At 45.8% G+C, this 124458-nt stretch overlaps 4 protein-coding genes, 4 non-coding genes and 1 pseudogene across 18 annotated transcripts in view; 4 read left to right on the top strand and 5 right to left on the bottom strand.

Annotated features, from left to right (window-relative positions):
* Positions 1-16383: 16383 nt before the first annotated feature.
* Positions 16384-65803, top strand: Vkorc1l1 (vitamin K epoxide reductase complex subunit 1L1). 3 transcript variants are annotated; one of them, XM_087579076.1, is made up of 3 exons: positions 16384-16658; positions 57429-57538; positions 61259-65803. In XM_087579076.1, the coding sequence occupies exons 1-3, from the start codon at positions 16459-16461 to the stop codon at positions 61483-61485; spliced, it is 537 nt and encodes a 178-aa protein (XP_087435202.1). In that variant the 5' UTR covers positions 16384-16458; the 3' UTR covers positions 61486-65803.
* Positions 65804-69044: 3241 nt separating this feature from the next.
* Gusb (glucuronidase, beta) lies at positions 69045-82533 on the bottom strand. Its single transcript, NM_017015.3, is given in 12 exon segments — positions 69045-69700; positions 70360-70495; positions 72263-72439; positions 74134-74218; positions 77144-77290; positions 77389-77567; positions 77781-77924; positions 78703-78890; positions 79286-79428; positions 79830-80011; positions 80233-80418; positions 82276-82533. Coding segments are annotated over 12 exon segments (1947 nt in total). The 5' UTR covers positions 82486-82533; the 3' UTR covers positions 69045-69530.
* A 4956-nt stretch (positions 82534-87489) lies between these two features.
* LOC120096127 (small nucleolar RNA SNORA81) lies at positions 87490-87577 on the bottom strand. The gene has a single exon (XR_015635000.1). It is a non-coding gene; the product is annotated as a small nucleolar RNA SNORA81 (small nucleolar RNA).
* Positions 87578-90330: 2753 nt separating this feature from the next.
* LOC120096125 (small nucleolar RNA SNORA81) lies at positions 90331-90511 on the bottom strand. Its single transcript, XR_015634998.1, has one exon. It is a non-coding gene; the product is annotated as a small nucleolar RNA SNORA81 (small nucleolar RNA).
* Positions 90512-90690: 179 nt separating this feature from the next.
* Rps9-ps15 (ribosomal protein S9, pseudogene 15) lies at positions 90691-91364 on the top strand (annotated as a pseudogene).
* Positions 91365-93859: 2495 nt separating this feature from the next.
* Trnat-agu12 (transfer RNA threonine (anticodon AGU) 12) lies at positions 93860-93934 on the top strand. Its single transcript has one exon. It is a non-coding gene; the product is annotated as a tRNA-Thr (tRNA).
* Positions 93935-102643: 8709 nt separating this feature from the next.
* On the bottom strand, positions 102644-102777 carry LOC120096116 (small nucleolar RNA SNORA17). Its single transcript, XR_015635019.1, has one exon. It is a non-coding gene; the product is annotated as a small nucleolar RNA SNORA17 (small nucleolar RNA).
* An 867-nt stretch (positions 102778-103644) lies between these two features.
* Positions 103645-124458, top strand: part of Crcp (CGRP receptor component) — a 56105-nt gene continuing 35291 nt past the window's right edge. For 5 of the 9 annotated variants that reach the window (XR_015633851.1, XR_015633853.1, XR_015633852.1 and 2 more), the window contains exon 1: positions 123994-124104. Coding sequence is in view for 2 of the 9 variants with exons in the window: in XM_087577536.1 (XP_087433662.1) it covers positions 104844-104905 (62 nt within the window). In the remaining 7 variants the exon portion in view is untranslated. Of the gene's footprint in view, positions 104906-123993; positions 124105-124219; positions 124277-124458 lie in introns of those variants that run through there. The other 4 variants (XM_087577536.1, XM_087577537.1, NM_053670.3 and 1 more) reach the window with 4 other exon arrangements.
* Asl (argininosuccinate lyase) lies at positions 106598-123942 on the bottom strand. Its single transcript, NM_021577.3, has 18 exons — positions 123682-123942; positions 119926-119983; positions 118901-119212; positions 114828-115022; positions 114011-114094; positions 113742-113798; positions 113517-113614; positions 111267-111344; positions 111075-111152; positions 109911-109963; positions 109052-109114; positions 108479-108593; positions 108249-108333; positions 108074-108133; positions 107754-107837; positions 107168-107248; positions 106956-107062; positions 106598-106803 (listed from the first exon to the last, which is right to left on the bottom strand). Exons 3-18 carry the CDS (start codon positions 118910-118912, stop codon positions 106668-106670), a joined length of 1386 nt encoding a protein of 461 aa, NP_067588.2. The 5' UTR covers positions 118913-119212; positions 119926-119983; positions 123682-123942; the 3' UTR covers positions 106598-106667.

Genomic DNA, 124458 nt, shown 5'->3' with positions numbered 1-124458 from the left:
GTTAGAATCTACCTTCCTATCTATAACCCAAGTTATTAGTTACTGTGCTTCATCTGGGCCGCTCTTAGCTCCAATTAGGTAGTCCTCTGGGCCACGTTCTCTGGGCCCCTCTAGCCCATGGCGACTCTCTCTGTTCTTCTATCCCCTGGCAGCTCTTCTGTCTCTCTTTCTCTCTCCTTCCTCCTCATGGTCCCATGCCTAGGAAACCTAAACCCCACAAAAGGCATATGATGTGTCCCTTGATGAAGGATTCGTTCTTCTATAGCTCTACAGAAATTTCCTGATTAGTTTTTAGGTTCTCTTACTGTTGGTGTGTGTGTGTGCGTGCCTGTGTGTGTGTGTGTGTGTGTGTGTGTGTCCAAATAAAAATCCCGATTTTACTTATTATTTATTTATTTATTTTAATATTTTTAGCCAGGTGGTGGTAGAGCGTGCCTTAATCCCACCAGTCCAGAGGCAGAGGTTAAGTGGATTATGGAGTTCAAGGCCAGCCTGGTCTACAAAGTGTGTTCCAAGACAGCCAGGACTACACAGAAAAACCCTGTCCGGAAAACCCAAACAACAAAACAAAGCACATAGTAATGTTAAAATCTGTTGCCTGACAGTTTCATAGACATATACAATGTATCTTTTTTTTTTCTTTTTTTCCCCCGGAGCTGAGGACCGAACCCAGGGCCTTGCGCTTGCTAGGCAAGCGCTCTACCACTGAGCTAAATCCCCAACCTATATACAATGTATCTTGACCATATCTCTTTCTTCTGTCTCCAGATCCCTCCTACAACCTCAGGGTTTTTTGTTTTCCTTTGGTTTGGGTTGGGTTTGGGTTTGGGTTTGGTTTTTGAGGCAGGGTCTCCTGTATCTCCTGCTAACTTTGAGCTCAGCGCGAAACGGGAAATCCTGAAGTCTCTATCCTCCTGCCTCTGTTGTTGTGATTTCAGGCGTATGTGACCACACCTGGCTAAAGAGTCTTTTTGTTTGATCTTTTGTGATTTGGGGCACCTAACAAGGGCCTGGTGCACCCAAGGCAAGTGCTTTCCCAAAAGAGCTAGCTAAGTCCACCCGAGTCCCGCCCTGCCCAATGTCTCCAGTTATTGGTCCATCTCAGTCTCTTCGCTCGGTTTCCCTTGTTCTCTCAGTTCACCGTGACCACAGCAAGCACGGTCTCTGTTCTTATCCTTTTTCTCTTTCGTGTAGAAGAGCAGTTCCCAGCCTGAGGGTTGAACAACCCTTTCATGCGGGTCGCCTAAGACCAAAATACAGATGTTTACATTAAGATTCAGGGTTGGGGATTTAGCTCAGTGGTAGAGCGCTTGCCTAGCAAGCGCAAGGCCCTGGGTTCGGTCCCCAGCTCCGAAAAAAAAGAAAAAAGAAAAAAAAAAAAAGATTCATAGCAGTAGCAAACTTACAGTTAGGAAGTGGAAATGCAAACAATGTTATGGCTGGGGATCACCACAACAGGAGGTTGTATTAAAGGTCGCAGCATTAGGAAGGTTGAGAATAGCTGGTGTAAAACATATTTCTTAGACTCTCTTTTTCCTCCTTGCCTTCTCCGATGGATCTTCGATTTTGCCTTCTTCCCTTCCTTTCTTTTTAAAATTTTTTGAGACTTGTTCTCAAAAAGTACCCTGACCTTGTATTCATAATGTAGCCCAAGCTAGCCATGAGCTCACAGTAATCCTACCTCCGCTTCTTTTTTTTTTTTTTTTTTTTTTTGGTTCTTTTTTTTCGTAGCTGGGGACCGAACCCAGGGCCTTGCGCTTCCTAGGTAAGCGCTCTACCACTGAGCTAAATACCCAGCCCCTCCGCTTCTTGAGTGCTAAGACGATAAGGCATTGGCCACCATGCTCGTTCATTGAATTTCTAATTTTTTTTCTTTTTTTTTCCTTTTTTTTTTCGGAGCTGGGGACCGAACCCAGGGCCTTGCGCTTGCTAGGCAAGCGCTCTACCACTGAGCTAAATCCCCAACTCCAAATTTCTAATTTTTTAAAAGATTTATTTATTTTTATTTATATGAGTACACTGTAGCTGTCTTCAGACACACCAGAAGAGGGCATCGAATCTCATTACAGATGGTTGTGAGCCACCTTGTGGTTGTTGGGAATTGAACTCAAGACCTCTGGATGAACATGCAGTGCTCTTAACTGCTGAGCCTTCTCATCAACCCCTTAATTGGATTTCTAAAGCAAAAGGAAAATAAATTGTTTTGATTTAACTTTTAATTTTTCGTTTGTATTATTTATTTATTTATTTATTTTTTTGAGACCGGGTTTCTCTGTGTAGCCTTGGCTGTCCTGGAACTCACCCTGTAGAGCAGACTGACCACAAACTCACAGAAGTCCACCTGATTCTGTCTCCAGAGTGCCGGAATTTAAGACACACCCACCCACTCCCAGGCTATTTGCTTAATCAACGACAACCCCCCCCCATCTGAATCTTTTACATTAAGAGCAAGACAATTGAAACTGGGCCTTTCGCTTAGTTGGTAGAGTGTTTGCCTCGTGTGAATGAAGTCTTGGGTTTGACCCTCAGCAGTGTAACCCAGCATGGTGGGATATCCCTGCGGTCCTCGAATTATGGAGGAGGACCAGGGTTCAAGGTCATCCTGAGCTACATAGCAAGTCAGAGAGACCAGCCTGCACTATATGAGCTCCTGCTTCAAAACATCAGAGAGGAGGGGAGAGTGGAGGAATGGAGGGAGACATCTATACACATCCAAAGAGAGACAGAGAAGCAAAAAAAAAATGAGTAAAGTAAAATTTATCCCTATTCGATGAACCTAGCCTGCACGTACATTGCACAAAAGATAAATAAATAAATATCCTCCCCTGATCCTCCCCCGATCCTCCCCCTACCACCTCGGCCCTCAGGGGAAGGCATTTGGAGAGTGGCCAACCCATTCCAGCCTTTGGCCTCCATTGCAAACCAAAGCAGTGTGTCTCCCCCATTCAGGCAGGGCCGTTCAAGGGCTTGCATAAACACAAGGTTGAGAAATAGCACTTTTAGGAAAGGGGGTAAGAAAGGCAAAGGACGTGGTGACTTGTCAGTCCTCTGAAGGGGGGAGAATTTCACTGAAGGGGAGGAGTTCCCACTGAACTCTGGAAATGGAGGCAGGATCTAGTCTCACTAGGCATCGTCCAGTGACAGAGTCATCATTATAACAGTGGACCTAAGAACTGCCCTCTTCTACTTGGCAAATCAGACCTTCTGTGTAATCGAAGTCCGTTGATAGTGGGAGGGGCCAGGCGGTGGCGGCGCTCGCCTTTAATCCTAGCACTCAAGAGACAGAGGCAGGTGAATCTCTGTTCCAGGCCAGCCTGGTCTACAAAGCAAGTTCTGGGACAGACAGCGCTACACAGAGAAATCCTGTCTAGAAACAAAGAAAAATGAAGAAACAAAAGGGGGTGGGGGAAGGATGTTTGATTTAAAATTTAGGTGTTTCTGTGGTCATCTTACTTCTTGGAAATGTCCTGGCTACACGGAGAACTCACGATGTAGATGAGGCTGGCCTCAAATCCATAGAGATCTGAGGGTTGGGGATTTAGCTCAGTGGTAGAGCGCTTGCCTAGGAAGCGCAAGGCCCTGGGTTCGGTCCCCAGCTCCGGGAAAAAAAAAAAAAAGAGATAGCCCATAGAGATCTGATTGTTTTGGTCTGCCAAATGCTGGGAATCAAGGTGTGTGCCACAAGCCGTAGCTGGATGGGGAGGTGCAATATGCACATCTTTTAATCTCAGCCCTCCTGAAGCTCTTGGAGTTCAATGCCAGCCTGGTCTGTATAATGAGTTGTAGGTGGGCTTAGGGCTACATAGTGAGACCCATTCTCAAAAAAAACTAACAGAATAAATAATACAGGTCTTGCTATATATTCTAGCTTGGAATTTACTTGTTACTTTATGGTATTAGTTTCTGTTTTGTTTTGTTTTGATTTGTTTTCTTGATTCTTTTGAGGTAGGATTTCTCTGTGTAGTCCTGGCTGTCCTGGAACTCACTCTGTAGACCAGGCTGGTCTCAAACTCAGAGACTGACCTGCCTCTGCCTCCTAAGTGCTGTGATTAAAGACATGTGCCACCACCACCCAGCTATGTATTTTTTAAAAGACCACAAACCAAGGCAGCTTACAAATGGAAGAGTTTATTTGGGCTTATGGTTCCAGAGGCTCAGAGTCCATGAGGCAGGAAATGGAGGCTGACAGCAGAAACTGAGGACTCTCCTCTCACATGGTGAACTGCATACAGGAAGCAGAGAGAGCAAACACAAAAAATGATGTGGCTCTTTTTTATTCTTTTTTAAAATTTAATTTAATTTATTTTAACTTAGTCACTTTACATCTGGCTCACTGCCTCTCTCCCAGTCACCCCCTCCCTCGATCCTTCCCCCACCCTTCTCCCCTTCTCTTCTGACAAGGCAGCCTGGCTAGAAGAACACATCCCACGTACAGACAACAGCTTTTGGGATAGCCCCTGTTCGACTTGGTCTTCCTGTGGAGTTCCTATCCCTTTCAGGGCCCTCTTTTTATTCTTAAAGCCTGCCCCCAGTGACATATCACCTCCAACAAAGTCTCACGTCCTATATCTCTGAAAATAGTGCCACCAACTGGATATCAAGTATTGAAAGGCCCAAGCCTACAGCAGACATTCTCAATGAAGCCATCACACCCAAGTTGACTTTGAACCCATAATCTTTCTGCCTCAACCTCCCTAGTGCTGAGATTATGGACCAGTTTCTCTACACCTGGCTCCTTCATTACCTTTTAATAACCTTAATCACTTAATTACCTTTAATAAACTTAATCCTGGAGGCCACCACCTCCTGAGGGAAGCAGAGGTAGGAGGATTTCTTAGTTTGAGGCCCAACCGGTCTACAGGGCCAGTTCCAGGATAGCCAGGGCTACACAGAGAAACCTTGTCTCTCAAGAAACCAAAAAATAAAAAATAAATAAAAAATTAAAAAATTTTAAAAAAAGAAAGAAAAAGGATTGGGGATTTAGCTCAGTGGTAAAGCACTTGCCTAGCAAGCACAAGGCCCTGGGTTCAGTCCTCAGCTCCGGAAAAAAAAAAAAAAAAAAGGAAAAAAGGAAGAAGAAACCAAAAAATAAAATAAAATAAAATAAGCTTAAATACATTTTTTGAAATATTTTTACTTTATTTCTTTACCAGCTATTTATATTTTAAGAGTTTTTTTGTTATTATTAATACTTGCGTGTAATATGTGTGTATGTAGGGTGCATGTGGGCCAAAGTGCACATGTAAAGATCAGAGCACAACTTTGTAGAGTCCCTTTTCTCCACCCTTTTGTGTGGCCTCTAGGGACCAAGTTCGGGTCACTAGGTTTGGTGGCAAGCCCCTTTAGTCAGTAAGCCATCTCGTTGACCCTAAATTTGCTTTGTTGAGACAGGGTCTAGTGTAGTCAATGCTGACTTTTAACCTGCATTTTTTTTTTTTAACAGAGCCTTGCCCTGAGGCTCTGATCCTCCAGCCTGTTCCCTTGCTAACGCTGGGATGACAGGTGTGTGTCCCCATACCTAACAACTGAGTACTTTCAGAGCCGTGGCCTTTTGGCTCTTGAGCCTAGAGCTGAGTTTTAGAGACCTTAGCTTGGAGCCAGGTCTTGTGAGATAAAGCAGTGACTGGAAAGCGATGAGATCTGTCAAATTTGACTAACACGGTTTCCCAGAGAGCATGGCGTGACGCTGAATCATGCTCTGCTGGTCATGAGGTCACAGGTCACCTTCCTGCCTTGGTCAGTATTTTTTTTTTTTTTCTTTTTTCTTTTTTCTTTTTTTTCGGAGCTGGGGACCGAACCCAGGGCCTTGCGCTTCCTAGGTAAGCGCTCTACCACTGAGCTAAATCCCCAGCCCCCAGTATTTTTTAATAAAAGTGTCTTTAGTCAACTTAGTTCAGGGTATAAGGGAGCCTTCCCTGTCTTCTATTTTATCATATCTCCTTTCTGGGGTTTTTTGTTTGTTTGTTTTTCTGAAACAGGGCTTCTCTGTGTAGCCCTGGCTGCCCCGGAACTCGCTTTGTAGATCAGGGTGGCCTCGAACTCAGAGATCTACCTGCCCCTGTTTCCTGAGTGCTGGGGTTAGAGGTGTGTGCCACCACCACCCCTACACATTTATTTATTCAGCAAGGATTGTCCTTGAACTGGCTGTCCCTACCTCACCTTCTCAAGTGGTAGGCAACATACTCTTTAGCTTTCATCCAGACTGCTAAGCGAATGGAGTCCATTTTGACTTTTTCACCAGCTCCACAGCGTAGAGATGCTTACACAAGCACGGTGAATGTCACAGGCACACGGTTTCTGCCCCTGCATAACGAGAATTCCATTTCTTTTCGTTTTTTCACTTTAGGCAGGGTCTCATGTATCCTTGGTTGGCCTGGAAATTACTACATAGCTGAGGATGTCCTAGAACTTCTGATTCTCTGTCTCCAACGCCAGAGTACGGGGTTTCAAGAATGTTGTACGCACACCCAGTTTTATGTGGTTCTGGGAAATGAACCAAAGGCTTTGTCCACGCTAGGCAAGCACTCTACAGACTAGGCTAAAGCTCCATTATGCACTTCTGCTTTCTCTTTGTGTCTGTCTGTCTGTCTTCAGTGCTGGGGATTGAACCCAAAGGCTTCCTTGATCATAACAGACAGGTGCTCTGCCTCTGAGCCACCCAGCCCCTCACTGGGGGATTCTAGGCAGGGGCTCTACCACTGAGCCACACCCCCAGTCCCTCACTGGGGGATTCTAGGCAGGGGCTCTACTACTGAGCCACGCCCCCAGCCCCCTCACTGGGGGATCCTAGGCAGGGGCTCTACCACTGAGCCACGCCCCCAGGCCCTCACTGGGAGATTTTAAGCAATCTCTACCACTAAGCAACATCCCTAACACAGGGTTCTATTTTTTTTTTTTTTTCGGAGCTGAGGACCGAACCCAGGGCCTTGCGCTTGCTAGGCAAGCGCTCTACCACTGAGCTAAATTCCCAGCCCCTATTTATTTTCTTTTAAAGTTTATTTCACCTGTATGTGATACATGAGTATATGGATGATGGCCCATGCATGCCACAGGGTGCATGTGAAGGAGGAAGGACAACTTTTGGGTGTTGGTTCTTACCTTTTACTGTGGGTTCTAGAGATTGAACTCAAGCTGTCAGGCTTACACAGAGTCTTAGCTAGGGTTCTCATTTCTGCGATGAAACATCATGACCAAAAAGCAAGTTGGGGGGGCTGGGGATTTAGCTCAATGGTAGAGCGCTTACCTAGGAAGTGCAAGGCCCTGGGTTCGGTCCCCAGCTCCGAAAAAAAAAAAAGAACCAAAAAAAAAAAAAAAAAAAAAAAAAAAGAAAAAGCAAGTTGGGGAGGGAAAGGGTTTACTTGGCTTACACCTCCACATTGTTGTTCATCATTGAAGGAAGTCAGGACGGGAACTCAAACAAGACAGGAACCTGGAGACAAGAGCTGATGCAGAGGCTGTGGAAGGGTACTGCTTGCTTACTTATTCCCCATGGCTTGCTCAGTCTGCTTTCTTATAGAACCCAAGACCACCAGCCCAGGGAATGGCACCCCCCACAGTGGGCTGGGCCCTCCCCCTAATCGCTAATTAAGAAAATGCCTTGTGTTGTATGGAGACATTTTTTTATTCAATTAAGGTTTCCTCCTTTCACACACCTCTCATTCCAAGTAAGACTAGCCAGGACACACAGGACACCTTTACTGGCTAAGTCATCACATTGGCTCATAGCATCCCATTTCTAATCAGGCCTTGTGGACATAGAGTGAAAAGCTACTCGACAGGGACTATAGTGAAATACAGGCATGATGGGAGTGGCAGAATTTATGTGGCCTTTTCACTATTTCTATGACCTGCACTGTGCAAATTTTCTAGCTTCCTAACTTTAATCCTGAGGAAACCAGCTTAAGGGAGGAAGGGTTGATTTGAGCTCATGATTTTGAGGGTCACAGGCCATGGTTGGATGGCCCCATTGCTTTGGACCATGGGGGCTGCTGAACACCCTGGTGGAAAGACATGAATAAATAAAGACATGAAAGAATGAAGTTCCTCATCTCATGACAGCCAGGAAAGCAGAGAGAAGACAGTGTGTGTGTGTGTGTGTGTGTGTGCGTGCGCAAAGCATACTCTCCAAACACACTCCTCCAATGACCTGCCTCCTCCAGGAAGGTGTGACTCTTTGTAGCCCAGACAGTTTAATCAGCGGATTAACCCATTATTATCTGAAAACCAAGCCTTCAGTATATGAGCCTTCTTGGGAGAAAGCCCATATCCAAACCATGGTGCTGGTTCCTTCCCTTTCTCCTATGTACAATCTGTAGTTGTCACCTTATGACATGGCTCCCAGTAGCCTCTACCCCCTGGCAGTCCCTTTTAATTGTACTCTTTTCCTCACTGGTGTAGGTCAGATCTGTTTGCCCTTTCTCTTCTAAGCAGCAAACTAAACGGAAGCAATAGGATGCCATTTTGAAGTTTTGATTAGGAAAGAAAGATTAAGGCTTCTGTCTGCCTGTCTGTCTTCCTCTCACCCCACCACCTGCCTTGCTCACAATTTTGGAAGATCAGATGGCTAGGAACTGAGGGGATAGTTTCACAGTCACTGCCATTACAACCTTGAGACAATTGTCCAATGAACTCGCAGAGGTGAGTTAAGACCAGAGCATGTGAGCTGGCTTTGAACCTGGTTCTTCTGCAGGTGGACTGATGAGGAAACGTCTAGTTCTGTGGAAAGTTAGTTATATCAAATGATGGCTTGCTGGGGCACACAGGTGAAAGGATGTCTTGATGAAGGAGTATAAATAGGACCCCAGAGACAGTGGGAGCACTGAACTTTGGTTTGGTTTGTTTCGCTTCGGTATTCTTCCCTAAAGACACGCATGTATTGGTTTGCCTTATACAGCATTGTTGAGCTCAATTTGTGATAGTGACGCCGTGGAGAAAAACTCACCAAGAACTGCAGCTTCTGCAGCCTTGCCTTAGGCTGTTTGGAGAGCCTGCCAGTTTCTTCAGGATTGAACTACAGTTGCTGGTTCATGTCTGGTGTCTGCCCGCCCAGAGAACTGGTCTGCAGCAGCTGAATCATATTTGGTGTTTGCTACAGGACTGAACCGCTGCCCAAGAAGATCAGGTTTGCCCCCAAAGAATTATTGCTGAAGAGGTCCACTTCCCTCAAATCCTAATAACTTTTCTCTTCTGCTACTTCTGCTGGGTAGCTGGCTGGAGCAGAGGTTGAACCCTTATTAAAAGTGGGTTGCAAACAATTTATGCCTCCGGTGGACCTTAAGAGTATGGTGTTGGGCTGGAGAGATGGCTCAGTGGTTAAGAGCACTGACTGCTCTTCCAGAGGTCCTGAGTTCAATTCCCAGCAACCACATGGTGGCTCACAACCATCTGTAATGGGATCTGATGCCCTCTTCTGGTGTGTCTGAAGACAGCTACAATGTACTCATATACATACAATAAATAAATAAAAATTAAAAAAAAAAGTACAGTGTTATGAGAAAACCCTATGACAGAGAACTACAGGTAACTTGTAGATTTCTGGGAGTTTAGCCCCTATTTTTGAGAAGGGAGGCCTAGCCGGATGAAGGGTCACCAGGGGTGTGCCTTTGAAGAGAATGTTAATAACTTAGTCTTGTCTTCTCTCTCCACTTCCTAGGCACCATGAAGTCAAGAATCTTTTTCTACAGTGTGCTTCTAGTGTCGTGACACAAGTGCATGGGGCTAAGTGGCCATGGGCTGAACCCTTGGAAGCCATTTGCTAGATAATGCATTCTCACATTTTGGGCACACCAATGAAGAGCTAATGCTGGGGGTTGGGGATTTAGCTCAGTGGTAGAGCGCTTGCCTAGAAAGCACAAGGCCCTGGGTTCAGTCCTCAGCTCGGGTGGGGGGAGCTAATGCTGGGGACATTGCCTCTGAATAGCTCTGACACCTCTAGAACCCCACTATAGATGGGGCCCCTTGCATCTTCCTTCCCTGTGGAGACACAGTGTTTGTGGGTCTCCTCATTGTCTCCCTCCGACAGAACTGAGGTTAACAAAGTGTCTGGCATTTCTATCATTTTTTTAAGGGAAGTGAACTGTGCCTTTTCCCTAAACCTTGAAGAGTTTAGATTTCTGGGAGCTTGAAGAGACCAATGCCCACATGATAATGATTTTATTAGTTTTTATTTGATGCAGGGTCTTAGGTAGCCCAGGCTGGCTTCAAATTCACAATGTAACTCAGAATGACCTCAAACTCATCCTCCTGCCTCTCCCTCCTGAGTGCTGAGATTACACACAGAAGTTACCACAGCTGGCCAGATGATCAAGTTTGGAACACATGATTTGAGGGTGGCACATTGGAAAGGGAACAGTATCTTGTGCAATTATGTAGCATTTTATGACAGTTAGGTATAATGTTGATGTGACCATAATTGAGTCCTGATTTTTTTTTTTTCCTTTTGGTTTATCGAGAGACATGGTTTCTTTGTACAGCCTTGGCTGTCCTGGAACTCGCTCACCCAGATCTGAATGTGTCTGCCTCCCAAATGTTGGGATTAAAGATGTATGCCACCATTGCCCAGCAAGTTTCTTTAAAATTACTTTTATTTTATTTATTTATTTATTTATTTTTTTGGTTCTTTTTTCCGGAGCTGGGGACCGAACCCAGGGCCTTGTGCTTGCTAGGCAAGCGCTCTACCACTGAGCTAAATCCCCAACCCCTAAAATTACTTTTATTTTTTAGTGTGTGTGTGTGTGTGTGTGTGTGTGTGTGTGTGTGTGTGCGCACGTGTGTGCGTACATGCCATGGCATATGTGGGAGTCACCTCCAGTCTCTGATCTGTTCGTCCTGTTCGCTTAGGTTTTGTTGTTGTCGTTGCTGTTTTCTTGTGGTTTTTCTTTTACTTTTGTTGTTTTTGAGAGAAGGTGTTATGCACCCCCACGGGGGCCTTAAACTCAAAACGAGGCTGAAGATGATTCTGAATGCCTAATCCTGCTACTTCCACATTTCAGATGCTGGTTCCGGCCACCGTACCTGTCTGAAAGCATTCTGTAACCCTAGCTACTGGGAGGCTAAGACAGGAGGACCATGAATTTGAGGCCACTCTGGATACTTAGGGAGACCCTGTTTTAAACCAAGCAAGAAACAAACTATAGCATTCGAGCATGGTGGCGTGCACCTTTGATCCCAGCTCTTGGGAAGCAGAGGCAGACAGATCTCAGAATCCGAGGCCAGCCTGGTCTACAGAATGAGTTCTAGGACAGCCAGGGCTACACAGAGAAACCTTGTCTCAGGAAAACAAACCACTAATTAAACAAAAACCAAAAACAACCAACCAACCTACCAACCAAACAAAGGAAAAAACCCAAACAAAACAAAACAAAAACCATTTCTAGGCCTCTGCCCTAGGAATCACCTTTTAAATTATGTATTCCATAGTTGCTGAATTACAGATCAGTTACATTTTGGATATTTATTTTAGGCCATTGGTTCTGGAAGATTTTAATCTCACCTAGTGCTGTGTTTCATTTTTCGCCCGTGGAGAGGATTAAGGTAACAATAGGGAGTATTTACTGAACACTCCCATGTGCCCGGGCGCCACACATTTAATCCTCCTTAAGCCCTCTAGGTCAGTAGCGCAGCCCTCCTAATTTATAAGCGAAGACAATGGGGACAGAGGGAGCAAGAAGCTCGTCAGACACAGAGCGAGGGAAAACGTCAGACTCCCAATCCGTGTCCGTAAGCAATGGGACACTTTCTGAGGTTACACTTGTGAACCACTGCCGTTTGCTTTTCAACTATGATTTGCATGTAAACTAGCTTTTTTTTTTTTTTTTTTTTTTGTTCTTTTTTTTCGGAGCTGGGGACCGAACCCAGGGCCTTGCGCTTGCTAGGCAAGCGCTCTACCACTGAGCTAAATCCCCAGCCCCGTAAACTAGATTTTTAAAGGAATCATTCATTATTCATTCATTCAAAATCCACCTCCCAGGTCCCAACCCTTTGGCCAGATCCTGTCTTCCTGACCTACCTAGTGGTCAAGACAGTGGACGAAACAGAGAAGTCTCATCTGAGGGACTTATAGCATAGGGGGAGATACAGAAGAAGGAGATGAAGAGGAGGGGGAGGAGGAAGAAGGAGAGGAGGAAGAAGAGGAGGAGAAATCAAGATAAATAAGAATAATATTTGGGGGTTGGGGATTTAGCTCAGTGGTAGAGCGCTTGCCTAGCAAGCGCAAGGCCCTGGGTTCAGTCCCCAGCTCCGAAAAAAAAAGAAAAAAAAAAAAGAATAATATTTGGTTGTTATATAGTGGTAAAGTCCTAATTCTTGATGTCCATTAGATACGGTATAGGTTTTCTTTTCTTTCTTTCTTTTTTCCTTGACGAGGTTTATTTGGGAAACAGGGTCTCTCAGTGTAGCCCAGGATGGCCCTGAACTTGCAATCTTCCTGTCTTAAACCTTCTGAGTGTTCAGTTTACAGGTGGGTACCACTATACCTATTACGTTTAAATATGACATATTGACAAGTCAGCCGTACTCACATTAATGGAATGATAACAGAATGAAGCATCTCTCAAATATGAAAATAACACCTGTCTCCTCTCCATAGGCTGTTTTCCTGAAGGGACCTGAGCAGTCTTGGACATTTAGATTCTGTTCGAAAGCTTTCTAGCCCAGCTATTTTTCCACCTCAGAGTTCTGGCTCAATCCTTCCTGGGAATATTTTCAAAGTGTTGGGGGGAAAGCGCAGCATTCTAATTCAGCCAACAGAGTCAGAGGTCATTGATTTTTTTTTTTTTTTTCCCCCGGAGCTGGGGACCGAACCCAGGGCCTTGCGCTTCCTAGGCAAGCGCTCTACCACTGAGCTAAATCCACAGCCCCGTCAGAGGTCATTGAAGACGCTTGCAGGAAGCTTCTGGGATTTTTGTTCTGGAACAGTCATCTCTTTCTTTGTACGAACACAGGAATATTGGATTAAGTATTCTACGGAAAAGACCGTTTTGAATAGAAATGGGACCTGGGGCTTAGAATGTGGCTCGGTTTGCAGAGTGGTTTCTCAGCATGCAGGAAACCCTCACTTCAATCCCTAGTATTACACAAACTAGGTATGGGAGTGGGTACCTATCATCGCAGTACCAGGGAGGTGGAGGTGGACAGTCAGAACTGCAAGGTCACCTTCAGCTACATGGTGCGTTCCAGGCTAGCCCAGTATAGGTGAGACTCTGATTTCAAAAGAAAAGGAAGAAAGGTGGAGGGACCTCGGAAGCAGCAGTTAGGTGTGGTGGTGCGCACCTGCGGTTCTACCTTGTGTCTGCTAGGCAAGCACTCGACCACAGACTATACCTCAGCCGGGTCTCTCTTTGGTTGTCTCACACTGCTTTTGGAAATAGCACTTTGTCCCTTTTTAGAATTTAACCTGTAGAAAGGCAATATCCGGGGGTTGGGGATTTAGCTCAGCGGTAGAGCGCTTGCCTAGCGAGCGCAAGGCCCTGGGTTCGGTCCCCAGCTCCGGAAAAAAAAGAAAAAAAGAAAAAAAAAAGAAAGAAAGAAAGGCAGTATCCCTGCCTAAGACATATCTCTGGTACAGAGTTGGGGAATACCCAGTAAGAGAGACGCTCTGGTAGCTTTTCTGTCCACTGTTTCTTTCCCTCTCTCCTATAAATGCCTCTACGAGGTCCTGAGTCCCTTTGCCACATCTTCTTCTTCTTCTTCTTCTTCTTCTTCTTCTTCTTCTTCTTCTTCTTCTTCTTCTTCTTCTTCTTCTTCTTCTTCTTCTTCTTCTTCCTCTTCTTCCTCTTCTTCCTCTTCTTCCTCTTCTTCCTCTTCTTCCTCTTCCTCTTCCTCCTCCTCTTCCCTTCTTCTCCTCCTCCTCCTTCTTCTTCTTCATCATAAATACAGATTTATTTATTTTATGTGTGTGTGTATCTGTACTTGTCTTCAGGAATAGTAGAAAAGGGCATTGGATCCCATTATAGATGGTTGTGAGCCACCATGTGGTTGCTAGGATTTGAACTCAGGACCTCTGGAAGAACAGTCAGTGCTCCTAACCGCTGAGCCATCTCTCCAGCCCCTTCTTCTGCTCATAAACCTGACTTCTTTCAACCAATTTTCTCTCAAGTATTCGCTTTCCTGTAGCAAGCAGGTGAACTTAAGTCCTGAAATACTCTTGCTTTTTAAATGTACTAATGTGTGTGTGTGCGTGTGTATGTGGAGAGAGAGAGAGAGAGAGAGAGGTGTATCTATGTGTGTCTGGGTCATGGAAGTCAGAAGAGGTCATTGGATTCCTTGAGCTGGAGTCATAGGCATTTAAGGGGGCTTGGCTTGAGGCACATACCACACCACCTGGTGAGACCACCTTCTATGTAACAGAATGTATGAAAGTCATAGAATATTATTTCTGAGATCATGTAGTAAGAGAAGACTCAGGCTGGAGAGATGGCTCAGTTGGTAAAAATGCTTGCTGCCCCAGTGTGAGGACCTGAGTTTAAATCTTTGGCTCCTCCTATTTGATGTGGTTGTATGTGGCTGTTCTCACTTGTAACCCTTGCACTGGAGGTGGGGAGAGGCAGAGACAGATGGATCCTCAGTACTTGGCCAGCCAGCCTAGCTAAGCAAACCACTGATTCCAGATTCAGTGAGATACTCTGTCTCAAGGAGAGAAGCCTGAGAGCCATCCATTATAGTCAATGATTTTCTTTGTACCCACACATACGTGAACACACCCACACAGGTCAATAATATTTTTAAAGACTCTGATCTCATCCTTTCCCTCTTTCTCCTTTGTTGGAGGTTTAACCCAGAGCTTCACATAGAATAGTCAAGTATTCTACTGTTGAGCTAAATCTTGGTTTCTTTAACCCCTTACTTTGGGGGATGGGTGGAGTGGAAGCCGGGTGTGTTTTCTGGATTGCAAATTGGCACTGTTGTGACTGCCAAGCATCCAGGGAGGGCCTGCAGCCTTTTAATTGCCATAGGAGTGAAGTTGAAAGAGGACTCTCAGGGTTTGAGATAACCACAGCCGTGCCTCACATCTTAATTCGATCCAAGGTAGAGGAGGGGAAGAGAAAGAGAGAGGAAAAGAGGGGGGACACTCTGAGCTGGAAGATTCCTGGAAGAGAAACTGGGGGGGGGGAGTTTACTAGCTTGTTTAAAGCCACAAAAGATTGGGGGGATTTGTTACCCAACATTGTATAATTAATTGAAGAACATTACTTATTAATTAAAATCACTATGCGATGCCCCCAAAGCCCAACGGCTGCATTGGAGCAAAAGCTAGCGATCTCCACAAACTGCTTGTTTCTTCGTAGACACAGATGCCCTTATGTGTGTTTTCCTATCCAGTTTTGGCCACTAGGAAGCTCAGAATCAGTTATGGTTCAGTTTCAACAATTTTGCAAGCCTTCGTGGCCTGCTAATTTGTCTCCTCCCGTCTCCTCTTTCGTTTTCTTCTGGTTTTCCTTTTTCCAAGTCTTCGGGTTTGTTTTTTTTTTTTCCTAGTTCATTTTTTTCCTTTTAGTATGGATTATGTTAAACCACATCAAATCCAAATTATAGAGAAGTATTCATGAACCCATTTAAAAATAGTTTTTTTTTAAATGTAAAAATAGTTTGGCACATTTTAAGAAAAAAGTTTCTCACATGTTGAACGCAAGACGCCTGGAGGTGGTGCCTGGGGAAGATCATGTCACACAAACGTGTCTCTGGAGCTCTGGAGCCATTGGTCAGGGATAATTTGGATTGGATAAGAAATATCAAGTGATAACGACGAAAATGTGTGTGTGTGGGGGAAGGCAATTGATTGCTACCAGGGGCCAAGGGCTTGCCCAGTCATGCACTACAGTAGCATCTTTGAAATCAATCCCCTTGTAACAGCACCCCCCTCTCAAGGTTAAGCCAAACCACCTAGCGCCTCACCCCTTCCCAGGCCACACCCCCCACCTCTCCTGGTCACGCCCCTGCCCCATCCAGCACACGTTTATGCGCTCCGCCCCTTCCCTCCGCTCCCGCCCCACCTTGTCCCGCCTCTCTTCTGACCGCGCCCTCCAGTCTAACGAACCCCATTTCTCAGTACCACCCTCCACTTGCGCCACGCAACCCTGGCTGGCTACAACCTCCGCCTCTTCCCCGCCCGCGCGCGGCTTTCTCACCCGCCCCTTTTAAACAAAACCACGCCCACTTCCAGCCACGCCCTCCGCATGCGCTGCACCACCTCCCTGCTGTTGCGCGCTCCGCCTCCTCCCTCCACACTTATGTGCGCCTTCCTAGCCCCGCCCAATTCTGATCAAACCCCGCCCCTTCTCAAGCGCTTCCCTCCTTTAGACCCCGCCCTCCGCATGCGCCGCACCGCCTCCCTGGCGGTTGCGCGCTCCGCCCCTCCCTCCGTGCCCGCGCGCGCCTTCCCCGCCCAGTCCGCCTCACTCCTCTCGGGGCGGTTGGGCCGCGCGCCTGTGGGGGCGGGGCCCGAAGGAGGCGACCGAGCCAATGGGGCGCGGCGGTGGCGGTGGCGGCGGCGGCGGCGGCGGAGGCGGTGGCGGCAGCGGCGGCGGCTGGGTCGGGCCCCGACGGGCGGCGGCGTCTGAGGTGGAGGCGGAGGGAGGCGGCGGCGGCGGCGGCGGAGGGGGGAAGATGGCGGCGCCCGTCCTGCTGAGAGTGTCGGTGCCGCGGTGGGAACGGGTGGCCCGGTATGCAGTGTGCGCCGCCGGGATCCTGCTCTCCATCTACGCCTACCACGTGGAGCGGGAGAAGGAGAGGGACCCGGAGCACCGGGCCCTCTGCGACCTGGGGCCCTGGGTGAAGTGCTCCGCCGCCCTGGCCTCCAGGTAGCCCGGCTTGAGTGAGGGGAGCGCGGCGCGGGCGGCGGCGGGGGGCGGGGAGCGCGCGAGGAGCTCCGGCCTGAGGGAGCGGGGCCCGGGCCGCGACACGGACGGCGGCGACCGGGGGGCGGCGGCCGAGGGCAGGCCTCCGGGATGAGGTGGCACAGTGTAGCCGGGAGGGCGCGGGCGCGTCCTGGCCGGTGTGACTTTTCTCCCTGTTGTCGCCGAGCGAGGCGAGTGAAGACCCCGATGCAGGGATCAGGGAAGCCAGCATTCACCCCCAGGGTCTTCGGACCTCTCCTACCCCGGGGCTATGTGTCTGGATGTCCGCTCCCGGGGGTGGCTTTCTCACCACCCTCCGGGTTGCTCGGGACAGGTGTTTTCGGTGCTCCGGCCTCTTTGTACTCAGAGTTAAGGAGAATTGGCAGCCTTCTGGAGGCGACAGTGACATTTGCGGGTAGACACGCATTTGACCCTACTCTGGAAGTGGAAGGTACCAGCTCTTAACCTTATATGATTCTTGGATTTTTCTCCCTCGTGTATTTCATGAAGTGTGCCCAGCAGGGGGAAAATGGCCAGAGTTTGGGGTCTACTTTAAGTTTTGATTAAAGGTGAGCACCCTATGTGTAGTGATGTTTTAGGTACTACGATGACTGTTATTTTGAGAAAGGAACTGAGTTGTAATCAACACTGGCCTGAAACTCGTCGGACTGTAACCTCCACAGCTCTTCTGCCTCAGTCTTTTGAGTTGGGAAATACAAGCATGCACCACCGTGGGTGACTTACAATGACTTTTAAATGTTTCTGATTAGTATTAACGGGCTAATCCGCAAAAGATTAAATTTACGCAATTTTGCTAAGCTGGTTTATTTGAACAATTTCTGTTACTTGAAGATACAATCGATGTTTTTTCCCTGTTAACATTTTATGGAGTACGCTAATTTTTTTTTCTTGGGAAAAAAAAGTATTTTACACTTTTAAAGGTTTCTTTTTAAAAGGATAGCAGTCATCAAAACCAGCAAAAGGGAAAAGAATTCTTGCAGAATTGATAGTTTGTCATTTTAATAGAGACTTCCGACCCCTAATATTTTGGAGTTTGTTAACAGTGCTTAAATTTCACTACATTCCTTTCCCTCCTTTTGATAAATTGCCAGGGAGACACAAATCGATAGCTCACTTTTATTTTGACCTCCATATTGGTGGAAGAGTATTTGAATTTGGAGTTTCTCCTGTGGTTTATCTGTAGACTTAAGGCTGTTGATCTTTTCTACTTATCTCTTTTCATAGACCAGGTAGGCTAGGCTAACTCATGTGTTCTTAAATAGAATTCCTGTAGCTTTTTAGTAGAAAAATGGTTGTCGTTATGGCCTCATTAAGCGTTTTTTAAAATGCATTGAATGTATGTTGCAGAATGTATCAGTGTGACAAAGAGCCCTTGGGAGTTTTATTTCCATTGAGGTTTAAGTCTTCTTAGACTTTCTTCAGACACTTTGAGAACTGCTGAGTGTATCTTGCTTCTTTCTATTGCACATATTTATGTTGGGGGTGTGGGGAGCACACACACGCGTGGAGTTCAGTGGACAACATGTGGGAGTCAGTTTTCCACCAGGTGGGTCCTAGGGGTGGAACCAAGCAGGCTTGGTGCAGGCATCTTTACCAGCTGAGCCCGATGAGTATATTTTATGCACACATTTTTTTTTTTTATGTTCTTTGCACTTTTGGAAAGGGATTTTAAACTTAAATATAACACCCCAAATTAGTTAAATGAATAAATGCAGAATAAGAGGAATATGCAGCAGCATAATTTCAAATACTTAGAAGCCATGAAATAAAGATGACTGGGGTAGGTTAATATGAAATGTAGTTATTATTACCAACTTTAGAATTTTTTTAAATGCAGTCTATAAAAAAAAATCTTACTGGGCCTTTTATTACTTGGCCATGTAAAAAGTAATTTACTATAGGTTTTAAGTTCTTCAAATGGGCTTTTCTTTAAGAGACTGTTTCTGAACCATTTAATTATACACTAAATGCTCTTATAGTTAATATGTACCACAAGAAACAAATTTTCACGCATATTGTTTCTTGAATCAAGCTAACTTTGAACTAACTGAAGCGGTCCCCCGGTCTCAGTCTCCTGAGTCCTGGAATTAGAGCCTTGCCTACACATCTATCAAGTTTTCATTTTTGCTTTTTTTTGGTTTTTTGTTTTTTTTTTTTCTTTTCTTTTTTTCAGAGCTGGGGACCGAACCCAGAGCCTTGCGCTTGCTAGGCAAGCACTCTACCACTGAGCTAAATCCCCAACCCTCATTTTTGCTTTTTAATAGAACATGATAGTATAATATTTGGTGACATCAATTAACGGATTAGTTATTTTAAAGTATGTTAGACTGAAAATCTCTCTGTCCCTTGCACTGGCGATTGAACACAGGGCCTGGCCAATGAGGCAAACTCTCTGTGACTGAGTGTCATCCCCAGCTCACTCATTTTACTTTTTTGTCAGAGTCTTAATAGGTAGCACTGACTGGCTGGGAATTCACAGAGCTCTGCTTGCCTCTACATCCCAAGTGCTGAGATGGAAGGTTTATCCCACCATGCCTGGCATTGTTTGAGTAACCTGAGTTAGCCTCCTTAGCATAAGTTGAGGCTGGCCTTGAACTCCTGAGATCCTCCACTGTTCATTCATGTTCTGAGATTATAGGTGTGCATCATCATATCGCTATAATATATAAAGGGTGAATTTAGTATGTTGTGGCTAAAAGTAATGTTTAGTTATATAGTGATGTACATAAATACTTAAATTAGGGGTTGGAAAGATGGCTTACCATTCTAGAGGATAAGTCCAATGCCCATGTGAGTGGTTCACAGCCACCTGTAACTTCAGCTTCAGGTGATTCAATGCCCTCTTTTTTTCTTTTTAGATATATTTTATTTTTTATTTTTTTATTATTTTTTTTTTCTCGGAGCTGGGGACCGAACCCAGGGCCTTGTGCTTACTAGGCAAGCGCTCTACCACTGAGCTAAATCCCCAACCCCTAGATGTATTTATTATTTAATATGTATGAGTGTTTGCCTGTACATATGTATATGCCTGGTATCTACAGAGATCAGAAGATGGCATTGGGTCTCCTGGGACTAGAGTTAACAGGCATTTGCGAACAGCCCATGTGGGTGCTGGGAATCAAACCCTGATCTTCTGTAAAAACAAGTACTCTTAACCTCTGAGCCAACCTCAGAGGACACCTGCACTTTTGTGCACATACAATTAAACATAAAGTCGTTAACCCTTTAAAATGTGATGTCTGCCAAAGGGGATAGGTAAGAAGTAAGGCGTTCTAATGAAAGCAAATACATCTCATATGTACACTAAAACTGTTTTCAGGAAATAGCCTTTTAGTAACTAACGTGTGTGTGTGTGTGTGTGTGTGTGTGTGTGTGTGTTTAATGAAGTTAAAAGGATTTAGACAAGGTTTCCTTTATAAACTGATTTTCTTTTGAAATTGGGTAGAATCTGCAAGATGCTCTTGACAGTGTGGGAGCCCTTAAGTGAAGCGTTGTCAGAGACTTTACATTGGTTAATTAGTTTGAAAATTAACCGCCAGATAGCAGTAGTAGTCTAGCTATTTCAGGAAAAGAAAGTTTGAGCCCAAGAGTTAATAGAATAAATGGTAGAGGAAGTTAACAGAAGAGAAGATTTCTGCGCAGTCTGTGTGTCTAAGGCCTGTGTTTTGGGCAGTACAATTATATAATAGTAGCCCCAGACTTTTGGATTTCAAAAGAGATCTTTCCCCCAATGTTCAGAGGCAGGAGAATTGCCAATAGCAACAGTAGCAAAGGAGCCTGGCATGGTGGCACATGTCTTTAGTCACAGCACTTAGGAGGTAGAGACTGGGTCTCTGAGTTCAAGGCTAGGCTAGGCTACGTAGCAAGCTTAAAGGCAGCTAGGGTTACCTAGAGAGACTGTGTCTCAAAAAGCAAAAAGTGGTAATGCTGCTACTGTCTGTCACCATAACTGGTTCATTTTTAGGTATTTTAAGCAATTTGAAAGAACAGAATCTTCAGAGGCTGTGTACTACCATGCCAAGAATTTAAAAAATTTAAACAAGTTTTCATCATAGGCTCTGACCTGCCTCTTGCTTTTTGCTAATAAGCATTATTTCTACCACTCTGTACTTTGTGTTCATATCAGTGAAAAGTTAGTAACTATGAGTATGTGAGAGAAAACTTCCTAATTTCATGAATTCAGGTGAATTTAAGAAGCAGATTGATTGCTGTGTTGCTATTGTGACTTGTAGATTTTTTTGGAGCTGGGGATCGAACCCAGGGCCTTGCGCTTCCTAGGTAAGCGCTCTACCACTGAGCTAAATCCCCAGCCCCAAATTCTTACTTTCTTATTATTGGAGATAATATGTGGTGATTAGAGGACTTTGTGAAGTGGTTTTTCTCCTACCTTTATTTGGGTTCTAGGGATTAAATCTAGGTTGTTGGCTTGCTCATCAATGGTTACTCATGAGCTATCTCACTGGCCCAAGTTATCTGAGGTAAGGTCTCACTATATAGTCTTTTCAGACTTCAACCTTATCATCTTCCTGCTTCAGCCTCTGCCATCATGCCTAGACTTTTCCATAACTTTAAATTCCATTTAGATGGAATACTAATTTATAGTGTGGTACCTGTATTAGCAAACCAAAGGGAGGGGGAAAAAAAACAAAACAACTGTAAGAAGTGTTGACAATTTTTTCTACAGAAATGCATAAGAAAATGCCTGAGTTTTTAGTATAGCTTTACATGACTACAGCAGTCTTTCGGAAAAACAAGGACATTACTAAGAAGGTGTGGTGTTCAAGAAGAAAGTTTGTGGAGTGTTTGCCCTCTAAGCCTAGATCTGTGAAGGCCTGCCCTTTGTCACACCCAGTAGTTAACAGAAACTCGGTGAAGTAGCTATCATGAGGACTTAGGAGGTTAACCCTGTGAAGAAAGATAAAACAATCTAGACACCTGCAAGGAAGGGGAAGTTTTGAATCTGTGTTGGGGTAAGCCATTGGTTCTCACCCTTCCTAACTCTGTGACCCTTTAATCCAGTTCCTCATGTTGTGGTGACCCCTGACCATAAAGTTATTTTCATTCCTACTTCATAACTATAGTTTTGGTATTGTTAGAAATAGTAAAATTGGGGGTTGGGGATTTAGCTCAGTGGTAGAGCGCTTGCCTAGGAAGCGCAAGGCCCTGGGTTCAGTCCCCAGCTCTGAAAAATAGAACCAAAAAAAAAAAAAAAAAAAAAAAGAAATAGTAAAATCGGGCTGGAGAGATGGCTCAGCGGTTAGGAGCACTGACTGCTCTTCCAGACGCCCTGAGTTCAAATCCCAGCAACCACATGGTGGCTCACAACCATCTGCAATGAGATCTGATGTCCTCTTCTGATGTATCTGAAGACAGTGACAATGTACTCATATATACAAAATAAATAAATCTTTAAAAAAAAAAAAGAAATAGTAAAATCTCTGTTTTCTGATGGTCTTTTGGGGGTCACTACCCACAGGTTGAGAACCACTGGGAGTTTTCCCTTTCTGAGAGTGGTGAGTCTTGTGAGCACAGATGGGGTCTTGGTAAGTAAGCTGGCTGAATCACTAGGTAAAACTACAGGCATTGTTTCCTGCATGATTAGAAACAACTGCAGGAAATGACATTTGGAAAGGCATGAACATTGGAAAACTGGCCATTAGTGAGAATAAACACGTGTGTTGTTTTTGAATATGACAGACCTACCTCAGGAAAGGACTGAACTCTAGAGCTCCAACAGAAAAATGCAAAGCCAGCCATTCTTTTACATCATGTTCATGTAAGAAACATGAGCACTGAGCCTTGGATTGTTCTCTTATAAAGGTACTTGTGCAAAACTGCTAGACCAAACATCTTTATACAATTTGTTCCTCAGAATCCTTGTTCCGTGTCAGAATTCACAAGTGTTTGATTCCTATTTTAGTGCTTACACTTAAACACTGTAAGCATTTATGTAGGCTCACATGCATTATCATACTGTCCTTTAATGTATTGGGAACCACCAATTTGTACTGCTAGCTTATCACAATAGAGTTAAATCAAAGTTGGAGCATCAGTCTTGAAAGAGTGCATGTCATGCCTTATGAGAGCATTTATGTAACACTGAAATAACAAGATTAGAGATGGAAGGGTCAATGCAGCAAGGAGTTAGTAATGGAAGCCATGAGGTGGTGTGGTTTAGAAGAAGAGGCTTAAAGGATCTTGAGGGGCAGAACCAGCTTGGGTTAGCTGTGACTGCACAAAGGGATGAATGTGACAGAGTTGTGCTGGATGTGAGATCTGAGTAACACTGCAGAACATCAAGGTCGTGGGCCTGGTTATGAGAGAGTGAACTAGTTGTGTCATCAAGGAGGTTGGCTGAAGGGTGCCTCCAGAATTTTTCTTTCTTTTTGCAAGTTTCTGTGTCTATAATTACAGAAATTTAAAAAGAAAAGAGCAATGTATTTAGACTATTTGGAAGGCAAGTAAAAACAAGCAAAAAGAAGAAAGTTTCAATGCTCTGTAATGCTACTACTACTCAGGAAAAGCATTCCGGAATAGTTTCTCAGTTTGTGCATAACCTGGGATTAGTCTTAACTGTAAAGACTGACTTACGGTAGTAGTTTAAGAATTCAGGCCAGGAGTGGTGGCTCATAACCATCTGTAATGGGATCAGATGCCCTCTTCTGGTGTGTCTGAAGACAATGACAGTGTGCTCATACATAAAATAAATAAATCAATCTTAAAAAAAAAAAAAAGAATTCAGGCCAGGAGTGGTGGCACATCCCTAGAATCCCAGCATTTAGGGAGGTTGGGGCAAGAGGATCCCAAGGTCAGCCTGCACCACCTAGGGAGACTTTTTTTATTAAGAATCACACTTGTGGTTGTTGGCTCATGTTAAGTTATATAAGCTAATTCAGGGCTAATTCAGCCATTGCATAGTGCAATAATATGAACATATATGCATGTATCTCCATCACAGTTACCACATATTTATTTTTACCAAAATACTTGCAGTTAGCAAGTATTCACTTTTTAAATAATGTGTAATTTTTTTTCCTTTTTATTTATTTATTTTTGGAGTTGGGGACCGAACCCAGGGCCTTGCGTTTGCTAGGCAAGCGCTCTACCACTGAGCTAAATCCCCAACCCCATGTGTAATTTTTTAAAAAAGATTTTATTTTATGTATGAGACCCAGAAGAGGGCCTCACTTCCCATTTCAGATGGTTATGAGCCACTGTGTGGTTGCTGGGACTTGAACTCAGGATCTCTGGAAGAGCAGTCAGTACTCTTAACTGCTGAGCCATCTCTCCAGCCCATGATGTATAATAATTTTAACTTGGAGATATTTTTTGTAGTCTTGTAGACAGGTGTAAATTTAGCCTTAATGCACTTTTTTTTTTTTTTTTTTTTGGAGATAGGGTTTCTCTGTGTAGCTCTGACTGTTCTGGAACTCACTTTGTAGACCAGGCTGGTCTTGAACTCACACAGATTTGCCTGCCTCTGCCTCCTAAGTGCCAGGACTAAAGGCTTGCTTTTATTGGTTTTTTTTTTTTTTTTTTTTTTTTTTTTCTTTTTTTGGGGCTGGGGACCGAACCCAGGACCTTGCGCTTCCTAGGCAAGTGCTCTACCACTGAGCCAAATCCCCAACCCCCTGCTTTTATTGTTTTAAAGAACAAAATACTCATCCTTTGCAGCTGTTTGTCTCTGATGAATTAGGCTTTTCTTGATACAATGTGATCAAAACACATTTGACATAGACTGCCCCATTCATCATTATTTAGTTTTTATTCATCAGAACTTTATTGTTCTCACTGTAAATGTTACAGATTTTATCAAGTGCACTGATTTTAAAAAGGGTCAGCAAGATGGCTTATGGGTTAAGGCACTAGCCGCCAAACCTGGTGAATGAGTTTGATCCTTGGGACCTACATGGTGTAAGCAGAGGACAGATTCGTTCAAGTTGTCCTCTGAACTCCATACAAATAAATGCTCTCCCACACACATAAATAAATGCATTTAAAAAACTTAAAGATGAAATTAGAATAAAAACTGCTTTGTTTCTCACAAATTCATAATCCACATAAAATTTCATTCACATTTTTTGTTTCACTTTTCTTTTTGCTTTTATTTTCAGACAAGAGCCTAGCCCAGGTTTAGCCTTGATCTCTCCACCTTTCTACCTCAATCTCCCCATGCAGGTATTAACAGATGAGCTCCACCATACTTGACCTATAAACTTATTTCTGTATCAGTTTCTCTACTGGAATTCCAGGGACATATTGTTACTGCCTGGTGGGTATTGATTTTTTTTTTGTCAACCAAAATGTCATTGTATTTGAGAAATAAAATAGTAGAAAAATCTATGACAAAATGAAGAACTAAATTAGGTTGTAAAGTCGACGCCACTGTGTTAACAATTTGATTTATTTCTGTCTGGTGTGCATGAAGTAGAGTGTCCACATCAGTCAAGCAGGGTTGAAACCTTGGCTCTATCACTGTTTCTGTGTCCTCCTTTTTCCTATCAGGGGAGTGATAGTGTTGCCTCACAGAACTGTTGGGAACGGGAAGGGCACGACTTAGTGTATGGAAAGTGACTAAGGACCGTGCCTGCATAAAGTACTCTTCATAATTTTTCTAGAACGTACTTGAGTAATATGTGTATTTAATGTCATTTCCTCTCACTAGCACACCGTAGCTATTTTCCCTTGTCACAAAAAGTCACACCAGAAATGTGAGAGAATGTCAGGAACCTTGTACCCTTGCCAGTGTTGGACAGTCTCACTTTTTAGGTCTTTGCCAGTTTGCTATATGAAAAATGTTCTCTCATTGTCTTGATTGGCATTTCTCCCTCCCCAAGGATCTGTGAAGCTTAATGGTGTTTTTTTTTTTTTTTTAAATCTATTTTTTAATTTTATATGTTTTGCGTGTGTACGTGCATGTCCAACTGTGTGGTGCCAGGAAAGGGTGATGGATTTCCTAGAACAGCAATAACTGATGGTTGGGAGCTGCTTTGCGTTGAACTGAACGTGAACGTGGGTCCTGGGACAAATCGTTGTGTTGTGCAGGCTGGCCTTGAACTTGTAATCCTCCTGCCTCTCTCTCCAAAGTGCTGGGATTACAGGCATAAGCCACTGGGCTTGTTTATATTTGTACTGGGATGGAACCTAAGACTCCAAAAATAGGCAAACACTCTACCAACTGATTTTTATTTAAATGTTTTTATTGTTTGTATTTTAGAGTTTTTTGTTTGTGAATCTAGCCTATATAGATCTTTTGTATTGATTTGGACATCCTGTATTTAAAAAATTTGAATATTTTATTTTTGTAGATCCTTTTTTAAGGTATGATTATAGTTGTAGTTAATTTTTTTTTTTTTTTTTTGGTTCTTTTTTTCGGAGCTGGGGACCGAACCCAGGGCCTTGCGCTTCCTAGGTAAGTGCTCTACCACTGAGCTAAATCCCCAGCCCCTAATTTTTTTTTTTTTTTTTAATGACAAGATCTCACTTTGTAGTTCTAACCGGTCTGGAATTTACTATGTAGACCAGGTTGGCTTTGAACTTACAGAGGTACACCTATCTTGCCTATAAACTGGTTTATAAACTGCTTGGCCTCTGAGTACTAGGATTAAACTCCTGTGCCCCCACCATACCCAGTAACTGTATGGAATGTTACATTTGGATTATACATTTGTTTTTCTCCTAGCTTGTCACCTTTTAATTTTGTTTATAGTGCCTTTGTTTATATAGAAGTGTGAAATATTTGGTTAGATCTTTAACTTCTGTATAGGTTTTGATTATTTTCCTTTAGTATTTAGCCAAATTTAGAATATTAAGATCAGTCCTTCCTTCCTTCCTTCCTCCCTCCCTCCCTCCCTCCCTCCCTCCCTCCCTCCCATCCGTCCATCCATCCATCCATTGTTCTTCCTTTCTTTTTTCTTCTTTTCTTTCTTTTTAATTTAGCTGGGTGTGATAGGACACCCCTTTAATTCCAGCATAGAGAGAGGCAGAAGCAGGCAGATCTGAGTTTGAGGACAGCCTAGTCTACCTACAGGTCAAGTTTCAGGACACCCAGGGCCACACAGAGAAAACCGAATCTTGGAAAAATCAAAAAAGACAAAAAAGTGAAAAAGTGTTCACAATTTTATTGTGTGTAGAACTTTTATGTTTAGTGTGTTTTTTTTTTTTCTTTTCTATTTTTCGGAGCTGGGGACCGAACCCAGGGCCTTGCGTTTGCTAGGCAAGCGCTCTACCACTGAGCTAAATCCCCAACCCCATGTTTGTTTTTTTTTTAAAGATTTATTTATTTATTATATATGGGTACACTGTCGCTGTCTTCAGACACATCAGAAGAGGGTGTCACATCTCCATTACAGATGGTTGTGAGCCACCATGTGGTTGCTGGGATTTGAACTCAGGACCTCTGGAAGAGCAGTCAGTGCTCTTAACTTCTGAGCCATCTCTCCAGTCCTTATGTTTAGTGTTAAGTAGAGACCTGGCTTATTTTTTTCTAAATAGATGATAGGACTTTGCCTAACTCCTAACTCCCATTTACAAACATGCTCGAACACACATGCACGCACGCAGGCACGCACGCTATACAGACTTGTCTATATTTGAGCTAGTACAGACTTTCCTGGATAGATAAGACATTTTTTTTTATCTGTATTATATTACCACAGTTTCCTGGGCCCCCTGTGGCTTTACATAGTAAATTTGTTATTTAATAGTGTAAATGTGCTTGTTTTCAAGTCTTTCTGAGCTATTTGCATGCATATACTATCATGGGAATCTTAGATCTGGGTTCTAAAAATGTCCCTTTTGAGAGTTTTGGTTAGAGTTGTATTGGCTTTGTAGATGGCTTTGGAAGGAGTCCATTTTCTCCAATATTTTCAGCTAATCCTTCCATCTTCCTCTGCTTGAGTTGCTTAGTTGATGACTTTTTAGTGTAGATTCCCTGTATGGCTTTATTTTGCTCTTAAGTAAATGTATTAAAAAGAGAGCTATTAGGGTCCATCAGTTGGGGAAAACGCCACTTAGCTTTCTGTAGTCTTTTAATTTGCAGCCTAAAGAGATAGATATTTATTGTGAAATCTGTACCCAAGTCTCTTAGCTGGCACCAGATTGTGCTTCCCTCCTTCCCTGCTTTCTTTGAGAAAGTCTCTATGTGGCCCTGGTTGTCCTGGAACTTGGTATGTAGACCAGGCTAGCCTCACACTCCCCTCTGCCTCTTCAGTACTGGAATTAAAAGGCACACACCTCTATGATTAGCTATGATCTTTTTCTTTCTTTCTTTTTTTTTTTTAATTTATTTTATTTATATAAGTACACTGTAACTGTTTTCAGACACGCCAAGAGGGCATCAGATCCCATTACAGAGAATTGTGAGCCACCATGTGGTTGCTGGGATCTGAACTCAGGGTCTGGAAGAGCAGTCAGTGCTCTTTTTTTTTTTTTTTGGTTCTTTTTTTCGGAGCTGGGGACCGAACCCAGGGCCTTGCGCTTCCTAGGCAAGCGCTCTACCACTGAGCTAAATCCCCAGCCCCGCAGTCAGTGCTCTTAACCACTGAGCCATTTCTCCAGACGTTTTTTGTTTGTTCGTTTGTTTTTTAAAGATTTATTTAATTCATTTATATGAGTATACTGTAGCTGTCAAGACACACCAGAAGAGGGCATCAGATCCCAGATGGTTGTGAGCCACCATGTGGTTGCTGGGAATTGAACTCAGGTCCTCTGGAAGAGCGGTCAGTGCTCTTAACCACTGAGCCATCTCTCCAGCCCCCTCTTTTTTTTTTCTTAATGTCATTTATTAACATGATTAAGGATATTCATCAAGTTGATTACTGAACTTTTTTGGTTTTGGATATTAAGGATACTTCTAAGTTTTTGTGTTTTGTTTTTTTTTTTTTTAATTTATTTTTTGCGTGTGTTTGTATGGGGTACATGCATGTATATGTGTTCACATATGTGGTTGGAGATCCAAAGTGCATGTTGGGTGTCTTCCTTAAGTGCTGTCCACTTTATTCAGACAGGACCAGTGAATCGGGAACATCCCACTTGTGGCAGTGCAGCCTAACAGTCTTCTGTCTCTGGATTGCAGGGTCCCCCCCATGCTTGCACAGTTTTCCATGTGTCCTAGGGATTCAGACTCAGCAGAAAAAGCACTGCAAATGCTCTGTCTACTGCCCCACCTCTCCAGACTCACTTCCAAGTCCTGATAGTGCAAACTAATATTGTTCGCACTTCTACTTTAAAATGTCCTGCAAGAGCTTGTTTTAGTTTTTTGGAAAACATCTCAAAAGGTAAAAAAAGAAAGAAAAGTCTTTAGGTAGCCTGTGGTTGTGAACGGTGCACACTCTGTGGCAGTGTGTAAGAAAGAAGGGTGCCACCTCTGGAGATGTGAGTGAAATCCAGCACCATGTGCCTCCTTGTTCTCCTTTCCATAGGTTTACATCGTTTGTACTATTTTTTGTGTTTTGTACAAGCTTACTGAAGGAGTGTAGGGCAGGCAGGCTTGGCGTGTGAGCTCACTCCCGCTTAACTTGTGCTGGGGCCAAAGGGTCTTAGAACCTGTAGAGATGGTAAGAACCTGTTTCAAAAATGAAAAGGGGGGGAAAAAAGGTGTATTCCGCAAACCTTTTGTGTTAAGAATTATGAATTCATATACTGATGGATCAGTTGGTTTGTGTTGTTATGTACCATATTTTGAGGCAGGGTTTTGCTTTATAGCTCAGGATAGCCAGCAACTTGCTAGTCCCCTTGCCATTTTACTGACCCCGCTTTGTTTGTTTGTTTGTTTGTTGGTGTTTTAAAACTTTATGTATATAAATATTTGCTTACATATCTATGTATATACATATATATGTATGTATGTGAACCATATGCATGCCCAGTGCTCTTAGAGGCCACAAAAGGGATCAGATTCCCCCAGAACTGGTAGTTGCAGGTAGTGTGAGCCACCATGTGGGGGCTTGATACAGAATCTGTGTCCTCTACTAGAGCAGCAAGTGCTGTAAACTGCTGAGCTGTCTCTTCAGCTTCACCATCCCCGCCCTGCCCCCCCGTCCCACCCCCTGTTTTATTCTTATCTAAGACTTTGGCACCAAACTTTAGGACAGAAGACTGGCATGAGCTCAGCTGGAATATGTAGGAATGGTATTTTTTAGACTCTGGCTTAAATTCAAACTAAAATACGTGAGGTGAACCATCTAATTTTCAAATATGACTAGCTCTTCCCTGGAGGTCTCAGCAAAGCCTGATTTCATTAGGGCCTGTCACCTGCCCAGGGGCATGTAACAGGAGGAGCCCATTTGCCTTGGCTGACTGCTGACCTGCCTTGGCCTCCTGCCCCAGGCCTGTTCTGCACAAGCAGTAGCCGTGGCCCTGGGTGTCTCCTGGAGAAGAGTGGGGGTGGGAGGTATTGAACCTTCTCAGGCTACTTCAGATATGGAAGAAACAGAAAGCGAGCCAGCCCCTGCTTGCTGACCTTTAATAGTGACACTCTCCAGTTGCGCAGACTTCGTGCTTCGAAGGTTGCCATCTCCTTCCTTGAGAGGCAGAACAGAGCAAAAGAGCTGTGATTTGTCTCCACAAGATAACCAAGAACTGCTTGTGCATCCATTCTCAGAAGCACTTGTTTTCTGGTGGGATGCTGCTTGTCTTGAGTCAATCAGAAAGGGTGGGGTAGAAACTGGCTTGCTGAGTATTACCCATAATCTGTGTCTTCTCTAAGTATGCAGCAACCTGAAGAGTGACTTTCTCATGCCATGTTATCTTGCTCAATAGTTCATGACGTCCTCCTGATTTTCTTCCTATCACTTGGCACTTGGTCCCTTCCCTTTTCTTACTGGCTTGTTCTGTGTCTGGTCATTAAATGTTGGAGCGGCTTAGTTCTGGGCCTTCCAGTGACTCTGTTTTTCCTTAACAGTTATGTCTCCATTGTTTCTAACAGGTTCAATTAGGAATCCAAAGTTTGGGGTTGGGGATTTAGCTCAGTGGTAGAGCGCTTGCCTAGGAAGCGCAAGGCCCTGGGTTCGGTCCCCAGCTCCGAAAAAAAGAAAAAGGAAAAAAAAAAAAAAACAAGAAAAAAAAAAAAAAAGGAATCCAAAGTTTGTGATCTCCTCCTGTGGCCCCTCCTCTGAGCACAGACCTGCACGCCTGTTTTTTTACTGGACCTCTCTGCTTGGCTATATAAAAGTACTTTAAATTCAGCATGCCCAAGATTAGTTTGTACTCCTCCCGTGAAAACGCTATCAGTGAAGGCATCACTTCTCAGGCAGTTGCACAAGCCAGTAAGTAACCTGTGGCTTGTTGAGGCTCTGCCCCCTCCCTTACCAAGTCCAGTTGAGTCAGCAGGCCCAATAGATGCTGTCTTTTAAACTTGTTAAAACGGTGTAAATGTCACTGAGCTTTGAGTCCCTTTATTGTAATATTTATAAGGCATACTATACCCATAACCGACAGTAAGGCCAGTAAGTGCAGGGCTTTCTCCCGATCACCTGACCTCTAGCTCAAAAAGGTATCTGTCTTAATTTTCATCCAAACTTGAAAGTTTGGTGTTTTGTGTTTTTGTTTTTGTTTTTTGTTTTTTTTGTTTGTTTGTTTGTTTTTGCTGCTGGTTTTTGTTTGATTGATTGGTTTTTTTGAGACAGTTCTCTTTATCCCAGCTGTCCTGGAACTTACATCATAGACCAGGCTGGCCTCAAATTCAGAGATCTGCCTGCCTCAGCCTTCTGAGTTCTAGGATCAAAGGTGTGTGCCACCATTCCCAGCTCTGTTGGTTTTTAATAGTCTCGGTCTTTTATTTCTTTTTTAAGCCATGGATTGCTTCATAATGGCCAGCATTCTGGCTTTCCCACTCACTGGTTCTCACAGAATATGCTTTTCTGTCTTCTTCATGTGAACCCAGCTCCTTTCCCTTCAGCATCCTTTAGTTTGTTAGTTTCGATATAATTTTCTCATTTACTTTTACCAATTTCAGAATGCTGTCTCTGCCCTCAGAGTGCTTATCTGCTCAGTCCACACATTAATTCTCTTGACAAGAATCTTGCCCTTCATTAACATGCTTGTTTACGGCAGTGCCAGCTAACATGATGTTGGCACCCACCGCTGACTCAGTTTTGCCTTGTGAACATTTATGGGCCATTCCTTTTCAATAATACCCATTCCCTTGAAGTCTGTAATACCACCCTTCTTGAGGTCCAGATACATGTGGCCAAAGAGGCACCTCCATATTTTCTGAAAGCCTGGAGAACATAAAAATGGGAGTGTAGAGAGAATCTTTTATAACATCACTTGTCAATAAAAAAGCAGATGGCCAGTAAGCTGAGGTAGGAAATAGGAGGTGGGCCATGTCAGGAAGCAAGAGGATTCTGGGAAGTAGAGAATAAAAGGAGCCGCTAGGAGAGAAAGAGAGAGCTGCAGGGGGCCAGTTGTAAGCCATCAGGTAGATGAACCCAGGGAGAAGCTGAAAGATGCTGAGGAGACAGGACAGAAGAAGCTCCAAGGAAGAAGCCTTCAGAAGAACTGAAGGGAAGTAACTAACCAACTGGTAGACACAGAATAGTTTAAATATTTGTCAGGCTAGTCACAGAATGAGCCAAAGTTTATGGCCTAGGCATTTATTAAAAAAAAAAAAAAAAGCAAAAAACAACCCTCCCACACTTTTAAATAAAGCCTGATGAATAGAAAACTGGGTGCTTTTAAGAAGACCAGGCTGAGTAGAAAGAGAACCAGCTTGGCCCTATCTATAGACAAGCACTTTCCAAAACAGTTTCCTAGTTGGGTGGGAGGCTAAGAGGCGTGTGGGAGGCTGGAGCTGAGGGGGCTTGGGCTGGCCTAAAATATGTTCGTGCCCCAGGAGCCGCCTGGGAGATTTAAGACCACGTCTCAGGGAGATGAGAGGAATGAGAATGAGAGAGAAGCAACTCCCAGTAATCGATGAATGGTATGGTTGTATGAGGAAGGCAAAATGCCTCTCCTGGTGAACCAAGAGAGAGGGGCAGCCGAGGACAGCTGGAGGTCTGACTAAACAGAGAAGAGAGACTGAGGGAAAAGAAGGAAAAATCCAAAGCAATGAAGCTTCTGACCAAGTAAGAGATGTTTAAAGTTATCTTTACATGTGAAAAAATTCAGACTGGCTGTAGAAAAATTATAGACAGGTGAAAATTTAAAATTAATAAGGCAAATAAGACAAATAAGGTGATTATATGCTGATATTTATCTTAATCTTAATAGTCATAGGTTTTTTTTTCTTTTTTCTTTTTTCTTTTTTTTCGGAGCTGGGGACCGAACCCAGGGACTTGCGCTTGCTAGGCAAGCGCTCTACCACTGAGCTAAGTCCCCAACCCCATAGTCATAGGTTTTTATACCTTAAAGAGGGCAGCTAGAGAGATACAAGAGAAGGAAAAATATAAAAACCAAATACAGGCCTTTGAAGAAAAAAACAAGAAAAGGAAAAACAGATTTATTTGTTTTTACATGTGTGACTCTCCTCTTTCCCTGTGTGTTTGTCATTTTGGTGCATTTCTAGAAGATGACTGCTTAGCTGAAAGGCAGCAGTTGACTTTTTCAGATGCTCTCATAGGGTAGTCCAGGCTGATCTTGAGCATGGGGTCGTCCCTCTTCATCTTCAGGCTCTCAAGTGCCAGGGTTATAGGTGTGTATCACTGTGCCTACCTCATTGAACTCTATTACTGGAATCTTTAATTTTGTTATTTTTCTCTGCCTTCACTTAGTGATTTTGTGTGTGTGTGTGTGTGTGTGTGTGTGTGTGTGTGTGTGTGTGTGTGACAAAGAGAGAGAGGGGTAGGGGGTGGGGAGATAGGCAGACAAGGTCTCACTGTAGCTCTAGCTATCCCGAAACTCTGTGTAGACCAGGCTGGCTTCAAACTCAGATCTGCTAAGAGCTCAAAGGTATACACCTCTATGCTCACCTCATTCAGTAAATCTTTGTAAGATTTTGTGTTTATGGACTTATTCGTTGGTCATTGCTGGATAAAATTCTGTTATGAATAGTATAGTTGATTGATACATTTAATTTTTTGGTTTATGTTGGGTGTTTTGCCTCCAAGTATGTCTAAGTACCACATGTGTGCCTGGTGCCTGTGGCAGCCTGAAGAGAGTGGTGACTCCTTTACAGTTACAGACAGTTGTGAGTCACCCTGTGGATGCCAGGACTGGAACTCAGGTTCTCTGGAAGAACAACCAGTGCTCTTAACTGCTAAGCTTTCTCTCTAGCCCCTCATTTATTATTTTTTGATGGATATTTCCAGTGTTCCTAATTCACAGCAGTATGAACACCGCGTGTATGAACATTTTTGTGTTTATTCAGTGTTGGTTAGTAATGTCAGACCAAGTAACCAAGTGGTTGTTTTTAATAGTTTTCTACCAGTAACATGTGGGAATTCCTATTTGTTCTTACAAACCCTTGAAACTGTTACTTTTTTGTTTGTTTGCTTGTTTCCAGACAGGGTTTCTTTGTGTATCCCTGGCTGTCCTGTAATCACTCTGTAGACTAGGCTGGCCTGGAACTCAGAGATACTCTCCTGCCTCTGCCTTCTGAGTGCTAAGATTAAAGATGTGTGCTATTACCACCTGGCTGAAACTGTAATATTTTTAAAAAGATGTGTTTCTGTTTCTTTTTAAAAGGGGTGTGTGTGTTTTGTGTGTGTGTGTGTGTGTGCGCGTGTGCGCGTGTGTGTGTGCGCGTGTGCATGCACAGTGCCCTCAGAGGCCAGAGGTTTCAATCCCTCTGGAGCTGAAGTTACAGAGGTTGTAAGCTCCCGTGAGGGTGCTGGTAATCACAGTCAGATCATCTGCAGGAGCAGGAGCAGTATGTGCTCGTCGTAACCTCTAAGCCATTTTTCAGCTTCAGGTAAACTTCTAACACTGGCAGTTTGTTCCATAGTTTAAACTTATGAGGTCAGATCGTGTTTACTCTTTGCTCTTTGGCATTGTTCACTCAGTATAATGATTTTTCATTGAACTTGTCGGCTGTGTCATTTTTTTAAAAGCCATTGTTACTATTCTGAGTTCTCTTCATTTTTAAAAAATTGGTTATTTATTTACATTTCAAATGTTATCCCCCTTCCCAGTTGACCCTCCACAAACCTCCTGCCCCAGTTCTCTTCATTTTTATTGAGTGCTGGTTTTAAGAGTGTGGCCGTTGTGAACTAAGCTGCTGTGAACAATCACTTGCAAACCTTTCTCCATACGTTTCTCATCTCTCTTGGGTATGTCTGTGGGAATAGTTTCTGGGTCAGAGAGTAAATGTTCTTTAGAAACTATAGAACAATTTCCCAAAGTGATTGTACTAGTTAACATTCCTTTTTGGTTTTAATTTGCTTTTCCCTGATTACTAAAGAAATTGAGCCGCCTTTCACTTGGGCTTTGGCTCTTTAGTCTCTTTCGAAAGACTCATTAAAATCTCATGCTTCTTTTCCTGTCGGTTACTCTGTCATTGTTGGTGACTCGTGTGTGGGAGACACACAGGCATAAGCCTGCAAGCACTCCACTCAAACTCACCCCTGTACATGGCTTTGCCTTCTCTTTTCCCTTAAAGATCACCTTTTGACAGACAGACAGACAGACAGACAGACAGACACACACACACACACACACACACACACACACACACACACACACACACACTCACCCTGCTGCAGTTCTGGAGGTTGGATGTAGGGCTTCACCGGTGCTAGACAAATGCTTTACAACTGAACTACATTCCCAGCATTATTTTTACCTTGAGATGGGCTCAGGCTCAGTAAGTTGTTGTTCAGGTTAGTTTGAAACTTACTGTAGCCCAGGCTGGCCTTTAGCAGAGGATGAACTTGTTCTCTTGATTTTCTGCCTCCTCCTCCTCCTCCTCCTCCTCCTCCTCCTCCTCCTCCTCCTCCTCCTCTTCCTCCTCCCAGGTGCTGGAATGACAGTTTTGCTTTTGTGAGTGTGCACGTGTGTACGTGCATGCTTGTGTCTGCGTGTTTCCGCTGTGAGTTTAGAGGTTAGAGGACAGTTCTGGGGGTCGGTTCTCTCAAGTCACTTTATAGGACTCAGGGATCCAACCAAAGTTGTCAGGCCCACATGCATCCACAGAGCCATCTTGCCGGTCCCCAGCTAGAGCTTCTTTTGAGTGCTGGAATTGCAGGCCTATGCTATCGTATTCAACTAATTTAAATCCTTAAATTATCAACATTCCCCTTTGAAATTAAGGGGCTTTGTCTTCTAATGTGTTTTGTTTTGCATTTAGGTGATAATTTATAGGATTTATTCTCCCTTTTAAAAGAACTTTAAAAAATTTTGGGGTTGGAGAGATGGCTCAGTGGTTAAGAGCACTGACTGCTCTTCCAGAGGTCCTGAGTTCAATTCCCAGCAACCACATGGTGGCTCACAACCATCTGTAATGGGATCTGATGCCCTCTTCTGGTGTGTCTGAAGACAGCTGCAGTGTACCTATATACATAAAAATAAATAAATAAATAAATAAATAAATCTTTAAACATTTTTAAATCATGTATAGGTGTGCATATGTCTGCATGAAGGTATGTGTGTGAGTGCAGGTGCCAAGGAGACCAGGGGTGTTAGATCCCCTGGAGTTAGAGTTAGAGGTAGTTATGAGCCGATAAGGTGGGTGCTAGGAACCTGCTGAACCATCTCTCTAGCCTCCCCCTCCCTGCTTCTCAAGATAGTTTTTACCGTATAGCTCAGGCTAACCTTTAACTCACAGTCCTGTGGCCGCTTCCTGAGTTCAGTGCTAGGATTGCAAGTGTACTCTTGTCATTGATTGATTGATTGATTGATTGATTGGGTTTTTATCTACATAGCCCCATTGTTCTGGAGCTCATTGTGTAGACCAGGCTGGCCTTGAACTCACAGAGATCTGCCTGCATCTTCCTCTTGACTGCTGGAATTAAAGGCATGTGCCACCATGCCTGGCTTTTCTTTCTTTCTCCCCCATCCCCCTCTTGAGACAGGTGAAAATCTTTTTATTGGAATAAGATAGTCAATTGTTTTTTCTATATTGTATTAGTATTATACAATTAAGAAAATCATTAGTCTGCTCTGTAGAGCCGCTTTTGTCATAGATCAGGTGATTGTATAACCACCTCTTCATTCTTTTAAATTGGGCTTATAGCAAGCACAAGGCCCTGGGTTCGGTCCTCAGCTCCGAGAAAAAAAAAAACCTCCTTTTGCAGGGAGACATTTAAATTGGGCTTATGTCTTATGTTCTTAAGTACTCTATTTCAAGAGTTCTCAAAATGTTCCTGAGGAACATAGGGTTCCTGAGACCATTTCAGAGAGTCTTCCAAGTCAAAATAATTTACATAAGGTCCTAGGTTTTTTTAATTACTGTGATAAAGACCACCAGCAAAAGCACCTAGGGGAGAAGGGTTTATTTGGCTTACATATCTCAGTCACACGTCATCATTGAGGGAAGTCAAGGCTGGACAGGGATCTTGAGGCAGGAATGCAAGCAGAGATCACGGAGGAGTGCTTCTTACTGGCTTGCTCTCCATGGCTTGCTCAGCCTGCTTTCTTACACCATCCAGACTCTCCTGGGAGGGGACTGGGCCTTCCCCTTTCAATCTGTAATGCAGAAAATACCCAAAAGACTTGATCCCAGCTGTTCTACAGCTTCTTTGTACTCACCCTGAGGAAGTTCCACTTCCCAGATTTTGTCTCAATTTTGCTGGTCCCTTTTAACTACAGCAGACTCCTCAGCCCCAGCTAACCCCCTGCAGTCGCCCTAATAAAGCAGAGCTTTCACTTCAGTGGTGCTGCTCTCCTATTTAATCACACCGGTGCTTCTGTCATAGCTGATCAGAAAACAGCTGAGTTCAGTTCCCAGCACCCACCTCAGGTGGCTCGAGGTGTCTGTGATTGTAGCTCCAGGGTATCTGATTCCCTCTTCTAGGCTCCGTGGTCACACCTTCACACACATTTGACATATGCTCAAACACATACACATAAATAAGAGTAGGGGTTGGGGATTTAGCTCAGTGGTAGAGCACTTGCCTAGCAAGCGGAAGGCCCTGGGTTCGGTCCTCAGCTCCGGGGGGGAAAAAAAAGAAAGCCGAACATAAATAAAAGTAAATAGTTTTTTAAAAAGTGAGTTCTTCAAGAAATTATATTTGTCAGTCTGAATACCAGTTTGGGAAAAAGAAAAAAAAATTGAGATATGATAGTACACGCATTTTCAAGACCAAATGAGTAAGTTTTTTGTTTGTTTGTTTGGTTGGTTGGTTAGGTGTTTTGTTTTGTTTTTGTTTTTGTTTTGAGACAGACTTTCTCCATGTAACCCTGGTTGTCCTGGAACTCCCTCTATAGGCCAGGGTGGCCTTTAACTCACAGAGATTCATCTGCCTCTGTCCCGAGTGCTGGGATTAAAGACGTGCATCACCACAGCCAGGCATGGTTTTTTATTTATTTGTTTTTCGTCAGTAAGTGTTTATTGTATATGAATACACATATCCCAACCAGATAAAAATATGAACGGTTTCAGCTCTCCATGTTCTCTAATGTCTTTCTAGTTTGTGTCACCTCGCCTAAGAGGACCACATTCCTGGCCTCTGTCCCTACCTTAGGGTTTTTTCCATTTTTTTTGCTTTTGAGTAAAGTGAACCTTAGAATAGATCCTCTCTGACGTCTACTGCGTGCGTTTAACATGTCGTCTATGAACTCGTATTGCAGTTCTTCAGTGTCAGGTCTTACCCTGTCATTGCTCACCTTCCTGACGGAAAGTGCTTGTGAAAGTGTAGCTAGCGTGCAGAAGGAAGACTGCTCACCTTGTGCACGGTTAGGAGACAGAAGTACTAGTCTGTGCTGTTGCTGCTGAACTCATGGATGTTTAAGTTTTTGGTTTATTTACTTATTTATTTTATGTATATGAGTACACTGTCACTGTCTTCAGACACACCAGAAGAGGGCATCGGATCTCATTACAGATGGTTGTGAGCCACTGTGTGGTTGCTGGGATTTGAACTCAGGTCCTCTGGAAGAGCAGTCGGTGCTCCTAACCGCTGAGCCATCTCTCCAGCCCAAGTTTTAGTGTACATTACTAAATACATTTTTAGATAGGTACCAGCTTATAATCCCACTTTGATGCATGAGAGTTCTCCTTGCTTTGCTTTTTACAGAAATCATAAAGACAAGAATTGATGGGTTTGTATATTCCCACACTTGGGAGGCAGAGGCAGGGAGATCTCTGTGGGTTTGGGAGCAGCCTGGTCTGTGTAGTGAATTCCAGGACAGTCAGAGCACGTAGTAACACCTTGTCTTGAAAAATCAATCAACCAAACCAAACCGAAAGGTAACTTACCCATGGCAAGAGCTAGATTAAACAGAGTGTAGACTAGGAGAAAATATTTGCATCATGTTCAAAGGGTTTCCGTAAGAATAACAAAATGCAGCAGCCCTGGATTCTGGAAAATAGGTGGGTGAGCACTGAACATTTAAGATACGGCCAAGGAACATTTCATACCTCTTTAACATAAACTGATCCACAAATTCAGTCCTTAAGAGGAAAACAAACAAACTATATAAAAGGAATTTATATCAGAGTGGTCCAGGTCAAGAGTTGTTGTGTACAGTGTGTAGAAAACAAGCTGCTTCTGTGTATTAATAGTAAAATAGTAAAATTCTAAACAGCATGAAAATACTCCAATAATCTCCAGTAGGAATACTCACACCTTGAGAATCGTAACTTACTTTTGATGGATTTGCACTTGGGTACTACAGAGCAACACAAATAAAAGACTTCACAAAGTTCTCAAAAGCATCATGTTCCGTGAAAGAGCCAGGCCAAGATCATAAGTTCAGAGCCACAAAATTAATGGATCACTGTTGTTAGAGGTGAGCACACAGTTGGGGAGCACACTAAGAAGCATACAGACGTTGCGGGCTTTTCATGTTTTCTTTCTTTGAGTACTGTTTACTTGGGTGTATTTACATTGGGCTATTTATCACTCTGTGACGTTAAGATTTGTGTACTTTTTGAGAGTATGCTCTATGGCTGTCCTTTAGTGTCATTTCTGGCCGTCCCTGCCATGGTCCAGTTCTTCATATACATCACAGCAGTATTTGTGTATAATGTACACATAGCCTCTGTTTATTTTACATCTATAGGTTCACTGTCATACCTAGTAGAGTGTAAATACTGTAAAACAGTTGTTAGTACACTGTGTTGCTTCAGGAATGATGGAATACATGTTTAGTAGATTTCTTTATGGTACCAGATACTAAACTAAGGGCTCAGATGTGCTTGGCAGGTGTTCTAATTAGATTTGTATCCAGCCTTCTTAGTTTTTATTTTGAAGCAGGGTCTCACTAAGTTGCCCAGACAGACGTTGAACTTGTGATCCTCCTGCTTCAGTCTTCCAAGGAGCTGGGATTATAGCCACTTAAAGCCTGGTCAAATCCCCCACCCCCACCCCAGGGGGGTTTAGCCAGCAGATGTAGAGCTTACAAGGGCCACCTGTAAAAATCGTATGTGAAAAATACTGTTCACTAGTGTAGCAACATGAAAACGACTACTTTGTGTTTCAGTAAATCCATTGTAGGCGTATGTACAATGTTTGCAGGGGTTAAATAGTGTTCAGACAATGCTGCATTGGTTATTATAAACGTTTGGACACATTCTAACTGCTGTCAATAAAAAAAAAAAAACAAGGAAAATGATTTGGTCATGTGTCGAATTAGCTTTTAGAATGAGAGTAGTACTCCTATATGAACTAATTCAGAAGTCTCCGAGATAGATTACATGAAAAGACCAAGGTACATAAACAATAGATATATTACTATTAAGTAGCATACTTCTGTAATTTGTTTTATGAGGCCTTCTTTTCCTCCCTTGGAATCTCATATTCATAGGAATTCCTTTTTCTTTTTTCTTTTTTAAAGATTTATTATATGTGTGTGTGTTCACACTGTTTCTGTCTTCAGATCTCATTACAGATGGTTGTGAGCCACCTGTGGTTGTTGCAGTTAGTGCTCTTAACCACTGAGCCATCTCCCTAGCCCCTCTTTCTTTTCCTTAAGTTTACATGTACTCTTTTTAAAAATAAAAGACATACAAACGTGTACAGATGATCTCTGAGGGATTAGAATGTATTATGGAAAGGTCTGGAACTGGCTGGGAGGCAGAATTGAAAGATACGTTCTTTGCATAGTATTTTGTAACATGACGACTAGCTGGTATCAGGGTGATGGTAGAGCAAGTCTTTAATCTAGCACTCTGGAGACAGAGGCAGGTGGCTCTCTGATTTCAAGGCCAGCCTGGTCTACAGAGTTCCAGGACAGCCAGGGCTATACAGAGAAATCCTGTCTCTTGATAAATCAAAAGGGAAAAAAAAAATCCCAAAACTAAAACACAGCCTTCGTCTGGGTGTGGTAGCTCATGCCTTTAATTAAGCCAGCACTCAAGAGACTAAGGCAGGAGGATTGCCATATATTTGAGGCAAGTATGCACGATGGAATGATGCCCGCATCTCAAAAGGCAACTAGGAGAAGAAAAAAAGACAAAATTGATAAGAAGAAAATTTTAAGCTGGATATGGAGTTTACTTGGATTTGGAAGGTAAAGGATGAAGAATCGGGAGTTCAAAGTCATCTTTTGCTACATAGCTCAACGCCAACCTGGGCTACATGTGAGTGTCCTAAAAATTAGTATGTTTATGGACTGGAGAGGTGGCTCAGGGGTTAAGAGCACCGACTGCTCTTCTGAGTTCAAATCCCAGCAACCACATGTAATGAGATCTGATGCCCTCTTCTGCTGTGTCTGAAGACAGCTACAGTGTGCTCATATAGAATAAATAAATAAATCTTTAAAACTTAACATGTTTAATAAAATAAAACTTCAAGAATTTAATAGTGAAAAAATTAAAAGTAGAGGTAGAATGTAAACAGTGAGGCTTATTTAATAGTTGTCTTTTTTTTTTTTCTTTTTTTTTTTTTCTCTTTTTTTCGGGGCTGGGGATCGAACCCATGACCTTGCGCTTCCTAGGCAAGCGCTCTACCACTGAGCCAAATCCCCAACCCCAATAGTTGTCTTCTTGTGAGTAAGTTTTGTTTTCTTTTTGAAAGAAGGTCTCATACAGCCAAGGCTAGCTTCAGTCTTCCTGACCTTCCTGCCTTTGGAGTGCTGAGATTACACGCATGTGCTCCAAATCTAGCTGAAAAGCTCACTTTGTACAATACTTCAGACTTCATCTGTACTATTTTACAACTTTTGAATTCTTTCTCTACCTTGTTCTTTTTATTTAGTACTTGAAAGAACATAAAAAGATATCGTCATTCAGAGCCAGTTTCTGAGGTTAAGAAGTTGATAGCTGGTGTTCATCATTCAGTCAGCCATTGTGATGTCAAGTTGGTTGTCAGAATAGCTTGTGGCAAAATGCTATTGAAGCCTGATTTCATGTGTGTCTCTCCTTTATCAGTAGGCACCAAGCAAAAAGGCAGGCTTGTATCCCCAGCCTCTCCACCGCTCAATAGTTTTTCCTCTGGGCTTGTCCAGCTTTGGGCCTGTCTTTCTCCCTACACAATCTTGTACGCCAGGGTCATTGCTTCCTAGTTGATGGTTTCTGACTCTCTGACCTGGAAAAAGTGGCTTTCTATATATTACTTTGAAACCACTCTTCTAACCCCCTCTGTCATATTCACTGTTCCGTGAACTATTTATGGTAGGTTAAGTCTGGCTTTTGTTAGTTACAAAAAGAAAAATGGCTTTCATGAGATATCATCTCACTATGTAGTCCTTTCTGGCCTCAAATTGTGGTCTTCCTGCCTCAGCCTCCCGAGTGCTAGAATTTATAGGCACACACCACCAAGCCCAGCTATGGCAGGGTTTTTGAGTGGGTGTGGAAACAGAGGAAAGAGTTGAAATGACTGAAGCTTATTGGAGGGCTCTGTATCATCAGAATGGAGGTGGGGTGGGACTGGAGAGATGGCTCACAGGTTAAAGGCACTGACTGCTCTTCCAGAGGCCCCGAGTTCAATTCCCAGTAACCACATGGTGGCTCACAACCATCTGTAATGGGATCTGATGCCTTCTTCTGATATGTGTGAAGACAGAACACTCATGTACATTTAAAAACAACAGCAAAAAACCCAGAACAATGGGGCTTTAGTGGTGTGTTCCCTTAATCAGAACACTTGGGAGGCAGAGGCAGGTGGATCTCTATGAGTTTGAGGCCATCCTGGTCTACAAAAAGGGAGTTCCAGGACAACCAGACTACACAAAGAAACTGTGTCAAAACAAAACAACAAAAATACCTAGAACAGGTCCTCCTTCTTAACATTGGAAGGGAATTAACTTCTGGTTATTTTTCTGGTTATATATGTGTTAAAAAAGAGACGATTTTTAAAAAATAATTGATTTCATGCTAAAGTTTGTTTTTCTTGTCTGTGTTGTTGCTAAGTGAAGAAATCCGAGGCACTGTGAAAGAGAGGCAAGGGAATTCCAAGAGTTGAGTATCAGACATGGAAGTAGAGCAAATGTCAGGGAAAAGGGGGGGAGTCATTGGTCAGGCATTACAAACATGACGGGTTGGGTTGAGTAAGACAGAGGCTTTTGATGTGGACTGAAGGCATCACTATTTGATTTGCAATATTCTGTTCAGTAAGAGTAGAAAAACTAGGGCTAGATTTAATCTCCTGGGTTAGTCTCCAAAAGGAAAACTTGTAAGAACACATCCTGACAAAAGTGACTTAAGGGAGAAAGGGTTTATTCTAGTGTATAGTCTGCAGGAACTTGAAGCATCAGGCATGCTTTATCTGCAACCAGAGAGTGGTGAATGCCAGAGTTCAGCTTACTCTCTCCATTTTATATAGATCAGGGGCTGGTCCAACCTCAGGTGAAGTGGGTCTTCACACACCCATCACCATAATCAAGAGGATCCCTTGCAGGCATGCTCAAGGGCCATCTTCCAGGAGAGTCTGCATCCTGTGATGCTGCGAACTCATCATGCTTTGCTAAGAAAACAGCAAACAGGTGAAGTACATGGCTCAGGGAGTGAAGGTACCTGAGGACCTAAGTTCACTTCCTGGGACTCACATGGTCAAGGTAGAGAACAGACTCCTGCAAATTGTTCTCTGACATCCACATATGTGCCTCTCCCTATAAATAAGTAGTCAAGAGGAAAGAAAAACCAGAAAACTAGCTGGCCTTGTCCTGCAATGCCAGCACTTGGAAGGGTAGGAGAGGAAGCGCTTAGGCACTGTGCTGAGCAACCGTGAGTTCCCGCTGGGCCAGAGCCACCACGCCCAGAAAACTAGCTCAGTGCTGTAGTGTGCAACCTAGGCGATGCAGTGCCCTTAGTCCTCTCCTCAGCACTAAAAGAAAGAGAAAAAGGAGTTAGACAGTTGTAGTAGATAGCACTTTGTATGTGCTGGCTTACATTGGCCAGAGATCTCTGAGAGAAGGGAGGCAAGCTTAAGCTCTCTGGTTGTTCCAGTTCACATACAAGTTTGCAGGCTGCAGAATGAATTAAATGACCCCAAATAAAATTTGGTGCTCTTAACTTGGATGGGAAGCTAGACATAAAAGTTGGGTAGAGGGCTGGAGAGATGGCTCAGCGGTTCAGAGCACTGACTGCTCTTCCAGAGTCCTGAGTTCAAATCCCAGCAACCACACGGTGGCTCACAACCATCTGTAATGGGATCTGATGCCCTCTTCTGGTGTGTCTGAACACAGCTACAGTGCACTTATATATAATAAATAAATAAGTCTTTAAAAAAAAAAGAGCACTTATTCTTGCAAAAAACACAGGTTAGGGGCTGGAGAGATGGCTCAGAGGTTAAGAGCACTGACTGCTCTTCCAGAGGTCTTGAGTTCAAATCCCAGCAATCACACGGTGGCTCACAATCATCCGTAAAGGGACCCAATGCCCTCTTCTGATGTGTCTGACAGCTACAGTGTACTCATATACATAAAATAAATAATTAAAAAAAAGTTGGGTAGAGTAGGGGAGGAGGAGAAAATTTAGAGGTAGATCACCTAGGGGAAAAAGGTATAGAGAACTCTAGACAGTCCAAGGGCCTTAGTTTGGGTGATCACTGATCTGCATTTGTTTGAGAGGGAGCAGCTTCAGCACCGGGAAAGCCCTAGGCAGAGCGATCCAGGATCTCACACAGTGCTGGCCATAGACTGTTCCTGCTAGCCAGAGTGTTTGCAGGCCATCAAAGGGTATGTATGGCCCTGGGATGAGGCCAACTCAACCCTAATTAAAGGCTGGGCTGCACCCACCCTCTCAGTACACAAGCAGTTTTGAAGGCTGATCCCAAAAAACTTAAAACACTGTGTGCTAAAACAAAAACCTAGCACTCAAAAGAGAAAACAGTGTTTTAACATTCAAAATTACCAAGCACAGAAAGAACCAGGAAAATGTGCTTCAAATGAGGAGAAAAATCAGTCTCAGAGATGACGCGTTGGAATTAAGACTTGGAAACAATGGTTTGTTTGTTTGTTTGTTTGAGAAGGTAGATGAAATGGTTAAGACACGGAGATAAGAATTTATATTTTATTCAAATAAAACATTGAGAGGTGGAAAAGAGCACGGGTAAGGGAGGCGCCGCTAAACCAGTGAATTGACAGTGTAACAATTTAAGCAAAAATGAGATGTTAGAAAACTGGAAATAGTAATAAACTGTCAGGCACTATAGCAAGGGCAACAGTTTAAGACAATAACAGTCTAACATACGCATCTGGAGCCCCCAAAAGAATTAGGAATTGTAAGTGAGATCAAGGAAATTGCAGAGGAACAGATTCCAGGAAGCTCAACAGAAAGGTGACCACACCAAGATGCAGCCAGGGCCTTGTGCCAAGCAAGAACTTTACTGCCTAGCTTTTGTTTCTTTAGATTGTATCTGCTCTGTACTTTCTGTCGCTGTTTTAAACTTGTCAAAACATGCTTTTCAGGTGGGATGTTTTTTAAAAGAAGAAGTTCCACTTTGTGTTTCTTAAACTGGCCTTGAATTTGCTCCCACCCCAGCCTCCCAAATGCCTAGGTCTACAGATATCACCAAGCCCAGGTTGAACAGACTTTCATCTCTCTAAAGTCTTCCTAGATCTCTCGCTTACTCTCTCACTTTATGATGATCTACAGATAGGAAAATGTCCCCAAAACATTAATTTCTAGTTTTTAAGATGTATTTAACATGTTTTATGAGTATGAATGTTGTTCCTGTGAATATATGTGAATACCTGGTACCAGCAAAGTCCAGAAGAGGGTTTCAGATGCCCTCAAGGTGGAATTATCGGCAGTTGTAAGGCACCTGACACAGGTGCTGGGAATCAAACCTGGATCCTCTGCTAGGGCAGTGCACACTCTTCACCGCCGTCTTTCCAGCCCCCACAGCCTGTATTTTTCTGTTAAGCAAGAAGGAAATTTATTTATTTATTTTTACTTTGTGTGTGTGTGTGTGTGTGTGTGTGTGTGTGTGTGTGTGTGTGTGTGTGTGTGTGTGTGTGTTTTGAAACAAAGTTTCTCTATGTAGATCTGGAACTCTCTCTGTAGACCAAGCTGGCCTCAAACTCATAAAAATCTTATCTGCCTCTGCCTCTTAAGTGCTGAAATTAAAGAGGCATCACCACCACCTGGCTTAGAAGGGATTTTATGCAGAGTGGGAATTTGGGATTTTGTTTCGGTGTAATAGGGGATTTTTCATCTATGAGTAAAATGAATCACACCTGGGTTGAGTGGCGTACACTTGTAAACCCAATCATAGGAAGGCTGAAGCCAGAGGATTGCTGTGAGAGTTTAAGGCCTATTTCTGCTGAGTTTGAGGCTAGCCTAGACTAGCAAGGCCCTACATAAACCCCTTGCCTGAGACAAAGATTACAAAGCAGTGCGTAAGCTAAGGCAGAGGACTTGGTACAAGGACATTCTCATTTATACCAACCCTCCCAACACCTCCTGTAGTGCTAAGTAGACTTCCTATGTAGGTGTAACATTCAACTAGTGGTACGTTTACTCACAGTGGATTCTTTGAAGGTGAGTGGGAGTGACAGGGAAGTGTTCCACCCTCTGCCTCAGTCTAGGCATAGAGTGTCAGAGGTCTCGCTGAAAAGTCATCCTTCAAAAAGCTTTTGATTTCTTCCCTCATACCTGAACTTACTCATAGTGGCAGTGTTCTGACATCCTCTTCCTGGTAGCTAGCTTGGAGAAGCCTGCAAAGCTGCAATCTCATCCCAGCAGAAGCCTCTGTAGGCCGACCGACCGTCCTCTGTTTAGTTACTTGGAACATGACAAACACTACTACTGTGTTCTCTCGAAGAAAAAGAATATTTTCACTGCTGCTTGATGAGCTAATCATCCTCAGATCTTTGAGCCGGATGATTAATTGTTTGAATTAAAATGTACTTAAACTTTAGGGAGTCTAGGCTTAACAGAACATTCTGGTATTTCCAAAGATGATCTGTTACTTGTTTCTTTCTTTTTTTTTTCGGAGCTGGGGACCAAACCCAGGGCCTTGCGCTTGCTAGGCAAGCGCTCTACCACTGAGCTAAATCCCCAACCCTCTGTTACTTGTTAGTAGTCTGACATAGCTAAGTTTTGTTTTGGGGAGGATTGGGAAGGAGGCTCAGTTTGTAAAATGCTTGCCACAGAAATGGCTGGTGAGACCTGTCTCTAATCCCAGCACTGGGAAGGCAGGGACTGGGGGATCCCTTGGACTTGCCAGTCTAGCCAGTCAGGGAGCTCCAGCATCAGTTAAAGATTCTGTTTCAAAAAAATCTAGAGGGGTGATTGAGGAAGATGCCTGACGTCAGCCTCTGCCATCACAGGTACATAGCACATACACATAAAGGTTTCCAGCTTTTCAGATAAGTGTTCTATTACTCAATTCTTCAGCAATCTTTATGGCCACAATGCTAGATTAAATAGGAACCACTGTGTCCTGGTTCTGCTTTTATTACTTAACTGGGGGAACAGGGAAACTGTGTGATTGTTAATTTGCTGGTTTGTGAAGACCATACTATTATTCTACGTGTAAATATTGACATGGTTAGAAATATGCTCCTGTAAATGTCACATTTCTAATTTTTCAATATTAAAATTTCAAATTACTTGATGTGTTAACATAATCTCAAGTGATAAAGATTTATTCAGAATTTTACCCATACTTAATCTGCTGACCATCTAAAGACTCATGTAGCTTCTTATGGCTAGTTTCCCAAACTGTGGTGAAGTCTGTAAAATTTCCAGTCTGGGACAGTTAAGAGCAGAGGACTCAGGACCAGTTCCCAGCACTCAGAGGGCACCTCACAATCATCTGTGACTATAGCTCTTGGGAATGCAGCACCCCCTCTTCCAATCCTCTCTGGCACCAGACAACACTTGTGGGTGCACAGACATACATATAGGCAAACACTCGTAAAATAAATCTAATACAAATTTTAATTTCCAATCCAGTGGCTGGGTGGGGGATGGGGATGGCTCAGGTGGTATAGTGATTGCCAGGCAAACATGAGTACTTGAATTCAACCCCAGTACCCACATAAAAAGGCTGCTGCTGTATGGTGAGCTTTTGTCAGCTCAGTGCTGGAAAGGCAGAGACCATCAAATTCCTGGGACTCCCTGACTAACCAGCCTAACACAGTCAGAAAGTGTTGGGTTCCAGTCAGAGACTGTCTGAAAAATAAAAGGTGACAAGGTGACAAGTGTCTGAAGAGCATAGCCTGAGGTTGACCTCTGACCCTCCCCACACAAGCACGTGTGCATGTGCATATGTACTGCACCCATGTGAACATGTACCATACACACACACAAATACTAATTCCTAATCCATTATGGACGGATATGTTTATAAAATGTATCACTGAAACAATGAAAAGCAGGCATGCAAAATACAGGCTCAAGTAGTTTAATCTACTGACAGGTCTCAATGGTTAATACATAGAGCAAGATGAAGAGTTATAAAACCGGACATAGAGTCACACGCATAGTTATTTTGCAGGGGTAACAATGAGAACTATAGAAGAGCAGTACTTGATATTAACAAATACTGTTTCATCAACAGTTAAAAGGTTTCTTCAATTTTTTACGTTTTGCTTTTGAAACTGTGATATAATCCATCATTTCCCCTTCCCTGTCCTCTCTCTCCATGCAGTCCTCCTTGCAGTAGTTAAAGCTTGCATCTGACAACCAAGACTGTCTCTGGTTGATTATCCAAGTACATTACCACTCTTGGATGACCACTGAACTTGGCAGTGCATTAATTTAATAATCCTCATAAGTCCCAAACCACTCTTAGCAAGTTCTGTTATAGGGCTGGGAAAGAGACCTTAACAGTTGAATTCTATGCAGACTACTTAATCTGAATTTTATACAGAATAAAGTAATATCATAACCTCTAATGCAGCCTCATCTTTGAACAGTTCCTAGAGTTTATGGTGTAATTAAAATAACTTTAGATGAAAGGATTAGATCTAGTCCTTACTTCAAATAAATAGGTCTAATTTGACCGGAAAAGTGAAGTTTGAATTTATAAGGTGGTGATAATCTGTGAGAAGCATTTTTCAGAGCTTTTTTTCCTTTCCCTTGAAGTTTCTAGCTTTTGTTTTAGCTATTTATCAGCACCACACTCTTACCAACTGAGCTAACCAGCTTCCGGTTTTAGCTATTTAAAAACTCTTTTTCTTACATGTTAATTTTATATGGAGGTCAGGAGGCACCATGTGCCATAGCATTCCTGTGGAGGTCAGAAGACAACCTTCTGGACTCAGTCCCTTTCCACCATGTGTGTCGGGAATCAAACTCAAGTCATCTGCATTGGTGGCAGGCACTTTTACTTGTATTCTTCAGGGTTCTCTGGAGGATTTTCGGATTCAGTGGGATTACAGTGTATCAATGTATATTACACAGTAATCAGTGGGATTCAATGTATACAATGTATATTACACAGTACATATGTATATACTAAAGAATTTAAATGAGCTTGTGTTAAAACAGTAACAGTCCAATCACACTGTTAGAGGCTGAGAACCTTTAGTTGCTGCTCAGGCTTTTTAAAATTGTGTTGTTTTTTGAGACCAAATGTCTACATAGCCTTGGCTGTTTTGGAACTCGTTGTTCTAGGTTGACCTCCAATGCAGAGAGATCCAACTGCCTCCGCAGGAACTACAGCTGCCTCCTGAGTGCTGCCCTAAGGGGGTGGACCACCAACCACATCAGGCTTGTTCATTTTTGAGGTTTTGTGAGTGACTCGGCACCCAGAGCAGATCTACAGTCTCTGGTAGTCTCTCACTGGTCAACTCAGTGGTGCTTGGTTCACAAGGCTGTGAGGCCTGAGCACTTAGAGCTTGGTGCGGAAAATCGGGAAGGTTCCTGGAGAGCCACTGTCCATGAGGGAAGCCTAGAAATACTGGTTCTGATATCAGTGAGGGAATCAGTAGCAGCAACAGGGCAGATCTGCTCTTTGGTAAAAAAGAAGGCCAATCGAGCAAAAGGTGAACAGTCTCCTTCAGCCACAGGCAGCCTTTCTGTCTGCTGCTGTGGGGATGCTCTCAGGTGAGGGATGCTTCTAGGAAGTTGGCATTAAAACCAGCCAGAATACTTGCAGGACCACCTTGAAAGTCCCTTGTTTTCACTCTTTAAACTTGTCTGCCACTGACAGGAAAGTCTTAAGATCTCTGGGAGGACTGATGATAGGAGACAAACTAGAACCAACTTTTTGTTTGTTTGAGACACTGTCTCAATGTTTAGCACCTGGGACTCAATTTGTAGATTGGACTGGCCTGGAACTCACAAATTTGACTGCCTTTGCCACCTAGTATTGGGAGCACTTAAAAAAAAAAAGTTATAAAAATAAGCTCAAGCAAAAACAGACCCAAAATACTCAAAACAATTATTTTAAAGAATATTAGATAAAGATAGCTAGGAATAAAATTCAGAAATTGTGTTCTGTCCCCAGACCTTCTGTTAGAAATTGGGCAGGGGCCGGCGCATCCAGAGATTGATCAGGGGTTGAGAGCACTGAATACTCTTCTGGAGAATGACCTCAGTTCTTTTTTTTTTTTTTTTTTGGAGCTGGGGACCGAACCCAGGGTCTTGCGCTTCCTAGGCAAGCGCTCTACCACTGAGCCAAATCCCCAACCCCATGACCTCAGTTCTTTTTCCAGTGCCACATGGTCACTGACAACATCTGTACCTCTAGTTCCAGGGAATATGAGGCCCTCTTCTGGCCTTCAAGGGCACTGCCTGCACGGAGTGCACAAACCAAAACACCCGTCAGTACACACATGAAATAAAACTAATGGCGTCTGAGACAGATTAAAAAGGAATGAAGGGTGCTCACCACTGCGCCTGACTGTGAGTAACTTTAACCATTCAGCCTCAGCGCCAGCCTTGGCTGTTCTTCTGACACAGTCCTCTTTGAGACAGGGTCTCTGTTGGCCTGAACTGAGTGAGCAGGGAGGCTTAGGGTAGCCAGCAAACCCCAGGGACCCTGTGGCTCACTAGTCCTGGGATTACAGGTATGCATCACTACCCTTGGCTTTTGCTTGAGTGCTGGTGAACCAAACCCAGGCAGGTCCTCATGTTTGTATAGCAAGCACTTTTACCAGCTGAGCTACCTCACCACCACCACCACCACCACCACACACACACACACACACACACACACACACACACCAGTTTGGTTGCCTGTGTTGTTAAGTCTTTCACCTTCACTCTGGGCACTGAGGCTGAGCTTTTGGGAGGATCACGCTTTGTCTTCGTCTGCTAGGACGCTCCTTCCAGCCTCTTGCGGGTCACTGCTGCTGGTGCAACGTGCTAGTGTTTGTCCATGTGTAAAATGTATCTCTCTAGTTGAGTTAGTGTCAAATTATAAATTAAACAGCATAACAGCATGTGGCTGTAATCCCACCTCTCAGGATTTGGAGGCAAGGAGGATTGCCGTTAGTTTTAGGTCAGCAGTACAACAAGTTCCAGACCAGGGCTACATAGCAAAACTCAAAGGCAGAGAAGAAAAATGTGTGCAAATGCTAAAAACCATAAATAAGTCTGCCAGGTGTGGTGATGCACTCCTTTAATAGCAGCACTCAGGAGGCAGAGGCAGGCAGCACTCTGGTTTGAAGCCCTCCTAGTCTGTATAATGAGTTCCTGACCATCAGGGGTTGCATAATGAGACTCAGTCTCAAAAATAATAAACACTACATGGCGAGGTCTTTCCTCCCTGTTTCCTCTGTCACCTTTATCTTTTCTCTCTGGAGAATTCCCACAGGGACATGGCCGGGTGAACAAAGTGCTTGCCATGCAAGCTTGAACTGAGTTCAGACCCTCAGCACCCATACAAAATGTTGGAGGTTGGGGAAGTCATGACAGGTAGATTCTTGGGGCTCAGCAAACTCAGGGTTCAATGGTGGGGCATGGTGGTAGACACCTTTAATCCCAGGAGTCTGCCTCTAGCCTTTAGAGGAAATTACTGTTGGGCTTTCTCCCTCTAGCACTATAGTTTTGTTTTCTATGAAGATGATAAAAAGAATAAAGTCTTATATACAGCATGGGACTCTTTAGACCCTGTGCTCTGCCTCACTTCCAGAGTGCTGGGGTTACAGGGCAGCATTTTCATGCCCAGCTGGCCGGCTGCCGGCAGAGGGAAGCATTAAAGGCAGGTATGGGACCTTGTCCATAGTCCTAGGACTTGAGTGACGGGGGCAAGTCATTACCCCTAGTTCGACACTGTCCTGAGTGAGTTGGTGCTCGCTGCGTTACAGGGCAAGGCTTTCTCTTTCCATTAATTAGTAATCTCCTTAAAAGTTTAATGTAAGGATATATAGATGTAGGTGTTTTGGCAATGTTCCTTTAGCAAGTGAAGTATTCATACAAATGTTCCTTTAGTAGTTAAGACATAATTCCAGCATTAAACTCCATGGAAACAGTTGCAGATAAAAGACAGCGCTGTCCAAGACAGTTTTCTGGTGGTTATGGCTAATTCAGGAGTGAAACTCAGCCAGGCATGGTGGCTCATACCTGTAATCCCCGTTCTTGGGAGGCTGAGGCAGGGAGGTTGTCAAGTTTAAGGACAGCCTGGGGAACATAGCTTAGCTCTAGGCCAGTATAGACTACAAAATGAGAGACCATGTATTAAAACTTAAAAAGTTAAAGCCCATAAGAAATGAGCGGCTGGAATGACTTTGAGTTGCGTTCACAGAACGTTTCTCAGCTAGGTCGTGTGTGTGTGTGTGTGTGTGTGTGTGTGTGTGTGTGTGTGTGTGTGTGTCTGTGGGTGTGTGGGTGTGTGTGTATGTATGTGTACAGGACAGTGCTCATGAAGGCAGGGGATCACTGTTGAATGACTTCCTCAACTTTCCTTTTTTTGTCATTTTATTATTTATGTGTTTGTGTATATGCACGACAGAATTATTTGGCAGTCAAGGGACAACTTGTAGTATCAGTTCTTTCCATCCACCATGTTTGTGGGTCCCAGGGATAGAACTCAGGCTTAGGTTGTCAATCTTCGCAGCAAGCGCCTTTAACCACTGACCCATCTCCATAGCTTCACCTTCTCTCACTGTCTGGGGACACTGTAAGGGATTTGGCTAGGTCGTCTAGGCAACCAGCTGCAGGCGTGTGTCTGCCAGGGCCTCTCCCCTCCACTCCTGGCTGGGATCATAGGTGCCACCACACCTAGCATTTTACATAGATTCTTGGGCTTGAACTCAGATCCCTTGCCTACATGGCAACCACTTTACCCTTTGAGCTTTTCCCTATCCTCTCGGGCAGGTTTGAGGAAATATATCCATGTGCATTTAACTTTCAGGGCCAATTAAAGGGAAGGCCACCTAAATAAATCTAGAGTCTCTTGAGGAAACTCAGCCTTCTAATGTCGCTTGGGTGTTGTTTTACTGAAGTGCACATGAGAACATCCGAAGGCAAAGGTTTGACAACTGAAACAGGAACAGCCGTGGTCCACGTCAACAGAAGCATAAGCCACCAAAGTCCTATGCCACGTGTCCACCCTTGCCAACTGTGACGCTGAGTCATATGTCAGCTATTGACTGATAGCCATTAATTTATCCAAGGTTATTGTTGCTGTAGACGTCTCCTGGCGGTAAACTACCGCCCAGATCCTACCATCAAACTTACCTCTAGCTTACACTGCAAGTTTATACGTGCTTATCTGCTGTCTCTCTGTAGCTGTGAAAGGCGTGTAAACCTGTGTCCAAAGCGGAGTTTCATAGTCTCCTTCCGCTAGGAAACCCAGCTTCTCTGCCTAGCTGCTCAAGTCAAAGTCCTCAGTGTCGTGTTGCACCATTTCTTTGTGTCATACCGCATGTCCCGTCTGCGAGCAGGCTGTGGGAGGGAGCTGCACCTTCCGATAGCCTGGATCTCCTCAGCTCACTGCTGATAATCCTTCAGTGGTGTTAAACTGGCCCTCTTCCCACTGCTCTCCCCTCCCGCTCTATTGTCAATGTTGAAGCTGGAAGGCCTTTCAGAATCAAACTTTAAATTCTTTCACTCACTTATTTACCTATTTTTTTTTTTTTCCGGAGCTGAGGACCGAACCCAGGGCCTTGCGCTTGCTAGGCAAGTGCTCTACCACTGAGCTAAATCTCCAGCCCTACCTATTTTTTTTTGAAACAGGGCTCACTATGTATGTAGTTCTGGCTGTCCTCAGACTTGGCCAGGTAGACTAGGCTAACCTCAAACCCAGAGACCCATCTGCCTCTGCTTCCCGAGTGCTAGGATCAGAGGTATGCACCACTACTCCGTGATTGTTTTTATTTAGTATTTTTATTTTTATACATTTTATATATTTTTATGTGTGTGGGTATTTTGCCTACGGATGTGTATGTTTGTGAACCATATGCTATGCATGTCTGGTGTTTGAGAAGACCAGACGAGAGAGTCATGTCAGATGCCCTTGACATTGGAGCTACAGACAGTTGTGAGCTGCTGTGTGACCACTGGGATGCAGACCCAGGTCCTTGGAAGAGCAGCCAGTATGCCTAACGGCTGAGCCAGTTCTCCAGCCCCCACCTTATTTTTATTTTAAGTTTTGTGCATGAGGGGGGTGCTGGGTGGGAAGGAGGGCTTGTTGGTTCAGTGTCCAAGGAGGCCAGGGAGTGTCAGCCACCTGACCATGAGTGCTGGAGACTGAACACAGTTCATACTCTTTACTGCTGGATCATCTGTCAGCCCTCTAGAATGCTTCTGGGTTGTTTTTTAGACACAGATCCTCTGTGTAGCGCAGGCTGGCCTCAACTGCTCATTACTCCTTCTCAGCTTGACAAGTCCTAGGATTATAGAGGTGTACAAGGAGACCTATTTAAAAATGATCTTTAATACACAGTGGCATAAAGCCAGGCATGCTGGCACATACCTTTAGTCTCAGCACTAAGGAGGCAGAGGCCAAGGCCGAGGCCGGGGCAGGCAAATCTATGAGTTTAAGGCCATTATTAGTTTACATAATGATTCTTGGTCAGGCAAGGTTATACAGTGAGATCTTTTTTAAAACAAACAAAAACTTTTTGATTTTTTTTTCCCTTCTCTTTCATGTTCCATCCATACCGGTTCCTTGACTATTTTTCAGACAAGATTGGTGTGTTGTTTACCTATGGGTGTGTGTATGTTAATGGCATATGTGTGTGAGTCAGAGGACAAATTTTGGGGGTTAGTTCTCTCCACCAAAGTAAGTCCTGAGAATTGAAGTCAGGCTGTCAGGCTTGGTAACAAAAGGCCTTTACCCTCTGAGCTATCTTACTGGCCCTAATTTTTTAAAATTTATTAATAACATATATAGATAGGCATACGTGATATGCGCAGGGATGGTTGTGGAGGTCCATGCCTTCAAGGCACACATGTGGAAGTCAAAGGACAAGGTTATAGAGTCGGCTATGTGGGCTCTGGGGGTTGAACTCAGGTAATTACATGTATGTAATTACCCACATATGCAGTAAACATTGATGTGCAAGCTTAGACTCATTCTGATGAATATCTAGGAGTGAGTGCTACAGCTCAATGGGAGATCTAGTTCTACTTGATTGTTTTTGTTGGTGTTTCGACACAGGGTTTCCTTTTTTAACCCAGGCTGTCCTAGGATTCACTGTGTAGCTCAGGTTAGCCTCAAACTCATGATACTCCTTTTGCTTCAGCCTCCAGAGTGCTGGAATTACAGATATGCACCCCAGCCTTTTGTTGAATGCAGTCTTAGCCTCACTGCCAGCCCACTGAAGCAAAATCTGCATTTTGACAAGTCCTCACTAGGTGACCTCACTTTACCAAGTGCTGACCAGGAATACCCCACCCCCGTTCTTCTGTCTATCTGAGTAGGCTTGTCCAATCCTGAAGGTAATGTACTTGGCAATTTTTTTTCTTTTGGCCAGAACTAGAATGTAAGCCCTGTGAGGGCTGCCTGTCAGGGGCTGCTCCTCAGGTGAACCGCTCCACTGCTCACCGAGTATTGGTGGGCGAGAGATCCGTGCTTGGATCCGAGGTTGGAATGGAACTTACTTTGTGTGTTTGAAATGTGTAAGTCAGTGTGATAAAAATCCTCTGTAGCTCTCAGTTCCAAGGTTGGGATGGGTTATTGTTTCAGTGTGACTGGGGAGGGGTTTCGTTCTGTTGCTTGGATATGGGTTCCTTTAAAGCAGCATGATTCGGTCATTCGTTCCTATTCTCAGAAGTTCCTTTTTGTACTTAGGAAGCACTGTCATTCTGGGTTAAAGCTGAAGTGCCGTGAGGTTTTATCCAGTTACGCTTGGTGTGTCTGTATTACCTTATTAAATTGTATTTTAATAATTATTTAAAGTAAGATTTTAGAGGGTCATAGAGGTGGGAAAGGTATTAAAGGGGTGACAGAATGAAATTTATAAATGAATAAAATTGTCAGAGAACAAATTCAATAAAACTTACTTTAAAAGATTCCGAAAATGTGAAGTCACATACAAATTTTGAAGTTAAACGTTGAATGAAATGTATAATGGAATGTGAAATACCGGTTTTTTACTTTGGAAACAGGATTCTAAAAGAGACCTATGGTTTCTGATACTTCCCTGCATTCAGAAGTCAGGGTGTCTCCTCATGCAGACCCCGCTGAAATGTCCAGCAAGCAGCTTCTCAGAGGCCTGTCTGGTTTGAACACAGCTATGGAATGGGCCACATGAGTAGTTTTCAGCTGCCGCACTTGGAAGTGGCTGCAGGCTTTGTTGATGGTCACAGCCTAGGGTGGGAAATGGAGTGGAGGCCAGGGGCCCTGCTAAGCACTGTAATGCAAGAACAGCCCTACAGCTGAGAGCTGTCTAGTTGGAAAGGTCTAAGGGTGACCTGAATTGAGAGAGAGACTTTACCCTTGCAAATGCTAATACTGTCAGTAAAGAAATTGTGTCCCTACCTTAGGAAAAGAGAAGGTGGCCCTGGAGAGTCTTAGGTGGAAAAACAGAGCTTTTAGGAATATTTGTATGAAACCATCAATTCAATTCAGATACAGAAGAGAAACTTAACATTTGGCCTTCCCCTTGGGCAAATCAGTCATGGAACAAAAGATATTTAAGTGTTTTGTCAACGTAGTTAATTGTGGAATTGGATAACATTCTCAAATAATTTTACATTTAAAAAATTAGGGAATCTCAAATATAGGGTTACTGGTTTTCCTTATTTTACAGATGGGGTCGAGGATTTGGTCTTTTGGGTTCCATTTTTGGAAAAGATGGTGTATTAAACCAGCCAAACAGTGTCTTTGGACTTATATTTTATATACTACAGTTATTACTTGGTAAGTATTGATACGGAGATACAGAAATAAGCTTGTTATACCATTCAGTGCTTGTGTCTTTGCCCTAGTGTGTCTTCACAGTAAAAAGCACGAGCTAACAATAGAGAAAGAACCACAAGGCCCAGCATAGTTGTGTATTGTGACGTGTGAGTCACTGCTTTTTATCATGTGGTGACCTTGGTATCAGTGGACAGTTAGTCATGGCTAGTAGCATGTCATGATGTCCAGAAGCCCAGCCCCACTCATGGGAGCCATGACTCTAGTCTTCCCCGTGAGCTCGTCCTATAAAGTTGTGCTGACTCAGCCATCTTAGTGTCCCGTCTTAGGACAGCAGTCCAGTGAGCTGCTCTAATTCACATGTCCTGTGGGTCTCTGCTTCTCCCCTGGGTGCTGGAATCAGGCCCAGAACAGGACAGCTAAGCTGCATCCTTGGCCCTGCCTTTTGCTAAACGAAAAAGAAAATAACGACAACTCGTGTGGCCTCTTATTCTCACTGTTACTGCCCTGAGTGTCTGTGGGCGTCTCAGGGTCACAGTTTACTAAGCAATGCCATGGGGATCCATTCTCTTTAAAGCGCCTTCCCATCCTTGAATTATTTCCTGGAAACAAATTTCCAGACACGAGGTTAATGAGTCAAAAAAAAAAAAAAAAAAAGACCAGTTTGTTTTTTGTTTTTTTGTTTTTTGTTTTTTGTTTTTTTGTTTTTTGTTTTTTGTTTTTTTTAAGGATTTTAACAGTTATTGCCAAATTGTTCCCCTCTTCAATTGTCTGGTCTCCATCTAATGCCCATTTAGAAGTGTTTTTGTTTTTTGTTGTTGTTTTGTGTCAGATTTTCTAGGTGTCGCGTATCCGTAGCCATCGTTTGAATGTTGTACTTTGATGTTCTCTTACTGCCCAGTAAGCGTGTGTGATAAGCCTTGAAACATTAGTTTGTGGCGGGCCTTGTGCTTCCGTTTGCGCTTCACAGTTCGGCTGTTAATAAATTATCCTATTGCTTGTCAGCTTTCCTGTGCAGCCATTGGTTAACCTAAGGCTGGAGTTGCCTTGCTGCCGCCATTCATACTTGGAGTATGAGTTTTTCTGAGAAGTATTAGCAAGGTTGCCCAATTCTAAGTGTATGCATTTACCCTGCAGCCAGAGGACAGTGTAGACCGATACTCAAGACAGTGCAGTTTAACACAGCACGCTCCTCCTGGGCTCAGCCGGAAGCAATGGGAGCTAGCAGGTATCTCCATCTTAGAGAGGTGTGTGTGGCCATTAAGGAAGTGAGTGTGAAGAGAGTAAGGTTCTGTAACAAGCAAAACAGGGTTTAAAACTGTAGGGTAATCATGCTTGTTTGTGCAGGCGAAAGCAGAGTGAGGGGTTCCATGGCGGGAGGGGAGAAGTTCATGTTCAACTTGTTGATTCTGTGTTATTTCCACAGTACAAACTCATCGAGAGTGCTCATTTTCCCTTAGTAGGAAAGAAAGGGCTTAGAGCAAAAGTCATCCAGGTTCATGTGGGAGACCAAGGTGAGGAGGGCCTGCCTTTGTAATACTGATGTGCTGGCTCCATTCCACGTGCGAGCCCCATCCCAGGCATTATTTCCACTCACATTTGCTGACTGTAGTTTCCACGTGCCTCCCTAATGTCAGCTCCTCTGAGTCATCTAACACATCCAGAGCTTGCCACCCCACTCCCTTGTAGACTGTGCAACGGTCATCATTGGAAAGTTAGCTTTTTCAAGAAACAGGCTGCTGTGTGGTGAAGGGAATCCCACCCCAGATCCACTCCGTCTCATCTCCTTTGCCCCCGCCCAGCCCCCGCCCTGCCCCTGCCCTGGCCCTTGCCCAGCCCCTGCCCCTGCCCTGCCCCTGCCCTGGCCCTGCCCAGCCCCTGCCCAGCCCTTGCCCAGCCCCCGCCCTGCCCCTGCCCTGGCCCTTGCCCAGCCCCTGCCCCTGCCCCTGCCCTGCCCCTGCCCTGGCCCTGCCCTGGCCCTGGCCCTGCCCCTGCCCCAGTAATGGTTCTGGAGTTAGTTTTTAAATAGCTAAGAAAATGGAAACACGTGGTCTTAATTTTCTTTTCTCTCAAAACAGAAAAAGCAAATGCCGTGTTCCCTGTCCTTCCTACAGCTTATTTTTTTTCCTTTCCCCCTTTTTATTCTTTTTATTTATTTTTTTTTTTGACTGATCTACCTTAATGGCATTTTTATATGGAACGGATACATTAAATGGTTTTTTGTTTTTGTTTTTGTTTTTGTGGTTGATGTTTTCACAGCTATAAGATACTCTATTGTTACAATCATGGCACATTATAAAGTCCACAGATTTTCTACAGATCATGAGTCCCTCAGACCCTGCAATGAGTACAGTCGCAGCCCTTGCAGGGCTTTCAGAGTCAAGCTTCATCTCATAGCAGACCTAAGAGGTACTTGGAGCTGTCTGCTTTTTAACCTGGAGCAGAGAAAAACACAGTAAAGAGTTCACACGTCATTGTGTGTATGCAGTGTTTGTTCATTTGCTTGCTGTGCAGGGAGTTGAACCCCACAGCCTTGTGCATCTAGGTTGTGCAAGAGCTCCACTCCTGAGCTATACCTCTAGCCCACAAGTGTCGTTTTTCAAAATATTTATGGACATGTCTGCAGCTCGGCCGGAATCATTTCTTGCCTTGGCTGGCTGTCCTTAGATCCCCAGATGTTCTCCTGCCATAGTCTCCTGAGGACTGGATCACGGAGCGGATCGCCACGCCTGCCTCTTGCGGCATCTAAAGTTAACTTTCTTTGATCAAGTCAAGGTGTCGGCACTAATTACTCAGGCTTAGGTTTTGAACGCAAATGATTTAACACAGGTGAGTGGAGTACTGTCTAGGCTTTTCTGGCCCATCAGGAATTAGATCGATAGGTCAGGAGTTTAATATGCTCTTGGCCTTCTCTGGCCTTGAAAATCAATGTGTATAGCATTTGAGTCGTTGGTTCTAGGGAGTTACAGGACAGTGCGTGTGAGGGAGTCAAGACTCCAGACACGTTTGTCTTGAGACTTGGCTTTTACTACCTGACTCCTTTTTTTTCTCCTCGAGACAGGGTCTTACTATGTATGCAGGCAGACCTCCAGTCTGAGCCTTCTGCCTCAGCCCCCAGAGTGCTGGGATTATGGACATAGGCCACCATACCCTCTCCAGCTCCCTTTTTGCCTGATGTGTTTTGATGCAGATGTGGCTTACTGGCCTGGTTCACTTTCCCTTCTCCACCAGTTAGTCATTCTAAAGTGTCAGCAGGTTCTCCCTTTTCGGCACAGTGTAAGAAAGGGCACCATCACCTGCTCTGGCTTTTTGGTAAATTTGATCTAAACATGAAAAGCAGCGTCTCCCCAGGTAGGGAACCTGTAGGGAAATGACAGGAGCGGACCTTACCCAGCCCGTGGCTTGGATGGAGAGCTGCTGCCCTCGTTCCTGTGCTCCAGCATCTTGGCTCGGTACGGTCGAGAGCTTGCATAGTTCATGTGCACGGTTTCTTGTGCAGTAAGAACAAATCAGAGCCCCGGCAGCTATGACACTATCCTGTCAGTAAAATTCAGCCTGTTTAGCATTAAGACAGATGGGCAGTTTTTGCACTCTGCTTTCTTTCACAGTCAAGAAGGTAAGGTCAGTATTCTTACATTGCTTCTAGCCACAGCCTGTCACTTGTCAGTGGAGAAGCCTCTGTCCAGGCCCGGCTCTGACCTAGTCATTGTCTCTCTCTTGCAGGCATGACAGCCAGCGCAGTTGCAGCTCTGGTCCTCATGACCTCCTCCATCGTGTCCGTGGTGGGGTCTTTGTACCTGGCCTACATTCTGTACTTTGTGCTGAAGGAGTTTTGCATCATCTGCGTCACCACATATGTGCTGAACTTCCTTCTCCTCATCATCAACTACAAACGACTGGTTTACTTGAATGAGGCCTGGAAGCGACAACTGCAGCCTAAGGAAGACTGACGGCCAGGGCTCTCCACCCAACTGTCTCCAACACTTCTTTCATTAAGTTTATTTTGCAAGGTTTTTTTTTTTTTTTTTAATTCACAACAGACACTTTCCCTGAGAATCTTAAACTGATTTTTTTTAAAATATTGTAAATTAGAAGGGGCCCTAGCTATTTCCTGTGTCAGTCTTCATTTTAAATCTGGATACAAAAAAAGGATACGCCGAACCAATCAAAGACAAGCTTTACCTTTACCTTGAAGATGTTTCTGAGATAATAAAATGTAGCCCTAGCCCCCGGTCCTTAACCGTAAAGTAAGCAGCCATTGCTAGTAATTCTTTAATGTGTATAAATTCAATTTCAGGTATAACAAAATGTGATCATGAACATGAAAATATTTTAGAATAGATACTGTATTAAATATTGCCATGTTTACAATATGTAATATGTTTTTAGCCGATGGATTTAAACCTGTAGATTCAATTAGAGTCCATTCGTGTGATATTTGTAAATAAAGGTAGAAACATTGGATCCACCCCTGCAGAACTTACTGTACAGTTTAGTTGAAGAGTAGCGAGGGACTGTCAGCTCACCGGGACTGATAAACAGTGGAGGGAGTAGACGCAGACAGAACGTCTTGGGAGACGTGCTGACAGCCCTGGCGCAGTGTTGACAGCGGAAACAGGAGGGTGGTGGGTTCCCTTCCATCTCCTACTCTGAGAGGAAGAGACTAAGTCTGAACATCCAAGTCAAGCTTGACTAGTCAGAACTGGATGGATCGGACCTTACGGGATGTCACGTGACTAGACCTTTTAATTCCAAGGATCTCAGGACACTGACCGTGGGAAGTGGATGTAGTCTTTGGAGAAAAACTGAAACCACTATGGCATTTCTGGGCAAAGCCTCTTATACAGTAGCTGACCTCACAGAGGTGTGTTCCCTCGGTTCCGGTGCCAGTGAGCTCAGCAGTATTAGACTGAAGCTGGCACAACCAAGTGCTCCGAGGTCAGTCCAGAGTGTTTCCCCTTGTCCTTTCTTCTTGCACTAAGGATTGTCAGTAAGCGTTTCAGAATCACATACTGAATTTGTAAACCTTAGGGCTGTCGTGAGGAACCGTTTGCTGACTCAGAAGAAACACAACATGTAGAAAGATCTGGAAGAGAAATGTGGAAACTTTGTCCCATTCTGGTAGCCACACAGAAGCAGTGAGAAGAAACCCAGAGGTGATCTGAATAAACCCTGGTGGCATAGCGACTGTGTTTCTCTGGTTAGCATCTTAAAGGAGATGTTAAAAGTGCCTTCTGTCTTAAATCTCAAACCAAATCATTCTGTGTGTTGAACTGGGGCAGAAGTATCCCTCCTTTCCTTCCTTACCGCGAAGCAGAGAACTTGCATTCTACCAGAAGGGTCTGTGCGGCCATTGTATTCCTCGGGTTGAAAAGTGGCAGTGTTTTTGTTTATAATTTGGTTAATATGTTCAAAAATAGGAAACTAGACAGCAAATTCTGAGACCGCAGTTGTGGGGCGGTTTAAGACCTTCCATCGTCACTGATGTACCATAGGATTTCTGGCCGGGACAGCTGTAAAATAGGAATTGTAAAGCCCTCTTACTTAGGAGGTTCCAACCAGTGTCTTAACAGACAGCTCAATTCCGATTTCATCAAAGGTGTTTCCCCATGAATGTGAACATTTCCGTGACTATCTTAATCTTACTGTGTATGCATTGTCGTCTGAAGTAGTTAAAGGACGTCTAGAAAGTACTGAATGGGATTTATGGTAAACCAAGTCCTCTTTGGAGAACTGTACAGTGAGGTCATCTCATAGCCCTGTGTCCAGGTCTCCCAAGGCAGTGGAATGGCTAATAGCTGACTTCTGCTGCTTACATATCAAGGCTCTGCTAGACATGTCCCTTGGGTCCCAACTCCAAATGACCTGTTCTGTCTTTCGTCACTCAGCAGAGTGGCTTTAGAGCTTGTCTTGACATTACAGACATCTCCAACCCTTACTCAAAATGTGCGAGGGTTCCATCCACCGGACCCTTCGAGGCTTCCCTTTGCTTTCCTAACTCTTGGGAGTACCGCCATCATTGTTTGTTTGTTTGTTTGTTTGTTTGTTACATTCCTGTGACTTAATAGAATGAATACCCCTTTCTCACTGAGAGTTAACAGGTGCTGTTGCAAAAACAGCATTTGCCGACCAGTGTGCTCTTGCTTGCCTGTGGTCCCATCACTTGGGATTTAGATGCAGGAGGATCAGGAATTCAAGGTCATCCTTGACTACATAGCAAAATAGAGACCAGCATTAGCTTCAGGAGACCCTATCTTTTTGATTTTTTTTTTTTTTTTTGCTAAAATATATGTTCTCTGTAAGTGAGCCTGTTGTGTTTTATTTGGTAGTTTTGCCCTGAGGGAATTCAGGCTTCTCTTTGTACCTTCTATTAAACTTAGTGGAGTGGGGGAGAAAACACTGTGTTATAAAACTGCTAATACTGTTCTGACCGTTTCAGACTGAGTATTTAAACACTGAAGAAGCAGGGTTTGGCCGGACCTGGTGACACACACTTGGCTGGCGGCCCAGCACTTGGGGAGCAGAGGCAGGAGGATCTCTGAGTTCTAGGCTGCCCTGGCCTAGATAGCTCCAGGACAGCCAGGGTTATATAGTGAAACCCTGGCTCAAAAAGCTACCCACAGACTAATAATAAACACTGCTAGTTGGCTTACAGGAAATACGGAGAGGCAGACTAGGGGGGAAATGACTCCTACAGTAATTCTGTGCTTCATGGGTTTGAAGTGATCCTAACAAAGGAAGCCTCTCACTTCGTAGCAGCAATATTTGAGGGAGTAAGAGAAGTTCTGGCTGGGTATGCTCCAGGGCCTGTGCTTGGCTTGTGGGATTTCCCTTGGTCCTTTCCCACAGCTAGTTTCTGTCAGGGAGGGTAAACTTCTGGTACACTCAGGTTTAACTGGTTGCACTAGCTGTGTGCCAAGTATTATTTCTGTTCCATTTATCCTCTCCAGCTCTTCTCTTGTGGTTTTTGTTTTGTTTTGTTTTTAAAGAGACACATGATCTTTCTCTGTAGTTTAGGCTATCCTAGAACATACTACATAGCCCAGGCTGGCTTCAAACTTGACATTCCTCCTGCCTTAGCCTCCCAAGTGCTAGGATGAGTGGTTCAAATTCATTATATATAAGGAATGGTGAAAAGCATTGACTTTTTTTCATGTAAAGAGACAAGTTTGAGGGGCCAGGGAGGTGACTTAGCAGTTAGGAGCACTTGTCATTCTTGCAGAGGACCCAGGTTTGGCTCCAACCACCCACATGTCTGCTTAACAACCTTTATTTGCACCTCCAGTTCCTGGGGATCTGACACCCTCTCCTGGCCCCTGAGGGCACTGCGTGACTATGGTGTGTAGACATACATGCAGGCAAAACACCCATGTACGTAGGAAAGTATTTTGTTTGGTACAAAACGTCCTTGTACCTGTGAGGTAAGATATAGGACAATAAAATTAATATTGTTGCTTTTTTCTTTTATTTATAATTATATTCAAAAGACTAAAAGTACAGCCAGGCATGGTAGCACATGCCTGTAATCCCAGCACTTGGGGAGTAGAGGCAGGAAGACCAGAAGTTCAAGAGCAGTCTGGGCTATTTTGAGACCTTGTCTCTAGAAAAGACAAAGCTCAAACCACAGAGACTGCTCAGCAGTTCCTTGGTAGGCCCCAGCTGGTACCACAGTTGATTCTGATGGGTACTGGGAGGTGTGGTGGGTGGCCTGACCTTCAAAGTCAGAAGAATGTCCGTGAAGTTCCCCACTGTCATATCCAGGAACCTGTCTGCGGCTGTGAACCTCACCCACTCCTGTTTCCTCCCAGTGCACATCCGTCAGTGTTCCTGCCCCTCTCCACCTTCTAGCATTTTCTGCAGTACATTCATGAATCCTAATTTTGTAAGAACCCTGAGTCAAAAGAGCAGAGTAGGATTCCAGGCAATATGACCAAACATCCCCTCCCCCTTCTAAACTAACTGGCCCAGGAAAGGCGAAGTGTTACGAGGCTGTATTGAGCATGGCCTAGATCGTAGGTGTGTATGACCTGTGAAGTATGTACCATCTAAAATATTACTCCTGCTTTGAAAGCTCCTGAGTAAACATTCGTGTAAAAAGGAGTTCACTGGGAAGATTCCCTCTTTAATATAGATAGAAATATTCTTTATCAGAGGTTTAGGATACCATTTTGCTAACTGGTAAATAAAAACAGATGTAAATATGTAAGAATGTTTATTTGTTGCACATAACTTTTTTGGTATAAAATAAATGTAGACATTACCTGTGGATATTGTGCTGCCATCGTTCTTACTTCAGTGTGGAGTCTTCAAAACAATGAATCCGGATGAGACAAAGTCTAGCGTCAGAGAGGACTTGAGCATCTATGACGCTGAAACCCCATCCCTACAGGGACTGATTTAGAGCCTTTTCTCTGACATCTTTACTCAGATTTCTTAGGGTCTATGTTCTTGGATTCCTGTGGGTTTATTACACATGTGATTGTCAAGAATGTGTGACAGGGCTGGATACTGTGGTGGCTTAGACCTTTAATCACAGCAGAGACACACTTGTGTGAATTCGAGGCCAGCCTGATCTACATAATGAGTTTGTAGGACAGCCAGCCAGAGTTACTTGGTGAGACCCTGTCTCAAAAAAAAAAAAAAAAATCAATGCAAGAGTAGAGAGAGGATTTGGGAGTTAGAGCACTTGCCAAGGACCCAGGTTCAGTTCCCAGCACCCACATGGTGTCTCATAACCACATGTAAGTATAGCTCCAGGAGTAAAACAGAAGCCATGATAGGGCTGAGGTCACAGCTCAGTAGAAGAGCACTTGTTTAGCAGGCTAAGTTTAATTCCTATCAGGAAAAGGGGGAAAGGTTGTGTGTGTGTGAGCCAGCTAGGTATTGGTGACACATGCCTGTCATCCCAGTACCTAGGAGACAGAAGTCAGAGGATCAGGAGTTGGAGGCCATCTGCAGCTACATACTGAATTGGAGGCCAGCCTAGGCTGTGTCACACCCTGTCTTAAAAAACTGAACAGAGCATGGCTTAGCAGTTCAGAACACTGGCTGGGCTGGAGAGATGGCTCCATGGTTAAGAGCACTGACTGCTCTAACAGAGGTCCTGAGTTCAAATCCCAGCAACCACATGGTGGCTCACAACCATCTGTAATGAGATTTGAACACTGGCTGCTCTTGACTCCCAGCACCTATGTAGCATTCTACAATCACCTGTTACTCTAGCTCCTGGGGATCTGATGCAAATACAGTGGTGCCAGGACATACATGCAGGCAAAACACCCATACACATAAAAGGGCTGGGGGGCGGGGATGGACAATAGATGTTACACAGAACGTTTTAAGCTTTGAGTCCTTCCATTCCTCAGTCCTCTACGAGGAAGCGTTTGTAAACAAGAGGAGTCTATTTGGAATCTAACCTATCCTTCCCTGAATAAACGACGCATTCTGCATGTAACTTTGGGACTTGGATTGGGGATATGGTCCTCTTAGTAGCTTGCATGGGTAGATTCATAAGGCCTGAGGTTTGGTGTAAACGGGGTGATTGGACCTGTGATCCCACCTCATGCAAGCAGGAGGACCAAAGCATCCAAGGTCAGCCCAGTGACGTGCTCTTCCAGAGGACTGGGGCTCAATTCCCAGCATCCACATGGTGGCTCACCTATAACTCCAGTTCCAGAGGATCTAATATGTTCTGGCCTTTATGACATTAGAACGTGGTTCCCAAATACACACAAAATAATAAATTATATATTATAATAAATAATATTTTAAAACTTGGGGGTTGGGGATTTAGCTCAGTGGTAGAGCACTTGCCTAGCAAGCGCAAGGCCCTGGGTTTGGTCCCCAGCTCCAAAAAAAAGAAAAAAAATATTTTAAACTTATTAAACTTATTAAACTAAGACCTAAAACTTGGGTATTTTGAAAAATTTAAGAGGTCCATAGTGACATGAAATACAAAACCCCTAAAATTTCTTCCTACTTGAACTAACATTAGTCTCTTCTCCATGCGCCCCCCCCCCCCCTCTGTTTTTTCAAGACAGGGTTTCTCTGTGTAGCCCTTGGTGTCCTAGAACTTCCTGTGTAGACCGGGCTGACTTGAAACTCAACAGAGATCCACCTGCCTCTGCCTCTGGAGTGGTGGGTTTAAAGGCGGTGCCACCACACCCGGCTTCTGCAGTTTCGTTTTTTTTTAAAGGGTTTCGAGAGTAGGTATAGGCGCTCTACTCAGAGGTCTAAGGAAAGGAAGGGATGGGTATGTGTAGAGTCATGGAACTGACCCTGAGAAAAGACAGCCGTCGCCCGCACTGCACGTGGCTTCCATCTGACTGGAGAGCTCCTCAGAAAACCAGGATCGATGTTGGGGAAGAATAGTGTGCTATATAGACCCTTGCCTCAGTGGAACCTCTGGACCAGGGAAACTGGGACACATCCCCAAAAGAAGACTTAGCATGACAATAGGTCATCACGCCAGAGGTACTGGACACAGAACACGAGTTTATATAGGTCCTGTTTAAAGAGGCAGGTCCTAGTCAGTGGCCTTGGTGAGAGCCACTGGGCCCACTAAACTACAGGGAAGACTGTCGACAGTTTTGTCAGTAAAGAGCTTGCTGTACATGCATGAGGACCCTGAGTTCAGTCCTCAGAACTCATGCTTAAAAGCTAGACTGACTGGTAACCTGGGCTTGCAATCTCAACCTAGAAGTAGACACAGGCAGAACCCTGGGGCTTGCTGGCCAGCAGCCTAGTTTACTTAAGTCTTCCCCTAATCTGAAACCCTGTTTCAAAAACCAAGGTGGATAGCTGCTTTGTTCTCTGGCCCCCACAAGCATGTGCACATGAAGACCAGGCTGGAGTTGTGCTCACAACACAGAGATGTGGCATTTGCTTCTTAGCATTTGTCTTCTCAACCACAGAAAGTGGTCTGTCGGTTGCTGCCTTGTTTGGGACTTCTCTTCCCGTGTGAATACCCATGGGCTGTGGCTAATCTGTGGGGCCTTTGTTTTGAGACAGGTCTGACCCTGGAACTCAGAGATCTTGCTTTGGCCTCCTGAGTGCTAGATTAAAACTATGTGCCACAGGGGTTGGGGATTTAGCTCAGTGGTAGAGCGCTTGCCTAGCAAGCGCAAGGCCCTGGGTTCGGTCCCCAGCTCCGAAAAAAAAAAAAAGAAAAGAAAAAAAAAAAAAAAGAAAAAAGAAAACTATGTGCCACCACTCCCCCCCCCAGCTCCTCTGTGACATTTGATGAGTGACTCTTTCTCTCTTACTGGTTCAAGACTACTGTTTAGATGCCCAAGCATGAGGAGTAAGCCCGGGGCAGTGAACAATGTGTCATACTTTAAAGCAAATTTGCTGTGTAGTGGTGGTGATGGTGGTGGCAAACACCTTTGATCCTAGCACTTGGAAGGCAGAGCCAGATGGATCTCTGATTTTGAGCCCAGCTTGGTCTCCATAAAAGTTCCAGGGCGGCCAGGGCTATAAACCCTGCCTCAAACAACAACAACACCACCAATAATAATGAAAGAAAACAGTTTTATTTAGATTTATTTTCATTTTACACGTATGACTATTCCCCTCCCCCCACATGTATGTTCGTACATCACCTGAGAAATGGGGCAACAGCTCATAGTTAACGACCACGTGGGTGCTAGGAATCGAATCTGGAACCCCTGGTAGAACAGTCAGTATTCTTAAATTGTGAGCCGTCCCTCAGCCGGTAACCAGGAGCTCTTAGTGTGAGTATTCACACAGTAGGTTTTCAAGAGTACACAAAGCCAAGGCCAAAAAAAAACTGACAGAAATGACCTGGGACACTTCTCAGCAGGACACATTACTGAGCCTAAGGCACTGCAAGTCATTATCCCCACACAAGGAAAACTTCCATGTCACTTCTAAAGTCCCCCTTGTGTTGGTTCACAAACTCCAGAGGAAAAACTCTTCTGCTGAGAGAATACCTTTCACTTCATCAGGCCCTGTCTGCGGTGAGGTAGTCGTAGCTTTAGAATGTGAACGGTCTGCTTCCCATACACTGGGTCCTCGGCACTGAACCGTAACCTCTGGTTTCGTTGGCAATCCTCCAGTATCTCTCTCGCAAAATGAAGGCTGCCATCTTGGGGTTTCTCTGTCGAGTGAAGATCCCCTTCTTGTTTCCTGTTACTCTCAGTGGTGCTAAAAAAAACAAAAACAAAAACATAAACATAAACCAAGGGGGTCTGATAAGCTGGCTCCCAGAGTAAAGGTGCTTGCTGTGAAACCTAATTAACCCAAGTTCCAATTTCAGGCACCCTCGTGGAGGGAGCAAGCAGACCCCCCGAAGTTGTCTGACTTTTACCTACACGCTGCGACATGCAGGCACACACACATACTCCACTCCCTGACCCAACTAAATAAAAAGTGTAATAACGTTTAAAATTCTATGGAGGTAGGGTTGGGGATTTAGCTCAGTGGTAGAGCGCTTGCCTAGGAAGCGCAAGGCCCTGGGTTCGGTCCCCAGCTCCGAAAAAAAGAACCAAAAAAAAAAAAAAAAAAAAATTCTATGGAGGCGCGCACACATTTAATCCTAGCACCCCAGAGGCAGAGGCAACCGGATTACTATGAATTGTAGACCAGCCTGGTCTACAGGTCAGCCTGTGTTGCACAGTGAGACGCCCATCAAAAAAGCTGGGAGAGGGAGGGGCAACCCAATGTGAAGCCTACTTTTCTCCTTTTTAACCCCTGTAAAAATAGACCAAAGCAAGTACTTTCCTACCTAAGCCATCTCCCCGACCCCATGTCTAGCATTCTCACAAACGCTCAGGACTGAAAATGTAAGCCTAACAGACACTCACACTGGTTCGTCATGAAGTCAGCAAAATTCCAGATGAGCTCTCCGATGACATATTCTTTTCGTTTCTCATCCAGGATCAAATGATAATTCTCCAGGAGAGCTGTCTGGTACTCCTCACTGAACATGCGAGGTGGATCCTGGGATTTAACGCACAGAGAATGTCAGAGTTGGGCCTGGCGTGAGATCCACTTGACCACAGCTAAAAGAGCTGATGTAGGGCTGTACTAACCGCAGGACTTAACTGATGCTGGCTCAGAGACCCTGGGGTCTGAAAAAAACTTTAAAGGCTACCTGGCGGTGGTGGCACATGCCATTGATCCCGACACTGGAGAGGCAGGAGGATCTCTGAGTTTGAAGCCAGCCTGATCTACAGAACGAGTTCCAGGACAGCCAGGGCTACACAGAGAAACCTTGTTTTGGGGGAGAGGGGGGAGCAAAACAAAACACCATCATCAAGGTGGCCCATGTCTTTAATCCCACAACTCACTCAAGAGGCCAACGCAAGAAGGATCAAGAGTTCAAGGCCAGCCGGGGCTACACTGTGAGACCCTGTTTTAAAAACAATCTTTGAAAGTGTAAAAACCTATAGGGTGGTGGTGGTGACATACATCTTTAATCCCAGCACTCAAGAGGCAGAGGAGGGGGATTTCTGTGAGCTCGAGGCCAGCCTGGTGTACAGATCAAGTGCCGGGACAGCCAGGGCTACACAGAGAAACCCTGTCTGGAAAACAAAACGAAACGAAAAAGTAAAAACCTTAGATAGTAACTGTGTGTTTTTTGTTACCTCTATTTTCATTCCCCTGTGTTAGAAATCAGGTGATCCTCAGTTTTATGCAACCTTAATCAAGTCGGGGGTCTCTTGCTGTTTCAGCTCATTGCACGTGTGTAGCAAGTGCTTTATGAGAGTCCTCTCACGTACCCCAGGCTGCCCCGAAACTCAACCGCCTCCGCCCAAGTGGTAGTACAGACCTAGGCCACTTTGCCCATCATATTTTTTAATGGGAATAGTTCCATAGCCACACTAATACAGTAGTTGCAAGCCACATGTGGCTATTGGAATTTGGATGACAATTGGAAATCAATTCAGTCATTCCACCCACGTTTCAAATCCCCTGTGGCTGTTTCTCGGCTGGTGGCTACCAATCCCGGGAGGTGGGGGGCAGACAGAGATATTTCCATCCTTGTCAAGGATCCTCTAACATCTGTCTGGACGTGGGAAGAATTTTTTGTTTCGACAGGGTTTTCTGTATCCTAGACTAGCCTTGAATTGGCCCCTCACTCCCCAGCACTAGATTATAGGTATGGATTACCATGGCTGGTCTATACAGTGCTGGGGTAGGATGTACAGTGTTTTTAATTTTTTAAATTGTGTGTCTGTGTGCCCAACTGCCATGTAGGTACCCGTGGATGCCGAAAGAGGCCATTAGAGCCTCTGGTACTGGAGTTTTAAAGTACCCAGTGTGGGCGCTGGGAACCAGACTGAGGTCCACTGGAAGGGCAGCAAGTGTTAACCACTGAGCCAGCTCTCCGGCTCACAGGCTAAGAATTTTATTCTTAGCTATTGGGCTAGGCACGGAGGGACACCTGTCATGTCAGCAGCACTCAAGGTTAAGGGAGAGCGTGAATCTGAGGCCAGCCTGGGCATCAAATAGAGACCTTAGGGGAAAAGAGAAACAGAACCAAAAAATGCGGATAGTGGGGGGGGGGGGGCGCTGTGTGGAAACACAGCCAATAATGGGCTGTCTCTGGGATGCACATGAGCCAAACAGAGGCCTGCATGCAGGGGCCACAGTGTGTAGGCTTAGGAAGGTGCCTGAGAGCTGAGTCAGGGTCACTGGCAGGGAAAACACAAAGAGATAAGTCACTAAGTAACATGGCCGTCGTTATAACAATGAACTGTTTACCTCATGAAGCCCCGAGACAGCGTCTGCTCCATACTCGCTCTGGATAATTGGCTTCTGGTACATCTTATACCAGTTCTCAAACTGGCTAGTCAGCTGCAGCTGAATCACCTCCAGATGCCCGTAGTCATGATACCAGGATAAGTAACTGTTCACACAAATCACGTCCACGTACGGGGCCTAGGACAAGAGCGGTCAAGTGAGTTTACTCCTCCCACTGAGGGCCTCTTCTTCAAGGTCAGAATAGAATGCAGCTGACGTAGGCTAGCCCACCCCATGCAGGAAATAAAGTCAAGACCAGACCCAAATATGGCTAATATATAATGCTAGGCTGAGGCTGCTGACAGGGGCCTTGACTGGAAGCAATACAGGCCCATCATCCAGCTAGCCTGCCCCTGACCTTGATGGATTTTACTTCTTTCTAATCCTATTCCTGGTCTCCTGTGGCCTTGCCTGGGGCTTTGATCCAACAGATAGAGTGGATATGTTTTTCTCCTTACAGTTCAGTTTTTGAGACAGACTTATATAGCCCATGCAGGCCTCAATCTTCTATGTGTCCAAGTCTGGCCTTGAACTGATGACCCACCAGTCTCTACCTCCCAAGTGCTGGGATCATGGGCGTGCACTGACTGCACCTAGCTCTCTGCCTTGCTGGGGACCAAGTCCAGGGTTTTGGGAATTTGAGGCAAACACTCATCAATTGAGCTACATCTCTTGCTCCTTAATTTGGGGGCTGGCCCTGGGGTTGGGGGTACAACCCAAGAGCTTGCATGTACTGAGCACAGGCTGTACCACTGCGCCACGTCCCCAGCCTGTTAAAAGAGTCTCCTTTGATCTTGAATTGAGAAGGCAGTGCTGTGAATGGCAGGCTGGCTAGATTTCTTTCTAGGCACAGGTGGGTGTCCATGGTCTAAACAGCATCAGAGTTCTTCGTCTAGGGAGCTGGAGAGATGGCTCTGTGGTTAAGAGCACTGGCCACTCTTCCAGGTTCAGCTCACAACAGTCAGAAACTCCAGGTAATCTGACACCCTCACAGAGACATACATGCAGGCAAAACACCAATGCACATAAAATTAAAAAAATAAAAAACAAAAAATGTCTAGCTGACAAGCCTCCGGTGTCACCCAAGCATGTCTCTCTAGCAACAATGCTCAACTTCAAAGCCACCCTTGGAACGATGAGGTCTTTCCAAGGGACCACAGGCCCCTCTCCAGGCTGTGGGGGTGGGAAGATGTAAGCTACAGAAAGCCGTAGAGGATCGAGTGGCATTACTTTGTAAAGTACACTCCAGGTAAAGAGGCCAGGCATGGGGCGCCCAGTAAAACCTTCCCAAGACCACACAGAAGACAGGGCAAGCACTGGAGGGGCCAGCACCCGGGGCTTCACTGCAGCCTCTGTTTCTCTGAAGAGTGGGCCCTAGAGGCATAGAGAAGCCAGGGCTAACAAGGCCTTTGTTGTTGTTAACTATTTTTAGAAAATTTATAAATGAATGTTCCCCTTTTATATTTGTGTCAGAAGGTGACAGATCTCCTGAAACAGATGGCTAGGAGCCACCATCATGTGGGTACCGGGAACCTAACTCTGGTCCTCTGTAAGAGCAACAAGTGCTCTTGACTACCAGGCCTTTTCTCTTGTCAGGGTTAAACAAGTACATTGCCTTGGATGTAGCCCAGCCTTTCTGGGCTTTGAAGCCCCACTATCTAGGCAGTGTGAATTAACAGGAAGTTAGTCCCTTTAACCAGAAAACCACTTGTGAAAATGGCTGGACTGTCCACCGCTGGTTCCTGGTAGTAAGCATAAGCCTAAAGGCCAAAGCAGAGGCATGGAATGTGGAGGCCCAACCCCCCCTCCCCACCACACACACACAGGCTCACCCCCAGGTCTGCGTCATATCTGGTGTTGCTCACAAAGGTCACAGGACGGGTGGGGTCCAGGGCTTTGGTGTGGGCGATCAGCGTCCTATCCACGGAAGGCAGAAGACAGGCTCATCAATCTAGGAAGGGCTCTCAGACACCCATCTCTCCCCTTCCTTCCCACCTTCCCCATCAGTGGTGGCTCTCAGCGAAGGCTGCCCAGAGCTATGAGAGCAGAGATGAGCGCAACCCGAAATACCAAGAGGCAGCAGAAATGAAGGGGGTGTTGTTCCCTCTGAGGCTGGGGCTGGGGGCCATGATTTAAGAGTCAGGGAAGCCTCCTGAAGAAAAAGCATTAGTGTTGAGTTGAATTAACCATTGAGTCAGGAGGAACGGAGGAGAGGACACAATGGAAGGACGAGTCTAGGGTTAGGGTTTGGTCCCTGGGACCCACTCCCAGTCTCGCCAGCACAGATCACTGTCAGTCACCATCGAAGACTATTCTTTTCTTTTATGTCTTTTTGATCGTTACTCCTCTTTATACGAAGGCTGTGTAATGCCCTTTTGACCTAAGTCCTGAACCTGCCCTCTCAAAACAGCCCAAATTAGCAAAAGCCACTCTGGGGTACTCCAGCCTACCCAGTCCTGGATTCCCACAGTCCCTTAATGAATGCATCTCTCTTCCCCTCTCCTCAAAAAGTCTAGGAGCCTAAAATACTGTGTAGAGTTGGGATGCAGCCAGGGCATGGAGATTCGTAACAGTAGCAAAATTCCAGTGACAATGTATCAACAAAAATAATCTTAAGGTTAGGGGTCCCCACAACATGAGGAACTGTGTTAAAGGGCCACATCGTTAGGAAAGCTGAGAACCACTGATTAAGAAGCTTCAGCTGCCTCTGGGTGACAAGAAGTAGAATTCACCCTGAAGGCTGTGACAGTCTCACGACAGCTGAAAGGCTGTGGCTGAAGGTGGAGCTCAGAGGTAGAGAGCACTCGCCTGGCATGCAGAAGCAAGGCCCTGGACTAGATCCCTGCACCAGAAAATACATTTAAAACATTTTGAAGCATTTGTTTCCTTTAGGGCTGGAGAGATGAGTCAGTGGTTAGGAGCACTGACTACTCTTCCCAGCAAGCACCTGACGGCTCGCAACCATCTGTAAGGCATGAATGCCCTCTTCTGGCGTGTCTGAAGAGAGCAACCGTGTACTCACATACATTAAATGAATAAATCTTTATTTAAAAAAAAGTTTTGGGGTTGGGGATTTAGCTCAGTGGTAGAGCGCTTGCCTAGGAAGGGCAAGGCCCTGGGTTCGGTCCCCAGCTCCGCAAAAAAGAACCAAAAAAAAAAAAAAGTTTTATAGTGCTAGAGAGAGAACCCAGAGGTTGCTCTCCTGGAGAGGACTTGGGTTCAATTCCCAGCACCCACATGGTAGTTTACAAGAGCTGTAACTCCAGTTCTTGGGAAATCTGATGTCTTCAGGCCTTGGAAGACAATAAGCCTGCACGCAGGCAAAATGCCCACACACAAAAATACTTTTTTCTTTTCTTTTTTTCTTTTTTTCGGAGCTGGGGACCGAACCCAGGGCCGTGCGCTTGCTAGGCAAGTACTCTACCACTGAGCTAAATCCCCAACCCCACAAAGATACTTTTCAATCCCAGTTATGTTCACATGCCATCGGTTTCATAAAGGTGAGCCCAGAGCATCACAAAGTGATTTCCTATAGTTTTAGCATGTGTTTCCATCTAGAATGAATGAATGCACGAATGCATGAGAGAGCATACGCAATCCTAGCACTGAGTAGGAGGCAAAGACAAGAGGAGCAGGAATTCAAGGCCAGCCTCAACTATGTAGCAAACTTCAGGCCAGCCTCTGCTATTTGAGACCTTGTCTGGAAAAAATAAAATCAAAAAAATCAGAAAAGGATCTGGAGAAATGACTCAGCCCTTACCTTCAAGCCCAGGGACTTCCATGGTAAAAAGAGAGGACCAGTTCCTATAAGCCGTGCTATGACCTCCATGAGGGTGCCACGGCACACACAGAAATAAATTAAAAACCAATCTCAAAAAAGAAAATAAAGGGGTTGGGGATTAAGCTCAGTGGTAGAGCACTTGCCTAGGAAGCGCAAGGCCCTGGGTTTGGTCCCCAGCTCCGAAAAAAAAGAGCAAAAAAAAAAAATAAAATAAAATAAAAATCTGTCACATTTGATGGATCACACGTGTAATCCCAGCACTCAGAAGCTGGGATCGGGGCTGGGGATTTAGCTCAGTGGTAGAGCGCTTACCTAGGAAGCGCAAGGCCCTGGGTTCGATCCCCAGCTCCGAAAAAAAGAACCAAAAAAAAAAAAAAAAAAAAAAAAAAGAAGCTGGGATCAAAGGGATCAGTGGCCTGCCTTATAAATAAAAAAAAAAAAAAAAATTAAAAAAAAAAATAAAAGGGCTGGAGAGATGGCTCAGCGGTTAAGAGCACCCGACTGCTCTTCCAGAGGTCATGAGTTCAATTCCCAGCAACCACATGGTGGCTCACAACCATCTGTAAAGAGATCTGATGCCCTCTTCTGGTGTATCTGAAGACAGCTACAGTGTACTTATATATAATAAATGAATAAATAAAAAAAAATTAAAAACAAAGGGATCAGTGGCCTGCCTCAAAAATAAATTAATAAAATTATATAAAATCCAAAGTTCTGCCAGGTGGTGGTAACACGTGCCTTTAATCACAGCCATAGGAAGGCAGAGGCAGGTGGATCTAGCAAGCTAGTTCCGGGACAGCCAGGGCTACACAGAGAAACCCTGTCTTGTAGCAAAGGGAATTCTGGGTTTCATTTCAAGTATGACTTAGGAGGGTCAATGGGTAGAAAACGCACAATTGTTGATTTGGGTCCCCAGAGTGATAGCGGGATACTGACATTCACAGCATCTGTCCAACCCGTTATAGCTGACTTCCATGCTACTGGCTGCCTACAGAAGTTGAGCCAGGCCAAACGGCTAAGGCCACAGGCCTGACTCAGACCAGGGGAGAAATGGCACTCACTTGAAGTAATATCCGGCAGGTTTCAGAGAAGAGACAGGCTCATTGGCCACAGACCACATCACGACCGCAGGGTGATTTTTGTCCCTGCGCACCAGCTCGTCCATCACCTCTAGGTGGTGCCGAAGAGACACGTTGCCAAAACTCTGGCTGTGGAGCAAGAGAGGAAAGGGTTACCAAAGACTCTAAGAAGAGCTGGGAAGCTGGGCAGTGGGGGCAGCGAGGGCAGCGAAGGGGCGGACACTCACGGCAGCACGATGCCCACACCGGGACACTCATCGATGACCACAATTCCATATCGGTCACAGAGCTGAAGTACCTCCTCCGAGTAGGGATAGTGGCTGGTACGAAAGGAATTTGCCCCGAGCCAACGGAGGAGGTTGAAATCCTTTATCAGCAGAGGCCAGTCGAAGCCTCTCCCTCGGATCTAGGAGACAGCAGGGTTGCGTCACCTCTGTCCTTATGACTGGAGAATGTGCCCTTTCTTCAAAAGCCCAGCCCCTGGAGGTACCCGGTACACCCTTATCTAGGCGCACCACAAACCCCAGGCCATCATGGTGTCTCCAGGGCACGGAGGCAGGGGAAGGAGACATTAGTGACTCCCAAAATGCCACGTAGGGATGGTGAGGCGACAACTCACATCTGAATCCTCATGCTTGTTGACGCCTTGGAAGTAGAAAGGCTTCCCATTTATGAGGAACTTGCTCTTTGTGACAGCCACTGTTCGAATCCCGACAGGGAGGGTATAGAAGTCAGACACAGACTCAGGTGTTGTCATCGTCACCTGGGGGGAGTCGATGTGCCAGATATAAGCACCCAGGTGGACTGAGCCTCACCCAACAGCAAGCCCCACATCACCTAACACTTGAGCTCTTTGTTTTTTTCTAAACTAGAGTCTCACATGGTTCAGGCTGGCCTCAAACTCACTTGTAGCTAAGGAGGGCCTTGAACTCCTGATTCTCCTGCCTGTCCCTTCCAAGTGCTAAGATTGCAGGCACCCTTATCTGTTTGGCTTGGTTTTCTGTTTATGTTTTTGGGTTTGTTTTGTTTCTCACAACAGGGTTTCTCTGTGGAGCCCTAGCTGTCCTGGAACTTGCTCCATAGACCTGGCTGGCCTCAAACTTATGGAGATCCACCTGCCTCCGCTCCCAAATTCTGGGATTAAAGGTGTGTGCCACCGCAGCCCAGCTGGTTTTGGGTTTTGTTTTGTTGCAGGGGTGGTGGTGGTGGTGGTGGTAACTGATCATTTGAGACAGGGTCTCACTGTGTAGCTCTGACTGTCCTGGAATTCACTATGGAGACCAGGCTGGCCTCAACTACTACATTTATTTTATCCAATTATCCAATATCCTGGGCCCTGTGTATTCCACAAGCCTGCCCCTGAGATGCAGAAATTACAAGATCTCAGGAGCTACTCTTCCCAGCTGGACTCTCCCACAAAGGGATAGAAAAAGCCAGAAATCTCAGCCTATACCCAGTTAGCCACCGGTCCTGGATGCCTCCTGATGTCACCAGGTGGCAGCAAAGGACCTTCCTTAGCTCTAGTCTAAAGTCCCCGTTACCTCCAAGGAGTACAGGTAGGCTGGATGCTCATGCATCAGGTAAGGCCACCAGAGGTGGGCACGCGGCACCTTAAGTTGACCCTCATTCCCTGTTCCACGGGCCACAATTTTGCCATCCTCATCCAGAAGACGCACTTCTAGCTGGAAATGGTCACTGCCCTGGACAGAAATCCAGTAGTTCACCAGCCCTGGGGGACAGAGACAGACAGCATATCAGTCCCAGAAGTTCCTTTAGACCCCAAGACCCTAGCGAACAACTAACTGTTTGTCCTTTTTTGTTTTTTGTTTTTTAAAATCTTACTATGCAGAGATTAGGGGTTATGGTACAAGAGGGGAGACGTGACCCAATATCTTGAGCGATGTCACTTTAGACAAGACCCCACCCCTCATTGGTCTTTATTTCCTTGCAAAGGGAGATCCACCAGGAAGGTGTCAGTTTGGGCAATCTGAGTCTTGTCTTCTGAGGATAATGAAGCAGAGGAGGGCTAAGATACTTGAAGCCCCCCGCCCCCCACTTAGGGATTGTTCCTCTGAGATAAAATGGACCCAGTCTAGCACAGAGCCTCCCTCCAGGAGCCCTCACCAACGTCCCGGTCCACGTCAGTGGTCACAGTGATATCATCGATATAGGTGGTAGGGGTGGTGTACAGGACCACAGACCGGTGCAGCCCCGCATAGTTGAAGAAGTCGAAGCTTATGTCCTGGACGAAGTAACCCTTGGGATACCTAGGATGGGAAAACAAAGATCCATCGGCCTGTGGCTTTTTACACACACACACACACACACACACACACACACACAAGCACACACATGCCTGCTCTCTCTCTCTCCCGTGTGTGTGTGTGTGTGTGTGTGTGTGTGTGTGTGTGTGTGTGTGTATACCACAGTGCACATGTGCAGATCAGAAGACAACTTAGGCACCGGTTCTTGCCTTCTTTCCCTAGACAGGGTCTCTTGATCTAGCTGGCCTGAGAACTTTCAGAAATCACTCTCCCTCCTAGCATGCAACCCCTGCTCTCCTCATCAGACCCAGGGCTAGAGTCATTCTCCCTAGAGTCCACTGGTCAGGGGATGGGAGAGGGGAGGATGGGAGGGGAGGGAAGGGGAGGGAAAGGATGCTGCTTACATGGAAGGATCAGTCTTGTAGACAATGGTCCCCGGTGGAAGGGTATAAGGGGTCAGTGTGTTGTTGATGGCGATGGTGACCCGGAAGGTGGTCAGGGGCCCACTCTGGACCAGCTTGGTGATGTCAGCCTCAAAGGGGAGGTGACCTCCCTCATGTTCCACCACATGAATCCCATTCACCCACTGCGGACACAAGGAAATTACGAGCAGAGGGCAAGTGGCCACAGGGCCCTGCTGCCTCAGGTACCCCCTTCCAGGAGAGGGTCCCCGCCATCAGCCTAATGGAAGAACGGCGTTCTAACGGAGCCCACGAAGCAACCTTTGCTCTGACCTGGCGGCACTGAGCCCTCCTCCACAGTCCAGACTGCCTTCCCCGCCCCGGGCCAACCTCTCCCTACACTGACCACAACTGCATAGTAATGGGCGCTGTTGATTCTCAACACCACTCTCCTGTCGGTGTCCTGGGTCCATCGCTGTGGAAGCACTGCTTCCCGTTCATACCACACCCAGCCAATGAAGTTCCGAAGCTCTGCTTCTTGGGTGATGTCATTGAAGCTGGAAGGGACCGGCATGTCCAAGGTTGGGCCCGACTAGGGAAAGAAGAAGTAGAGTCATGCGCCGGCAGAGCTCTGGTCTCCCGTGGATGAAATCCCGGTCCAATTCCAGCACCGCACAAGCCAATCATGGTGGTGCACAAGCCAATCATGGTGGTGCATAAGCCAATCATGGTGGTTCGCACCAGTAAACCTAGCATATGGGAGGTGCAGCCAGGAAGATGGATGTTCAGGGTTATACCCTGGCTATCCTCTGCTACATAGTGTATCATAGTGTATCTGAGTAAACAGGAGACTCCAGCTAAAGAGAAAGATCAGGTCTATTCTACACGACCGCACCCCTGGCACCCTAGAAGAGCATAGAGACCCAGGGGAGAGCCTCTGTGAATACTGGCTGCCTGGGTAGGTAACCTGTCCACAATTGAACTGCAGGGGCGGTTGGTGCAAAAGACTGTGAATACCAAGTTCCTCCACAGGGCAGATGGTACCAGGGCTAAGATTTCCATGGAAAGGGTGAGTCCAAGGGTAACAGGCCAGCCTAAAACAGGAAGGACCAGACCCTGACATAAAAGGCAGGTGATCACTGCTACAAGGAGGAAGGCCAACAGCAGGGAACGGGGGCCCCTGAGGAAATAGAGAAGGCACGAGGAGGCAATGTCCCCTCCTTACTCTTACTTCCTCTTTTGCTGAATGCCAGGCAGTGTCATAGAAAACTGAGAGTCTAAGCCAGGTGTGGTGGCTCACAACTTGTAACCCTAGCAACCTGGGAGGCTAGGGTAGCCAGATTACTATGGATTGGAGGCAAACGTGGGTCACTGTCTCAAACACACACACACACACACACAGAGAGAGAGAGAGAGAGAGAGAGAGAGAGAGAGAGAGAGAGAGAGAGAGAGAGAGAGAGAACGCACTGGTGAGAAGACTCAGTGGGCTAAAAGACACTAGCCACCAAGCCTGATGACTTGAATTATACCCCTGGGACCTAGGAGAGACCAGACTCCAACAAGTTATCCTCTCACCTCCACATGCACTGCATAGCACATGGGTGCCCACATACGCGCACACAAATACATAAAGGTTACAAATTTTAAACGAAGAGAGAGACCAGGAAGGAGAGGAGAGAGCAAAATAGGGAAAGAGGAACCGAGCAAGGTAGGATGAATGAATGAATGAATCGGAGAGAGGCGGAAGCTGTGAGCACACAGGTTTGCTTCAACCTGCTTCTGCGCCAAGCCTACCTAGGTAGGAAGGGAGAGCGCGGAAGGGGTCCTCTGCTAGCTGTGTGCAAAGTCATGTCCTCTATCTGAATCTTACAACCCCAAGGTCCTTTTGGCTTTGGTTGAGCAATGTTCCGCTGGCATACTGGCTCCCCTCTCCTCTATAGCCACCCCCAAATCTCTGTGGTGGGTAGCATCTCCTAGGGCTCTGCGTCTCACTAGATGGGAAAGAGCTTGCTGGAGGCACGTGCATAAACATCCCCTCCAACACTTTAGCTGGCATGAGAACTTCCAGGAAGGCAGGAGCTGGAGGTTCGGGCCAGCCTGGGTTATAGAATGAGACACAGCTTCCAAACATAAACAAAAGGCTCATTAATGACAAGCACTCACAGGGCCCTGGGTTCAACCCCCAGCACTGTGAAGTAAAATGAAAAGCTTTAAAAAAAAAAAAAATCCACTGCCTGGGTTAGTGCCTGACTAGCAGAAGCCCTGGAGTTCAAGCGGTTTTGAGGCATGCCAGGTCTCACTTCCTGCTCTGGCCGCTCCCCTCCCCAGCCTGCAAACCCATATTAACCTCCTCTAGGTGAGCACTAGGGGATCTCCAGGTACAGGCACCTCTCCGCCCATGCCCTCGCTTCTGAAAGCTTCCAGACCCCGGGTCCGGAGGAGCGCTCACCTCCCGTAGCGGCTGCCGGTACCACTGCTTCTCGAAGCCCTGCAACCGATTGTTCGAGTAATCGGCACGGAAGCTCCACAGGCCGTCCAGCACCTTGAGTTCCCGCGAAGGGGTCTCCTTCGGGAACAGCATCCCGCCCTGCAGCGCCAGCGCGCAGCTGCACAGCAGCTGGCCCAGTACGAACCAACACACACTCCGTCTTGGGGACATGCTGGCCGGGATGCCCGCCGTCCAGCGGCTGGGCCTTTTAGCCTCGCTCTCTGGGGCAAGGCGGAGGCGGGACTTTGGAGGGTCACATGTTCTCTAGAGAAGCGGCCGGCGCCAACTTGGATGAGGGCAAGTGCTGGAACAGCTGCTGGCCCCAAGGCTACAACTCTGCAGAAAGAGGAAACACTCAAGACCTGAAGTTCTGGATTATCCTACCCTACGCCTTACAAAAGTCCCTGCCTGCTTCACATCCATTAACATTTCCCCCTCCCCCACTCACAATCTGGGGCTGTGCCTCCCAGTACTGCTAGGCTGAAAGGACCCTTGAAGTCCCTGACCCCGCTATTTCTTCACAACTCCTGTGAAAAGTCGCGGATGAGGGTTCAAAAGAGATACTGAGAAGGACTCGGGGAGTTAAGAGTTTATTAAAGGGATTATTAAGGTCTGGAAAGTACATGCAGACAATTTTGAGGCGGGGTCTCATCTTGTAGGTCTCACAGGAAGGTAATCTCTCCTGATGCCCAAGCAAGTAAGGGGATGGAGAAAAAAAGGTTTTGGCCATCAAGCCAGGAGGTTTTGGCGCACGCCTTTAAGCCCAGCACTTGGAAGGTAGAGGCAGGTCAATCTCTGTGAGTTCAAAGTCAGCCTGATCTACAGAGTGAGTTCCAGGACAGCCAGGAGAGCAGAGAAACCTCAAAACAAAACAAACAAACAGGGGTTGGGGATTTAGCTCAGCGGTAGAGCACTTGCCTAGCAAGCGCAAGGCCCTGGGTTCGGTCCCCAGCTCCGAAAAAAAGAAAAAAGACAAAAACAAACAAACAAACAAACAAAAACCCAAACAAACAAAAAGCAAGAAAAAAATTAATCAATTAGTCTATAAGAACAAATAGATACGCTCCCCCCCTTGCTTTCTGGAAATCATTTCATGGTTTGGCTGTGAATATAGTTATTTTCACAATGCATTTTTTTTTCTTTTTTTATTAGGAAAATTTCAAAAGTATGAGTAGCAAAGTGACAGCAATCTCCAATTGTAATCTTATAATTTAGTATGTATTTGCATATGTTATATATCCTTTTTATTGTGTTATTTGGTTGCCTTTTGAGACAGGGTCTCAAGGCACCTAAGTTGGCCTGGAACATGTTTTGTGCCACAGGAGGACCTGGTGCCTACAAGGCAAAGAGGGAGCATTAGGACTCAGAGTCTCAGAGTTGAAGCATCTATACCCAAGTTCAAGACCTTTGTAGAACTGACAACCCTGGGCATAAAAGACCTGTCTCCTGGGCCTGTGCTCTGTCATTCCGGTCACAAATGCGGGTCACGTGTGCGTGTGTGTGTGTGTGTGTGTGTGTGTGTGTGTGTGTGTGTGTGTATGTATATATGATATATATGTATATGTATGTATGTATATCACATGTGGGTGTTTTGCCTGCACATATGTGTGTACCAGGTATGTGAAGTCCCCATGGAGCCCAGAAGAGGCCCTGAATTCCCTGAAACTAAAGTTACAGATAATTGTGAGTCACTCCGTAGGTGCTGGGAACTGAACCCAGGCCCTCTGAGAAGAACAGCCAATGCTATTAAACACGGAGCCGTTTCCGCAGTTCCATTCATCGTCTTATATTATGTACATATGAATTTGCAGGTGCACCTGCATTGTGTGAAAATCATGTGACGTCTGACTGGAGAAAACCAATGTTTTCTCCTTCTACCCTGTAAGCCCCAGGGACTGAACTTAGTCATCAGACTCGGTAGCAGCCATCTCAGAAGCCCCTCTGCCTTGTATTTTGGGATTGAGCCTGGAGTTCATCATTTCCACTAAAATGACGGCTTGGAGCACTCCAAAGATTCACCTCTCACTGTCTTCCCAGCTCGGGGGTTACAGATGCTTCGTGCCTCGCTTTTTACGTGGGTGCTGGGGATTCAAATCCAGACACCTCATGCTTGCCCAACCAGCACCTTAGCAACGGAGCCACCCCCCAGTCCAGTTTGTTTAAGCTATAAAATATGGGGCTGCTTTAAAGTAACTGAGCCCACTATTGCAAGTAAATCTGTGTTTTCTCAAACTGCAATCCCAGTTGGCAGCATAGAAACATTACCCATGCTTGACTACATTGATCTGATTCCGGGTTTTGCCTTTCCCTCCTCCCGGAAGCCCTTATATCCTTGTCCTTAATGAGGAAACTCTCCTCTCTTGTCCTTGTTCCTAATGAGCGAACTGTTCTAATCTCAACTCCTCTCACTAATGAGTAAATGTTAGGGCTTAGCAGGCTCCATTTTAGGCTAGGCACCCATCTTGATCCTCACCAGCCATCTGTTTCTGACTGTAGTCCCTAGAAGGTATGTCCCCAAGTAACCTTGACTCAGGGATCCCCACCCTATGGCTTTGTCTGTATACGTGTTAAAATATTTCTAACTGCTGGTGTTGCTTCTGTAACTTGCTTCTGCAGATTCCCAAAGACTGCTTTGAGTTGCTTCACCGAGTAATTTGGTAGAACACAACAGGTTTTACTTCCTTGCATAGACATTGAAGGTCTTCCCCTTTAAACGTCCTTCCCCATACTCTTCCAGCATGGCAATCTCGAATTTGGCCCAGAGACTGTTCATCGTGCTTGTAGGTAATCAATAAATCTGTTAATTATAATTGGACTTAGTCTACGGTCTTCTCCTATGGTTCACAAACTCCATAATATTTGGAGGCCCCAGCAAGGTTACTGAGAGAACTCAAACTCAGGGATAGGACCCTGACTAAGCAAGTCTAAAATGGGCCTGGGGATGCTGGACTGCAACCAACCCAATTTGCATATTGAAAGTAAGAATTTGCTAGCCAACAGGCTTCTGAAGCTTGGACCCATTAGTGACCCATTGTTCTGTCTTGGTGTTTAGACATTTGGAAAGGCAGAAGGTGAAATCTGATGGGATTCTAGACCCAGTCTCCAGTCCTTCTGATTTTAGCGTGTAAGTGGAGGTGGCCACCACATGTCTGAATTCATCTAGGGTTTTTTTGTTGTTGTTTTGTGTTGTACTGTTGTACTGTCTTTCTGTTGTTCTGTTTTCTGTTTATTTTTGTTTCAGGTTTTGTTGAAGAGATGGGAATCAAATGTCCCTGAGTTGCACACTATCATTTCAGGATTTTAGTGTGGTAACCTGCTCCTGACTGCTCTAAACTAGCTCCCCACTAAAGCTTGCTCTGCCTCTACCTCTGTCCCTCTCGTTGGCTTGCAGGACTCGGCTGTTTAAGTCCCACAGGTACTTCTCTACACCTTCCTGTTTGAAATCCTTTTCCCTCATTCTGCTTCTAAAAGATGTCTTCTATTTCCCAGCTGTTCCCAGAGCTCTGACCATGGAAATCTGCCTGTGACCACCCTCCCTCCCCAGAATTAAGCTGGGACAATATGGGCAGCCTGGGCCTGCAACCCTCCTGGACACCATAGGCCCTGAGTTCCACTGCCTGCTGCTTTCTGAGCTGCCTCACCTGGCCTGTACCCAGAATTTCTTATCTCCAAGCCTTCTTTGTATTCACCTTTCTCTGGTCTTTCCCTCAAATCACTGGGTTTAGTTTTGCATATATTAGGTGTTTTTTTGGTATGGTTATTGTTACAATATTGTTTTTTTTTCTTTTTCAGAGTTGAGGACCGAATCCAAGGCCTTGAGCTTGCTAGGCAAGCGCTCTACCACTGAGCAAAATCCCCAACCCCACGATATTGTTTTATTGTTGTACTTTATTAAAAAGCTGGCTTTGAAGTGGAGGTCTGGTCTCCCTCTTCCAACCCAAGCACAGTTGTTTGAAAACTTCCTAAAAAATCTTTGTCCCAGCTCATAAGGCCATCTGACTCTTGGACAAAGAGAGAAAACAAAACAGCCCAGGAAAAAGACACCATATATTTTTCAAAAGCCAAAATAGAAGCTCTCTGTACGTGAAGATTCGTGAACTTGTTGGATATGGTTAAAAATCTGTAGAACTGGGGGCTGGAGAGATGGCTCAGCGGTTAAGAGCACTGGCTGCTCTTCCAGAGGTCCTGAGTTCAATTCCCAGCAACCACATGGTGGCTCACAACCATCTGTAATGGGATGCTCTCTTCTGAAGTGTCTGAAGAGAACTACAGTGTACTAACATATAAATAAAAATTTAGGGGCTGGGGATTTAGCTCAGGGGCTGGGGATTTAGCTCAGTGGTAGAGTGCTTACCTAGGAAGCGCAAGGCCCTGGGTTCGGTCCCCAGCTCCGAAAAAAAGAACCAAAAAAAAAAATTTAAAAAAAAAATCTGTAGAACCTAAATCTACAAAGAGAACAAGACAACCTGATGCCGACCTTTTCTGAGTTCTTGTAGATGTGTGGTTTCTCTTCTTTCCAGTTTAATAACCTCTGGGCTGTGGATACTTATATTATCCTATAACTTAACGACGTTCTAAGATGACGAATACTTGAGCTTTTCAGGCTGTCTGCCTCCATCTACAGACACCACACAGATGGGTATAAAATAAAACAAACGCTTGTGCCTAAATCACTTGCTTCAATTATTTCTCGGCAATAACCCTAGATGTGCTTGCTTCAAAGAGTCAGAGTTGGGCTCGTTGAGATTTAATATTCCTGCAAAAGAAGGAGATAGGCAAGGTCAATGGACTGTCACTGAAGAAATGAAGTTTCATAGTTTCATAAATATGAGAAACAAAGTTGTAAAAACACAGTTTTGAGAAATACATCTGACATCAGGTTGCCTAATGTTATGACAAAGTTTTGGTGATCAAGATACTGAGTCAAGAATGACCAGTCCTCATTGACCAAGGCCAAGCTAATTAGGACAAAACAAAGATAACCATTCTCCGAAAGACACCCTACCCCTCCCTCTGGTAAATCCCAAGAACAACCACAAGATGTCATCCTGACCCTGCCGGACCACCCGGTCCCTGACACTCCCCCCCACACCCCCAAGGGACTTGCCAACTTAGTCCTTTCCCAGTGATTCTCCAAGGCCAGGTGTGGGGCTGGATGAGGAAAGTGACCAACTGAGCTAAGAATACTCTACTAGCATTATTACAAAAACCAAGACATAATCCTAGTTTCTGCAATTTTAGCACAGTGCTTATACAAGAAGGTGTGCCAGCCATTTCACAGCGTTGCTGTAACATGCCTGCCAGTCACTGACACTTAATATGAAGTGGCTCAGAGCAAGGACATGCTGACCATATCCCCTGTTTTGTTCTGAATGTTCAGTGTGTGGTTTGGTAACCTTAAGAAATTCCACAAAGCTTACATAGGATCCATGAAATCAAAGGACAGTATAAATTGTTACGTCTACAATGTCTTGGGTCAGAGCCAACCGTTGGGTGGCACTTCCTGCACCTACAAATGAACTCATTTTGTGTGTGTGTGTGTGTGTGTGTGTGTGTATGTGTGTGTGTGTTTCCTTTCTAAGCTGACAGAAAAAGTTATCTCTTGTCATAGGTCAGATAATTCTGAGCAGTGGTCTGCCCAGTATTAGGGTGTGTGTTCAAAAGGCCCCAGAGGACAGAAGTCTAAAGATTTATTTATTTAATGTATATGAGCACACTGTTGCTGTCTTCAGACACACCAGAAGAGGGCACCAGATCCCCTTTCAGATGGTTGTGAGCCACCATGTGGTTGCTGGGAATTGAACTCAGGACCCCTGGAAGAGCAGTCAGTGCTCTTAACCGCTGAGCCATCTCTCCAGCCAGAGGACAGAAGTCTAAAGTGCACTTGATAGGGCCTGGGGCTGTCAGACTGCAACCCACCCAACTTGCTTTTTTTTTCTTTTCTTTTTTTCAGAGCCGGGGACCGAACCCAGGGCCTTGTGCTTGCTAGGCAAGCGCTCTGCCACTGAGCTAAGTCCCCAACCCCCCTAACTTGCTTTTTGAAAGTAAGAATTGCTAGCCAACAGGCTTCTGAAGCTTGGACCCATTAGTGACCCATTGTTCTGTCTTGGTGTTTAGTTAGACATTTGGAAAGACAGAAGGTGAAATCTGATGGGATTCTAGACCCAGTCTCCAGTCCTTCTGATTTTAGTGTGTTTGTGGAGATGGCCACCACATGTCTGAATTCATCTAGGTTTTTTGTTGTTGTTTTGTGTTGTACTGTTGTACTGTCTTTCTGTTGTTCTCTGTTTTCTGTTTATTTTTGTTTCAGGTTTTGTTGAAGAGATGGGAATCAAATGTCCCTGAGTTGCACGCTACCATTTCAGGATTTTAGTGTGGTAACCTGCTCCTGACTAAACTAGCTCCCCACTGAAGCTTGCTCTGCCTCTGCCTCTGTCCCTCTCGTTGGCTTGCAGGACTCGGCTGCTTAAGTCCCACAGGTACTTCTCTACACCCTCCCGTTTGAAATTCTTTCCCCTCATTCTGCTTCTAAAGGATGTCTTTTTCCAGGTTGTTCTATCTCCCAGCTGTTCCCAGAGCTCTGACCATGGAAATCTGCCTGTGGCCACTCTCCCTCCCCAGAATTAAGCTGGGACAATATGGGCAGCCTGGGCCTGCAACCCTGCTGGACACCATAGGCCTTGAGTTCCACTGCCTGCTGCTTTCTGAGCTGCCTCACCTGGCCTGTACCCAGAATTTCTTATCTCCAAGCCTTCTTTGTATTCACCTTTCTCTGGTCTTTCCCTCAAATCACTGGGTTTAGTTTTGCATATATTAGGTGGTTTTTGGTATGGTTATTGTTACGATATTTTTTTTTTCTTTTTCAGAGTTGAGGACCGAACCCAGGGCCTTGAGCTTGCTAGGCAAGCGCTCTACCACTGAGCAAAATCCCCAACCCCACGATATTGTTTTATTGTTGTACTTTATTAAAAAGCTGGCTTTGAAGTGGAGGTCTGGTCTCCCTCTTCCAACCCAAGCATAATGGTTTGAAAACTTCCTACAAAATCTTTGTTCCAGCTCATAAGGCCATCTGACTCTTGGACAAAGAGAGAAAACAAAACTGCCCAGGAAAATACACCATATATTTTTCAAAAGCCAAAATATAAGTTCTCTGTACCTGAAAGTTTGTGAGCTTATTGGATATGGTTAAAAATCTGTAGAACAGGGGTTGGGGATTTAGCTCAGTGGCAGAGCGCTTGCCTAATAAGTGCAAGGCCCTGGGTTCGGTCCCCAGCTCCGAAAAAAAAGAAAAAAAATTGTAGAATAAAAATCTACAAAGAGAACGAGACAACCCATGCTGACCTTTTCTGAGTTCTTGTAGATGTGTGGTTTCTCTTCTTTCCAGTTTAATAACCTCTGGGCTGTGGATACTTATATTATCCTATAACTTAACGACGTTCTAAGATGACGAATACTTGAGCTTTTCAGGCTGTCTGCCTCCATCTACAGACACCACACAGATGGGTATAAAATAAAACAAACGCTTGTGTCCAATCACTTGTGTCAATTATTTCTCAACAATAACCCTAGATGTGCTTACTTCAAAGAGTCAGAGCTGGGCTCGTTGAGATTTAATATTCCTGCAAATGAAGGAGATAGGCAAGGTCAATGGACTGTCACCTAAGCTGCTTCCAGTCACTCCTACCAGATGGTTGTATGGGTTCAGCCCTAATAGGATGAAGCTTCAAGGTTTTCTGGAGAAACAAGGGGGTATCCAGACAAAAAACTGTTATGGTCTAGCCCACACCCCCCAACATAGCTGCAGCCATTTTGTTCCGTGCGTGCCAGCCATCTTTCTTTCTTTCTTTCTTTCTTTCTTTCTTTCTTTCTTTCTTTCTTTCTTCTTCTCCTTCTCCTTCTCCTTCTTCTTCTCCTCCTCTTCCTCCTTCTCCTCCTCCTTCTCCTCCTTCTTCTCATTGTCCTTCTCCTTCTCCTTCTCCTCCTTCTTCTCTTTCTCCTTCTCCTTCTTCTTCTTTGACTTATTGCCCCGAATCTTATGACAAAGGACACTGGACCTTAGGAAAGAGGTCCACCCAGTTTTTGGAACCCAGAGCAGTTAATTACTCTTCTTCTTGTGTGCAGTCTGCTAGCATTATTACAAAAACCAAGACATAATCCTAGTTTCTGCAATTTTAGCACAGTGCTTATACAAGAAGGTGTGCCAGCCATTTCACAGCGTTGCTGTAACATGCCTGCCAGTCACTGACACTTAATATGAAGTGGCTCAGAGCCAGGACGTGCTGACCATATCCCCTGTTTTGTTCTGAATGTTCTGTATGTGGTTTGGTAACCTTAAGAAATTCCACAAAGCAATGTTTCTCTTTGTCATGGGCCTGAGTTCGTAGGCGCAGCAGGCCTAGCCTAGTCAACATACCGGTCGCCAGAAGCTGGGTTTGTCGCAAAACCTATGTGACCCCACGGAGACCCTTTGAGAAATCGCGTCTCGACCAGGAGCTAAAGTTGATTGGAGAGTATGGACTCCGGAACAAACGTGAGGTGTGGAGGGTCAAATTTACCCTGGCGAAGGCTGCCCAGGAGCTGTTGACGCTGGTCGAGAAAGATCCTCGGCGTCTGTCTGAAGGCAACGCTCTGCCGAGATGACTTGTTTGGATTGGGGTGCTGGATGAGGGCAAGATGAAGCTGGATGACATTCTGGGCCTGAAGATTGAGGATTTCTTGGAGAGAAGGCTGCAGACCCGGGTCTTTAAGCTGGGCCTGGCCAAATCTATTCACCACACCCATGTGCTCATCCGCCAACGTCACATCAGGGTCGGCAAGCAGGTGGTGAACATCCCATCTTTCATTGTTCGCCTGGACTCTCAGAAGCACATTGACTTTTCCTTATGGTGGTGGCCGCCCAGGCAGAGTGAAGAGGAAGAATGCCAAGAAAGGCCAGGGTGGTGCTGGAGCTGGTGATGATGAGGAAGAGGATTAATTAATTAATACCTTGTTGCACTGGAGGATTGTCTAGTTTTCCAGTTAACAAATAAAACAGAATTGATACTTGAAAAAAAAAAGGAATTCCACAAAGCTTACATAGGATTCATGAAATCAAAGGTCAGTATAAATTGTTATGTCTCAAATGGCTTGGGTCAGAGCTGACCATTGGGCAGCACTTCCTGCACGTACATATGAACTCACTGTGTTTCTTTTCCTTTCTATGCTGACAGAAAAAGATATCTCTTGTTCCAAAGGTCTGTGTGGCAATCTCTGAAGCCCAGTGAAAGCTAAGAGGAAAGATGGAGTCCATCTATGCAACAATGAAGAAGCTGTTATATATGCCACACAGAGGCTTCAGATATTGTCTAAGATCTGCTCAGGAAAAATTGCTCACAACGGGAGGTAAACTTACTCGTTAGTGCTACTGCCTCATGTCATTTCAATTAAGAAAACTGTTTCCATAACAATTAGGATGGCTAACTGTAATTACAGATGTCTAACTCTTTGACCTCTCTCTCTTTCTAGGCTCTTTTTTTTTTTTTTAAGATTTATTTATTTATTATATACGAGTACACTGTCGCTGTCTTCAGACACACCAGAAGAGGGCATCGGACCTCATCACAGATAGTTGTGAGCCACCGTGTGGTTGCTGAGATTTGAACTCAGGACCTCTGGAAGAGCAGTCGGTGCTCTTAACCTCTGACCCATCTCTCCAGCCCTTCTTTGTTGCAGTAAATATAAAGAATAACCACAAGTCCTCACTCGCCAGCAACGTCGAGCCATTTGGCATTTGCAGGGTATATTCCTCTCAGGAGCAGGTGGTCCTAGGGCACCGTGCTCGCCAGGCTACCTCTAGCTAGTCTTTGGTGTCAACAGTGGCTGTCCTCCTGGCTCTCTGCAGCAGAGCTCTGCTCACATTCCCAGCCTCTGTCCCCTAGTGGTTATAGTCACAACTCCCAGCAACCTGTTAAAATCAAAACTGGAATAGCTTGCAATTTAGTCACCAGCATTATCTCAGCAATTTAATCTCGGTAAATTTACACTCCATAAAATGTCCACACAGTGAATTCAGAGTCAATCGATAATGATATAAACCTCCCACTTAAATAAGATAAATTGACCCATAAAAATCCATCCCTTAAGAAATATTCATAACTACCCGTTCCTTCTGAGTCACCTCAACAGGTAGGGCTTTCCTTAGGAACATGGCGATAGTGACAGTGTGGCAAGATACAATTAGTCAAGGATTTAGAGGCTTGAGATTGGCTCATGCCCTGTATATATGCTTATGCAATGTGCAAAAAACAAAAAAAAAAAAACAAAAACAAAAACAAAAACAAAAAAAAAACCCTGTCCTGCACCCTGAGAAAAAAGAAATATTCAAGCTACCTGTGGTCATTTAAGGCCACATGGATCTGGGTCGTTCTTCTCTGCCTCCGTCTTGGTTCATCTCCTTCTTTTCTTCTTTCCTCCCTTCAAAACTCTGTGCCTGTCTTACTTTTTCACTGCCCAGTCACAGGCCTTGCTTTAACCTGTGCCAGCCCTCACCGGCGTGAAGACACTTGTTGGTTCTTGTTTATCCGCATTGTTCCCTCATTCAAGGTCATGGATAGTCAAAACTCTTGATGAAATGTAAACTTTCTTTCTCTTGGGATCTGGAAAACCATTTCAGGAGGTGGGGGCAGGGGTGGGGCAGAGGAAAACCATAAAATTTCCAAGTTAACAATATTAATAATCAATAATCTATACACGGGTAATCTTAATTTACAATTATATGCTCATACATAATTTAAAATCAACTCTGGTCATCTCTGTTTTAGAATAAGTAGACAACAGATCCTTGGGATATGTAAGATTAGGTTAGATTTTTTTTTATATGATGATTTCTCTTTTGTTCTGAAAAATTTAAAAACCACATAGGTAAGGCAGGTGTTGATGGTACACGCCTTTGATCCCAGTACTCTGGGAGCACAGGCAGGCATGTGTCTGTGAGTTCGAGGCCAGTCTGGTGTACAGAATGAGTTCCAGGGCAGATAAATAATGTTTATAAACTTCTAGGGTCTACTTGGATTAAGAGTAACTGATTTAAAGATGTATGTCTAGCCTCCTCGTCTTTGGCAAACTCATTAAGTTTGAGCTATTTGGATAAACTGAGTCATACAAGAAACTATAATATTCTGTAATGGTGTGCCATAAAGAAATATAGTAAAATGAGTAGCTCATCTCTCTGTGGACTATATTTATGGTTTCATCAATTTCCTCATCTCTCTATGGGCTACATTTATGAGTTTTATTTTATCCTAAGAGACCTTCAATTCCAAAATTTAAAATGTTAAGGCCAAAAGTTAACAGGGATAAAAATTGTAACATCCTGGGCTGGAGAGATGGCTCAGTGGTTAAGAGCTCTGACTGCTCTTCCAGAGGTCCTGAGTTCAAGTCCCAGCAACCACATGGTGGCTCGCAACCATCTGTAATGAGATCTGATGCCCTCTTCTGGTGTGTCTGAAGACAGTGACAGTGTTCTCATACACATAAATAAATACATCTTTAAAAATTATTCTGTGGGGTTGGGGATTTAGCTCAGTGGTAGAGCGCTTGCCTAGTAAGCACAAGACCCTGGGTTCGATCCCCAGCTCCGAAAAAAAAAAGAAAGAAAAAAAATTATTCTAAAAAAATTGCAACATCCTAATCTTATTAAAGCTGCTAAATTCTTATAAAGTGTTAAGGATAATTAGGCCACTCAAGTTAATGTTGTCAACGTCTAGTGCGTTGGGGGCCCTGGGTATAATCGCACACCACTAGGACACAGGGGATGCAGAGCAAAGGCAGAAGCAACTGCACGCAGTTGCAAGCTTTATTAATCCTTATATAGATATGAATATGCATTACCTCAACTTCCATTTTGGCAAGATACCATGAGATCATTATTCCCACGAAACCAGGAACAACTGAGGCAAAACTAAACAAAGAAATATGACTAAACAAAGGCTTCTCAAAACAGTCACATAACAAATCACCCCTCTTCTTTTTTTTTAAAAAAGATTTATTTATTTATTATATATAAGCACACTGTAGCTGTCTTCAGATATACCAGAAGAGGGCATCGGATCTCTTTACAGATGGTTGTGAGCCACCATGTGGTTGCTGGGAATTGAACTCAGGACCTTTGGAAGAGTAGTCGGGTGCTCTTAACCACTGAGCCATCTCTCCAGCCTCCACCCCTCTTCTTATTATCAAAGTATACTCGCCATTACCAAGAGAGCATGAGAACCGCTTCCACAGAAACAGTACACAGCAGAACACAGTTTAAGGCCAAGCGAGAAAAACATTTTCTTCTCAAGGGCGGCATTCCAGCCCCTACTTGCACCTGTCACCAGTCCTTACTTGACCCTGCCTGGGAGCTGCTTCTCTATGCCTCCACAAATGTGCCAACATCTTATAAGTGATCCAATTCTTTAGGGCACTGGTGGCTCACATCTTCAATCCCAACACTCAGGAGGCAGAGGCAGGTGGATTTCTGATTTTAAGGCCAGCCTGGTCTACAGAGGAAGTTCTGGGACAGCCAGGGCTACATGGAGAAAACCTGTCTTGAAAAACTAAACAAACAAACAAGTAAAAAAGGCAAAACAAAACCAAAAGAGCGAAGAGAATAGGTCTGGGAATAAGCATTCGAAACATACCTAGAGGGACATGCTTCTACTGAGGTCCTGCCTCGGTATGGTCTATTCAGTGAGAACTCATGAATATACCAAGCCATTGTTCAAGTTAAATGCTTCTGTCATGTTCAGTCATCTCCCTAAAACTCACCAGCTGAGAGACTGGCCCACCGAGACAGGAAACTCACAGAGATCTGCCTGCCTTTGCTTCCCAAGTGTTGGAATTAAAGGTGTGCACCACCACATCTGGCTAGAGGACTTCTTTTTCTGAGACAGATTCTCACATACCCCAGACTGGCCAGGAAGTCGATGAGACCAGGATGACCTTAGGCCCATCCTTCTCGTTCTGTCCTGTGGACTGTTGGGATAGGAACCATGTGCCCGTATCTTGGTTTTAAGGCAGCTCAGAACACAGACGCAGCTGAGTCCGGTTCAGTTACGTGGAGGCTCACAACTGTCCATAGATCCAGTTCCAGGGGATCTGACACTCCCTTTTGGCCTCTGTGGGCGTCTGGCACAGACATACACGCAGGCAAAACACCCCGGGTACGTATTTTTGTAAAAGTTAAAAGTAAGTAATAAAAAAAACCCACAATTACTTATTTGGAAAGTTAACGCACTGGAAAAACAGCTGGCGAACTCCTGAAGGAGAGCTATCTTCGTCCAAGCTTCCAGATGCTCTTCCCGCCCATTGGTGTGTCGTTCTCACGTAACTGCATGTGGTCTTGGTGTTCGTGTGTGCTCTTCACTACCAAACTATAAAAATCAATTCATCCATTTTCCCTTTACCAACTTGTTTCCTAATTATTTTTCCTCTGTTGTGGGAAGGTTCCAAGGGCGGAAGGAAGAGTGGGAGATGAGTGGGATTGGGGTTTGTGATGGGAAAGTCACAAAGAATCAATAAAAAGTTAAAATGACGGAGAAGAGTAGAGTGTAAAGTTTGTGGGAGAAGGGGACTAAGGAAAGGAAGGGCCTGATTGTTCATCCCTAATTCTCCTCATCTGGTATCCCATCTCTTGGTGAGTGGGGAACAAGAATTGTGACAGAACAGATCACCCACAGCTTGGTGGTGGTGCACACCTTTAACCCCAGTACTCAAGAGGCAGAGACAGCCAGACCTCTAGGAGCACTAGACCAGCATGGTCTACAGATTGAGTTCCAGGACAGCCATGGTAAGACAGAGGGGGAGGGAGAGGGAGGGAGAAAGGGAGGGGGAGGGGGAGGGAGAGGGAGGGAGAAAGGGAGGGGGAGGGGGAGGGAGAGGGAGGGAGAAAGGGAGGGGGAGGGGGAGGGAGAGGGAAGGAGTTGGAGGGAGGAAGGAAGGAAGGAAGGGAGGGAGGGAGGGAGGGAGGGGGAGAGAGAGAGAGAGAGAGAGAGAGAGAGAGAGAGAGAGAGAGAGAAGGGAAAAAGGGAGGGAACCAGTAAGCAACACCACTCCATGGTGTCTGCATCAGTTCCTGCCTCCAAGTTTCTGCCTTGAGTTCCTGTCCCAACTTCCCTTTCCTCCCCAAGTTGTTTGGTGATGGTTTAATCACACCACTAAAAACCCTAACTATGACACACTCCTTGGTGGCCTGGCTTCTGGTTTCTGCTTTGAACTGGCCAATCAAGAACTTGGACACAATTGACAGAGTCCAAATTCCTGTCAAGATTTCCTGTTGAAACGTTGTTCTTTTTTCCCAAGAAGTATCTCAAAAAGGCGAGTTTAAATAGCCAACACCCCTTGTTTACAACCAGAATGTCTGTGACTTTGATTTTGGACTTACCGGCTCTGCTCTCTATGCCTGGATTGAAACAGTGTACCCCAGAGGGGAAGGGGGAACTTAAAGAAAACAGTTGAACTTACAAAAGAAAATTCTCTAAGGTAAGAGGAATACATGAGCAAGCTCGTTTTTCAAACAACCTTTAAACTCTGCTTAAAGTTTAAACTCTGATCAATCCTCTCGAGTCTGGTTCTCAGTGGCGTTTGTTGGAGTAATTTAACTTAAGCTTCACCATTATCTCAGCACCGAGTGGGAGAGAGGAGGGCTAAGAGTTAAGGTCATTTTAGAGTAGCTACTGAGTTGATGCCAGTAGGAAATATATGAGACCCCAGCTCAAAATCCGGGACAGGACTAACGAGAGGTCCCAGCATGTAGCCGCTCTCGCTGCAAATTGACATGACTCGAGTTCAATCTCCAGGGCTCCGTGGAGGGAGAGATTCAACTCCCACAAGTTATCCATGACTTCCACATTCACACCATGGCGCGCGCGCGCGCGCGCACGCACGCACACACACACACACACACACACACACACGCACACACACACACACACACCCCTCCATATACAGACAAGTAAACACGTGTGATTTTACTCATTTATTTACTTATTCGAGAGGACTGAGCCAGGCTGACTCCATGACAGGTTTCAAACCGGCTTAAATTTCTGTTTCCCAAAACTGGGCAAGTCGGTTACTGGAAAAGCCACAGCCCACGGACAGCCAATCAGAAGCCGCCCAGCCATCACAAGTTATCCCACCACCTGACCTGAGGCAAGAGCAGTGAGTCAGCAACAGTTTCCAGGCTGCCCCAGCAACAGTTTTCAGCTCCCCCACCACGACCCCCTAACCTGCTTTAAATTGAGCCTGAGAGCTCACCTAGGCAGTACTATCTTGGTGAATGTTCCACCCTGCATGGTGAACATCTGCAGAACAGAATGTTCTTTACTATTTACTTTTGCATACTATCTGAGTCTTGGGTATCATTCTTTGGTGAATCACAGATCCTTACAATTATTTGTTTGTTTGGGATTTCTCATTAGTTTATATATTCATTCTACATTTAATCACCTGGCCCCCTTCTCTTCCCCCCCCCCCACAGCTCTTCCCCCAATGCCCCCACTTCTCCTCTGGGAAGGAGAGGCCCAACCACGGGTATCACCCCATCCCGGCAAGTCTCTGCAGGACAAGGCAGATCCTCTCCTACTGAGGCCAGGGAAGGCGGGCAAGTTAAGAAAACAGGGTCCACAGACAGGCAACAGGTTCAGCACTGAGCAGAGTCAATTCTCTGAGTCAGTGACTGGCAGACATGTTACAGCAGCGATATGAAATAGCTGGCGGGCATGGAACAAAATGGCTACGGATATCCTAGGGTGGGGGTAGGGGGTCGGAGTACAGCCTTAGTTACTTTGATGCTGCTATGACAAAATACTGACAGAAGCAACTTGCAGGAGGAAGGATTTGTTTTGGTTCACAGATTCAAAGTAAACAGATGTGATAAAGGAAAAATAAATATAACTTTTGTAGACGGGCCCCTAACAATTCACTTTCTCCAGGTAAGTCCCACCTCTGGAAGGCTCTATGGCCACCCCCACAACAGCAGCCTATGCTAGAGAACACATTTTCAAAGAATGAGCATGTAGAAGACACTTTTGTATTCAAACCAGACAAGCTGGGGAGACACTTGGGCCTGTGGTGGGGTCAGAGAGGAGCCTGTGTTTCTGAGTCTCTCTAAAGGGACAGCCAAAAAGAGCAATGCCCATGTGGACAGCTGCCTTAGGGAGTTCTTGGTGATACCTAGGGAAAGAGGAGATCTGAGGCTATGCTTGGTGTCTTAGGTAACTTTAATTGTCCTAGAGTCATCTAAGAGGAAAGCCAAGACTTAGGAATTGCCTAAGATCATACTGGCCTGTGGGCACGTTTGTAGGGGACTATCTCATTAACTGATGCAGGAGGATGAGGTGGTTTGAATAAGCATGGTCCCCATAGGCTCTTATATTTGAAAGCGTAGACACAAGGAAGTAGTTCTATTTGAAAGGATTAGAAGGATTGGGTGTGTCCTTGTTGGAAGAAATGTGTTTCTGAGGGGTGACACACTATGTCCAGTGGATTAGTTTGTTCATGAATTCTTACAGAAAGAACCATAATTTAATGAGGCAGAACCTAGGAAGACATATGTCACTCCTAGAATGTCTTTGAGGGCTATATTTTATTCCCAGACCACTCCTCTTTCTTTTTTTTCCCTCTGCTTCCTGGTTGCTGTGAAATGAGCAGCTTTTCTCTGTCATGATCCTCTCTGCCTTGCAATATGTATGACCTGAACTAACCAGGTCAGGAAACTACAGACTGAAAAAGTGTGTGTGTATGTGTGTGTGTGTGTGTATTTATGCAGTCATGTATGTTGAAGCCTGTTCCCTTTAACATAACTGTAGCAATTCTGTATTCAGTCTGCATCTTGCTCATAAGATGAAGTTTAGTTCAGGTTCAGACTCCCCAGATGTAATTATTCATAGCTGACACAGAGGAATGCTGCTAGTAAGCCAAAAAGCTCTGATTATAATTCTCATGCTCTGTTATCTCAATGTTCTGGAATTCCCCTGTTCATCACCCATCCACCACACCTCTTACTTCAGTCAGGACCAATCACCTTAAAGGTTAGCTGATAATAGTCTGTCTGGGAAGCCAAAATGTTGTATCCCTTCCCTGCCTTGCCTTTTAAACTTTTGGCCAACCTGGTTTTTCCTACAAAAGGCCTGTCCTGAGAACAGACTGGTACCACAAAATTAGGCTCCTGAATCCTCTCTGTGGTCCTGATCAATCAGTCTTGGGGTGTGCATTCAATAAACTCTTCTTGCTCAACTGAGATCAGTGTTCATATGGTTTGTATGATGATTCCTGAATTCGAACAGTATGTATGTATGTATGTATGTATGTATGTATGTATGTATGTATGTAAATCTCCTACTCCACCTGCTTAACTGTCTAGCCCTTAAAGTCATTCCAATATTGAACCCAACAGTCCTAATTTAGCTTGACTCATGGTCTAGAGAAACTGAGCAGGATGAGGACTAGTAAGAGCTGCATGGGACACTGCGTCTCTATCACCAACTGATGTATTGGTCCATGACTTTTATCTCAGCACATGGGAGGCTGCGCTATGAAGACCACAAATTTCGAGGTAGCCTGGACTCATGGTAAGTTGAGAAGAAATAAAAATACAGACCTATGTCCTCTTCCTTTCACTTGAAAAATTAGAGTTTGGCAAGCATGCAGCTTAAAGCTGACATCTAAGAAAAGATACAAGAGGCTATACTCTACATCTAGCCAAGTAATGGACCCTGGGGACCAATGCTCTGCCAGGCCCACAGTAAGTGGGATCTTACATCCCATGAAATATCCTGAGAGATTTTTTTTAAGGACCTTAAAGACTCCCTCTTCTTTGGCTCCTAGATGGGTAGGGAGAAGCTGGGAGGAGATATGGGAGGTGATCAGGGGCAGAAACAGGGAGATCTCTGAGTTTTGAGCCAGCCTGGTCTAACAGAGCAAGTTTCAGGACAGCCAGGGCAACATAGAGAAACCTTGTCTTAAAAACATGATTTTCAATTATAAAAAAATAAATAAAATAAAAGAAGATATGGATGAAACAAAAAAACAAACAAAAATATTTGCATCTAACAGATACTGGAGAGAGTCCTGGGTCCTTTCCCCACAGGAAGGGACTGGGTCCCCAATCTCACAGCTAAATTTACACGTGCTCTGTTCTTTGTTTCATAAATGATTAGATACCAAAGGTTCACTGAAGAGGAAATTAGACTTGTACCCACCTTCCACCCTTGGAACCTTCCTACGACAGAGAAAAACTATCTCATTGTGGAAGCTATAGTGTGTTGCAGTGTTGTTTGCAAATGTTCATTGCCATGGCTCTTAGGTCTGGTACGAGGCCTCTGGCTTCTGCTGCTCTATCAATACTGGAACCTCACTGAGACTGCTCTTAGATATCCTTTTGCTGCCCTGTGTCATTGAGGTCCTGTAGTATTGGATCTATAGGACCAGTCCCTTTGTGGACCCCAACAATTCATTGATGGCGTAGATGTTGTGGTGGGCCAATTCAAAGCCCTGGATCTGGGCCTGAGAGGTATCTGAGCTGGTCAGCCCACTGGCTCTCACTCTTATGTCCTTGTCCTTGGGTCCAATTCACCTGTAACCCCCTCAACCAGAGCCAGCTCTACCCTGTTGCCCAGTTGAGGTACAGGACCCCACCGATAGTACCCTGCCTAGTTACCACTGTTCAAATTCTGCCCCAATTGTTTGAATTTTGCCCCAATTGTTTTCAAGGTATATAACTCCCTGTTAGAGTCTGCTTAGGGTCCTATCCCCCTTGAAGTGGGATGACCCCAACGTGTCGGAATGATTAAAATCCTCTTGCTTTTGCATCGATCACCCGCCTCTGTGAGTCTCATTCAAGAGGTCCCAGAAGAGGTTCAATTCGGACCTCACAGGGCCAGCTAACACAGAAGGCAAAGGGCGAGGGGGCGGGGAGGAAGGCATCTCTCCCTAGTCTGTGCTATGGCACAGAAGACAAAAGGCAGGACTGGCTCTCCTGTGTTCATACCCTCCATGCCAGCTCACCTGCAACCCCCACATCCAGGGACAGCTCTACCCTGATGCCCAGGTGAGGTACAGACCCGATCTTCCAAGTACTGCAGGAGGTGAGGGCCAGGATGAGCTTTCTTGCTCTTATGATCTCAGGGCCAGCTCTCCTGCCTGCTTAGGTGTTAAGGGGCAAGGATAGGGAAAGGCATCTCTCTCTCACCCCCACTGCCACAAGGCATGGCAGACAAGTTGTGGGGCTAGTTCTCTCATACTCATACCTTTGCGGCTCAGGTATAACCCCCACGTCCATGACCGGCTCCCTGCCATACTGCTTGGGTGCTACAACACATGAGGGACAGGGCCAGCTCTCCCACTTTGATGACCTCCAGACCAATTCTTCTCTCTGCCATAGGTGACGGGATGCTTCCCCCTCACCTGTATCACCACATGGCAGACAAGTGGCAGGTTTAGCTCTTGCTCACATCTTTGGGGCCAGCTCATTCAAATCCCCACAACCAGAGTCAGTTCTACTGTGCTGCTCGGGCAAGGTGCAGGGCCTGCTCTCTGAAGCTCTGCTCTCCCAGCTGGTGAGGGACTGGACCAGCTCTTCTGCTCTCATGACTCCAGGGCAAGGTCTCCAATGATGCCCAGGTGAGGGATGGGGCCAGTTCTGCACAGCCCTCAGATAGCAACATGTCCCCAATCGGCAGCCCAGATCAGGGACATTCACCTGGCTTTTGGTGGTAACAGACTCCTGCTGCTGCAAGGCCATGGATCTAAACATGGCTTCTGGTGGAAGCCCAGCTAGAACCCCACCATGGTCCCAGATGGCATCATCAGTTACTCAGGCCAGTCTTCACCCTCAGGTCTCTAGTTCTGCCTCTCTTCATTGTGTCCACATCCTTCTGTTTCTCTCTTCCATTTCTCCACCACTTACTTGCATCCCTTGGTGGCTCCTAGGGTCTCTTGAATATTTGGGGTCATTTCAGCAGTGGCCTTAGAATTGTTTTATCCCACTTGTGCATTATGGTGCCAAGCAGGGGTCCTATTGGGCATGGTCTGCCCCCTGAGGCCTGCAGAGTGCCAGACTGGTGGCCATTTCAGGGTAGCTTCCTGTTTGGGGCTCTATGGTGGCAGTCTCGTGGTTGTCTCAGGCTTGCTTCTCACCTAGCCTGCCCATGTGGCCCCAGGCAAGGGTCATCTGTCTCAGGCACACTCCCGCCCAGGACTAGCGGTCTGAGGTGTGGTTCTTCTCGCCTCCAGCTTGCTTCCTGTTGTGGGAGCCTGCCTGGGCCTTCCTGGTGCTAGACTGCTGGTCACCTCAGGCTTGCTTTCTTCAGGGAATGTTAGGCTACTAATCATCCAGATGTTCACAGATCAGAACACTGAGCATAGACATGGCCTCTCTCCTCTCTGCTACCTCCTGACGCACAGGTGACGCACAGCAGCTGCACCCATAATGCCTCTAGGGGCAGGAGACAATCCACACTTGAATCTTGGCTAGGAACATCAAATGTGGCTGACTGTTGAAGTGAGCAGTGAAGTAGATGTTTTAAGGAAGAGAATGGTCAGGTAACTACAGATGACAAAAAATTCAAAATGCTTCTGGTTCAAGATCTGGTAAAAATTGGCAGGGTAGGCAAAGCTGTGGGAAGTCACTAGAGACTGACAGGAGAGAAAAGTTGTGTAGGAAGGAACTGTGGACGCTGAGCAGGAGAGATGACTTCGCAATCAAGAGGGCTAGATGCAGGGGTTGGGGATTTAGCTCAGTGGTTAGAGCGCTTGCCTAGCAAGCGCAAGGCCCTGGGTTCTGTCCCCAGCTCCGAAAAAAAGAAAAGAAAAAAAAAAAAGAAGAAGGCTTGATGCAGCTGGGTGGTGATGCTGCCCACCTTTGATCCCAGCTCTTGGGAGGCTGAGACAAGCAGCTGTGAGTTCGAGATCAGCCTGGTCTACAGAGTTCCAAGACAGCCAGGGCTACACAGAAAAATCCTGTCTTGGGGGGTGAGTGTGTGGGGGGAAATGGGGGAGAAAAGGGCTTGATGTTCTTTCTTTCTTTTTATAAACTTTATTTGAGAGGTATTTCTTTTTTTCCTCCCCGGAGCTGAGGACGGAACCCAGGGCCTTGCACTTGCTAGGCAAGCGCTCTACCCTCTGAGCTAAATTCCCAACCCTTGATGATCTTTCAGAGGACCGCAGTTTGGTTCCCAGCACCTAGGTCAGGTGGCTCACAACTGCCTGTAACTCCAGCACCAGGAGACAGATGTCCTCTTCTGGCTTTAGTTGAACACGCACACAAACTCTTATACATAAGCCAAAATTAGTCTTTTTTTTTTTTTTAAAGATGATTCATTATAACAGGGTTGGCATGCAAGAAAGTCCTGGGTTAATATTGTTAGCACTCTGTAACTCAGGCATGGTGGTGCATACCTGTGATTTCCGTGCTCGGGAGGAGACAAGAGGATCAAGGTCAGGAGTTCAAGGTCATCCTGAGCTGAAAGGCCAGCCTCTGCTACAGGAGACTTTGCCTCAAAAAAAAAAAAAAATGCAAGGAAACAAAAAGCACGAGGAAAAAAATTAAAAATAAAAATAAAGGGAAACAGTTCAGGGTTAAAGACATAGCTTGTCTGCTTGGCTAGCATGCACGAATCCCCTAAAGGTGTGGGCCTTTTTATTTCAGTGGAGTGACCAGTAATAAACGACCCACATAGCTGGTGGTGGTGATTAACGCCTTTAATCCCAGAGGCAGGCAGATCTCCATGAGTTCTAGGTCAGCCTAGGCTTCAGAGTGAGTTTCAGGACAGCAGAGCTATATAATGAGAAACAGTCTTGAAAAACCAAACCACCACCAACAAATAAGTTAAAAAAGTAAGAAAGTTGCCTGTGTCTCGGTAAGAAACCCTAATTAACACACCAGGCATGTCGTTTATCGTAGGTGACCTAGTCTTATTTATTCTAAATTTTTTTTTTAAGATTTATTTTAGTCTGGGTGTTTTTCCTGTGTGTAAGTATGTGCATCATACGTGTGCCTTGTGCAGGTAGAGGTTAAAACTGGATGTTGGATCCTCCGAAACTGGAGTTGATTGGGAGCCACTGGGTGGGTGCTGGACACCAAACGCAGGTCCTCTGTGACAGTAACAAGTGCTCTTAAATGCTAAGCCCTCTTGCTAGCCCCCTTAGTACTGTTTTTTTTTTTTTCTTTTTCTTTTTTTTGGAGCTGGGGACCGACCCAGGGCCTTGCGTTTGCTAGGCAAGCGCTCTACCACTGAGCTAAATCCCCAACCCAGTACTTTTTTTTTTAAAAGAAGTGTTTTATTTAGTTGAGTGTGTGTAAATAGATGCCACATATTTGTGCCCATGGTGACCAGATGAGGGAGTTGGATCTCCTAGGATTGGAATTATGAACTGCCATGTAGGTTCTAAGAACAGAATGTGGGTCCTCTGGAAGAGCAGCCAGTGCTCTTAACCACTGGGACATTAACCAACCAACCAACCAACCGACCCACCCACCCACCCACCCACCCTTTGTGTGTGGGCTGAAGTACATGCCCAGGAGTGCTCAGGCTGTGGCATGCATGTGGAAGTTAGAGGACGACTATGAAGATTGGTAAGTGGTTGTCTCTGGCTTGGTGGAAACCATCTTCCCAGTCTACTTTTGACACATGTGTGCCTGAAGGGTTGGAGATGTAGTTCAGCCGGTAGAATGCTTGCCTGGCATCCATAAAGCCCTGGGTCCTGCCTACCACCAGCAGCACATACACCTACACACCTATGATCCTAGGACCAGGCAGGTGTAAGCAGGAAGGTCAGGAGTTCAAGGTCATCGTTAAGTATTGAGTGAGCTCATGGTTAGCCTGGGCTCTAAGAATCCCTGACTCCACAGACACACCCCCCAAAAACTTCCACAGCACTGCCTGCAGCTCTAGTTCATACTGCCCAGAGTTAAGTTCACAACATGCACACAGACACTGTGTTTTACCGATTTGCTTCCCCAGGAATGCCCGAAAGGTTGCTTGCTCTCTCTAATGTTCTGAGAAGGCTATGGCGAAGGTCCCCCCAACCTGTTCTGTGTGTCCCTCAGAATGGGTTTCTTCCACCCAGGATGATCAGGGTGCTTGCCCTAGCCTCCACATCAGCCTGCCTCCAATGGAAGTGAGGGTTTCTCTCCATCACCCTTTCTTACCTTCACTGGTGCCTCACTGGCATTGTATTTTACTTTTCTCTGATGTGTCTTATTGAGACAGGATCTCACATAGCCCTAGACCCTTGTGATGTCGTTTCTAAAAAAGGTTATTTTCTTTTTTGAGGCAGGGTTTTTCTGCATAGCCCTGGTTGTCCTGGAACCCCCTCTATGTGCCAGGCTGGCCTTGAATTCAGAGATTTGCCTCCCTGTGCCTCCCAAATGCTGGGACTAAAGGAGTGTGCCACAGGGGGTGGAGAGATGGCTCAGGGGTTAAGAGCACCGACTGCTCTTCCAGAGGTCCGGAGTTCAATTCCCAGTAACCACATGGTGGCTCACGACCATCTGTAATGGGGTCTGATGCTTTCTCCTGGTGTGTCTGAAGACAGTGACACATACAAATAAATAAATTTATCTATCTATCTATCTATCTATCTATCTATCTATCTATCTATCTATCTATCTATATATCTATCTATATCTATATCTATCTATCTATATCTATATCTATATCTATATCTATATCTATCTATCTATCTATCTATCTATCTATCTATCTATCTATCTATATATATATATATATATATATATATATATATAGAGAGAGAGAGAGAGAGAGAGTGCCACCACAGCCTGGATCAAAAAGATTATTAATTTTAAAAAAGGATGTGTATGTGATAAGGAGTGTGTGATGGGCAAGAGCGCAGTACCCATGGAAGCCAGAAGAGGGCATCAGATCCCCAGAGCTGGAGTTCCTGGAGGTTTGGGAGGCTCCTGGGAACCTAACTAGGGTTCTCTGGAAGAGTAAGCGCTGATGCACCTCTTCACCACCCCTTTGTGATGATTTAAGTTTATGATCTTATGTTGATCTTGCATTCATAGCTATGCTGCCTGCACCGGGGCTGGAGTGAGCGGTGGCGTGCGTGCGTGCGTGCGTGCGTGCGTGCGTGCGTGCGTGTCTGGGATTTAAGGTATAGGATGAAAGGACAGAATCAGATGTGATTCTCGCCTCTCATTCCTGTCTCTCTTAGCATTGGTATTCAGTTTTTTCCCTACTTCCTTCAGGACCAGCTCAACCAATCCCCAAGCCCACTCATGAGGACGACAGGCTGAGGCAGATGTTTATGGCGGCCTCTCCAGGGCTCCACTTTATTGGGGCGCAGCTTTGACTGGGTGGAATCTAGGGCTGCTACATCTGCAGCAGGGCCCGCACCTGGCTGATCTGCCACTCAACACTGGACTGTGCTGTGCCACCCAAGGCTGTGTACTGCTCCACGCTGTGGCTGTAGTCCCACACGAGATTCACGTCACTCGAGAACAGGGGACTGGGGAGAAAGAGGACGGGGTCAGAGTAGCCAGGGCGTCCCAGCCTGTGGCTGCCTAACCTAGGGCCAGCTTCCAGGCTGCTGCACCTCGCAGAGGTGGGACTGGGAGGGGTAGGGAGTGAGGGGAGGTTGGAGGGAAGCGTCCGCCATACCTGACGGTCTGCAGCTCCTGAAGTGACAGCTGGTTGAGAGCCACCCCTTTCATCTCTGCCACGACCACAGCTTTCCCTGAGGCCTCGTGGGCCTGGCGGAATGGCATCTATGTACATAGGCAGAGGGTGGTCAGGAGCCTGTTTTCTCCTGTGACCCGAGTGCCCGGCTTTGGGAACACCATTGTCCCCAAGCCCGGTTACTTCACACTCACCCCTTTGCGGACCAGGTAGTAGGCAAGGTCGGTAGCCAGCATGTCAGGGCTGAGTGCCTGTGCCATGTTCTCACGATGAATCTGGAGGCGTTAGGTCCAGTAGAAGGTGAGCTTGGGGGATCCCCTGGAGCCTGCCCTACTGTGTCCTTGGCAACTGAGTTATGCCTCCCACCCCCTAAGCAACCCACTCTCTACTCGAACGTTTTTATTATTAGTTTGCTTTTGTCTTTTGAGATAGGGTTAAGACTTGGCAACGTGGCGGTGGTTGAGGCCCATGCTTTTAGTCCCAGCACTAGGGAGGCAGAGGCAGGTGGATCTCTTGAGCTTGAGGCCAGCCTGGTCTACACAGTGAGTTCTAGGACAGCCAGGGGGACACAGAGGAACCACGTCCCAGGAAACAAACAAAACAAAAAAACCTACTCTAGCCCAAATCTGGGGCTTTGGTGTCTAACCCATCCCATCCCTCTTCCTTGGAAACACATTTGCCTTCCCCTTCCCAGGTTTTCTGGCCTTACTGCCTCCCCTGCAAATCCCTGTCTGGGCGTAGTGGGGGAGAGGTAGGTGAGGTGAGGAAGACGAGTCTTGCCTGCAGTGTAGAGATGACTCCAGTGGCTACTTGGAGGACAGCTGTCATGGTGTCAGACACTTCAAACACAGCCTCCTTGTCTTCCTGAGAGAGGTGTGGCAGATAAGGGATTCTCAGCCCCGCCCTTCACCCAGGCCTCATTCCTTGTTTCACTGGGTACCCTTAGTACCTCTCCGTGCTACCAAGGAGAGGCAGGGTACTTCTGGGGGTGGTCACAGACTGTGTGCCCAGGACTGGACGGAGTCCTTCTAGAAATGTCTGTCGGGCTTCTCGGAGCTCTGAGAAGTATTTATGTGGTACAGACATCCCCAGCTTCATACCTGTAAGTCCTTGTTGTAGGTGCTTGGAAGTCCCTTGAGGGTCATCAGGAGTCCTGCGCACTAAGGGGAGAGTGACGCTGAGCAACTGGGACAGCAGAGCCAGACATGTAGTCCCCTGAGGACCCCCACTGGGTCTGAGGTCAGGAAGCCTCGCTCCCAACTCTGCCCAGCTCACCCGTCCAAACACTCGGCCCGCCTTGCTCCGGATCAGCTCCAAGCTGTCTGGGTTTTTCTTCTGGGGCATCAAGCTGCTTCCGGTGCTGGGGGACAGAGGTGTTAGGACCGATGGGTCTGTTAGTGCCTGGCTGGTCTGCTGGAGGAGGCACTGGGCAGATGTGGGCAAAGGCTGGGGTGCAATGGGATGGGAGGAAAAGGTTCCAGTTGGCACCGAGATATGGGCCTTACCTGTAGGCATCGGAGAGCTGCACAAAGTTGAATTCCTTGGTACCGTAGAGAATCAGGTCTTCTGCCATCCTGCTGAGATGGGTCATGCACAGAGAAGCCCAAAACAGGAACTCAGCTGGAAGGGACAACAGGCCTTTTCTCTTAATTTACTCTCTGTGTGGGTGTTTACTCAGATGGTCAAAGGACAACTTGCAGGAGTCAGATCTTTCCGTCCACCATTCAGGGTTCAGGGCATCAAACTCTGGTTCATCATCAGGCTTGGTGGCATGTATGTGCCTGTTTACCCACTGAGTAATAATCTCCATGTCCCTTTTGGTTGGTAGTCGTTATTTTGGCTTTGTTTGTCTGTGACAAAGTCTTACATAGCCCAGGCTAGCCTCAGATGAATTAGCAGAGGATGCCCATCGATTACTGGTATCCCTGCCTCTACCTCCCAAGTGCTGGGACTATGGGTGTGGACCATTATACGCAGTTCATGAAGTGTTGGGGGAATTGAACCCAGGGCTTCACACACACGAAGCAAGCACGTTACTCTCTGATGTACATCCCCAGCCCTGGACCTCTAGGTCTTACCCACGAAGTCTCTCTCGCTGGTGGCATCCATACTGTTGAGCGTAATGGCTCCAAAGTTCAGTTCTGGAGGTGAGGGAGGAAAAACAGCTAAGCTGGAAGGCAAGAAGTGCCCAAACCTGGATGCCCGGCCTCACCCTTTGACCCCTTCTTGGAAATGGGAATCAAAGAAGGGTATGAGGTGGGGAAAAGCGTCTCTATATAGAGCTTACAAGAATGGAAGGGGGCCTAAATATTCTCAACAATAGGGACCCCTGACATAGGCAACTCCATTAATCTCAATACCCATGGGCCTCCCACTGTGGGCGGAGCCGAGGTTCTGGTCCTTACGGATAAGCACTGGGGACCCAGAAATGTCACACAGGTTATACTATAACCTGTTTTCTGCCCAGAAGCCTGGGAATGGTTGTGGTTGGTGACCGGGTGATTTTTTGCACTGTGTAGCTGAGACCACACCGGATCCTCCCCCAGATCCTGATCAGGAGCTGGTCAATCTGTAGAACCCATGTTTATGGAAGCTGTTGCATGAACTTTACAAAGAGTTTCAATGCAATCGTTTCTTAAGTTTTATTGTGCACATAGGATTGAGTTAGTTGTCATCGGGAAAATTTTTCACCAAATTGTGCTGTGTTTAAATGTGCCTAAAATAAAGCATCGGGGCCAAACTCTCGAAGCCTGAACCAACACTAGCTGCTGAGTGGTATTGAACCTACGGCCCTGTATGTTTGATACTCTTTGGTCCCATAGTGTTTTCCTGTGGGCACAAGTTGTCTGGGCCTCCCACATGTCATCTTGTGTGTCTTTGAGACCAGCAGAAGCTAAGAGTGACAGTCTCTAGAGAGGGATGAGCAAGGTGCCTCACCTGCACAGAGGAACTCCCGGTCCACACCCAGAGGGTTGCCTGCAATGGCCCCACTGTAGAGACAAGGGTTCACAGAGACTGAGGTTCTGGGCACCATACACATGCAACCCCCAGAAGCAAGCCTTAGTTTCTTAGCCCTTTTCTTGGCCTGGTCACCTGAAGGCCCAAAGACTTTCACCATGCATGGAACATGGTGTGGGCTGGGAAGCTGGCTGGCGTGCCAGCATTTTTCTTGTTTGGTTATCTCCATGTCTGAAAGGTAGAGTGGGGTCTAGTTCTTTTCTATTAAAAATAGTGTGTGTGTGTGTGTGTGTGTGTGTGTGTGTGTGTGTGTGTGTGCGTGTGCTTTCTTGTCTGTATGTCTACATTTAGGCATCCACAGAGGCCAGAAGAGGACCTCGGAGCCCGTGGAACTGGAGTTAGAGGCACTTGTGAGCCACCCAGCGTGAGCACTGGGAACTGAACCTGGGTCTTCCGTGAAAGCAGCCGGTGCTTTTGGCTTTGCTTTAGGGTTTTGCTTTATTTTCAAAGACTTGTTTTTATTATTTTTACTTATGTGTGTGTATATGTGCATGTGTGAGTGTATGCCACACGTGTGCAGTGCCTGTGGAGGACAGAAGGGGGCGCTGGATTTCCTGGAGCTGGAGTTACAGGTAGGTTGTACACCGCCCAGTATGGGCGTTGGGAATTGAACTTCAGTCGTTTGGAAGAGCAGCAAGTGTTCTTAACCACTGAGCTGTCTCTCTGGCCCACACTAAAGTTTTTAATTAGCGTGTGTGTATATGATACATATGACTTCATTATGGCATTTACATACACATGTAGGATGTATTTTAATCATATTCGCTCTTCCATTACCCTCTCTTGTCTTCTTCCTACCTTGAGGAGTCCTTCTTCTCAACTCCCATATTTCATGTCTTTGTCGGTGACCCAGTGAGTGTCACTGAGGTTGCTAACAGGCCCATGAGCACAGTCAACTTAACCACTGAAGAAATGCCCCTCCCCTAGCAACCACGACTGTCTAATATAGACCCTGAGGAAGGGGCAGGGCCTCACAAGCCCCTCCCCTCTAATCGCCATGCTCTCCTCAGCCTTGTTGATTGAGTAGCAATACGCCCTCAGCTTCCATCAGGCCTTGGGGGACACAGAGGACAACTGCCTTACCTGCCCAGTGGCAGGACATTGATCCGCTTCTGCACCTCCTTCAGTCTCTCTAAATCTCGTGTCAGCGCAACGGCGTGACTGTGGGAAATAGGTATTAGGGGTGGATGGTTGATGGCCGGACACCAGGGAGCAAAGCCCCTTGGCCCCAGGTCGGGGCAGCTTCCTACCGACTCCCTGCTCCGCACAGCTCACCTCAGGATCCAGTGGCTCCAGCGGATGGGCTGAGCTCTCTGCAAGTGTGTGTACCCAGGGAAGAGGACTTCACACTCCCTGTGGTAGGGGAAGGAACAGGACTAGCTTAGGACCCCTGGAACCCCTACAGGGCAGGCTCTTTTCAGGGAAGGTAAGAATAGACCTGTGGTTCTCCGCCTAAAAAAGGGATCAGATGCTCACCATGGGATAAAACCCGAAAGTGAGTCAGTGAGTTCAAAGACTAAACCAGGGAGGGCATGATGATGCGAGTCTGTGGTCCCAGTGCGGGGGAGTTTGAGGCAGGAGGATGGCCATAAGATTGAGACCAGCCTTGGCTATATGGTGAGTTCGATGCCAGTCTGGGTTACAGAGGAGACCCTGGTGTGGTGGTAGACACCTGTAATCCTAGCGATTGGGAGGCTAAAGCAGGAGAACCAGGAGTTCAAGGTCAACTTCGGTTACATAGGATTTGGAGCCAGCTTGGGCTGTCTTTAAAAAAAAAAAAAAAAGGTTGGGGATTTAGCTCAGCGGTAGAGCGCTTGCCTAGGAAGCGCAAGGCCCTGGGTTCGGTCCCCAGCTCCGAAAAAAAGAAAAAAAAAAAAGAAAAAAAAAGAAAAAAAAAGAAAAAAAAAAAAAGGACAGGACAGGAAAGTGAGAAAGAGGAAGAAAGGACATCTGAGGCTAGCCTGGGTTACATAGCAAGCCCCAGGCTACCCTTAGTGTCTAACCAAAACTATTTTGATTTCCTGTATTCACTAACCCTCACATCCCTATTCTTCCCAGCAGCCCACGCCTACCTCAGGTCACATCCCTTTGTATTCACACTTAGCTGAGGTCTATGAACAGGGTACACAAAGTTAGGAAAGGGGAGACGCCGTCCCTGATTCTGATGCCACCTAAGATATTTCAGGGTCTCCTTTGTCAAGTCTGAAGGGGGGACACAGCCAGTCCCAGGGACATTAGAACGTGGATGCATGGGATGGGGCTGGAAGGAGGCAGCCTTTGGCTCTGTCATTTGCCTTCCGTGTAGGGTGGGGTGTGAAGTGAGAGGGGACAGTCTGGATGGAAGAGTGTCTGCCTGCTTTGGGCTCAGTCAGGCCCTTTCCTTGGGCACCTGGAGCTTCAGTCTCCAAAAATCCTTAAACAGTCACTGGCTGCCATCTGGTGGCCTTTGGGTCACCCTAGGTAGGGGATGGAGCTGGTAAATCACACCCCGCTCCTTATTGTCCTGGGAGCTCTGAGCCCATCTAATATACCTCAGGGCCTCATGTTCAATTCTCCTCACCCATGCCATCTAGGTCTTACATTCAGAGGAGAACAGAGCCTGGTGGCCCTCTGGGACTCCAGGTGTCTGCTGTAAGACTCTATCCTCTGAACCAAACTGCTGCCATGTTTATGAGAAGAGTTGAGCCTGGCACAGTTGGGCCTGTGGGACTGGAAGGACAGCTTATTGGTTAAGACCACTTGGTCTTGGGGCTGGAGAGATGGCTCAGCGGTTAAGAGCACTGACTACTCTTCCAGAGGTCCTGAGTTCAATTCCCAGCAACCACATGGTGGCTCACAACCATCTGTAATGGGATCTGATGCCCTCTTCTGGTAACATCTAAAGAGAGCTACAGTACTCAAATAAAGTAAATCTTGAAAAAAAAAAAAAAAAAAAAAAGAAAGAAAGAAAGGAAGAAAGAAAGAAAAAAAAAAGACCACTTGGTCTTGCAGGAAGACTTGGGATTTGATTCCCAGACCCCGCATGGTGGCTCATGGCTATTCACAGCTTGAGTGAAAAGGGGATCTGATGCCCTCTTCTAACCTCCACCGGCACCAGGCATGCAGGTAACACACATACATCTATGTAGACAAAACACTTATACATATAAAATAAACAAATACCCTGAAAAACAAAAACCCAAACCCAACTGGGCCTGTGGAATATTGACATTCTCTTCCTTTAGGAGGGTGTGGGAAATGTGGACCTTCACTTGGGTATTATTTTCTTCCTTCCAGCCACTCATATGCAATTCTGCCCTAGTTGGACATGGACTCACCTCTGGTCCCAGGAGGAGCTAGAGTATACAGACCAGGGAAGACGAGGGAAGATCAGGCCCCTATCTATTCTGCAGCCCTAGGGGAACCATCACCCATGCTGTGTGCAGACCTTCTGGCATAGCTGGTTTAGGGTTACCCACACTCGACTCCTTGCTTAGCTCCCCTCCAAGGAGAAAATTCCTGTGACGGTATCCACAGGAGACTTACGCCTCTGCCCGGTCTACCATGGCTTCAATGAGCACCTTGAGGAAGGTGGAGAGTTTTGAGCAGGTTTGCCTCATCCACAGCCTGAGGTCCGTGACCACCTGTGGAGAGGAGAAGGCCAAACTCAGGGAGTAAAGTTTGCTGCTCCCCTAGAGAACCAGGGTGGTAGCTGAGCACCAAGAGCCTCCTGGTTCCCGCAGTTGAAGAGGGCAGAAGGGGCAGCGACACCTGGTCATTGCGACTTCTGCCTGTGTGTAACTTCCCTGCAGCTTCACCAATGAGTTCCTGGAATGGAGAGGCATAAGGTTAGGAGCTCCCTCTTTGCAGCTCAAGCGGTGACGTTCAAGTCAAGGTGGGGGTCCTCGCCAACCCAGTGGCTCTCCTTCCCTATGCCAGGGACCCCCATCCTGCCCAAGTCTCTTGCCATTTCTACTCTGCCTAGTGCCTGGATAAGGTGAGATAGGGAGAGACCAATTACAAAGAAGGGTACATCATACCTTCAGGCGCCGCTCGTTGGCCGTGTGGATGTCTTCATCATTAGGGTACAATTTGAAGATGCCTTGGGCCCACTCTTCAGCCACCTGAACAACGTAGCAGCAACCCAGGGTATCAGGTTGATTAGGCATCAGGAGCCAGGCGTCTCCCTGCCCTGGTCCCGCTTCCGCTGTGGTTAAATGCCCTTGTATGGAAGCTGACCTATAGAATACTTCCCCATCCCTGAGGGATGATCCCAGACCCAGTCCACCTTGGTCATGAGCAATGAGAAGTCATTAAAAGAGAGAGTTTGGGGTGGGGTGGGGGTGGGGTTAAGAGCACTGGCTGCTCTTCCAGAGGATGCTGGTTCAATTCCCAGCACCCACACGGCAGATCGCAACTGTCTGTAACTCCAGTTCTAGGGTATCCGACATCCTTATACAGACATACATTCAGGCAAAACACCAATGCATGTGAAAGAAAAATAAATTAATAAATAAAAAGACTATAGCACCAGTCATCTGCAGCAGTTAAGTATAGTACTCATCTACTTACGATAAGGTCACACAACAAACCTGGAATTCTACAGCTTGTGCCCCAGGATGTGAGAGCCGGGCCAAGGCTCAGTGATAGAACAGAACACTTGCCTAGAAATCTCCCACTGAGGGGTGTGGGGCGTGGCTCGGCGTAGAGCATTTACCCAGCACGCACACAGCCCCGGGTTCGATCTCCAACATCAGAAGGAGTAAATATAACTGAATGTAGTGCTTAGGGATTTTGGCCAGGAGCCTGGGTACCCATGGCAATGGATGTAGGGTGTGGCTTGTGACTCGTGACTACCTTGTCCAGGCCTTGCAGTATCTGCTGCATCTCAGCTTTGGTGAGAAGCCCTGCCTTCTCCAGGCCCCTGCTGTAGGCCTTGCTTCCCTGCAGGTCCACATTCCACAGATGCCGGTCATAGGCGATAGATGAGTTGAACTTGTCCATGGTGGGGTCGACCGAGCCTGCAAATCGGCCACCCCATAGCTTCCCGCTCTGGCCAAGAGGACAGAACAGAACAGACTCTCAGAAAGGACCCTTAGAAGAATTAGTCAGAGAGGGTGGGAGGGGGCCGGGCAAGGGGGGGAGCCGCAGCGACGGCGGTGTAGGCATTAGACATTATTCTCACTGGGCAAATAGGGCGACCGAAACTCAGAGGCTCGGGAACTAGTGGGTGGGTAAGGGGATATGATAAACACAGAAGTCAGGGTTCTTTCTCACCACATGGACAGACCAGGGGGATGGTGACTTTCCTGGGATCACACCAAAACTACCTTTCTTTAACTGACAGATCACATGGTGTGGTTGTTGGTGTTTTGTTTTGTTTTGTGTTGATTTTCCGAGACAGGGTTTCTCTCTGTAGCACTAGCTATCCTGGAACTCGCTGTGTGAACGCCAGAGGTCAGTGTTGAGTGTCTTCCTTAATCGCGCTCTACCACATTACTTATGACTAATATTTATTGTTATTATTATTATTATTATTGGTTCTTTTTTTCGGAGCTGGGGACCGAACCCAGGGCCTTGCGCTTCCTAGGTAAGTGCTCTACCACTGAGCTAAATCCCCAGCCCCATATTTATTATTTTTGAGACAGGGTGTCTTAGTTAATATTCAAATCATCGCACAGGGCTTCACTATGTGGCTCTGGCTGGCTTAAAACTCACTATAGAGATCGCCACCTTCTGCCTCCCAAGTGCTGGGGTTAAAGTGTACCACCTCATTCTTTTTTTTTTTTTTTCCTTCTTTTTTTTTTTTTTTCCGGAGCTGGGGACCGAACCCAGGGCCTTGTGCTCGCTAGGCAAGCGCTCTACCGCTGAGCTAAATCCCCAACCCCGTACCACCTCATTCTTAGAGACACCATCGCTCACTAATCCTGAACTCATCAATACGGCTGGGCTGGCCCGCCACCAGGTTCAGCTTCTTTGGCACTGGGACCCAGATTCAGGCCCTTACGTTTGAACCGCTTGCACCTTACCAACGATGCCTCCTGAGCCTGAAGCATATCATAGGAGCATTCGCTTTGCTCTGGCTCCGGCTCCAGGCTGTGAGTCCGCCCCCTTGGTGCTCAACAGTCAAAAGGCCTCTGAGCCACAGAAGCAACCTCCAGCATCTCCCCCAGCTCCGCGAGAAGTTCTACACCTGACCTTTAGCTACCTCAACAAAAGCTGGATCTCCTTCAAAGCTCTTCCCCCACGGATCCCTGGGGCCTGTGGGTCAGGGCCAGACAGTCAGAATGGGGAGCAAGTCAGGAGCCTGTAGGGGAAGGCTCAGGAAGGATCCTGCCACTGCCTTCCTTTCCAGATTTCCGGCCTCGTGCCTGGTTTGTTGGTAATAACATCTCCTTAATAAGCAGGACAGCTGCCAGAACAATTAGTACCAACCCACAAAATGGCTTAAGGCAAGCTGAGGTCATCTGCAGTGCAGACCACTGTGCTCTAGGAATGAACTCTAAGCTTCCAGGCACACACTCCCCGACCCCGCTCCTTCCTATATCTGGAATTTAACCTAGGGCCTTGTTTGAGAAACACAGGTGCTCTACCACTGAGCCACGCCCCCAGCCCCTCCCTGGGGGATTCTAGGCAGGGGCTCTACCACTGAGCCACATCCCCAGCCCCTTCCTGGGGGATTCTAGGCAGGGGCTCTACCACTGAGCCACGCCCCCAGCCCCTCCCTGGGGGAGTCTAGGCAGGGGCTCTACCACTGAGTTACAATCCAGCCATATTTTTTGGTTTGTGGAGATAGGGTCATGCTCCGTAGTTCAGGCTGACCTAGAACTTACTACAAAGTTAAAGCTGACCTCAAATTGGTGATCCTACTGCTTCTGCCTCCCAGTGGCTGGGGATACAAGTGTGAGCCATCACACTTAGCTCTGGAAAACTTGTGAAAAGATCGTGGGAAGTCAGAGTGAGGTGTCGCCAGCTGGCCAGTAAGTGGGCAAGGAGCAGTGCGGACAGAGAAGAGAGGGCATTGCTACAGGCTAGGAGCCTGAGAGAAGAGGCAAAGGACACGAGGAGGCTGAGTGGCATGAGCAAGATTCAATTCAAACGCACAAGAGAAGCAACAGGATAGTTACTGTTATCTGGGCATAGTGGTACTCAGCTGCTATACCAGCATCAGAGAGGTAGACGTAGGAGGGTTAATAATTCTGGGATTTTTTTGTTTGTTTGTTTTTCAAGACAGAGGTTCTCTGTGTCTTGGCTGTCCTGGAACTCATTCTATAGACCAGGGTGGAGTTGAATTCATGGAGATCCTCCTGCCTCTGCCTCCTAAGTGTTGGATTTAGAGGCATGAGCAGTTGCAGCTAACACTGCAATTACATCCTTTTACAAAGTGGACACCAATACCCCTACTTCACAAAGGAGCTAAGAGGTCAAGGCTGACCCCGGTGTGCTAATCTGTTTGGCTCCAAAGTCCGGCCCTCGCTCCTGACGCTCCACATGACCCGGCAGCTAAGTAACTAAGGCTGTTGTAACTTGAGTGATGTCAAATCTTTAATCTGAATGATGAGCTAAGAGAAAGGAGGGGACGTGAAGATCAGAAGGGACTGGACATGCAGACATCTGCTTCCTTATGGCCACCATTCATTCCCCTAAGAGCTCAAAGTAATGACTCCACCATACGTCCCTTACAGGTGAAACCCAATAGCTGCAATTATCCCATTTACCAGACAAATCTGTCAAGTCCATGGAAGACCTATGTCTTGCACACCTTTCACTAAATAGGAAAAGAAGCCAGGAGTTTCTGGCCCAAAGGAGAGGGCACTAGGGGGTCACTGGGGCCACGGAGAGAGGTCCCTACCTCCTGGTGGTAAGGGCTCAACTTTTCCTATATGTGGGAACAAATGCATGGGAGGTATCCTCTAGGGCCTGATAAAAGGATGTGGGGTGAAAAGCAGGGTGTGAGGAAGGTGAGGTAGCTCATTGGGTGGAAGGCCCTTGTACCAAGCCTGTTGGAAAGAGAATTCACAAGTCATCCTCTTAACTCCACATGTGTGCTGTGCTCACAGATGTATATGCACTCGTGTACAAACGAACAATCAAATAAACACTGCTAAGAGTAAAAAAAGTAAACGGAAAGTTTTTAGCTCACCCATGGAATCTGAACACTCAGGGAGGGACGCAGAAGAATTATCAGATGTTTGAGGCCAGTCTGGGTAGAGGTGAGCCCCCAGTCTAGCCTGGGCTAAAGTGAGCTGCTCTCTCAAAGAAAGAGTAACAGGGGCTGGAAGAGATGGCTCAGCCATTGAGCATTGGCTTCTCTTCCTGGGGACTCAGGTTTGGTCCTCATCCACATGGTGGCTCCCACATCTGCAAATCCAGTTCCTTTAGATCCCACATCCTCTTCTGATCTCCCTAGGGAGCAGCTACCCACGTGGTGCACAGACGTCTAGACGTGCAGGCAAAACACCCATACTGATATAAACTTTAAATTATTTTTTAAAAAGGGAAAACGCCGGGCTCAGTGGCTCACGCCTTTAACCCTGTACTCTGGGAGGCAGAAGCAGGTGGATGTCTGGGGTCGAGGCCAACCTGGTATACAAAACGAGTTCCAGGACTACATATTTAAACTCTGTCTCAAAAACAAAACAAAACAAAACAAGAGAAAAAAAAAAACCCTACAAAACAAAACAACAGAAACAAAAAAGGGGGAAACAGCCCGGCATAGTGGCCAGTAGTGAGATCATCACAGGAGCCACTTGGCGGCGCTCGATGGGCAGATAACGACGAGAACATCCCTGAGTCTAATCCCAAAGCCAGTCTTTGGAAGTGTGGTCGGGAATTTCAAGATCACTGTGTGGCAGGAGGTGGCCCCAAACGCGGTTCAACCCGACCGGCTCCTCCCCGCCCCTTTGTAAGGTCCCCTCAGTCCTACACACCTCCGATGCCATGTTGGGCGGGTCCTCCTCCTGGAGCTTCTGTCCTACGAATCTGGAAGACAAGACCACACTCACCACCTCGGGTGGTCTACCGGGCAGGAACAGAGTTGGGATACCTGCTCAGCTTGCGGGATGTGGCAGCACTCAGCAAGCGCGCCACTCAGCGAGGCCTCGAGTTCTTTCTTGTTTGTTCCTCTGTCCCACAGTCCCTGGAGTTAGTGGACCAGACTCTCAGGGACCAGGCACCTTCTGGTCTCTCCTGGCTTTTTCTGGTCCGGATGGCGTCTGCTGCCCCTGCCTTGTCCCCGCCTCCTGGAAGAGTAGAACCAATTGGGAGAGGTGGGTGTGACTCATCAATCACGCCTATGGGCGGGACTATCTCTGGTTGAGCTACTAGTAGCAGGAAGAGGTGATTTTTCAGGGAATCAGCACTAGCTGTACTGAGGGGCAAGCACATAAAGTCTGTACTGGGGTGAAGACATGAGAGGCCTGTCATCCCAGCAGCATTTGGGAGGCCGAGGCAGGAAGATTGCTGGGAGTTCCAGGTCTAGGTTGCAGATGAACCTGTTTCAAAACAATTTCAACCCTTGGGAGGCAGAGACAGACGGATCTGCCAGTTCTAAGACAGCTTAGTTTGCATAGTGAGTTATGGGCCAACCAGTACTAGATAGTGAGACCCTGTCTCAAAATAGTGGGCAGAAGGTAGGTCACGTGCTAAATCAGGTATGGTTTTGTATGCTGATCATTCCAGTACTCTGGGAGCTGAGGCAAAAGGCTTGTCGCAGGTTCTAGGCCAACACAGACTACTAACGAAGCATGGTGTGTATGCCAGTAACCTCAGCTTTCGGGAGATTGAAGTAGGAAGATCAGAAGTTCTAGGTCATCCCAAGCTGCATAAAGTAGCTCAAGGTAGCCTGGGTTATAGACCCTATCTCCAATTAAATATTAAAAAAAAAAAAAAAGGCTGTCAGTCAGACTGTGGAAAGAGAACTGCTAAATGCCAAGTTTCCTGGGATAGCACATACCTGTGATCTCAGCAGTCGGGAGCCTGAGGTGGGGATGTCGAGAGTTTGAATGCAGGACCTAGAGAGATGGTTCGGCAAAAAGAGCTAGCCTTGAAAGGTTGGCAACCTGAGTTCGGTCCCTGGAAATTATATGGAGGGTCATCTGTGGGGCTCATCTGTCGTCTCAGCTCTCCTACTCAAGACTGGAGGACTGTCAGGGAGTTAGGGGGACAGCTAGTCTGGAACTCGGAGCAGTGCAAATGCAAGAGAAGCCCTGCTTCAATAAGGGGGAAGGCAAGAACGGACTCCAGAGGGAGAACGGACTCCAGAGGGAGAACGGACTCCAGAGGGCTGTTCTCCAACCTCTACACATGCTCTGTGGCAAGCGGTGCATACACTCCCCTCCCCCACCCCCGATACATCAGTACTTAAGAGAAAAGATGGATCCAGTGAGATCCCTCAACGGGGAAAGATGCTTATTGCCAAGTCTTACAATCTGAGTTTGATCCCAGGACCCACATGGTGGAAAGAGAGTGACTTCACCAAATTTAGATTTCCTCTAAATTCTACGCTTACGCAGGACACACACACACACACACACACACACACACACACACACATACACATGCTACATAAATAGATGTACAAAATAAAAATAAGCACTAAAAAACAAACCCCAAAAGTTGGGATGTAGCCCAGTTGGTATTCTCTAGAGTCTAGAAAAGGATCTTAACAGTCAGTGAGGGTTAATACACAGGGCTTCCTTCAGTCTATCATGGTCATTTCCAAAGCAGGAGGTCTAGCGTTACCGGGAACCAGCATAGGAACATGGCTGGAAGAAGAGTGGGTGGTGGGCCACTGTGGAAACCAGGTATGAGTGTCTGTCATAGAGAATGCATGTTTGTATGTATGTATGTATGTATGTATGTATGTATGTATGTATGTATGTATGCATGCATGCATGTACATTATGTGTGTGCCTGACACCAATGGGAGTCAGAAGAGCATGTCATCGTTCTTGAAACTGGAGGTACAGCTGACTGTGAGCCACTGTATGCGAGCTGGAAACTAAAACTGGATAATCTGCCAAGGCAACACATCCTCTGAATCTTGGCGACATCCCTACAGCCCCGGATGGACTGTGGACATTTTTCATCACCCACAGACCAGATATGCTAGAGACAGCCAAGATGGGACTGGAAGCATTTGGGGAGCATGCGCAGTAGTTGCTAGAGTGCCCGTGTCACACAATGTGGGACTTTAGTCAAACTCGCATGCCTTGTAAATGCTTAAGACTTCTGGCACAGCTCGGAAACGGAGCTCTTGCTTAGAATCTATGAAATGAGGGACTGCTGGCATGGCTCAGAGTAGAGCCCTTTCAGAGTAAGAAGAACAGACAGTCTCACTCTCATCCTGCTAGTATCCCCCTAGGAAACCTCAAGCTCTGGTTCTTCCCTAAGGAGAAAGTTTAAGCAAACTTAGGAGAAACCCAGGGATACAGTTGGTAGAGTGCTTGTTAGTATGCGTGAAGTTCTGAGTTTGATTCTCAAGGCTCCTTAAGGCTCCTTAAAGCTCGCATAGCGGCTCGTGCCTGGATCCTCAGCCCCCAGGAGGTGGAAGCAGGGTCAGAAGTTCCAGGTTAATCCTCCCTCAGCTACATAGGTGAGTTCAAGGTGGGACTAGGCTATATAAGACCCTGAGTCAAGTAAACAAAATGAATGAAAAATATTTAGGAGAGTTAACTAGAGACATCATCACCATCATCACCACCATCATCATATTCATTCATTCTCTCTCTCTCTCTCCTCTCCTCTCCTCTCCGCTCCTCTCCTCTCCTTTCTCTCTTTTGGTTTTTTGTGACAGGCTCTGTGTAACCCTGGCTATCCTGGAATTCCCTCTGTAGACCAGGCTGGCCTTGAACTCGCAGATCTGCCTGCCTCACCTCCTAGGTGCTGGGATTAAAAGCATGCGCCACCACTGTCCAGGGAGGCATCACCTCTATGTGAGTGGAATAAAAAAGTATCAGTAACCGTGAATGTTTCCTCTGTTGTGTGTGTTGAGGCAAGAAAGAACTCTCTATGTAGCTAGACTTGAATTCACTGTGTTGTTCAGGCTGGCCAGAAATTTGACATTCTCCTGCCTCAGTCTTCCAAGGGCTGGATTGACATGTGTGTACCTGGCAATATCTTGAGTTCTAACAGTATTATAGGCACAGTGTTAAATATTTTATATGGATAGTTTTTTTTTTTTTTAATTCTCACGAGCACATCTAAAAGGCGGCTCGGATAATCACCAAGTTCCTCCAGGTGAAGAAAGGAGAGTCTAGGAGAGAAGGAATAATTTGCCTAAAGACACCAAGACAGGAAGTGTGAGGGCTAGACGCCACATCTAGGCATCTCGCATCTAGGCATCTCGGACAAACGTTAACATCTGTCTGGGAAAGCTCTCCAAGATCTGGCCGAGGGATCACATTAATGAACAACCGGTTAACAGGGTTGCCACCGAGCCTCACATGACAATCACCTGCCTTTGCAGTCCCTGGGAAGAAAATAAACACTTGGCAAGGGAAGGCTGGGTGGGGAAACAGCTCAGCGAGAAAGTGCTGTCCAAGCATCCCCAGTACTGCTTGGGCGGTGGAGACAGGAAGATAGAGAGTATGAGGGAATCCTTGGCTACATAGCCAGCCTGAGGCCAGCCTGGGCTCCTCAAGACCTTGAGTCAAAGCAAACAAAACCCAAAACAAAAGCCAGGTAGTTGAAGACATTCACTGGCTATCAACCAGGTTGAGCTCACTGCGCAGGTGCCTAGGTGGAGGCCATTTGAACACGGGTACCAGCCGATTTCCCTGCTTGCATTCCTTCCTCTCTGAATCATTTTGTGGTGGGGCTCTCCAAGGCAGTAGCCTGTCTTCTATGAGTCTATCTCTGAAGCCTTGGCTTTGAACGACCCTCTTTCCACACACCTCAAACACTCCTGGCTTTGGGACGCCTCTTTGTCCATGTTAGTCATTCTCCTGTCTATGCTAGAGTCTAAACAGAGTGTGTCATAGTGATTTATGCCCTGCACTGGTCCCCTTACTGGGTTCTCAGCTAGCATGGAGAGTGTGTATTATTCATGTCTGAATCACCAGTGCCTGAGGGGGGAGGCAATCATTGTAAGATGGTTGACCGACTAACACCATGAACACCATTGTGGGACACACACACACACACACACACACACACACACACACACACACTGGTTTTTATGAGACAGGGTTCTCATGTAGCCTCAGGTGGCCTCAAACTCCCCATGTAGCTGAAGAGGATTATGAAAAACTGACTTTCTCGCCTCCATCTCCAAAGTGGAGGGATTACAGGTATGTGTCATCATACCAGACACCACCCCCCACTTACCAAAAAACAAAACAAAACAAAACTCAAACACAATCACCCGCAAACCATTTTAACATGGCTGAGCAGTGGGGGCTCACACCTTTAATCTCAGCACTGGGAGGCAGAGGCAGGCAGATCTCTGAGTTTGAAAGGCTAAGTAATGAAAATCTGTCTTCCCCATCCCAAATTTTAACGGTTGTATGGGGAAAAGGATCTCTACGTAGTCTAAATTGACTAGAACTCACCATGTTGCCCAGACTGTCTTCAAACTCAAGGCATTCCCCCTGCCTCAGCCTCCTAAGTGCTTAAACTATCTCTCCAGCTCTGTCTCTGTCTTTTGAGACTGGGTTTCTCTGCCTCCCTCTTTCCCCCTTGCTGGAATTAGAGGATTGTGCGACCATACCTGGCTTCTGTTTTTTGTTTTTTTAAACACAAGGTCTCAAACAGCTTCGGATGGCTTGAAAGTAATTAGGTAGGTCAGGCTGGCCAGAAACTCATGACAATTCTCCTGTCTCGGCCTCTCTAGTGCTAGGATTACAGGTGTGGGGCTGCATGCCTGGTTTAGGGATTTTTAACGTGGCCAAGGCAAACCCTAACAAAACCTACACTATGAAAACACCCGACAAGCTGAAATTAGACCAAGGTAGGAACACCTAGAATTAAGGAGGATCCGGGCGAGCCCTGCAGCGATCCCGGCATGCACCACGGCGGTCCCAGAGTGCCTTGCGGCACACACACAGAAACGGTGAGCAGAGCAGAGCTGGCGTAACGTGAGGTTCTTCTCTTCCAGCGGTTGTGTACGACGAGGCAGAGGCAACATGGAAGTGTAAGCGACACGTCCAGGGGAAAGCAGAATCAGCTGGGGACTGTGAGGCGGCTGGCGGCTAGACCTCCGGACCCGCGAGCAGGGCGGGTGGGCGGGGTGCACGGACCGGAAGTGCATGGAGGTGGGGCGGCAGGGGAGGGACCCTGCTGGTGTTGGAACCCGCTCTCCTCCGGTATCTTTTGGGGAGGGGAATGTTGGAAGGATAGAGAGGGGTTTTATTTTTTCTCTTTCTTCTGGTTCTGGGAATGAAACCCAAGACCTTGCACGTGCTCTGGAAGTAGTGTGACCCTGAGATGCGTGCCAGTCACAATCATCTTGTGATGTGGGCTCTGCATGTGCTCGGGGAAACACTCT

This window comes from Rattus norvegicus, chromosome 12 (assembly GCF_021556685.1).
Source record: "Rattus norvegicus strain SHRSP/BbbUtx chromosome 12, alternate assembly SHRSP_T2T, whole genome shotgun sequence".
Taxonomy (NCBI): Eukaryota; Metazoa; Chordata; class Mammalia; order Rodentia; family Muridae; genus Rattus; species Rattus norvegicus.
The sequence above is the reverse complement of the archived record's forward strand: the minus strand, read 5'-3'. Positions and strand labels throughout refer to the sequence as shown.

Bases quoted from the DNA above. Each gene is read 5' to 3' on its own strand.
- Vkorc1l1 (XM_087579076.1), top strand. From the start codon at position 16,459: ATGGGGCGCGGCGGTGGCGGTGGCGGCGGCGGCGGCGGCGGAGGCGGT. The intron at 16,659-57,428 runs GTATGCAGTGTG...CTTATTTTACAG, and splicing joins CGGTGGGAACGGGTGGCCCG to ATGGGGTCGAGGATTTGGTC. The intron at 57,539-61,258 runs GTAAGTATTGAT...TCTCTCTTGCAG, and splicing joins TATACTACAGTTATTACTTG to GCATGACAGCCAGCGCAGTT.
- Asl (NM_021577.3), bottom strand. The intron at 114,095-114,827 runs GTAGTCACGAGT...TACGTTGTTCAG, and splicing joins TACTGCAAGGCCTGGACAAG to GTGGCTGAAGAGTGGGCCCA. The intron at 111,345-113,516 runs GTAAGTCTCCTG...CCCCTACCACAG, and splicing joins ATGGTAGACCGGGCAGAGGC to GGAGTGTGAAGTCCTCTTCC.